Source organism: Leptodactylus fuscus, chromosome 5 (assembly GCF_031893055.1).
Source record: "Leptodactylus fuscus isolate aLepFus1 chromosome 5, aLepFus1.hap2, whole genome shotgun sequence".
NCBI classification, from domain to species: Eukaryota; Metazoa; Chordata; class Amphibia; order Anura; family Leptodactylidae; genus Leptodactylus; species Leptodactylus fuscus.
The window spans coordinates 31,841,990-31,986,168 of NC_134269.1; the positions used below are offsets into that span (position 1 = coordinate 31,841,990).

Below are 144,179 nucleotides of genomic sequence, written 5' to 3' on the forward strand. Positions count from 1 at the left end.
CCGTGCAATGTTATTACAGCCTGTACTAATATCACGACTGCTATAGAATACAGATACTGTGTGATTGTGATATACAGTGTTGGCCAAAAGTATTGGCACCCCTGCAATTCTGTCAGATAATACTCATTTTCTTCCAGAAAATGATTGCAAACACAAACTCTTTGGTATTATTATATTCATTTAATTTGTCTTCAATGGAAAAACACAAAAAGAATTGTCAAAAAGCCAAATTGGATATAATTCCACAGCAAACATAAAAAAGGGGGTGGACAAAAGTATTGGCACTGTTTGAAAAATCATGTGATGTTTCTCTAATTTGTGTAATTAACAGCACCTGTTACTTACCTAAGGCACCTAACAGGTGGTGGCAATAACTAAATCACACTTGCAGCCAGTTGAAATGGTTTAAAGTTGACTCAACCTCTGTCCTGTGTCCTTGTGTGTACCACATTGAGCATGGAGAAAAGAAAGAAGACCAAAGAACTGAGGACTTGAGAAGCAAAATTGTGAGGAAGCATGAGCAATCTCAAGGCTACAAGTCCATCTCCAAAGACCTGAATGTTCCTGTGTCTACCGTGCGCAGTGTCATCAAGAGGTTTAAAGCCCTTGGCACTGTGGCTAACCTCAGTGGACGGAAAAGAAAAATTGACGAGAGATTTCAACGCAAGATTGTGCGGATGTTGGATAAAGAACCTCGACTAACATCCAAACAAGTTCAAGCTGCCCTGCAGTCCGAGGGTACAACAGTGTCACCCCGTACTATCCTTCAGCGTCTGAATGAGAAGGGACTGTATGGTAGGAGACCCAGGAAGACCCCACTTCTTACCCAGAGACATAAGCCAGGCTGGAGTTTGCCAAAACTTACCTGAGAAAGCCAAAAACGTTTTGGAAGAATGTTCTCTGGTCAGATGAGAGAAAAGTAGGAAAAGGCATCAACATCGAGTTTACAGGGAAAAAAAGAGGCCTTCAAAGAAAAAAACACGGTCCCTACAGTCAGACATGGCGGAGGGTCCCTGATGTTTTGGGGTTGCTTTGCTGCCTCTGGCACTGGACTGCTTGACCGTGTGCATGGCATTATGAAGTCTGAAGACTACCAACAAAAAAAACGTGAAAAACAAAAAAATACTCAAATCTTAAAGGCCCTCAAGTACAAAAATGTCACCTGACTGTATATCAGTCGGCATGAAAGATTTGCATAGCAGGAGACAATATGGCGGCAATGATCATCTTCCCATTGATGGTCAGTTACTAGATCTAAAAATAGCAAACTTTAATGGTTCTCATAAGGTTATTGACCTTGTGATGAAATCTCTCCATCCAGAAGAGATGGTAACCTCCGATTGGCCCCATCCCAGGTAATCCTTCCCATGGATTAACACTCGCAGACCTGACAACCATCTGTATGAGTTATGAGTGCCAAGTATTTCCGTGTATGCTAATCCTAGATTTTGGGCACTAAATGCATTCTCTATACTCCTCCAGTATTGATAGCTATATAGGATATGATCTTATGATCGAGGAGAAGGATCGGGGTAATTACGGACAGAAAAATATGGCCCAAGGTCTATTCTTTACTATAGGAAGCCAATTATGATGTATATAATATATAACTAGGCACACGTGTAATGTAATGTGCTTAGAAAGCGTCATCATATAAATTAAATCCTCTTAAGATATTACCATATTCTGCATATTAATAGACTTGCCAAATAGTTCACATCTACTAATTACTGGAGAGGCGCCCAATCTTACCAGTTGACTTCCTGAGCAGATGCTGCCCTCAATACCCTGAGAGTCCTTACCATAGTCATGTTTGGAAACCTATAGATGGATGGAAGGCCACTATAGGAAATATTGATGCCCTATATAGGTAAATGTTCACGGTCCTTGGTGGGCACCGGAGTGAGACTTGTACATAATATATTTTTTAAAGGGATCTTATCATTGGATACCATTTTTATCTGACTAACACATGGGAATAGCCTTAAGAAAGGTTATTCTTCTCCTACCTTTAGATGTCTTCTCCGCGCTGCCGTTTGGTAGAAATCCCGGTTTTGTTTGGTATGCAAATGAGTTCTCTCGCAGCACTGGAGGTGGTCCTCAGCACTCAAACAGCACTGGGGGCATCCCCAATGGTGCGAGAGAAATCTCCAGTGATGCCTCTTCTATTGGAACGCCCTCTCCCTGTGTCTTCTTCTGTCCTAGGTTTCATCTTCTAGGCCACAAGAAAATGTCTCTTACACAGTGTAAGCGGCCATTTTCATGTGGCCGCAGGCATGCACAGTCGGCTCTGCCCAAGGCCTGATGGCAGAGCCGACTGTGCATGCCTGGTAGATTGAAACCCAGGACGGAAGAAGACACAGGTAAACGGCGTTCCAGAAGAATATAGAGGCTTCACTGCAGATTTCTCTTGCAGCATTGGAAACTCATTTGCATACCAAGAAATCCGGGATTTCTACCATACGGCGGCACGGAGAAGACATCTAAAGGTAGGAGAGGAATAGCCTTTCTTAAGGCTATTCCTATGTGTTAGAAAAAAAGGGTATCCAATGATAGGATCCCTTTAAAGCAGTCATTCATACCTTATGTACTTAGGGCAGCAATTCCCAACTGGGTTGCCCCGACACTCTAGTGGGAAGATGGACGCACGGCATCTTTATTCAGCTATATTTGCAGCTGTTAAAGTCTTATGTACGTAGGGCAGCAATGGCACAGCATTTTCATTCAATATCTGCATCCTCAGGAAGCAGATATAGTTGAGTACAGTGGTGAAGCAGGAAACCTTTAGCTTCCTGCTGCACCATTCAGGATGCCACTAGTGATGTCTCGCAGCTCAGTGGAGACCTGCTGCATCAAGTCTGAGACAGACAGCTTTGTGGGAACAGAGCTGGGAAAGTAGGAATTTTATTTATATGGCACTACTATTATGTGGAGCACAGTGGCGTAACTAGGAATGGTGGGCCCCCGTGGCGAACTTTTGACATGCCCTTGACCGACCCCCTCCTACGCATTCCTGCGGGCTCTATTATACCCTATAGTGGCCCTTCCACACAGAATTATCCCCCATAGTGGCCCCTGCACAGTATTATCCCCCATAGTGGCTCCTGCACAAAGTATTATCCTCCATAGTGGCCCCACCACACAGTATTATCTCCCATAGTGGCCCCTGCACACAATATTATCCCCCATAATGGCCCCTCCACACAGTATTTGTCAGGATACGGAGTCGCCGCGGTCTCCTTGCTGCGCGGCGTCTCTCTGGGAGACGTGTTAGGAGTTCTATTGGGTGTGCTTAGGTCATTAAGGGTTAATCTTTTCCTTGCTCTCAGTCTCCATGCCGTTAGCCATCAGGTGTGTTCTCTGCTGCTATTTAATCCCCACCCAGGCATGGATCCTTGCCAGCCATTCACTTTGGGTTTCCTGGTCCCCCTGCTCAGTCTGTTTCCCTGTCTGTTTGTATTCGGTCTGTTCCTTGGTTATATACCCGGTTTGTATTTTTGACTATCCCTTGTCTTTTGATTCGGTATCTTTATTATATCTCCTGGCTTGACCTCTTGCTCGTCTGACCTCACCTTCTCTTCTATGTCTTGCTGGGACTTGTGGTCCTCCCTGGTTCCATGCTGTTTTAGTCTTTTGTTTTGCATTGCAGTTACACTGTGCTTTCTGTTTAGGTGTGACCCTCGTGACTCCAGTCCCTAGGACTTTCAGGGCCTCCTCTCCCCTTATCCTAGCCGCCGGGATAGAAGCGTAAGGAGTCGTGGTAGGCGCACTTCAATTAGGAAGTGCATGGGTCTGCCTCATCTCAGATATTACAGCATAGTTATAGCTGCAGGGCCTGCGACCCCTTTTTGTCATTAGTTGCACAGTGTTGCTTTCCCAGCTGTGTCACTTTGCACTGCCTGACCCTGACTCCAATCCTTACAGTATTATCCCCCATAGTGGCCCCTGCACACAGTATTGTACCACATAGTGGCCCCTGCACACAGTGTTATGTCCCACTGTGGACACCCATAAAAAATTATTATACTCTGGGGTCTTTTCGGACCCCAGAGTATAATAATCGGAGACCCAGGGGGAGAAAAACATTTAAAAAACTCTGTTACTCACCTATCTCCTGGCTCCTATGAAGTCGGCCTCCGAAGTAGTCCATCTTCAATGACGTCAAATGTCACATGCAGGCCCAGGGTCATGAGCCGTCAGACGACTAGGCCGAAGATAGTAGCAAATTTGGGGTTCTCAATGTACTCAATGCATAGCTTACATATTCACTCTTCTACCATCTGCAGTGCATTCACGTCTGGGATACTAATGCTCACTACACCCCTTGATAAATTTTATGATAAGTGCAGGTTTCAAAATGGGGTCCTCTCTAGATGATTCCACTTTATTGGTACCTTACAGGCCCTTCAAACATAACATGGCGTCCAGATACCAAACATTTAAATTTGCGCTCCAAAAGCCACATGGCGCACCTTCACATCTGTGTCATGTGATATGGGGGTATAAACAGCTGTTTGGGCACATCCGGGAAGGAGTGCAATTTCATTTTGGCACACAGATTTAGATGGTTTGGTTTTTGGACGACATGCCACTTTTGCAGAGCCCTGAAATGCCAGTAACGTGGAATTCCTTCACATGTGACCCCATTTTGGCAACTACACCCCTGAAAGAATTTATCCACAGATACAGTGAACATTTTTAACCCCCAAGTGTTGCATTCATTTACCTTCTAGAAATGAATGCGCAGCTGATGGTGATAGGAGAAAATGGCAATTTTTTTCAGGAATACATAATTCAGACCTCCCAACCGTCCCGATTTCCGCGGGACAGTCACGATTTGGGTGACATGTCCCGCGGTCCCGGTTGGAGGGAGGTATGTCCCGATTTCAACTCAGATCTGCGTCCAGAGGACGCAGATCTGAGTTGAACACATATGCGGCTGAAGCAAGGAGCTGACACAGGTCAGCTCCTCGCTTCACCGCTGCCCGCCTCTCTCCCTGAAACATGCGGCTGAAGCTGCTCGCGTGCTCGCTTCGCCGCTGTGTCTCTCTCTCGCTGACACATGCTGCTGAAGCGAGGAGCTGACCTGTGTCCAAGATGGAGATGGAGGGACATGAATCTGGGGGCAGAGATGGAGGGACATGAATCTGGGGGCAGAGATGTGGGGACATGAATCTGGGGGCAGAGATGGAGGGACATGAATCTGGGGGCAGAGATGGAGGGACATGAATCTGGGGGCAGAGATGGAGTGGACATGAAACTGGGGGCAGAGATGGAGGGACATGAATCTGGGGGCAGAGATGGAGTGGACATGAAACTGGGGGCAGAGATGGAGGGACATGAATCTGGGGGCAGAGATGGAGGGACATGAATCTGGGGGCAGAGATGTGGGACATGAATCTGGGGGCAGAGATGTGGAGACATGAATCTGGGGGCAGAGATGGAGAGGACATGAATCTGGGGGCAGAGATGGAAGAGGGACATGAAACTGGGGGCAGATGAAGGGTGTATATGAAACTGGGGGAGAGATAGAGGGGGGACATATAATTTACGGGTGACTGTAGGAGGATTATACTGTGTGCGGGCACATGAAAAATTAACGAGTGGGCGGAGTCAACACAAAAGTGGGCGGGGCTAAATTTGCAGCGGCGCGCTACGCGCGCCGCACATTTTGTCCCTCTTTCGGTTCTTCAAAAGTTGGGAGGTATGCATAATTTCAGTGTGTAATATGTTGTATCAGAAACAATTGCTCCAAATGCAGTTGTACCTGGGATACCTACTTAACAGTTTTTTGGAGTGTGTGTCTCTGTTGAAATAATTGAAAAGATATATAGAAAAACCGGGAACTGGAAGAGCGCTAAAGGCAGCAAAATCCGTAATATACTTGAAAAATAAAAAATAAAAATGACAATATGCAAGATTAAGATGAATTGGTTCTGTTTTATTGCTCCAAGGACATGAACAACAGCTTAAAACGGCTACGCGTTTCGACACCAGGCGGGTGTCTTCTTCAGGCCAAGCAGGAAGTGTCCAGCGACAGCCTTAGAACCAAGTCCAAGATCCTTCCACCCGTCCGCGGTCAGGCTGTATAATCAACAACCAGCTAAGCAAAGATCACTCCGCACAGAGAACTAAATGATCCTGAGTCTTTCTTTTCTTCTTAGTTGCTATGACTCCTAGTATCTTTTCTATCTGCTATGAGCTTGTATGTGTCTTTCTTGTAATACATTACTGAATTATCCATGCTGCTGAATTTCCCCATGGTGGGACTATCAAAGGATTATCTTATTTTATATTGGGCACTGAAATGGCATATATATGTTAAATCTGCAATTTTCATTATAATCTGTGCATTCATACACATGTCATACAAGTGGGCATACACTGCCGATTGGGCACACGGCAGGGGCAGATATGAAGGGGCGCTATGTGCTTTTGAAGCACATATTTAATTGTTGGTTTTGGTAGTCAAGTCATGTTTGCCTAAACTCTAAAAATTTCCCCTACAAAATGGGGTCACTTCTTGGGGAATTCCAGTTTACTGGCACCTCCAGGGCTCTGCAAAAATATGTCATCCAGAAAGCCCCTCTACATCTGTACTCCAAAAGGTAAGAAGGGCAGACCTCCTTCTCTTCTGAGCCCTGTTGTGTGCCCAAGCAGCAGTGTACACCTACATATCTAACTTCTTTGTCCCTGGGATAGTCCACTTGACAGTTTTAGGAATGATGATACAAAGTGGGTGCAATGTATTGGGCAATGAAATGGCATATTTCTATAAAAATTTCAATTTTCACTTTGTACATTCAATTTTGGGAAGCACGCATAGTCTCAAAATGATAATACCTCTTGAGAAATTCCTTGAGGAGTGTAGTTTCCAAAATGGGGTCATGTTTGGGGGGGGGGGGGGGTTACATTGTACTGGTACTTTAAGGGCTCTGCAAATGTTACATGGCACCTGAAAACTATTCCAGCAAAATCTGCCCATAAAATCCAAAAAGTGGGGTTTTTTTATTCCGAGATCCCGATCCCCCTCCCCCCATGTTCTCATACAACCCTTTATGACCACACATGGGGTATTCCAGTGCTCAGGAGAAATTGTGTAATGAACTGTTGAGCGCTTTTTGTTCTTTAACCCCTTCCTGCTGATGACATTTTTCAATTTTGATTTTTCGTTTTTGACTCCCCCCCTCCCCTTCCAAACTTTTTTATTTCTCTGCTCTCAGAGCCATATGAGGTCTTAATTTTTGCAGGACAAATTGTTCTTCATGATGCCGCCATTAATTATTCTGTATAATGTACTGGGAAGCTGGAAAAAAATTCAGAATGGGGTGGATTTGAAGAAAAAGTGTATTTGTGTGACTTTCTTACGGGCTTCATTTTTATGGCCTTCACTGTGCAGCCAAAATGACATGTCCCCTGTAGTCTATGTTTCGGTACAATTCCGGGGATACCAAATTTATATGGTTTTATTTACATTTTAACCCTTTAGCAAAAATCCAAAACATTGGCAAAAAATGTTTTTTTCTAAAAGTCGCCATATTCTGACACCGGTAACTTTTTAAAACTTCAGTGTACGGGGATGCATAGGGCGTGGGGTTTTTTTGCGGGTCGGGAGTACTTCTTAGTTATACCATTTTGGGGAATGGCTTTTGCTTTGATCACTTTTTATTCAAATTTTTATCACAGGAAAAACTGTGAAAAAACGGCAGTTTAGCACTTTTGACTTTTTTTCCTGCTACGGCGTTTACCGTATAGAAAAAATATTTTTAAGATTTGTAGAGCGGGTGTTTTCGGACACAGGGATACCTAGCATGTATGTGTTTCACAGTATTTCAGTACTTTTATATGTGTTCTAGGGAATGGGGGGTGATTTGAACGTTTAATACTTTTTGATATATATATATATATATATATATATATATATATATATTTATATATATATATATTTTTTTTTTTTGCATTTATTAGACCCCACTAGAGGTCTTGAACCCCAGCGGGTCTGATCACTAATGCTAATGCATTACAATGCCAATGCATTGCAAAATACCAGCTCTTCTATTGCAGGCTACCTAGCGTAGCCTGCAGTAGAAGAAATAGAATGACAAGCCGGGGAGCTTTCACAAGGCTCCTGGCTGTCATGTCAATGTGATGTTGTCCCTGGAGTTTGCTCCGGGTGCTGGCAATCACTGGCAAAATGGCGGCACCCACGCACCGCCGGGAAAATGGCGCCTCAGTCAGTTTTGACCAAGGCATCAGAAGGGTTAATGCCCGCGATCGATGCAGGCTGTATGAATCCACAGACACCAGGCGGTTATGGCAGCCGCCCACTCCCGTTTGGCTGCCATAGTATGGCGGATGTTGGGAAGGGGTCAAACCCTTGGAAAAATTAAAAATTTAGGGCTAAATGGACAGTTTATGCAAAAAAGTAAGTTTTCCATTTAGCCCTAATTTTTTAACCCTTTGTGAATGTGTTAATTTTAGGGCTAAATTAATGTATTATTGAAAAAAAAAATGAAATGTACAAATTTCACCTCCATGTTATTTTAATTCTTGTAAAATGCTTAAAGGGTTAACAAACTTCCCAAATGCTTTTGAATTATGTGGTGATTTATAGGGCTATCTAATATATAGGCCTTTATAATCCTCTTCAGAACTAAAGTGGTCCCTAAATAATTAGTTAGAAAATTTTCTTGTAAATCTGGAAAATCACTGTTACACTTGTAAGTCTTCTAACATCTAAAATAAATTAAAATACGATTATAAGATGATGCTGATATAAAGCAGAGATGGTAGATAATATTTATTCATGTATTTGGGTGATATGACTCTGTCTGAAAAACAGAAAATTTCACATTTTGAAATTTTTTTCCAAATTTCTGATTTTTTTCATAAATAAATTCAAAATATTGATGAAGTACAATGTGACCCGAAAAAACAATCTCAAAATCACTTGTGTAAGTTAAAGCCTAGAATTTGGGACGTGGCCAAGTATGTAAATATTCATCAGTGTTCAATGATAGCTGAGCTGCTGTACTAGCACCCACCTGTGCTATGCCATGGTGTCTCATTATAGATGACACTAGGGACCCCTGCAGGATCTAATATTCATGGCCTATCCTAGTCAGTGGCGTAAGTAGGAATGGCGGGGCCCCGTGGCGAACTTTTGACATGGCCCCCCCCTACCCGAACCGACGCCGAAGGCTTCAACTGTCCCCCTCCTCGGTACTCTATTATGTCCCCTAGTAAGCCCTGCACACAGTATTATGTCCATTAGTGGCCCCTGCACACAGTATTATGTCCCTTAGTGGCCCATGCACAAAGTATTATCCCCATAGTGGCCCCTGCACACAGTATTATCCCCCATAGTGGCCCCTACACACAGTATTAATGCCCCATAGTGGCCCCTGCACACAGTATTATCCCCCATAGTGGCCCCTGCACACAGTATTAATGCCCCATAGTGGCCCCTGCACACAGTATTAATACCCCATAGTGGCCCCTGCACACACAGTATTATCCCCCATAGTGGCCCCTGCACACAGTATTAAGTCCCATAGTGGCCCCTGCACACAGTATTATCCCCCATAGTGGGCCCTGCACACAGTATTATCCCCCATAGTGGCCCCTGCACACAGTATTATCCCCCATAGTGTCCCCTGCACACAGTATTATCCCCCATAGTGGCTTCTGCACACAGTATTAATCCCCCATAGTGGCCCCTGCACACAGTATTAATCCCCCATAGTGGCCCTTGCACACACAGTATTATCCCCCATAGTGGCTCCTGCACACAGTATTATCCCCCATAGTGGCCCCTGCACACATCATTATGTCCCATAGTGTCCCCTGCACACAGTATTATCCCCCATAGTGTCCCCTGCACACAGTATTATCCCCTATAGTGTCCCCTGCACACAGTATTATGTCCCACTGTGGACACCCATAAACAATTATTATACTCTGGGGTCTTTTCAGACCCCAGAGTATAATAATCGGAGACCCGGGGGAATAAAAACATTAAAAAAACAGAAACGGAAACAGATACCTGTCCCCTGGCTCCAAGGCTGTCAACCGCCGCTCTTGTCCTGCTTTAATGACGTTGGACGTCACATGACCCGGGAAGCAGGCCCGGGTCATTCAAAGACCCCCGAGTATAATGATAGTGTTTGTGGGGACCGCGGTGTCACTTGCCGATCCCGTAACGGCCCGTAACGGCCTATTAAAAAAAAAGCTAAAAAAAAACGCAGCGGTAGCGGCTGTCACCGGGCCCCCTAATGGCCCGGGCCCTGTGGCAGCCGCCTCCGCTGCCTCTACGGTAGTTACGCCACTGATCCTAGTGATAGACCATCGATTGCAGAAACGAGAGATGGACTCACCTATTTGTTTGACCCAAAGATTCCAAATTGGTTTTTTAACAAAACTAAATAAATGGAAATTTGTCTCAGGTGGACTTAAATGGGCACCGCTAGATGTATTACATTGTAAAATTACAGCCCATAGTCAGTTGTAGGTGGACATCTTCTAGTCTTATATACAGTATATAAAGTTGTGTGCAGAAACACGGGACATTTCAGCAATGGTGGAAGTAGGGGATGGATGTGTGAGTGCTGCAAAGCTTGTAGTAGATCTAGGAGTAGGAGAATTAGAGCAAAGTTTAGTCAGAGTTAATGAATTACAGGCAGATAAGTGATAGAAATGATAGATAGGAGTGAGGGATAATATCTGTGTTGTGTGAACTGGACTGCTGCAGTAATACAAAGGAAAATTAACCTGTTCATTGCCAACAATCTCATTTCGTCTAAGTCTGTTTTGTGGTAGAACAGTTTGATCTGTTCACAGATTGTTTAATACTGTTTTTACTTACAAATTCAGTCCTATTAGTGAAAAATATTGGGGTTTTTTGGCCAAAAGTTTAAGTTTTGGGGGGGTTATTTTTATGTGAGTGTGTTGTTCCAATACACACAAAGAAAATAAGCGTGCATAACAAAACGTGTGATTGCAATGAATTTCGGGGAGAAATACTTACACTTACGGCCATGACTGTATATATAAATGTATGGAAAGGCTATTATTATAGTGATATTCATGTCAAATTATAAAAATATAATTTCTTAATTAAAGTGATAATCTGGTCGATATGCCTTCTCTATGTTATGACCCAGTGTAGGTGCCCGGGTGTCACCATTATATACATGAGTATGTGCGGTGTTCTCTATACGGTCAGTGGATATCCATGCGGTGGCATCCCTATAATCACAGAAATATGTAAACACACAGACAACATATACCCTCTGCTCCACTAACAATTATCCCAGATAATCTTAATGGGGGATTAACCGGCTCCTTCCTGCAGATGGGGCCTCCCTTATTATGAGATGATTTAATGATCTGTACACGGGGAGGGAGGGCATGATGACCCCGCAGGACATTTAATAGGGCTGCACAGCTGAGATGGGCACACAGATATCTGCTCACCAGGAGCAGAGAGCCCAGGAACCAGGATGGAGCCAGTAGATGGAGCTGAGGAGGAGCGGGCCAGGAAGGACTCTCTAACTGAGCCTGAATCGGGGCCTGTGGTAAGAGGACTATTTATAATGTGTGGGGGCGGAGGGATAAGCTAGATGTGCATATGCGGTTGTTTCCTATATCTCATGTTTTTGTAGGATGAGCTTTATGGTCGTTGGTCTCAATATTCAGCCGTTTAGTAGGTTCTAATGTTAACAGGTTGCTGCATCTTAGACATGACGGCATCATCGGAGACCTAGCAGGCAGCATCTTGGCAGGACAGTCTAGGCCTCATGTAAGGTTCCTTTGCCCTAGAATACATGGTCTATTGCCGAGTATTCACTCTCTATGTAATTTTTTGTCCTGGGCTGCAGTGGGATGACTTGACACTCATTGACACAACTTAGTAAGAAAAACATGATACTTGACCATCTTAGTCTTGAAGAGGTTGTTTAGAAGGGTTTCCTTGAACATAAGCTACTCACAAGATGTCCCACAGATAAGTCTCCCAGATGGAAATGTCAAATTGCGGCAAAACCCATCTATATCTCAGACAGATATGGAAATAAACAGAGGTATGGTCTGGTTAGATACTGGATTTGCATTAAGAGGGCATAAAAATGCTTCCCTATTAAAAGGCTCTCAGAAGCAACTTTTGGGTAGTGTACCTCTTGGTGAGAGATTGTTGAAAGCCAGACTTGCCTCTGCCCCCACTTGACTTTGAGAGGGAGGGTATTATTGGACAAATTGCCGCCATATAGGCCATTCTGACCTAATTATTAGGAAGTGTCGGGAGCAGTGGTTACATGAGGGCACATACACATGGGAAATAGGCTCTTGAGGGTCCATTAACAGACGTGGGTTTGTGTGCCAGGAACCCAATCTTCTGGGCTGTAATTTAATTCCATCAATTATATTATATTTATTGTTATTTATGTATTGGTTGGACACATACCATGAAAATGGTATGACAAGGTATTCCATTATAGCAGATTTGTTTTACTAGCCATTGGGTTCTAGCATCTAGTGGAAGACATGAACAATGGGAACTGTTCAATAATAGCCTTATCTAGCTTCTTAGGAGCTCCTATGCACCCTGTGGGTAGAGTTGTGTATACTAAATGGGTCTATGATGATGTTATATGCACGTTGGTCAAGACCACATTCGAAAACATTCAAAAACATGGCATCTCTATGCACTACGCAGATATCCTACTGATTTCAATGGGAACTGTGTAATACCTAATTTCCCCTATGGTGGCGCTGCAGGGAAATCAAACACTTGCTGCAGGATTTCCCCACAGTATACAGATTGGGACATCCTGTGAACCAATTTATGGTCCTTTAAGCAAGAAAGATTGTCCATACCAGACAACCCCTTTAATTACCCCTTAATATCTAGGACAGCTTGGCGCCGATTCCCCCAGCATTGTGATCTTTTTCTCTACTGGAATGCTATAAAGCTGGGAAAGATATTCCATGTCAAAGGGGTTGTCGCCCAAACTCAACCTTGGCAAATAGGCGAGTGTGTCAGGGTCAGCCAGCCAAGCATTTCCAGATGAGATGATAGGTGAGATGTTCTATTACATGGCGGCCATGCATAGTCCACATACATTTTTTACATGATAATAACTGTTACCTACCGCCATAGTAATGAGTATGGAGATATCAGATATTCTAATAGACATAATAGTTATGGATATTCTCTTCTGCTTGGATAGATATCACGTCCATGGCTAGCTTCACCATGAGGTCAGGTCACTAGAACCATAAGGATAAACCCAAGAACAATGGTCATTGCCTTACCTGGTTGAGCACCAACCATGGTAGGAAGCAGGTAACTCAAGGTGTTCTACATTTCTTCACTTCTCAGGTTTGACATAGACTTGTTGGCAGCACAGGATCGCCTTTCTTCAGTTCCTGTAGATGTTCTGTATATTATTTGAAGGACTTTCTTTTCCGTAGCAGGAGGTCAACAAGGAACAAGAAGGTTTCTTCAATCTCCTCACCCATGTTCAAGGTGCAAGAATGGATGAGCAGAGATGCAGCATCCAGATTGTCCACAGCAAAGGAGACCCAGATGGAAAGAACAGCTGTAAGTTTCTTCACTATATCTATCTGTGACTCCTGAAGGTGGTCATAGACAGGTAATTTACGTAGGTAATTTGAGGGCTTTCCCTTTGTGGACACTCTCTGCTCTGACACATAGATGCGGTTCATGAACTAGAAAATCCCAAACTCTAAATTTAAAAAAATATGGAAAAATGAGTTCTGGACCCAATTCACAACCATCATCTATGAGCCAGAACAAAGAGCAGCTACATAGATTGTCTCTTTTTTTTCTGGAGGACCTGACACATCTAGAAATTGTGTAGTACTTCATTTCTCCTGTGGAGGTGCTAAAGTGGAATTGACCACTTGTTGCTGGAGTCCTCCACAGATTACATCTGAAAAGCAGTGCACCCTACAACTGGCCTGGTCTTCTCACGAAAAAAAAGTTAGTAAGACATAGATAATAATTTCCATGGTTATGCCAACGACATACAACATGGAGGGAGGCCACCATATAAAAAAAAAAAAATATGAGCACCTTACTGGTCAGTGCCCTCTGCCTTGATCTACTGGGGCATACTTCACACCAGATTTTCCAATAGGTACTTGGGTGTAGGATCATGCGAACATCTACTTTCCTCTTTTTCGTGTGTAATGTTCCCCCTGCATAATCGGGGTAGTCAGAACCCAATGGCTGATATTGAAGTACTTGCTAAACATGCAGCTTGATACTTGGTCAGGCCCGGCCTCCGTAGTCCCAAATGTTCACTAGAGCTAAAGCATGTGCAGAAACTGCCTCAGAAATAATATGTCTTGCTCCTCATAATACTCCGAAACCCCAACCATAGTATTTTGGTAGCAACCCCCGCCTACAAAGCAATGACAGTATGACTATGTCTTTCCACAGCTACAGTCACCCCACCACCTGAGATGAACCATTTGATGGATATGTTGGCACAATCGCAAAGTCGTAGATTGGACGATCAGAGAGCAGAGTTCACCCAGTCTCCATCCTTCCCAGACACTATGCCCACCCGAAGAGTGTCCCAAGACAATGGGGGCGTAAAGGTGAGCAATTACAATAACATCGTCCACAATTAACCTTCCCCTTCCTCCACTATCTACACTAATGACAAAATTGACATTCCCCCACAAAATGTAAACTAAACTTTCTGAAAATATGGAACATATGAGTGATCTACGCTGTTTATTAGCCGTACTCACAAGCTGTATTCCCTATTCACTTCAGGAGAAAGCTGTTATCATGGTGGCCCGTTACTTCCTCCCGGCTGAAAAGAGATACTGTAGAGATATAGATGGAATAATGTGAATATCTTACCCACTATAGAGTACATACAATGTATATTGAGGGAACTTGCCAGTGGTTGAGAAGGGGCACTAGGTTTCCTTAGGGAGAATACCTTGCAACGTGCTAGTTAATAAAGTCTTGTGATCACAGCAGCATCAGCGCTAACCCAAGCAAGCAATAGAAGAGTAAGGGGATATAATGTGATAAAGGAGACATGTAAGGACCGTGACCGGGCTGCAGCTTTACTATATGGCAGGACAAAAAAGAAACAGAGACTTGCACCAAGGGTGACATTAATGAAACACTTTTTGACCAGATAATTTGTGAGTTTATTCAACTTTTTTTCATTTGAGAAGCAGTTCTATATTCTTGTATAAGATATAGTTAATGTTCTGGCTATATAGTAGATTTATTCTCATGTATTATACAAAAACTACAGTTAACCATACATGTAGGATATTGTCCCTGCCTCTTCTCAGCCCATTGAATCCATCAGGTACATTCTATGTGAATGTGAATCGGACATATTTTGTATTAGTTTCTCAGAAAAGCAGTTATCATCAAATTAGCAAATATTTAGACCGGCCTTAGGGCCACATTCTGACATTATATTCGGCTTTATATTTTGCATTAATCTACATAAAAAGCAGAATTAAATCCTGTATTATACCCCAGAGCTGCATGCACTATTCTGCCTGCTGCTAAGACTAAACTTCATAAAATGGTAGGGCTGATGTGCTCCAGTGAGTACCACATCACCTTCATTATTTACCCATATGCCATGCTTCTGGTTGTGGCTGTACCTGGTACTGCAGCCTTCCGTACAAAGTATGAAGGTCCATACATAGACCTGCTGAACAACCTTAAGGAAAGGATGGGGGCTTTGAATGAAGGGTGGTTCATTGGACTATCAGTGTAGCATATACTCATTCCAGAACTAAAGTAATGCCCTAGTCATAGTGATTCACCTTATTTGTCCGGTTTCATGAAGATCTCTTTGCGGTCTTAAAGAAGTCCTGCACTTTATGTAATGGGATTGCTATTTAATTAATCTCTGATAAGCTGCAGGTTACTGACAAGATCAGCAGTCAGCAAGTAAATAAATTACCCATAATCTTACACCGCTCTGGTTCGCAGTGTCTAAAGCTGGATTTGGTGGCTTGGGACCCAGGTTGTAACCCCAGAATAAAAGTGTCAGAAAACAGGTGCAGGACCAAAGCAGAAACCTTATAGTGAGAAGACAGAAGGATACAGAAACCAAGTTAAAAAAACAAAACAGGGGAGTGCGGAAATATCCAGGTTAAAAATTGAGGGGGAAATCAGAAGAGGAAACCAATACCCGTAAATCAGCAGGAAACAGGGTAGGTACTAGGAGTGGGCTAAGAGAACACAAAGCCTGATACAAATGGAATCACAGGCATCGGAGCAAGGGAAGTGTCAGGTCACAATACTCAGCCACAGCCCTTGATAGGACGCTGAAATACAGCCCTGATTGGCTCTCTATCCTAAACATTTGTGACTTGCTGACCAGACCCAACCAAAGTTTGACTGGTAGGAATAGCAGCCTTAAAAGAACAGTCATATGACAAATGCAGATCCCGTACAGAGTCTTCCCCAGTAGAGAACCACAACTACTGGATGGAGAATTAGGAACATGAATATGTAGATTCCTAATACTGTACCTCTGAAATTATATTTTATGGGGTATTCCTAGCAAACTATCTTTCTTTAATACGTCTAAATTGCCATATTGCTGACAGTAAGGCTTAGGCTCATCTGGACTTGTATCGGAGTGCTTCAAGTACACTTCATGTTTTCTGTCCTATGTCAGCCAGATATAGCCCTGACTTCTTTTTCCTCTCTTGTTTGGAAAGCCATTTTCATCAGATATCATTCTGGCTTGAAATAAATTCATAGTCCCTTCTCTTTCTCCCCCCCCCCCCCCCTTTCCCTGTGGTTCATTCTATAAAATGTGATATTGTATTTGTGTGCAAAGCGAACCCGCGGCAGCATGTGTGAAACACGAGAGAAGTTGGATATAATATTAGCTTATACATCAAAATTATAATATCCTGTGGGGCAATAAATGGGAATGAGTGCGGATCACCTTTAATAATACATTCAGGTGGAGGACCTACTTAAAGGGAGTGTGTCACCAGACTCTAGTATGACAACCTAGCCCCGCAGCTAGCTAGATTAAGGTTATCTGAGTCAAATGGAGTTTTCCCCTTGTGAATCGGTGCTACTGTTGTTTTTGTCAATATGCAAATTAGCTCTTTGGACCAACAAGTGCGTTACCGTTGCTCCAATGAGTCTATTTGCATATTGACAAAAAGAGTGATATATTGACGATGGAAACACACTTTGATGCAGGTGACAGTATCCTATCTATCGGAGGGGCTGCGTTGATATACTGGGTTCGGGTAACAGACTCCCTTTAAACTTTAGATGGAGAATCCCTTTAAGTTGTGTTGTGTAAATTATATGGGTATTCCTGTCTTGTGAAGTGATGATGTATCTCCAGAATTTACCATCGTTTTGTGATCGGTTGGTGGCATCTGCACGGCACTACTCCTGACTATCCAGAGTCTCCCCTATCACTTGAGGACCCCCACCGATACTAGTGCCACCACTTTCCAAGATGGGAATACCACTTTAACCCCATCACGTCCAAGAATTGCATATCTTGTCTGCATTTCGTCATGACATGGTGTTGTATGTAACGTTTCCATGTTGCTTCTTTGTGTCCCCATTCAGAACAAAGCATAGCCATTCTCTTCATCTGACCTCCTAATTAACCATTTCTTGGAAGAGGAGATGATCTGCCAAGATCCTTTAAGATGTTTTTTCTGTATCTTACGAGAATTATGTTCTCAACCTACTGAATAAACCATATCCGGCTCTACTAACCTTGTGGTTTCATGACATAGATCCTCAGTCACATCCCTCATAACTTCTCGGACTACAAATATGGGGCAAATAAAAGGGGTTGTCCAGAATTACAAAAATTTGTCTGCTTTTGTGACATTATTTCCCAGAAAAAAAGGGAAGCACTTTAATAAATCCCTTTAAGATACATCTCCTTTCACTACACCCTTGGTTTTCACATTTTCTCATAAACTTGGGGCTCTTATCCAGGTATTTGGTCAACATGCGTGAAGTCATAATGAGAACTATTGCAATGACACCTTTCATCATTTCTTAAAGGGTTTCTCCATATTTGTCTGATTTGTGGTGAAAAGAACACATCATGTGGTCACACCTTGTAATAAGCCAGTCACAGGAGATGGGGGTCGTAGTTTACATGCATCATGTCAGCTGACATACTATAAGTACATAGAACCAATGGCGTATGCAGAATTCTCCAGAGGTATCAATTCATAGGTGGGATGGGGGATGTAGTATAGAGCAGGACAGGATGGTGGGCATAGCAGGCATGCTCCCCATATACAGCATAATGCCCTCATAGTGCCCCCATATGGTATAATGTTCCCTTTAGAGCCCCCATACACAGTATAATGCCTCCTTGTGGCCTCCACATAGTATAGTGCTTAAGCACTGCCCCTCACAGTATAATGTTCCCAGCCCCTGCTCAGTTTAATGGATCCAGCCCCACAAAGTATAATGTTCCCAGCCCCTGCACAGTACAATTGCTCCAGCGCCCACATTGTATAATGGTGCCAACCCACACAAAGAATAATGGCACCAGCCCGCACAACGTACAATAGTCTCATCCACAAAGCAGTACAGTATAAAGTCCCCAGCCACCACTCAGTATAATGTCCCTAGCCTCCAGCCCCTTCACACTATAATGGCGCCAATTCCCACACACACAGTATAATGGCACCAGCCCCCACAATGTACAATAGTCTCATCCACCAAGCAGTAAAGTATAATGTCCCCAGCCACCACTCAGTATAATGTCCCTAGCCTCCAGCCCCTTCACAGTACAATGGCGCCAATTCCCACACATATAACGGCACCAGCCACCACAATGAGCCCAGCTTCAGCACAGTATAATGGTCCTTGGCACCATTGAGTATAATGGCACCAGCCACCACACGGTATAACGGCCTCCAACTTTCACTCAGTATACTGTCCCCAGCCTCCAGGCCCTGCACAGTATAAGGGTGCCAATTCCCACACACAGTATAATGTCCTCAGTCCCCACATGGTATAATGGCCTCCACTCAGTATAATGTCCCCAGCCACCACACGGTATAACGGCCTGCAACCTCCACTCAGTATAATGTCCCTAGCCTTCAGCCCCTGCACAGTATAATGGCGCCAATTCCCATACTTAGTATAATGGCACCAGCCCTCACAATGTACAATAGCCTCATCCACCACACAGTATATTGCCCCCCATTCAGCACAGTATAATGGTCCCTGGTGCCATTTAATATAATGGCTTCAGTCACCACACAGTATAATGGCCCCAGCCTCCATACAGTATAATGGTCCCAGCCTCCATACAGTATAATGGCCCCAGCCTCCATACAGTATAATGGCCCTCTGCCCCCTCCATACAGTATTATGGCCCTCTGCCCCACCATACAGTATAATGGCCCTCTGCCCCACCATACAGTATAATGGCCCTCTGCCCCACCATACAGTATAAGGCCCTCTGCCCCACCATACAGTATAATGGCCCTCTGCCCACACCATACAGTATAATGGCCCTCTGCCCCACCATACAGTATAATGGCCCTCTGCCCCACCATACAGTATAAGGCCCTCTGCCCCCACCATACAGTATAATGGCCCTCTGCCCCACCATACAGTATAATGGCCCTCTGCCCCACCATACAGTATAAGGCCCTCTGCCCCCACCATACAGTATAATGGCCCTCTGCCCCACCATACAGTATAAGGCCCTCTGCCCCCACCATACAGTATAATGGCCCTCTGCCCCACCATACAGTATAATGGCCCTCTGCCCCCACCATACAGTATAATGGCCCTCTGCCCCACCATACAGTATAAGGCCCTCTGCCCCCACCATACAGTATAATGGTCCTCTGCCCCCACCATACAGTATAATGGCCCTCTGCCCCCACCATACAGTATAATGGCCCTCTGCCCCCACCATACAGTATAATGGCCCTCTGCCCCACCATACAGTATAATGGCCCTCTGCCCCCACCATACAGTATAATAGCCCTCTGCCCCACCATACAGTATAATGGCCCTCTGCCCCCACTATACAGTATAATGGCCCTCTGCCCCCACCATACAGTATAATGGCCCTCTGCCCCCACTATACAGTATAATGGCCCTCTGCCCCCACCATACAGTATAATGGCCCTCTGCCCCACCATACAGTATAAGGCCCTCTGCCCCCACCATACAGTATAATGGCCCTCTGCCCCCACCATACAGTATAATGGCCCTCTGCCCCCACCATACAGTATAAGGCCCTCTGCCCCCACCATACAGTATAAGGCCCTCTGCCCCCACCATACAGTATAATGGCCCTCTGCCCCCACTATACAGTATAATGGCCCTCTGCCCCCACCATACAGTATAATGGCCCTCTGCCCCCACCATACAGTATAATGGCCCTCTGCCCCCACCATACAGTATAATGGCCCTCTGCCCCCACCATACAGTATAATGGCCCTCTGCCCCACCATACAGTATAAGGCCCTCTGCCCCCACCATAGAGTATAAGGCCCTCTGCCCCCACCATACAGTATAATGGCCCTCTACCCCCACTATACAGTATAATGGCCCTCTGCCCCCACCATACAGTATAATGGCCCTCTGCCCCCACCATACAGTATAATGGCCCTCTGCCCCACCATACAGTATAATGGCCCTCTGCCCCACCATACAGTATAAGGCCCTCTGCCCCCACCATACAGTATAAGGCCCTCTGCCCGACCATACAGTATAATGGTCCTCTGCCCCCACCATACAGTATAATGGCCCTCTGCCCCACCATACAGTATAAGGCCCTCTGCCCCACCATACAGTATAATGGCCCTCTGCCCCACCATACAGTATAATGGCCCTCTGCCCCACCATACAGTATAAGGCCCTCTGCCCCCACCATACAGTATAATGGCCCTCTGCCCCCACCATACAGTATAATGGCCCTCTGCCCCCACCATACAGTATAATGGCCCTCTGCCCCCACCATACAGTATAATGGCCCTCTGCCTCCACCATACAGTATAATGGCCCTCTGCCCCCACTATACAGTATAATGGCCCTCTGCCCCCACTATACAGTATAATGGCCCTCTGCCCCCACCATACAATATAATGGCCCTCTGCCCCCACTATACAGTATAATGGCCCTCTGCCCCCACCATACAGTATAATGGTCCTCTGCCCCCACCATACAGTATAATGGCCCTCTGCCCCCACCATACAGTATAATGGCCCTCTGCCCCACCATACAGTATAAGGCCCTCTGCCCCCACCATACAGTATAATGGCCCTCTGCCCCACCATACAGTATAATGGCCCTCTGCCCCACCATACAGTATAAGGCCCTCTGCCCCACCATACAGTATAATGGCCCTCTGCCCCCACCATACAGTATAATGGCCCTCTGCCCCCACCATACAGTATAATGGCCCTCTGCCCCCACCATACAGTATAATGGTCCTCTGCCCCCACCATACAGTATAATGGCCCTCTGCCCCCACCATACAGTATAAGGCCCTCTGCCCCCACCATACAGTATAATGGCCCTCTGCCCCCACCATACAGTATAATGGCCCTCTGCCCCCACCATACAGTATAATGGCCCTCTGCCCCCACTATACAGTATAATGGCCCTCTGCCCCCACCATACAGTATAATGGCCCTCTGCCCCACCATACAGTATAATGGCCCTCTGCCCCACCATACAGTATAATGGCCCTCTGCCCCCACCATACAGTATAATGGCCCTCTGCCCCCACTATACAGTATAATGGCCCTCTGCCCCCACCATACAGTATAAGGCCCTCTGCCCCCACTATACAGTATAATGGCCCTCTGCCCCCACCATACAGTATAAGGCCCTCTGCCCCCACTATACAGTATAATGGCCCTCTGCCCCCACTATACAGTATAATGGCCCTCTGCCCCCACCATACAGTATAATGGCCCTCTGCCCCCACTATACAGTATAATGGCCCTCTGCCCCCACTATACAGTATAATGGCCCTCTGCCCCCACCATACAGTATAAGGCCCTCTGCCCCCACTATACAGCATAATGGCCCTCTGCCCCCACTATACAGTATAATGGCCCTCTGCCCCCACCATACAGTATAATGGCCCTCTGCCCCCACCATACAGTATAATGGCCCTCTGCCCCCACTATACAGTATAATGGCCCTCTGCCCCCACCATACAGTATAATGGCCCTCTGCCCCCACCATACAGTATAAGGCCCTCTGCCCCACCATACAGTATAATGGCCCTCTGCCCCACCATACAGTATAATGGCCCTCTGCCCCCACCATACAGTATAATGGCCCTCTGCCCCCACTATACAGTATAATGGCCCTCTGCCCCCACCATACAGTATAATGGCCCTCTGCCCCCACCATACAGTATAATGGCCCTCTGCCCCCACTATACAGTATAATGGCCCTCTGCCCCCACCATACAGTATAATGGCCCTCTGCCCCCCACCATACAGTATAAGGCCCTCTGCCCCACCATACAGTATAATGGCCCTCTGCCCCACCATACAGTATAATGGCCCTCTGCCCCACCATACAGTATAAGGCCCTCTGCCCCCACCATACAGTATAATGGCCCTCTGCCCCCACCATACAGTATAATGGCCCTCTGCCCCACCATACAGTATAATGGCCCTCTGCCCCACCATACAGTATAATGGCCCTCTGCCCCCACCATACAGTATAAGGCCCTCTGCCCCCACCATACAGTATAAGGCCCTCTGCCCCCACCATACAGTATAATGGCCCTCTGCCCCCACCATACAGTATAATGGCCCTCTGCCCCCACCATATAGTATAAGGCCCTCTGCCCCACCATACAGTATAATGGCCCTCTGCCCCCACCATACAGTATAATGGCCCTCTGCCCCCACTATACAGTATAATGGCCCTCTGCCCCCACCATACAGTATAATGGCCCTCTGCCCCCACCATACAGTATAATGGCCCTCTGCCCCCACCATACAGTATAATGGCCCTCTGCCCCCACCATACAGTATAATGGCCCTCTGCCCCACCATACAGTATAAGGCCCTCTGCCCCCACCATACAGTATAATGGCCCTCTGCCCCCACCATACAGTATAATGGCCCTCTGCCCCCACCATACAGTATAATGGCCCTCTGCCCCCACTATACAGTATAATGGCCCTCTGCCCCCACCATACAGTATAATGGCCCTCTGCCCCCACCATACAGTATAATGGCCCTCTGCCCCACTATACAGTATAATGGCCCTCTGCCCCCACCATACAGTATAATGGCCCTCTGCCCCCACTATACAGTATAATGGCCCTCTGCCCCCACCATACAGTATAATGGCCCTCTGCCCCCACCATACAGTATAATGGCCCTCTGCCCCCACTATACAGTATAATGGCCCTCTGCCCCCACCATACAGTATAATGGCCCTCTGCCCCCACCATACAGTATAATGGCCCTCTGCCCCACCATACAGTATAATGGCCCTCTGCCCCACCATACAGTATAATGGCCCTCTGCCCCACCATACAGTATAATGGCCCTCTGCCCCACCATACAGTATAAGGCCCTCTGCCCCCACCATACAGTATAATGGCCCTCTGCCCCACCATACAGTATAAGGCCCTCTGCCCCCACCATACAGTATAAGGCCCTCTGCCCCCACCATACAGTATAATGGCCCTCTGCCCCACCATACAGTATAAGGCCCTCTGCCCCCACCATACAGTATAATGGCCCTCTGCCCCCACCATACAGTATAAGGCCCTCTGCCCCCACCATACAGTATAATGGCCCTCTGCCCCCACCATACAGTATAATGGCCCTCTGCCCCCACCATACAGTATAATGGCCCTCTGCCCCACCATACAGTATAATGGCCCTCTGCCCCACCATACAGTATAATGGCCCTCTGCCCCCACCATACAGTATAAGGCCCTCTGCCCCCACCATACAGTATAAGGCCCTCTGCCCCCACCATACAGTATAATGGCCCTCTGCCCCCACCATACAGTATAATGGCCCTCTGCCCCCACCATACAGTATAAGGCCCTCTGCCCCACCATACAGTATAATGGCCCTCTGCCCCCACCATACAGTATAATGGCCCTCTGCCCCCACTATACAGTATAATGGCCCTCTGCCCCCACCATACAGTATAATGGCCCTCTGCCCCCACCATACAGTGTAATGGCCCTCTGCCCCCACCATACAGTATAATGGCCCTCTGCCCCCACCATACAGTATAATGGCCCTCTGCCCCACCATACAGTATAAGGCCCTCTGCCCCCACCATACAGTATAATGGCCCTCTGCCCCACCATACAGTATAATGGCCCTCTGCCCCCACCATACAGTATAATGGCCCTCTGCCCCCACCATACAGTATAATGGCCCTCTGCCCCCACTATACAGTATAATGGCCCTCTGCCCCCACCATACAGTATAATGGCCCTCTGCCCCCACCATACAGTATAATGGCCCTCTGCCCCCACCATACAGTATAATGGCCCTCTGCCCCCACTATACAGTATAATGGCCCTCTGCCCCCACCATACAGTATAATGGCCCTCTGCCCCCACTATACAGTATAATGGCCCTCTGCCCCCACCATACAGTATAATGGCCCTCTGCCCCCACCATACAGTATAATGGCCCTCTGCCCCCACTATACAGTATAATGGCCCTCTGCCCCCACCATACAGTATAATGGCCCTCTGCCCCCACCATACAGTATAATGGCCCTCTGCCCCACCATACAGTATAATGGCCCTCTGCCCCACCATACAGTATAATGGCCCTCTGCCCCACCATACAGTATAATGGCCCTCTGCCCCACCATACAGTATAAGGCCCTCTGCCCCCACCATACAGTATAATGGCCCTCTGCCCCACCATACAGTATAAGGCCCTCTGCCCCCACCATACAGTATAAGGCCCTCTGCCCCCACCATACAGTATAATGGCCCTCTGCCCCACCATACAGTATAATGGCCCTCTGCCCCCACCATACAGTATAATGGCCCTCTGCCCCCACCATACAGTATAAGGCCCTCTGCCCCCACCATACAGTATAATGGCCCTCTGCCCCCACCATACAGTATAATGGCCCTCTGCCCCACCATACAGTATAATGGCCCTCTGCCCCCACCATACAGTATAATGGCCCTCTGCCCCTACCATACAGTATAATGGCCCTCTGCCCCCACTATACAGTATAATGGCCCTCTGCCCCCACCATACAGTATAATGGCCCTCTGCCCCCACCATACAGTATAATGGCCCTCTGCCCCACCATACAGTATAAGGCCCTCTGCCCCCACCATACAGTATAATGGCCCTCTGCCCCACCATACAGTATAATGGCCCTCTGCCCCCACCATACAGTATAATGGCCCTCTGCCCCCACCATACAGTATAATGGCCCTCTGCCCCCACTATACAGTATAATGGCCCTCTGCCCCCACCATACAGTATAATGGCCCTCTGCCCCCACCATACAGTATAATGGCCCTCTGCCCCCACCATACAGTATAATGGCCCTCTGCCCCACTATACAGTATAATGGCCCTCTGCCCCCACCATACAGTATAATGGCCCTCTGCCCCCACCATACAGTATAATGGCCCTCTGCCCCCACCATACAGTATAATGGCCCTCTGCCCCCACCATACAGTATAATGGCCCTCTGCCCCCACTATACAGTATAATGGCCCTCTGCCCCCACCATACAGTATAATGGCCCTCTGCCCCCACCATACAGTATAATGGCCCTCTGCCCCACCATACAGTATAATGGCCCTCTGCCCCACCATACAGTATAATGGCCCTCTGCCCCACCATACAGTATAATGGCCCTCTGCCCCACCATACAGTATAAGGCCCTCTGCCCCCACCATACAGTATAATGGCCCTCTGCCCCACCATACAGTATAAGGCCCTCTGCCCCCACCATACAGTATAAGGCCCTCTGCCCCCACCATACAGTATAATGGCCCTCTGCCCCACCATACAGTATAATGGCCCTCTGCCCCCACCATACAGTATAATGGCCCTCTGCCCCCACCATACAGTATAAGGCCCTCTGCCCCCACCATACAGTATAATGGCCCTCTGCCCCACCATACAGTATAATGGCCCTCTGCCCCCACCATACAGTATAATGGCCCTCTGCCCCCACCATACAGTATAATGGCCCTCTGCCCCCACTATACAGTATAATGGCCCTCTGCCCCCACCATACAGTATAATGGCCCTCTGCCCCACCATACAGTATAATGGCCCTCTGCCCCCACCATACAGTATAAGGCCCTCTGCCCCCACCATACAGTATAATGGCCCTCTGCCCCCACCATACAGTATAAGGCCCTCTGCCCCCACTATACAGTATAATGGCCCTCTGCCCCCACCATACAGTATAAGGCCCTCTGCCCCCACCATACAGTATAATGGCCCTCTGCCCCACCATACAGTATAAGGCCCTCTGCCCCCACCATACAGTATAATGGCCCTCTGCCCCACCATACAGTATAATGGCCCTCTGCCCCCACTATACAGTATAATGGCCCTCTGCCCCACCATACAGTATAATGGCCCTCTGCCCCACCATACAGTATAAGGCCCTCTGCCCCCACCATACAGTATAATGGCCCTCTGCCCCCACCATACAGTATAATGGCCCTCTGCCCCACCATACAGTATAAGGCCCTCTGCCCCCACCATACAGTATAATGGCCCTCTGCCCCCACCATACAGTATAATGGCCCTCTGCCCCACTATACAGTATAATGGCCCTCTGCCCCCATCATACAGTATAAGGCCCTCTGCCCCCACTATACAGTATAATGGCCCTCTGCCCCCACTATACAGTATAATGGCCCCAGCCTCCTCTAAGTGCCCGAGTGCGGCACTGATAATCCTGCCTCTAAATGTTTAATCCTGCCCCTGGCCCCGCTTATTTTTACAGTATCCTGGCAGAGCACAGACAGGTATATTAAATAAGGAGACATTTTGGATCCGGAAGAGTCTGGGTAACTTTCAAGATCAGAACATGAAATGAAAGCCGCGCTGGTTGCTATGGGCACCATAGACTGTTCTCCTTATAAACTTTTACCTAAATCTCCCTTGGGGGCGGAGACTTGACTTATCCCAAGTAGGTGAAGCTGCCCAGAGCAACCAATCAGGTCACTGCTTTCATTTTCCAAATGGTCACTGAAATGAAAGCGCTAGTAACTGTTGCTATGTGCAACTGCTTTAGCTTTCCCTTGTACAAACTAAGAAATCTCCTGCATTGTACACTAAGAAAATGATGAGGGTTGACCAACTGGCGTGCTCCTATCAATAAGTGTCATACAAAACTGGAGCTCCCCTTTAAGAATCCTGCTTAAATCTCAAGGCTATATTTAGTGCATAGGATAGGATATCACTATATTATAGAAGATTCACAAGAAGCTTGAGCTATACGGTTAGAGTTCACACTGTACTACTGGCCATAATATCATCTTATATATAATAGTGAACCTCCAGGGTCCTCCAACCTAAAAGGTACAGACATATCCACACCCCAAGGCTGATACGGGACAATGCATCACCTAAATGAGGGCTGTTGTGTAATACCCAGAACCAGAACCTGATCAACCATATCCTTCTATGAATACACCGTGTTAGGGGTCAGGCACATGGCAGTACGAAGAGTCTGAGACTTCTTATTCCTGTGTCTCAAGTACCCTAGAATAGTGTAGAATACCTCTGCAATATGGTATTCTGTGGAACATGTCTCTTGCAGCATGGTAAGGCCCCATGTACTTCTATTATACCTCTGTACAACCTCATAATACAGGTATATGAGTACATGAGTGCTGGGCACCATTTAATCCAAACCTACAAATCCATGTCACATAAGCCATATGCTGTCTGGTCAATTGATGCATTGCCTCATATTGTGCTCTCACAGCCCCTTATCTACAACCTAGCAGTGTTAAAAAGCAAGGAATATCAGAGTGTAACAAGAAGCAATTTTTTGAGTATCTTTTCTACTCCCCCTCCCCTTTACATAGACTAATATGGAGAAAGTAATTGCCTGAAAAGTGGAGGACATATATTTCACCTGCACTATTCACTTATGAAAACTTGCTTATAACTGGAGGTACACTTTAATGAATAAATGTCTCCTGCAATTATCTCTAGAATACCCCCTTAGCGACCCTTGACGTAACTGTACGTCATGGGTCGCATGGGGATGTATGGAGCGAGCTCACACGCTGAGCTCGCTCCATACACGGCAGATGCCGGCTGTATAATACAGCCAGGACCTGCCACTAACAGCAGCGGTCGGTGCCTGAGCCGATCGCTGCTGTTAACCCTTTACACACTGCGGTCAAACGTGACCGCAGTGTGTAAACGGCGCCGGCGGCACGGGCGCCGCCATGTTTTGCCGATCGCCGCCCTCCTGAACGTCACATGAGGGCGGTGATCGGTTGCTCTGACAGCCAGAAGCCTATTGAAGGCTTCCAGGCTTGTCTCTGCACTAGATCTATTAGACGATGCCAGAGGCATCATGTAATAGAAGTGCTGCGATTTTGCTATTCACTGCAATACTGTAGTATTGCAGTGAATAGTATGAGCGATCAGACCCCCTAGGTTTCAAGGTACCTAAGGGGTCTGATCATAAATGTAACAGAAGAAAAAAAAAAGTTTTTAAAAGTATTAAAAAAATAAAAAAAATATAAAAGTTCAAATCACCCCCCTTTCCCTAGATTAGCTATAAAAGTAATTAAAGAACATTAAACATAAACATATTAGGTATCCCCGCGCTCCAAAATGCCCGAACTATTAGAATATTAAAACATTTATCCCGTACTGCGAACGGCGTAGCGGCAAAAAAAATAAAAACAGCCAAAAAGCGTTTTTTTCAACACTTTGCCTCCTATAAAAAATTGAATAAAAAGTGATCAAACCATCAGATCTTTCCCCAAATGGTATCAATAGAAACGTCATCTTGTCCCGCATAAAAAGACACCACAACCAGCTCCATACATGGAAATATGAAAAAGTTACAGGTGTTAGAACATGATGACACAAATTTTTTTTTCTATTTTGCAAAGTTTATCATTTTTTTAAAAGTATCAAAACATTTCAAATACTATATAAATTTGGTATCACCGCGTTTGTACTGACACGTAGAACACAGGTAACATGTCATTTGTACCAAACAGTGAACGCTGTAAAAATTAAACCCATAAGAAAATGGCGCAAATGCATTTTTTCTCCAATTGCACCTCATTCTGAATTTTTTTCCAGCTTCCCAGTACATTGCACAGCATATTGAATGGTGCCATTACAAAGTACAATTTGTCCCGCAAACAATAAGCCATCATGTGACTCTGTGAACTGAAAAATGAAAAAGTTATGGCTCTTGAAATGTGAGGAGGGAAAAACGAAAATGCGAAACCAAAAAATGGCCTGGTCCTTAAGGGGATACCCGACCTTTCTACACAACTGAACACAGCCACCTCTGCATTCACAGCAACCACCGGGTTCAAGGAACCCCCATTCCAGAAATGGGTGTGGGGTTCAGAGGTGAAACCTTTAGACTAAAGACAATGCTAATATGAACAAAGCCTTAGTGACTGTATGTAATATAACATTACTTGTCCGTGTGACCGGTCTCTGGAATTACAGCTTAAGTAAATGGGACTAACTAGTAGTACCAGACATAGTGGATAAGAGTGGCAATCTTTCTGTACATTATTATTTTTCTACTCTGACATGATCCATTGTAAAGGAATGTGTCACCAGAACCTAGTAATACACCGCTAGAAAGCTGAATTCAGCACACTATCGGCTTTCCCATTCTGTGCCCCCGGTAAAGAGCTATCGGTGCCGGTACTGTAGCTCTTCTGATAGTACTCGTCCATAGACAAGTACTGGGGGGAGGCATTTCTCACTGCTCAGCGTCATTGCTGGGTGGTAAGGAACACCCTCTCTCACCGTATAGTGCAATAGACTACTGTGAGGAGGGGCGTTCCTGACTGTCAGAAACGCCCTTCTGACACTGGAGAGCTACAGTACCGGTACTGATAGCTCTTCACAAAACAGGAGCACAAAACGGGAAAGCTGATAGAGCGCTGAATTCAGTGCACTGTCGGCTTTCTAGCAGTGTATTTTAGGGTCACGTGGAACCTCTGCACAATGGGGGTGTTGTTTGGAGCACGGTCCACATTCTCATTCCATCAAAGAGCTCACTGGCTTTTTACTAAAAGCGGTGACGTCTTAGGAACAGAGGCAGAGATTCACAAAGGGGAAAACACTGTCTGATTCAGGTGACTCTAACCTATCTATCTGTGGAGCTGGATTGATATGCTGGGTTCTGGTGTTGCTAACCTATCTATCTGCTGACTTGGGTTGATATGCTGGGTTCTGATGACCCTAACCTATCTATCTGTGAAGCTGGGTTGAGATGCTGGTTCTGGTGACCCTAACCTATCTATCTGTGAAGCTGGATTGATATGCTGGCTTCTGGTGACCCAAACCTATCTATCTGTGGGGATGGATTGTTATGCTGGGTTCTGGTGACCCTAACCTATCTATCTGCAGGGCTGGGGTGATATGCTGGGTTTTGGTGACCCTAACCTATCTATATTCAGGGCTGGGGTGATATGCTGGGTTCTGGTGTCAGTAACCTATCTATCTGCAGGGCTGGGGTGATATACTGGGTTCTGGTGTCAGTAACCTATCTATCTGCAGGGCTGGGGTGATATACTGGGTTCTGGTGTCAGTAACCTATCTATCTGCAGGGCTGGGATGATATACTGGGTTCTGGTGTCAGTAACCTATCTATCTGCAGGGCTGGGGTGATATACTGGGTTCTGGTGTCAGTAACCTATCTATCTGCAGGGCTGGGTTGATATGCTGGTTCTGGTGACAGTAACCTATCTATCTGCAGGGCTGGGGTGATATACTGGGTTCTGGTGTCAGTAACCTATCTATCTGCAGGGCTGGGATGATATACTGGGTTCTGGTGTCAGTAACCTATCTATCTGCAGGGCTGGGGTGATATACTGGGTTCTGGTGACAGTAACCTATCTATCTGCAGGGCTGGGTTGATATGCTGGTTCTGGTGACAGGCTCTCTTTAAGACTTGACGTATCTCTATATCAGATAAGTACAGTATCTACATTTTCAACATAACCTGTAGGTCTGCACTATTATTTAATGGTTTCCAATAAGGGTTCTGATTGACAACAGTTGTATGAAAAGCATTACTCTTCCATACTCTCTAATGCCCCCACTTGTTCCCTCTCTTGCCAGGACCCAGAAGCCATTCCCTTTGCATCTGGAGACGACTATTTCAGCTTCATCAATCAAGTCCACAGTCGGCATCTGGAGAAGCTTCTAAAAAATCCTGGGGGTCAAAAAAAGTCTTAGAGAAGGACCTCAAGACAAGTGACCTAGGCTGTGTGCAACAAATGTCCCACAGATTACCGTTAATGGGGAAGATCCTTAAATTGGACTAAACCAAAACAGGAGACCATATGTTAGAGGAACAGAGTTCTTCTTTATCAACAGCCATATTCTGTTAGGTCCTAAAAGTACAACTCCACCCAAAATCCTAAAACATAGCCCACAGCCTGCTCAGAGTACAGGAATATAGTCTTTATAAATAGCAAATATCCCCTTTCATATGCCCCATGAAAGTGATAACCAGTTTTCGGGAGCTGTTTCAGAGGTTGTCACATCATTTGAACCAAACATGATCAATTTTTGAGATATGATGCATTATGGGAACAAAAAAGATTTACACCATACTTGTCAACTTTACTGGAATATCCAGAAGGCTCTTGGAAAAAGGAGAGACCTCTTGCACGTCCGGAATAATTTCCCAAAAAGTGGTACACCGCATCCCATTGACCAACGTTGCATTCAAGGGATGGAGTTGATAAGGTCAGAGTCGTGTTTATGACTAAATGACCAGTAATCCTGGGTAACTGTCGTCGTCCTAATTAATGAGGCTGAGTGCCAGGCGGTAAAGAAGTCACACCACTCTATGTGTTGGTATTCGTTCTTCTCTTAGCAAAGAAAAGTGTACTGACGCAACTTTTATTAAAAACACGGGGGTTAAATAGTAGGAGAGAAAGGAAGTGATATAACAACAACGTAAGTTTTCATATTCATTCCTCATTGGCATGTTACATCTCAATCAAATAGAAAAAAAGTGTAAGCAGTGCCATATATAGCCAGCTGCTCCCGGTCCTGCGTGGTAACCTTGGGGAGCTGTCTTGTGGCAGCAAGCCAAGCATTTGTTTTTCTTGCACCCATTCTGGATACAGGCGCCATCTTATCATATAACATTATACCAGTTTCAAGCCTAAGCAACTATATTTAGCATTCAGCTTTTAAAGATAACAATGTTTTTTCATACATTACATGATTATAACCTTCACAGAGTGACGGAACATAAATGGGGAGTGTCCTTCGGAAATGGGGTCAGAACACAATCTACTACCTCCTGGACAAAATTCCAGGAATGTTGACAAGTATGCCATGTCCGCACTGTAAACCTACACGAGTACCATCAATGTACAGACATGTGATGACTTGCAAAAAAAAAATTGTAATTCCAACATTTTTTGTGAATTGTTCTTCATGGATTTCTGTATTTATTTATTCCCATATGTCAGAATCCATAACTCTGTAATATTGTATTGAAGGGGTTTCCAGACCTGGATGGGTTTTTGATACAGATGACCTACCAAAAAGATGGGGGTCCAACCACTCCATTGATCTGACGTTGATGTCCTATCCTAAAATCCACCCAGGCCGAGAAGAATGCTCTAACGGGTTGTTGAGCTTCCTTATGTTTTAGCTAGATCTGTTACAAAGAGTGTCTCTCATCCAGGAGGACCAGTCCTGTCCTGCATTATCCAGACAATCTATTGATTTGAATGGACACTGTGTAATGCTTAGTTTCCCCTGTAGGGGAGCTGTTGGCAAACTAAACACTTACTTACCAGTTTACCCACAGAATAGAATTCATGACTAGGAATTATGATATACTTCTTTTCAAGGGATCCTTCTAACATGTAGGAAAACCCCTTAAAGATCATGTGGCTTTTTTTGTCTGCTAACAACTAGTTGTAGCCATTACTGGAGATTGCATCTCTGTATTACATGACATAAACATAATCCTCTATTATATGGTTATTATGCTACTACCCTCTATGGGAGGGTAGTACAAAACTTCTAAGCATTTATATGGACAGTCTTCAGCTCGATGACTGACAGACAGGTAACCGGCAGGGAATTTCAATATAGGGAAATGTTACTTATACAACTTTGTATATTATAAAGTAGAACCGGTGTGAAACTTCCATATTGTCATATTGTATGGTATATACCCGACTGATGTGACTGTCCAGTGAGTCCCTCCTGACACATCATGTCCGCTAGTATGAATTATACCGTGTCAATAAAGGATAATATATCAAATGGAAGAGACTTCTGTGCGCTTCCTAGAGTATACTACTGCTATCAGATGACAGTCAGCCATGATTATAGGGCAGTTTCTATTCTACTCTGTGTTATTGGAATGGATCCAGAAGCCCTATAGAGGTGATGTCACTCCGAGTGTCACCCAACTGCATTCGGTCCCCAGCTTGGATGCACACTTGTGTTCATGGACTCTTACAATGGCCGCTGTATATAATATTTATCATACAATGATCTGGACCACTCTGACTTGATACAAGACTCAACATACAATTCTTGGCTGGAGGGTCTTACAGATCAGCGCGGTCATTTCACTGGCAAAGCCTTTATCCATAAGGTGTAAGTGATAAGGTCAGAGTCGCGTTTATGACTAAGTGACCAATAATCTCGGGTAACTGTCGTCGTCCTAATTAATGAGGCTGAGTGCCAGGCGGTAAAGAAGTCACACCACTCTATGTGTTGGTATTCGTTCTTCTCTCAGCAAAGAAATGTGTACTGATGTAACTTTTATTAAAAACCCAGGGGTTAAATAGTAGGAGAGAGAGGAAGTGATATAACAACAATGTAAGTTTTCACATTTATTCCTGATTGGTATAGTACATCTCAATCAAACAGAAAAAGTTTAAGCAGTGCCATATATAGCCAGCTACTCCCGGTCCTGCGTGGTAACCTTGGGGAGCTGTCTTGTGGCAGCAAGCCACGCATTTGTTTTTCTTGCACCCATCCTGGATCTTATCATATAACACTATACCAGTTTCAAGCATAAGCAACTATATGTAGCATTCAGATTCTAAGGATAACAATGTTTTTTCATACATTACATGATTATAAACTTCACATAAGCACTGATTGGCTGGTTGCAAGGGGGTCCATCGGCAAAAAGTAATAGCCCCCATTATAATAGACCTCATATCCAACTGTATTGACATTTGATTAGCATAGCAGGACATGGAAGTCTATTGCTCTTCCATGTTCTCTATAAACTACTTGCCACCGTAGACCAGTAGCCTATGACTGAGTTGTACAATGCCGGGGTTTCTGCAATGATTTCATCGCACCACCTGAGCTAGACCTTGACAGATCAGGCCAAAGTCTGGAGGAGGCCTGTATCACATCCCAGCTGGAATGGAGAGAGGCGGATGCTGGGTCTGTATTGGCATTGTGAAGGCTAGACTGGTCTCACCATCTATGAGCGTGCACGCAGGGCCAGCAGCATCTCGCCTCTGGCTTTGCATATGCAACCACGCCCACCAATGACGCAACAAAGCAGGAAAACAGAGGATTTTACAGCAACGAAGACTGATGAGTATGCGACGTGGGAATACCCCTTTAAGTACACCCACGGACAATAAAGGACACTACATCGTGTCCCATTTAAAATAATGCAAATTGTAACGGACGCAGCTAGTGTCCGATGCTAAAATCTTGCGCAGACATTAGCATCGGACACTAGCTGTCGGACACCGACGCTTTGGAGTATGTTCACATGAAGGAATTTGGTGCTGAATTTGAAGCAGATTCTGCCTCAAAATCAGCTCCTAATTCTGCCTGAAACCAGTCTCTATTCATTTCAATGGGAGTCAGATGCTGCTTTTCCTCTAGTGGATTTTTTCAGCGAATGCTCCGATTTTCAGGCAGATGACTCCTATTGAAGTGAATGGAAGGCAGAAAATACCACCTGGCAGCTGTGGATTTTGACGTGGAATTTGGACAATCGAAAAATTCTGATTGAAATTCCTAAAGCTGAAGTTTCACATATCTACGAGATTTTGTGACTATCACTGAGGACAACTAGTATATAAGGTGTTCAGGCATGTAATATACAGCTGACTTGGTACTTGGACTCTGGTATATGGAACCTAAGGTGAATAATGATGTAATATATCATATACCCAGACATTACTGTTACCTTTCCAAAGTAGGAAAACTCACACCAGAAAATTCACAGATTTCGCCAACAGGATGAGGGACCCATCTGATGCCCCTTGTTTGTATAGAGCAGGGTAGGGGCCTGGTTGGAGGAGTAAGGGGAGATACAGACGGGAGGTATACAGCGGAGACACATTATATACAACAGGAGAAGATACATAACATGTAGTATATACACAACAATATAAAGCTAGAGTGCCTGATTGTTAACCCTTTCCTCAGCACACGGTATGGGGATTCTTAATGATTATTGACTAGCAAAAGTTATATCTGATTTATTTTATTTCCAGTACAATATAGCACAACATTATTAGGATGTTACGTGTTACCATCTGGATGTTCTTACTGGAGTTGAGAACAAATAAGCATAGAGGGCATTGGTTCCACTGTCTAAAACTTTTGCACAGTGCTGTAGTTATGGAGTTACACATGTAGCTTATATCCTAGGGGAAAAACCTGTGGCTTATATATTTATAGCGACACATTTGTGGCTAATATAGTTATGGGGCACACATGTGGCTGATATAGTTATGTGGACAGATATGTGTCTGTTATAGTTATGGGAGCACACCTATGGCTGATATAGTTATGGGGGGCAGAGATGTGTCTGTTATAGTTATGGGGGGCAGAGATGTGTCTGTTATAGTTATGGGGAACACCTATGGCTGATATAGTTATGGGGGAAGAGATGTGTCTGTTATAGTTATGGGGGGGGCAGAGATGTGTCTGTTATAGTTATGGGGAACACCTATCGCTGATATAGTTATGGGGGGCAGAGATGTGTCTGTTATAGTTATGGGGGGCACACCTATGGCTGATATAGTTATGGGGGGCAGAGATGTGTCTGTTATAGTTATAGGGGCACATCTATGGCTGATATAGTTATGGGGGGCAGAGATGTGTCTGTTATAGTTATGGGGGGCACACCTATGGCTGATATAGTTATGGGGGACAGATATGTGTCTGTTATAGTTACGGGGGGGGGGGGGGCACACCTGTGGCTGATATAGTTATGGGGGGCAGAGATGTGTCTGTTATAGTTATGAGGGGCACACCTATGGCTGATATAGTTATGGGGGGCAGAGATGTGTCTGTTATAGTTATGGGGGGCAGAGATGTGTCTGGTATAGTTATGGGGGGGCACACCTGTGTCTGTTATAGTTATGGGGGGCAGAGATGTGTCTGTTATAGTTATGAGGGGCAGAGATGTGTCTGTTATAGTTATGGGGGGCAGAGATGTGTCTGGTATAGTTATGGGGGGGGCACACCTGTGGCTGATATAGTTATGGGGGGCAGAGATGTGTCTGTTATAGTTATGGGGGGCATAGATGTGTCTGGTATAGTTATGGGGGGGGCACACCTGTGTCTGTTATAGTTATGGGGGGCAGAGATGTGTCTGTTATAGTTATGGGGGGGCAGAGATGTGTCTGTTATAGTTATGAGGGGCAGAGATGTGTCTGTTATAGTTATGGGGGGGCACACCTGTGTCTGTTATAGTTATGGGGGGCAGAGATGTGTCTGGTATAGTTATGGGGGGGCACACCTGTGTCTGTTATAGTTATGGGGGGCAGAGATGTGTCTGGTATAGTTATGGGGGGGCACACCTGTGTCTGTTATAGTTATGGGGGGCAGAGATGTGTCTGTTATAGTTATGGGGGGCAGAGATGTGTCTGTTATAGTTATGGGGGGCACACCTATGGCTGATATAGTTATGGGGGGCAGAGATGTGTCTGTTATAGTTATGAGGGGCAGAGATGTGTCTGTTATAGTTATGAGGGGCAGAGATGTGTCTGTTCTAGTTATGGGGGGCAGAGATGTGTCTGTTATAGTTATGGGGGGCACACCTATGGCTGATATAGTTATGGGGGCAGAGATGTGTCTGTTATAGTTATGAGGGGCAGAGATGTGTCTGTTATAGTTATGGGGGGGCAGAGATGTGTCTGTTACAGTTATGGGGGGCAGAGATGTGTCTGTTATAGTTATGGGGGCACACCTATGGCTGATATAGTTATGGGGGGCAGAGATGTGTCTGTTATAGTTATGAGGGGCAGAGATGTGTCTGTTATAGTTATGGGGGGCACACCTGTGTCTGTTATAGTTATGGGGGGCAGAGATGTGTCTGGTATAGTTATGGGGGGGCACACCTGTGTCTGTTATAGTTATGGGGGGCAGAGATGTGTCTGGTATAGTTATGGGGGGGGCACACCTGTGTCTGTTATAGTTATGGGGGGCAGAGATGTGTCTGTTATAGTTATGGGGGGCAGAGATGTGTCTGTTATAGTTATGGGGGGCACACCTATGGCTGATATAGTTATGGGGGGCAGAGATGTGTCTGTTATAGTTATGAGGGGCAGAGATGTGTCTGTTATAGTTATGGGGGGCAGAGATGTGTCTGTTATAGTTATGGGGGGCACACCTATGGCTGATATAGTTATGGGGGGCAGAGATGTGTCTGTTATAGTTATGAGGGGCAGAGATGTGTCTGTTATAGTTATGGGGGGCACACCTATGGCTGATATAGTTATGGGGGGCAGAGATGTGTCTGTTATAGTTATGGGGGGCAGAGATGTGTCTGTTCTAGTTATGGGGGGCAGAGATGTGTCTGTTCTAGTTATGGGGGGCACACCTATGGCTGATATAGTTATGGGGGGCAGAGATGTGTCTGTTATAGTTATGAGGGGCAGAGATGTGTCTGTTCTAGTTATGGGGGGCAGAGATGTGTCTGTTCTAGTTATGGGGGGCAGAGATGTGTCTGTTACAGTTATGGGGAGCAGAGATGTGTCTGTTACAGTTATGGGGAGCACACCTATGGCTGATATAGTTATGAAAGGGGCAGACTTATAGTTATGGGGAAGCTGAGATGGTTGAGAGGGGCACACCTGTGGCTGACATACTTATGGGGGAACTGTAGCTTACTTAGAAGGAACATACAAGTGTTTATGTAACAATATGTAAAGGAAGATGTACGTGGCCAATGTTACTTATTAATATATAACTTGTTGGTGGGAGCGAACTGTATAAATTCATGTCAGCATGTCAAAGCAACTGTTTGTGGAACTACAACTCTCAGCAGCTCCCAGACCTCTGACACTGACCACTCCACACACACACTAGACATCGCCTTAGATTACAGCGCATGCCCAGAAAGAAATTGCCTGCCCATAACCAAAATGGCGCCCCACGTTTCGAAGCATAACAGTGATTCAAAACTACGTACAAGAACGTCCGTTACGTCAGTGAAGTGCAGAGGCGTGGTACGGGTTCCATGAAGGGACAATTCCCGGTAGTGACGTTGTAATTCGGAGCCGCGGAAACCACAACATGCCGGATAAAGACATTGCATTTGTAAGTTATTGGTGACACTTGTGTATCGTGTGTGAGATATAGCTGAGGGCTGGTGCGCGGAATGCTGGGGATTGTAGTCCGCTCCGAACTGTGAAGCTTCTCCGTGCGTGTAGTGGCCATGGAGGAGGACGTGCACTGGTAATAGTGATACATAGGGGGGGTCTCTATCAGTATACCTTACTTATACAGTGTATACAGGTTTCCCTTTCATAGACCTCTGCTTGCTGTCAGTGATTGTGACTAAATCCTGGTCCTGCTCACACTGCTGATGGGTTTGTTACAATGGTGGCGACTAAATACGTAAGCGCCTCATTACTTCTCATGGCGCTACATTCGTCATCCATCCGCCATGTTGCCCTGCGACTCCTTCACCGATTTAAGTAAATAGATTCATATCGCCACCCTGAGACTTCTTGCGATTTAACTCCAGTCACCCAAAAAATCCAGCGGTGCTCGATTGTCTTTGCAACTGGAAGTCACAATCGTGGCATCTTCAGGGTCGTAATGTGACTCCATTTACTTGTATTGGTGAAGGAGTGACAGGTCAACATGGCGATCTTTGGTCAGGCGGCAAGAGTCATGGCCAAAGTCCCCGTGTAGCCTTAGCTTAACCTGCCAGCTTGGATGTAGACATGGACGGGGGCCTTTTACGTGAACTTCTAACGTCAGCAAGTCCTTACTAAGTCTGGTATTTAGCCACTACTTTGTTACAATGTATCAGTCCAGACTGTGAGCTGAGAACACATTGTAACAACCCTGAACTTTGTATAAACAAAAATTATTGTGTTCACTGAGGTTGGAAGCTGTATATATATAACGTATATAGTATATCCCCCAAGAGCACAGTATAGTATGTATACCACTGAAAACCCAATGTATCACCTAGTTCATAAGTGTCTCAACGCTGGTGGTCCCTCCACTGAGTTCCCCCCCGTCCAATGATCCTGTTTGTATGGAGTGGTGGTCCTTCATGTGCACTGCTTCTTCATTCCTCTCTATGGGTGTGACAAAGATGGCCAAACACAGTACACCATAGACTGCAAATTGAGCTAATGGTTGGTTGTGGGGTCTCTAACGGTCAGACATCCTATGTAAGTTATTGCCAGAGAACCCCTTCAGTGCTGTATTCTCTCCTGTATAAGTGATGGTGTGCCAGGATATGTTGTCACTAGGTTGGGGTTATATGGACTGACCACTGGCACCCTGTACAGCTCTATGGCTTCTATGCACAGTGCAGTGGTTATCTATATTCATCTTGATTCCCTTGAGTAGGTCTGGGGTGTCCTTCTTTTCACAAGGTATGAAGGTGAGCGTCCGTGTGCCAAGAAAATTTTGTAGAGAGTTTAGTCATTTGATTCTTGTGACCAGTGCAGGTCCCTGTATACAGTTCCCCATGGTCAGCAAATAATGCCATATCCTAGTGACATGCCTCTCCTCTGCAATACTCCTTGACCACACTGAATATCCTCAGAGGAGTGATTTTTCACTAGGTAGAACCTATAGAAATTTGTTCTCTTGACCCTTCACTCATTGGTGATATATATATATAATAATGTGTATTTTTTTTTTTGGGGGGGGGGGATGTATATACAAATTTTTGGCTTTTGATGATAGTCACTGACCTATCCTTGTGTACAGGAAGAAGATGACTTACAGTTTGAGGAGGAGATCCTGCGTAATCCCTACTCTGTCAAGTGCTGGATGCGATACGTTGAATCCAAGCTCTCGGCACCGGCTCATACACTTAACCTCATCTACGAGAGGGCGCTTAAGGAACTTCCGGGAAGGTAAGTGTCAGCTGTGGTATCTATTACAAAAATTCTACCCATTGGGGAAGGTGATCACATACAGGAACAGGATTGGGGTCAAGTCAAGTGAGATTGGAAGAAATTTAGTCAAAGCAAGGGAATGCCTTGAAATAGCCTCGCTATATATCTACCGCCACTACATTGGTCCTGCTGGGCTTCTTTGATTTTCCTGCAGCCATGGTGTGAGATACAATCACTGGCCTCAGCGGTCTTATACCTTACACGTGAGTGTCACTACTAGTGGTGACATGGGTGTGCGGCATGTCACTGGTGCAAGAAGATCAACAAAACTGTAGGGAACTAACAGAGTGTTTTCAGGGGATTTTCAGGTTGATTTTATGTAAATTTCTCTCCGATGTCAGAAAACCCTTCAGATCATATCAGTCCTGCTCTTCTTTATAAATGACTGCCTTTGAGCTCGGCTCCATTAGGGCTGAGCTGTGATCTATGACTACAGCTTTGCTACAGTATCTAATGGTAGTCTGACATACACCCCCTGTCCCATCATTGGTTCATGCTGCTACTCCGCCTCTTGGATGCTTAATATAAGCTTAAAGGGATTGGCCACCTTCAGACCAATATTGACCATGGTCATGTGACTTACGGTCCATGGTCATGTGATGAGCACACAGGTGCACAGCTGATTACCAGGCTGATGTCTGATTACTGTGCTGTGACTGTAACGAGCAGCACCTGTGTGATCATCACATGACCATGGACCGTAGATCACATGACCACGGTCAGAGTTTTATCCACTAGAAGTAACAGAATGAATGACAGCAAGCCGAAATCTAGAAAACCGTGAGGAATTGATACAGAAAGTATATTGGAAAATTGTATATCTTTTTATTGTACATTTGTTTGTCAATATTGGTCTGAAAGTGGCCAACCCCTTTAAGCCCATTACCAATAAGGAACTCTGAGTGGACAGATCAGGGCTCGTTCACATCTGCGCCCGGTCTCCGTTTCCTGCACAAAACAGGGGCAGGAGATGGGAACCTGCAGGCGTCTTTCAAACCCATTCATTTGAATGGGTTTGAAAAGTGTCCGGCCGTGAGCGCCCGTGAGTGTTTTATGCTCTCCGCGGCGAAATAGTTTTTTTTTTTTTTTTTTAACCGGACACAGAAGACGGAAACCTGACACGAGAAACCCGAACACTGGTGTGAACCCAGCGATAGCTGTATTTTCCATGAATCACATATTCTGCGTATATAATATACATATACACTGTTGTATCCTCCAGCTACAAGTTGTGGTATGCCTATCTAAAGCAGCGCAGGAAGCAAGTGAAGAGGAGATGTATCACCGATCTGGCCTTTGAGGAGGTGAATAATTGCCATGAGAGAGCCCTGGTCTTCATGCATAAGGTATAGAATATATAGTATCTGCAGTTGTCATCCTGCCTCACTGTCTCTCCATGCTTTGCTTGAGACTGATGTGATGTCTCTTCCCTGAACAGATGCCTCGTATATGGCTGGATTACTGCCAGTTCCTCATGGACCAGTGTAAGATTACCCGCACCAGGAGGACATTTGACCGGGCTCTCCGTGCTCTTCCCATTACTCAGCACCATCGTATCTGGCCCCTTTATTTACGCTTTGTCCGTGCACACTCCCTACCAGAGACTGCGGTCCGGGTCTACAGGAGGTACTTGAAGGTACGTGTCTGTCCGTATTGATAATGTTGTATCCACAGGCTCATGTCAGATATTCTTAAAAGTGTCATAGTAGTAACTTATTGTACACACTGATCAGACATAACATTAAACCCTAATAGTAACCCTAGTAATTATCTGCAAATACATTCAAAGCAGTTCTTAATCCTCACTGTTCCCATGTGAACCCTTTCCTCGGCTTTATATTACTTGCTTGTATCACTGTTATTTATATGCCGTGACCCTGTGGATAAACTACATTTCCCATGATTCACCTGCCTGCTCTCAGTCTCTGTGTACCCCTTCCTTCTCCTCTTGTCCCTGTAATGAAATCATTGATAATAAACGACTCCGACGTCTGAGATCACATGTTAGTGTGACGTTACGTTTGCTGTCTGAACTGCTAACTGGGAGGGGTAGTGAGCTTTCAAGCAAAACATCACTCTAAGGTCTGACCGCCCCATTGATAACCTATCCTTATGATAGTCAACATTATTTTTAGCCCAAAAAACTCCTTTAATATTATGGCTTGGCGGTGTGTGCCTTAAGGATCATGTAACAGGAGAGCTCCAACCCTCAGACATGTCGTATCAGTGTGACGCTAACATTCTTCTCCTCCACATGACAGCTCTTTCCTGAGAATGCAGAGGAGTACATAGAATATCTCCGGTCTATCGACAGATTGGATGAAGCAGCCTCCAGACTGGCAGCCATTGTGAACCAAGATGACTTTGTATCAAAGGAAGGAAAATCTAATTATCAGGTGAGTGTGTAAAGGGGGGCACAGGACGACCCCTCTGAAAGAAGCTGCTGGTCACTAGACCAGTGGAAAATATGATTTTATCAAGGGGCATTGCCATCACTTGTACACTTCTCTGAACCTGTTGACTCGTAGAGAGTGGTCCAAGGCAAGCACCCTTGTCCCTGATGCACACATAAGCTGGTAGGGGCTTTCTTTGTAGGAGGTGCGGGGCTGCGCTCACTTGGTTCCTTTATGATCTATTCATTTCGGTGACAAGATTGCTGCCTCCACAAAAATGCTGACCCCTGATACTTCCTGCTCTGTAGAGATCACTACACATTATCAGCACAAGCAGAACTATATATATATATATATATATATATATATATATATATATATATATATATATATATATACATTTGTGTGATAGATAGAGATAGATTACAGATGGACCACCATTCACAATAGGGAATATCACAGCTGTCATCCTTCAGAGCATACCCATAATTCTTTCTGATAGAAGACACTGAGTTATCCCTATTTGTTCCTATGGTCAGCACAGTAGGTTACATACATATATATATATCTAACGCATCCCAATGTGTGGTGTTTTGTTGTGTTTTTTTTTTTTTTTACCTGAAATCTTTTTAATTGTATGTTATAACACCGACTGCGTTTCTCTACTTTACAGCTATGGCAGGAGCTGTGCACGCTTTTGTCCCAGAACCCAAGCTCTATCCGCTCCCTTGACTCTGCAGCCATCATTCGAGGCGGGCTGACGCGTTTTACAGACCAGAGGGGCAAGCTGTGGTGTGCACTGGCTGAATATCATACACGTAGCGGCCATTTTGAAAAGGTATTCCATTGATTGCCATCTTTTCTCTTACAAGATATGCCAGCCTTATCCACCCTCGCCCCTCCACATACCCACCCACAACCTGTCTCTTCACCTCCTTTATTGCGTACTCAATACATTCTGTATTTCAGGCCCGAGATGTCTACGAGGAGGCCATTCAGACGGTCACCACCGTTCGTGACTTCACTCAAGTGTTCGACAGTTACGCTCAGTTTGAAGAGAGCATCATTGCTGCCAAGATGGAGAATGCCAGTGAGGGGGGCAAAGAAGAAGAAGGTAAGAATCGACCTTGTCTGTGCATTTACCTCCATTTCATATTTGGTCTTCAGTGCCCTCATATTGTCCTTTTATATGCTGTTAGATGACTTGGATCTAGAGCTGAGATTGGCGCGCTTTGAGCAACTGATGGAGCGGAGACCTCTGTTACTTAATGGGGTATTACTGCGACAGAACCCTCACAATGTTCATGAGTGGCACAAGAGGGTGCAACTATATCAAGGCAAGCCACGGGAGGTAAGTCGTATATGATGTTGCTGATTTAACCTCTTCTAGGAGTCTAATCTACAGCCACACCCGCAGCTCCATAGAAGTGAATGGAGAGCTGGTCATACAAGCACACTGGCTGTTCATTCACAAGGGCTATTTAAGGGGACTTGGAGGCTTTTGGTCGCCTGTTCGCTGGTGGACCAGAGGTTAGGCCTCCAGCGATTGGCCATTTCTGCCCTGACCTGTTGATGGGGGCTAAGTGTCCATAGTCACAACCCCTTTAACATTGTTACAGGGTCACTTATTTTCCATGTATTTCTGTCTTTTAGATTATTAACACGTACACGGAGGCCGTCCAGACTGTGCATCCAGCAAAGGCTACTGGGAAACCACACACATTATGGGTGTCCTTTGCAAAGTTCTATGAGGACAATGGGCAGATAGATGATGTGAGTTGTTTGTTGTTTTTTTCCTTTCTTTCAAAGATGTATAGATCTTGCGCCATTGTGAGTCGCCTAGTAGCGGGGATGTGCACCCATGTTGTCAATGTTTAAACCCCTTTTATAAACACTGTCACACCTGTCCAAAAGTTGTGTGTGATGTTTCTGCTCCATTTATGTGACCAATGGACAGAGGTGGCGCTGTTTCTGAATGAAAACCTCCATCATGGAGAGCTCTTAGCGGAGGGTCACGTTTCCTTTTATATCTACTTATGAGTTCTTCTGTTTGTTCCTCTACAGGCTCGGGCGATTCTCCAGAGAGCGACCCAGGTGCAGTACACACACGTGGATGACTTGGCCTCGGTTTGGTGTCAGTTTGGCGAGATGGAGCTGAGACATGAGAATTATGAGGAGGCGCTGATTATACTGAGGGTACGCACCTAATAGAGATGAAGACTCTGCCTGTGCATTCTCTTTTGTGCTCCTGGATCTTGAGTATACTTGACGCTATTATGTCTATTCCTTGCAGAAAGCAACAGCAGTGCCTGCCCGCAAGGCGGAATATTTTGATGCCTCCGAGCCGGTGCAGAACAGACTGTACAAGTCTCTAAAAGTCTGGTCCATGCTGGCTGACCTGGAGGAAAGTCTGGGCACATTCAAGGTACAACACTAAGCCTGCCATTGCCCATCGACACAACGTTGTCATAGACTTCTTATAATGTCCGTGGACCTGCGTCCTTGTCCTCATGTGCTATAATTCTCTGCTGTTTCTCTACCCACAGTCCACTAAGGCGGTATATGATCGCATCATTGACCTCCGCATAGCCACGCCGCAGATCATCATCAATTACGCCCTCTTCTTGGAGGAACACAACTACTTTGAAGAAAGTTTTAAGGTAGGTAGAAGTTTCTGCCACAAACATGTGTACATCCTCACCTCCTAGGGTTGTTCTTTTAACCACCATGCCTCTCTCTCACCAGGCCTATGAACGTGGCATCGCCCTGTTCCGGTGGCCCAATGTGTATGACATCTGGAGCACTTACCTGTCTAAGTTCATTGCTCGCTATGGAGGGAAGAAGCTGGAGAGAGCTCGCGACCTGTTTGAACAATCCCTGGATGGCTGCCCTCGGAAGTTTGCAAAAAGTTTGTAGAGCTAAATTTAGGCGGGTGGACGGACGACAGGCTTTAGTTTAGTGACTTATTGTTGTCTCTTATTTGATAGATATATTTCTACTGTACGCAAAACTGGAGGAAGAGCACGGGCTGGCCCGACACGCCATGGCGCTGTATGAGCGAGCCACTCAGGCCGTGGAGCCAGGAGAGCAGTACGAGATGTTTAACATTTACATCAAGAGGGCGGCTGAAATTTATGGCGTTACCCACACCCGCAGCATTTATGAGCGGGCCATCGAGGTACAGGCTTTAGTTACTATTCCCACCCTGCATTCCCATGAGGTGACATAATGCTGTAGTCACAGGATGACGTTAACTATGACATCTATGTCAACTTAACCCCATTTAGGGTTAGGCTTTTTAGGTTTTAAAGAGACGTTGCCATTGTGTAATATATCTCTAGCATATTCCATTACTTTATATGATGGGTGGGGGGTCTAATCTCTGGAACCCTGAACAATCCTGATAATGGATGGGGCATAGTGATTTGAAGCAAGGCATCGTACAAGTGAATGGCTGCAGTTCCCTACACAGTCGTGTGTGGTCGGGAACACTACTGAAACAGGGAAAACTTAAAGGGAGTCTGTCATCAGAACCCAGCATATCAACCAGGCCTGTATATAGATGGGTTAGGGTCACCTGAATCTAACAGTGTTCTCCTCTTGTGAGTCAAAGCCCCCATTTTTTTGTCAATTTGCAGATTAGCTCTTTAGACCAACGAGGGTATTGTCATTGCTCCAAATAAGTAAGAAGCCACAACACCCATATTGCTGGTAACAGACTCCCTTTAATAGGGGTTATATGCTATATCCGTGCCCTGAACCCTTTATTACCAGGATCAGTGTTGATCCAAAGTTGGACCCCCACAAAGGGGTTGTCCAACAATAGTCTTTAGGACCCTCATAGGCAGGATTGGTGGTGGTCAGTGTTCCCATTCATTTCAATAGGAGTGCTGTAGATGGCTGAAGTCCAGCTCTTGGCTATCTCTGGCACTGCCATTGAAGTGAGAGGGAAGTCCGAGCGTTACCAGTCCTGCCCACATTCAGCCTGGCTGTGTATAAGAATGAATGTGGAGCGGGGCAAAGGTCCTGAAGGCTTAAAGGGGTTGGCCACTTTCAGACCAATATTGACAAACAAATGTACAATAAAAAGATATACAATTTCCCAATATACTTTCTGTATCAATTCCTCCCGGTTTTCTAGATTTCGGCTTGTTGTCATTCATTCTGTTACTTCTAGAGGATAAAACTCTGACCCTGGTCATGTGATTTACGGTCCATGGTCATGTGACTAGCACACAGGTGCACAGCTGATTACCAGGCTGATGTCTGATTACTGTGCTGTGACTGTAACGAGCGACACCTGTGTGCTCATCACATGACCATGGACCGTAAATCACATGACCATGGTCAGAGCTTTATCCTCTAGAAGTAACAGAATGAAAGACAGCGAGCCGAAATCTAGAAAACTGAGAGGAATTGATACAGAAAGTATATTGGAAAATTGTATATCTTTTTATTGTACATTTGTTTGTCAATATTGGTCTGAAAGTGGCCAACCCCTTTAATTTTATTGGACAAACCCATTTACATTGTCATAACCTTGCAATATGTAATTTCTTCATAGAATGGGATTCCCCTTTTAACATTGACGGCCTAGTTTTAGGTTAGTGCTAAAACTGGGAAAACTCCTTTAGGCCAAGGCCCCACATTATGGAAATGCAGCTTTTTTTGTTGCGTTTTTTTGAGCCAAAGCCAAGAATGGCTACAAAGGAATGGGAAATATATAAGAAGTTCTTATATTTCTACCTTCAGCTCAATCCACTCCTGGCTTCGGGTCAAAAAAAAAAAAAGCAACAAAATCTGCAACAAAAAAAGCTGCGTTTCCGCAATGTGGGGCCTCAGTCTTAAGGGCCCATATACATTTCTGTGTTACAGCTAACTTGGCACCCACAAAAATGTATTGGGCCTCCGACTGCATACTTGGCATGAGAGCAAACAACAGTAATAGGAGCGCTAAAGAGATGTCTACTGTACCTCTGTATGGCCATCGTACAATCCTGAGACATATAGAAATATTATATGGAGTCAGTAAAAACAAATTGTATCTTGCTCCATCAGATTCCATGTGTTCGGAGGGTTCTTAGTGCTGCCTGCAGGGGAGAAGATCCCTATACATGTGAGATCCATAGGGGCCTGTACACCAATATATACAGCTATGCCAAACTTGATGAGGCTCATTGCACGCTACATGAGTCCATAGGCAAAGGTAAATCTCATGATGTTTTTAATGGTCTCTTGTAATTCTCTACTTAGATTTTGCCAGATGACCAGGCCCGGGAGATGTGTCAGCGGTTTGCTGACATGGAGTGTAAATTGGGAGAGATTGACCGTGCGCGCGCTGTGTATTCCTACTGCTCCCAAATGTGCGATCCCCGGGTGAGTTGTTCTTCATAGCCAAGGATTTTATTTTCGCCTTGAGTCCCCCTTACACAGAGGATATCCTGACGTGTTCTTTAATATAAATTTCCCCATTACAGTTGACATCAGGGTTTTGGCAGACCTGGAGAGATTTCGAGGTACGGCACGGTAATGAGGACACACTGCGTGAGATGCTGCGGGTCAAGCGTAGCGTACAAGCCAAGTACAACACACAGGGGACGTTCCTTGTGTCCCAGAGGTTGAGGGCCGAAGGAGGAGGAGCTGGCGAGGACAGCAAAGGTAAGACGACCGTGTACGGGGTGTGTAGGTTGCACATAGGCAGCCACCAATAACAATAGGGAGCAGAGAATTTAAAGGGGATTTCCACAATTTCTTAAATTGATGCCAAGCACAGCTGCAATACAAGTGTACATCACTGTGCTTGGTAAGTATGGAGGAGGCTGCTGCTGCCACCTCTTTACCCATTTCATCAGCCGTGATCTTGGGTTTCGGACCCGTGACTAACTTTGACTACTAAAGGATGGTCATTGGTTAATAATTCCTGGAAAACTTTACATAGGTGAACCAATTTGCTGTGTTATACCTACTGCAGTGTGTAAAGATCTCATGCTCAGTACAGACAACATGTATCTTGGTATCTTCCTCATCATCCACTATTGCCCTACTTACTGGATGTCTATAAGTGTTCACAAACATCCTCAGTCCCCCATAGGATCCATCGAGTATAAAATGCAGCCTCAGCGTCTCTGGCTTTATGAGCAGGACCCTTAGTGGAGGATACGTTTCACCAGGTCTCTATTCCAGCATATTGACACGTTACGTCTTTTTAGAACCTGTGGATGAGATGCAGGCCCTGGAGCAGAAGGCAGCCGTGGTGGCGGCAGAGGCAGAGAAGGATAAACCTCAGATGAAGGAGAAGATCCTCTTTGTCAGGTTTGTAGAGCCCGGACCGTACCCTTCCTCCCTCCCTGGCAGCATTGTTCTACTTTTAATGACACGTTTTAACTTTATGTGCAGGTCTGACGCCTCCCGCACAGAGCTAGCAGAGCTGACGCTTCAGAATAATCCAGATGAGATCAACATAGGAGACGAGGATTCAGAAGAGGAGATGGAGCCTGACGGTACGTGACAAATTCAAGGCTGTAAAGTCACATGCGGATGATTTAGTTGCCGATATTTCAACCACAGAAAATCGTGCTCTTCTTCGGAATGGGGTTGTGCAGGCCCTAATGAGATATCTCAAGATTATGTAGAAGAGTAAGGTGCTGGCATGTGGATTATTCAGTGGGAAGAGCAATAAGTTCTTATCCATATTCCTTGTTATGTACAAAGTCAAGAAGGTTATCACAGCTTCTGTCCTCTTACATGGCACATGCAGGGCTGAGTGTCGTCTGTATTACTAATATCATTTGACCAATTTATGGCCAAAATACTCTGGTCATTAACAGGTTAAAAAGCTGGTGTGTGTCTGATTTAGGGAATCTGTGATCTGGAATACTGCTTAGGGGTAAGTCTCTTCTCGTTTTAGGAAGCTTCAACCTGAATATTAAAGTAGTTGTCCTGTTATGGACACTTATCCCCTGTTCTGTGTCCAATTGCCTGGTCCCCCAGTGATCAAGAGGACAAGGGGCCCATAGTACCCCTAAGGTCCCCTGGTGAATTGAGTGTCAGTGCACTTATGTGACTGGTGCTCCATTTACTTCAATGGGAATGTGATCTCCAGCAGCCCCATAGAAATGAATGGAGCGACTGTCCCAGAAGCGCACTGGCACTCTATTCACAAGGAGGCCGTATGGGACTTTCAGTCCCCTGTTCTCCTGATCACTGGGGGGGCCTGGCAATTGGATACTTTATTCTCAGTCCTGTGGATAAGGGATACATATCTATAACAGGACAATCCCTTTAAAACATGTCCACACAGCACATGAACATACACCTAGACTGAAATGCATGATGTCCTGATATGTAAACATCAATTTAGGCTGGAAGGTATGGGGGGAGGAGACGTGTCCTCTAAAGGTGCTTCAGTGAATATATAGGGGTGCATGGTTAGGGGTTGTACCTGATATATTGCCCTTCAGCTTTGTTCTCCTCTGTATCATGTTTCATCTTGATGAAATAACAGTACTGATATTCTTCCTGTGCAATATGCCCATGTACACACCAGCTACTACTGACAGCCATAGTCCAGGATATCAGAAGTGACGCCTGACGTGTCTAGCCTTTAAACTATGTGAAATTTTACAATTTTTCCGTTTCCTTCCACAGAGGTGCAGCTCGAGCAGAAGTCGGTCCCTTCTTCGGTTTTCTCTGGACTTGCCGATGACTGAACCCAATTCCCAAACCCTTCCCCACCAATATAGAACCATGAAATAAAGACAAAAACACCATTTTTTTTTTTCATTCTCCTTGATCGTTTTATATACAAATAATTGCAAAATCATTTAATATAGATATTTATAATAAATCTGTATGTATATTATAAATACATGTGGCGGGGCAGCTTGTCATCAGCTATGGAGTCCAGACTCGCTGAGACAGCGCCGCCTACAATTCATCCATGTAGTAGTAGGTTTATAAATAGTGTTTGATGCATTGCTTGAGTTCTGTGGGGGTGTAACTTTAATCCTCAGGGGCAGGGCTTAGCACCCCAACAGTAAGAATATGATCGATATTCCCACTCCCCCTAGGGGCCAAAAATGACATTTCTTTAGACCATTCAATACACCAACCCTACAGCTACTGTATACATCTAAGCAATAATGTACAGGGAGCTTTCCAGATCGTATATGTCCAAGCAGCAGAATACAAAACCTGGCTCTGTAAGGGGATACAAGAGCCCACCCGCTGTATTACAAAGTGTGCTTGTGCAGAGTACAGTCACCCTCCCTGCAATTTTATACTGACATTACTTGTGCTGATAAGACTACAAAAATGGGTCAAATTGTAAAGCAAGTTTTTTTTTGGCTGGAAAAAGAACTACAAGTATCAGCATTCCCTAAGAATGAAAAGATATCTACTACTGCGTGAGTAGCCATAGCTTATGTATATGGAATAAGGGCTTCTTTAGATTACTTATTTGTTTTATTAACCAATTCAGTGGAGGTGGCTCAGTATGTACATGCACCAAGCTTGCGAAACTAATCCAGATCCAAACAAACACCTCTCCCTATGCTTTTTAGGCCTAGGGAGCTTGTGTCAAGCATCTGCCCCATTTCCCAAGAGGATACAAACCAGTAAGTTATTGGAAAGAAGTGGATTTAAAGGGGGCAGAACATGTGCAGCCCATAACTCATTCCCACCACAATTCATACATATAAACAGCTTCAAAACCAGGTTTCGGCCCGGCTATTCCGAATATACAAATTATCTACATAGAGACCAAAGAAAAGGATTCATTCTCCACCTAGTGGCTAGAACGTAAACAACACCAACATTTCTTTGCCTTTTTATGTCAGGGTCACCTAGGCTACTAGGATCCAGCCCCTGTAACTTAGGATTTATTAAAATAAAGAAAAATAGATTACAGCTGCTTACATAAAAGCAAAAAGACAAAAAAAAAAGAAAAACACCCTTCCTACATGAAGCGCTCCAAAAGCTGGAGGAAGTATCTTCAAGTGTGATGTAAGCAAGCACAAATACAAGACAAGGGCAATTCATTGAGCACTGGACATGCGGTACAACACTGAACCATAAGCTACCAGAGGAGCCATGTATGTGATGAAGGCGAGGCAGTGGATACCCAACATGGAGTCGGCCGTGGTTGCGTTTCATGGTGAACGGGCAGTGAAATAATGTGCTAAATAAGTGAAGGGCAGTAAATTATCGTGACAAGACCCAGTGGATGAAGTAGCCATGCAGGCATGAGGCAAAGCCTACATCTAAGCTACCTTCAGGAGGAAGTCAAGTGGATCGATCACCTCAGAAGGTAGCAAGCCAACAGAAGACCATAATGACCAAGAATGCAAAAAATCATTGTCCATCCTCAAGAGCAGAGACGTCTGCCATTCTGTACTGTATAAAGTGTAGAAGGCACCTATGCAAAACTGGTGTTGACTACAGTAGTGATAGATATGTGGCACCAAGTTCATGGAAGGCACCAGCTTGGCACATCATAGAGAACTCATATCCTGCACGAGGAGATGGAAGCTACAGGGCCTACATTCATAAACATCATAAAACACCAGTCCTTTGCCACGGTCATCAGTTTAGATTGTAGCCGATACAACCAAAGTCTTCAGCATCCCGAGAACACTTAAGGAATAGCCACCTACCTGGCCTATATTGTGGACTCTAGCTCCCTCACCAGTGTTCCCAGAGACAGTAATAACAACAAACCCGATGGGGTCAAATAATAAAGCGGTAGAAGTAAAAGAAAAAGAGGCTTTTCCAACTAACTAAATTGGTACAGTTCTGAGGTGGATATTCATTTAGGGGTACTGGCTTTTTTGGGAGTAGTGGGCCTTTTGCTTTGCCAGAGGTGACCTTGGATGGTGAAGGCATCAACACTCATGGACATGGTCTTGCTGGGTATCTGAGTGAATCTTTTGCGGTCTGAACTGTACTTGTAGATCTCTTCGACCATGGCCAAACTAATGGATCGCGGTCCGTAGCCTGCCAGACGAGTTAGTTCATCAGTCTCGGACGAGAAGGTATAAACCGCTCGAAACTGGCAACTGCTGTCACGGAAGAGGATGAGAAAATGGTTGGCTTGACTCTTCTCTATGTCCTAGGAAAGAGAAATAGGATTATGGTACGGTTCGTGTCACGCATTGGCAGAAGTCAAGAGGCCAAATCACTTATCCACCTGCCATTCTGGATACCACCTAGGGGGAACATCTATAGAAATGTTATTACATTTGGTTCTTCTAGGACTCAGTTCCTGCATAAATAATGTTGCCCAACCATAACTAATCTCATATTATGTATCCGAGGCAACTTCAGATGTTGTTCAGTATTACAACTCGATATGACCTAAATACCTCAAAACAATTGGCACTCACTTTTTAATTATACTGCAAATTGGTACCTCCTCCAGTGATGTTACCATGACAGGGAATTAGGTCAATGGAAATCTAGGCTACTGAAAACCCACATAATGGATGGACAGCTATCCGAAATGGAGTATGTCGCTGGAAAATTATTTGGGGTCTTCACCCTATGCTTGTCGTCCAACGACATGGATGTCAAGCCATCTTGGAAGTTGTAATTTCCCAAGGGCAAACATTATACACCTAGATCACATATCTTAAGCCTATAAGCAGATGACCGGGGATGGACTGGGCCATTCTGTACCGACTCACCTCCAACACTTTGTTCTTCTGCGGTTCATTGACTTTGCCTGCAAGGCAGCAGTGAGACAATGCATTGTGGATGATAAATTTGTTTGATTTTGCGCTTGGTTCTTTGTATAGACGGGGCCCTGAAATTGCAAAGAAAAATTTTTTAGGAAACATATATTGGTGTGACCACTTGTCTCCTACAGCTGGGGTGGTCACTTTAACAGAAGACCATGCATGGAAGGAAATAAGAAATTTGGCTTCTGTCATTTGCTGGGTAGACCTTGACCTACAGCGCGAGCTGGTTAAAACAATGATCAGCGCTGGATATGACGGAGAAGTTTTCCGAGTCATGAGCAATACAAGAAGTAGATTACCTGTATACTCTGGGATGGAGGCTGGAGAAGATGCTGTAGAACCAGTATCCCAGTCCTTGTCTCCATTCTGTGTGAAGACAGCTCGGTTGGGAGACACTAGTCCAGATGGGGAGACAGCTCTGAAAGGAACAGAAGGACAGGGAAAAATTTATTAACATCAAGAAAATTTCCTTACAAGTCTGTGGGTTCAAAAATTACTCATTACTGAAAATCTCAAAAAGTATCCCCATGGCGGAAATCATTTTATGACCAACGATATGTTGGCATGAGAGCCAAGGAGTTTCCATAAACCAACGTGTAGAGAGATGAAGTTCTTACCTAGGTGATCGAGGGGATTTTCTATACGTTCCACTGCCATTGTCATTCCCCACCGTAGAGAGGGACATGGTGGACTGAGAATAGACTTTACTCAACTTGGAACCTAAAAATCAAGTAAAAGGAGGTCAATTATAATCTCTCTAACAACCCCTGCTGTAGAATCTATCCCATCCTTCGTGGTTGTCAATCTTACCTAACAGTCCTCTCATGGGACTTCTAGAAATAACAGAGTCATCATGGAAGACTGTCTTAGGTCGAGGTTTTTTAACAGCCCTTACAGTCATAGGCTTTTGTCGAAGGACTTTATCCAGATCCTCCATGATCTTCAGTTGCTGTCGACGTTGGTACTCTTGTCTGGTGAAGTCCCCCCGGCGCTGCACTGCCTCCTCTTCTTTGCGTTGTTGCTCCTCCTGCTGCTGCTGTCGACTGTAAATACAAATCACAAAAAGTCAGCAAACCATATCAATGGATACAACAGTTCACATCCAGATCTGACCAAATAATTCTGAATATGTTGCTCCTTCTACGTTTTGATGACTGAATGGATAAAGGGGTGTTCCAGTTCATATTTTTACAGCATGGAGGTGCTTAAAATAGCAAATACTATATACTTACCTGTCCATTTGGCCGGAGTCCATCTTAAAGTCTCTGTTTGGGTCTTCCTGACCTTGGGTCCACACAGCAAGTGAGCCAATTGGTGGCTGAGCAGTGATGATCTGTTCAAACAGGGCAACCATGCTCAGCTACCGATTGGCTGACGCTCATGCACAAGAAGACGGTAAACAGAGACTGTGGACCCAGAGGAAGATTCTCCATTGGATCCCTGAACAAACGGACAGGTAAGTATACACCGTGTGCTATTTTAACCCTCACCAGATCTTAAAGAAATGGAATGCCCCTTTAATGATGAATACTGGTGGTAGTATATGACATGACTACAGAATGCTAATAATAATATCCCAGGTGGTCTAGATAGGGTTATCGAGTGTAGGAGTCAATACTAAGTCTTCTGGTGGTGTAGTGAGGTTTGCAGACCTCATGTTTTAAGGCAGTGAAGTAGTTAATACCAGCACCCCATGTGGTCTACGGTAATAAGTATAAGTATAATACCAGCACCCCTGGTGGTCTAAGGTAGAAAAAGGGTAATCGTCATCATCTGCCGTGATCTAAAGTTCCTTCTGAACAAGAAGCTAAACCTTCCTTCCCAGCCATGATCAGGGCATGGAATGAAGGTAACTGTTATGCTGAGTTTTGACAGCCATATACTAGTCTCAGTGATCGGCCATGAGCGCTTTATCTAATGGCTAAGGAAATTACTACCTACAGGTCTGTCAATAACAACCAACCCCCCCCCCCCCCCCATACCTTTCCCACAGACGCCTATGCCCTCTAATGCAATTCCACCCATCCAGGTAAAACAACCCTTACACGGCCTCCTCTTTCTTTTCCTTCTCCTCTTCTTGCCATTGCTTCCTTTTTCGTGCTTCCTCTACCCTCTTCTGTTGCTTCTCCAGCAGAGCCGCCCTCCTTTGTGCCATCTCATCCTCAGTCCGCTCCTCACCCTGAAGACAGGAAATGATTTCCATCAAATTCATTTACTTCATCTCCAGAAGAAACAATTAACCAGGAGACACAAAGCATAATAAATGTTGGGAATAAGATTAGCTATAGTATGAGTCCATGCTCGTTTCTTACCTTAAAGAAGAATCCAACACCTCTCTGCAATCCTCCTTCTTCCCCCGGCGTTCCTTCTAAGGAGTCCATTCCATCTACTTCAGCATCTTCTGTGGGTTGTAATTCAGATAATGGGATTTCAATCAAACTACTTCGCTTTGCATCCTTATCATCCCCGGCCAATGGCCCAAGTCCACTGCTCTGAGGAACCACCGAAGCCACGGGTCGCGAGTTACCATGAACTTCATTAGTTGGTTGGGTGTCATCATTTTCATTCTCTTCTTCTGCGAAATGTATTGAGGACCGTGTCTGGACTGGAACTTTGCTTGGAGAAAATTTACGCAAGTGAGGTATGGTGTCCACATTGTGTGGAGGGGTGAGCACTCTATTGAGAGGTGGAATCTTAAGTTCAACTGGACGAGTATTTTTGGGACTCTTAGGTGTAACCGGTTGTACCTGAAGCGATCTTCTGGTGTTGGGCTGGGGAGATTTTGGAGCCATACGTGAAGGTGACTGTGAAGGGGATGCTGGGGAAGAACGAGGAGTTTGGATTTCTCTTGTAAGTCTGGTAGGGGGTGATGACTTTGGACGATGGGCTGGAGGTGAAGACTTTGAAGCTGGTATAACCCAGGCTTTACTTTCTTTCTTCATCAACTTCTCTTGTTGATCTGATAGTCTTTTCATGTCTGACTGCAGAGAAGATAGTGCAGAATTCAGCTTTGCTACAGCCCGGTTGTACTCGCCAAGATTATCCTCTAGGCCTGCTTTCGTAACCTCCGGGGAAAAACTAACTTGTTTCTCACTACGACTTTTCAGAGATGCATCAGGAATCTTTTCATTATTTTTCTCTTCGTCATCTTCTTCATTTAGCTTCTTAAGTTTCTCATCCATACTTTCTTTAGGAAGCCCCTCATCTGGTGACAACTTTAAATCATCTAGTCCTTCATCTTCACCATCGTCTTCTCCATCCTTCCTTTTTAACTGCAGGAAGGCACTCTTTCCAATACGTTGTCGATGTTTTGCGAATATAGCTTCTATTCTTTTTTTCTGGGCCTCAATAGCCTTTCTTTTCTCTTCAAGCCTAGCCCCAAGCTGGTTCATCTCAGAATTCAAGGCTGGGCTCTTAACTGGGGACTCCTCAGCTTTTTGTGCCCATGTGGTTGTGTTAGGAGAGTTAATGGGTACCGAAGATGGTGAACCATCTGAGTTAACTTTGGCATCAAGTTTCTTCTTGCGTTCAGCAAAACTTGTCATCTTTGAACTTGACCCAGCTGAGGAATCTGCCTGAGAGCTGAGTGAGCTTCGACTAGATTCTTGAGTATGTCTAGTCTCCTCTGCATCAGAATCCAGGCTGTTATCCCGCAGAACAGAGTCATCGTCTCTCGAGAGTCTTCTAGAAGTGTCATGAGTCCTATAGACACCCAAGTTTGGGACAGGTTCCTCTTCCACTTTAGATGGCTTAGATTCCTCTGGTGAGTGAAGATAGAAACCATCTGGTGCTCCCTCTGGGAGAAGTCGGGTTTCAGAGCTGTGGATAATCTGCAGAGCTTCTTCAATGGTTGGGAGATCAGTCTGTGTTCCTTGTCCACCACTTGGTTTCTCCTGAACCTGCAGGTCATTGGTTCCCTTCCCAGTTAATGGGACTTTTTTGAAGGTACGGGGTTGCATTGGGAATTCTGCTCCATCCTCAGGAGGGGTATATGTAGCACGTGTAACACAGTTTGGAGAGGATGGAGCATATACTGGAGGAGTCAGACTGTCCGAGCTAACAGAGCGCAGAATGTTTACAGGGTTTCCCATTACAATGTCAACATCACTATCAAGCCCAAATGGTATACTAAAGGAGACTGCTTGCGATAACGGATGACTACGGAAAAGAAAAGAAAGAAAAAGTGAATACAAGGCATCCTTAATTATCGCATTCTCCAACTTGTACACAATATACCAACACACCTTAATGGGTTTTTCGTCCAGGTCTTTCCGAATCCATCCATGTGGGACATCGATGACGAGTGAGGTAATGATCCTACAAGACAAGGACAACTGTGACCTACAATGGCCTTGCTTAAAAGTACTTACAGTCTAAAAATCTTTGCAGGAAAGACTGATTTACCTGTGGTCCCAGGTCGGAAGTTAAATACAGGAGAACCCCTGAAAATAAAGGACGTTGAGTAAATCAGTATGGTAGAAATAGAATCAAGCTTAGGACCGGGACAAGATATTGGATCACTGGCAGTGATGGGGTTAAAGGGAACAGTTCTGACTCACTTTGCTTGTGTCCAGTTATATACTCACCACCTTAAACTTCTGATGTCATAAATCATTTGCCTACCAGTATATTGGTAGATGCAAAGAATACAGGGATCGTACTATATGGACAGCCAGGGATAGGCATCACTATCACTCACATGGACAGTCATACATATACATACACACCATACCTGGGAAGCACAGAATTTTTACTATATTTTCTATCATTTACATAGGTCATCTTCCCAAGTACTGTCAGCCTAGTGCAAATACAAACCCTAGATCCAATCCTGTAAGCTATAATGGTTACTCCCAATGGACAAACCTCAGACCTCATATCCAACCAGACCCTCTAATCTAATAGAGTCCAGTCCAGGCCCCATCAATACAGATCCTAGACTGGTGACACTTATACACAGTGGCTCAAAGTTCTTGTGGTTTCAGGATCTGCACACATATAGTTACAAGACCTTACCTGTGCAGGACCTTCTTACAGTAATAAGATCAGCATACGTAAGGTCACACGACCCTACCTGTGCAGGACCTTCTTACAATAATAAGATCAGCATACGTAAGGTCACACGACCCTACCTGTGCAGGACCTTCTTACAATAATAAGATCAGCATACGTAAGGTCACACAACCCTACCTGTGAAGGACCTTCTTACAGTAATAAGATCAGTATACATAAGGTCACACGACCCTACCTGTGCAGGACCTTCTTACAGTAATAAGATCAGCATATGTAAGGTCCTGCACAGGTAGGGTCGTGTGACCTTACAGTAATAAGATCAGTATATGTAAGGTCACACAACCCTACCTGTGCAGGACCTTACGTATGCTGATCTTATTACTGTAAGAAGGTCCTGCACAGGTAGGGTTGTGTGACCTTACATATGCTGATCTTATTACTGTAAGAAGGTCCTGCACAGGTAGGGTCGTGTGACCTTACGTATGCTGATCTTATTATTGTAAGAAAGTCACACGACCCTACCTGTGCAGGACCTTCTTACAATAATAAGATCAGCATACGTAAGGTCACACAACCCTACCTGGGCAGGACCTTCTTACAATAATAAGATCAGCGTAAGTATGGTAACGCGACCTTACCTGTGCAGGACCTTTCACCGTAACAACAAAAAAAGTTAACAAAATAGCAATATACATAAATTCTGTGTCATTATTTCCAATGGAATTTTGCCCAATACCCCTTGCCCCGACCCTGCAAAAAGTTAAAAAGCTAAATTATTCTGGCGCGGGATCAACAAACAGAATTGGAAGAACTTTGCCGACTGTTTATACCTACCCCCCACTGTGTGCACTTGAGGGTGTTGTACTCTCATTTCCGGGCTGAAGATCTGAAATTGAATATCACAAACTGGTTAAAAAAAAACACAAAAGGGAAATTTGCAGCAAAAGAAAACCAAACTCTGTTTAACTTATTATCCGCTTTAGGAGAAGTCTGCCGGACAAAGGGACAAGACAGTCTTACCTTTAGGTTGCACAAATTCAGGTTTGGAAACTTCAAAACAGTAATACAGGTCAGCTAAGAGCGAAATGAGATTCACCTGATGAGAGGAGCAGAAGAAAGAAGCCACCATGAAACAATGTGACCACATAACAGAGGTCTGGCCATACATATTAGATGAATGTTGGCCGAACCAGGATTGGCCACCCATCTAATGTGTATTTGCCCCAACTTGACTGTACTTGTGCTTGAATACAAGTAAACGGGGCAATAAGATGTGGGTATATCAGGTAGAATAGCCTTTGGTAGACATGGTGGAAGAAGTCCAAAACAGTATTGTCTTACCCGCAGGGCAGTAGGCACATACAGCAGGTCCTCCAAGGAAAGTGGGCAAGATGGTGGCAGATGGTTGGCATAGAAGTCTCTCAGGAGTTGCAGGTTGTAGAGACTGTCAGCCACTGACATGGTATCCTTCAGACAGACATCTGGAAAAAAACAAAAAACAAAGCACTGAAAAGTCATATTCTATATATCCTCCAAGGAGCACCCATTCGGTCTCTTCTTTCTCCTTAGATCTCAATGGAGTCGGCTTTATGCAGCAGGAACCTCTCCCCTATGTTTCATCTGCAATAAGAGATCAGTCAACTGAATGGAGGATAGCAGGAGGTGATGGTGTCCAGCTTTCTGACATATGTATCTACAAGAATACTTGCTTTGGGATCTAGAAGGCATTTTGATATTTGGTATCCCAGGACAAAATTGTGCACCCTTCATTTTAAGGATTATTGGGGACCAGGCAGTAATCTAGTGATATTCCAACACCTTTGGTTGGAAACCACTAAAGTCCTTCTGGGTCATCATATGGAATTTGCAAACCTAAAAAAAATTTGACCATTTCAGGACTACTCACCCTGCAGTCTGAGCTCGGCTGGGCAGTAGTAATGGACCAGGGCAGCCAGGGCACTCCCATTCGACAAGTCTCTCAGGGATGATACAGATGTAAAACACGGGGTCTGTCTGGATAGAGCTTTGTCTTTGCGATACCGGATCTGGTGGAGAAATCAGGAGGGAGGAAAAAGAAGGATTAGTAAAGTATACTGAACAAACATGGCTGACTGCTACATGGTGCATAGGGTCTACACGTGTAAAATATACTAAATGCAAAGTAGCAGCTACTGGCAGTCAGCTAGCCCTCTCCGGTGTTACACAGAGGCCGATTATATACTAGGCTTTACCAGCAACCTATAGCATGGAGTGCAGGGTGTGGATGCGAGAGCCTGTTTTATTACAAGCCCCATAACAATTACCTAAACCCTATGTGTGTGCAACAAAGACATCATCCTATAGATTACAGGCCGGCGTGTGAACAAGACATGCAGCCACTACAAGGGTGTGTGCACAAAACCAATACACATTCAGCAAGCTGCATAAAAAATATACATACAATAAAAGAAATATATAGAACAGCGTACAAAACTGGCAAAATTTCATATCGTATAGGGGATTAATGGGACATTCACAAAAATAACAAAAACATTTCACCAAATCTGGTTTTCTTCCTTTTATACAAGTCAAAGTCACAAAATGACCGCCTGGAGGAAATGCTGAGATATTGAGCTGGATCGTATCAAAAGAACGTCACCAAAAAAGTTGACGTCCTATCTTTTCCTCTTTAACAGGTACAAAATATGTATCTTCATCAATATAGTTGGACGTGACGGGTCCATCCAGCCCACCAGAGTAGCTGAGGATCCTCAAGTGGGCCCAGGCTTGGACAAAATAGCAGGTCGTAAATGTCCAGCAGAAGACAACCCCATTTGGAGATGACTTTGGGAACAATCACTCGCCACCATTTCTTAACGGATGATTCTCAAATAACCCTTCAGAACCAGCAAAGACCCTTAATATTTTCATTTCCATTGTGCTATTGAGAATCTTGGCCTGACCTTAGCGAAGGTGGTCTTCAAATCATCTAATTTAGTCAAATATGGGTGAAAAGTTAGTCAAAAATCACAGTAGGACTAGCTTTAAGAAAGTGAAAATCCCAATGCTGGCCATATAGTTTGTCAACAAGTGTCAAACTGGCCCATCAGAGTACCAGAGGATCTTACAGTGGTTCCAGGCTCTAACACAATAATGGTCAAGGAGAAGATACCCAAATTAGAAGGGTACTATAGTCTATTTCCTTGGGGTTGTTGGAGGGTGGAACTCAGAATATTTTTATCAGGTGGACCCAAGGAACCTCAATCCAACACTGTTGTCAGGTACTGGCTACAGTGGTAGTATTTCCAAAACCAAATGCGTCCCATGATCGGAAGCTCTTCAACATTTCCCAACATTTAGGAAACTCTTTGTATCATGAGAATAGGGCTGCACGTTGCCGGAGAAGAGAATTAGGGCAGATGTCTCACCAACCATCAACGCTCAGGAGACATTTGCCCATTGTAGTCAGCCTAAAAACAGAATACAACTCTACACAGACAAAACCAATCTCAGATCGGTGTTTTGGTGTTATCCATGGGGGATAATGAGTCGCATTACTATGGATATTGCCTCCAACAGCAACACAGCTGGTACACCATAGGCAGCTCGTATACTGTAATAGCACGTAAACGGGGATAATACCATGTGTGCAGTGGCCATACCAGGTCACCAGATGGCCCGATCCTGGGATCACTCGAGAATGTGCCAGAAGAGGAGGAGATGACATATTGAGACAAGGCAAGTCAATTATCCAATGTGTGTCGGATGTCTATATTAACCAGACAGGAATTGCAGAGACGATCTCGAGATACTGTCTCCATCTTCTGCAGCCTTGCTTTACAACCCAAGACAGTATTGAGACAAGAATTTTTGTTATTCCAAGGCCTTTTACGAATTGAAAATTTATTTTCCATTGCTTTAATCATCCTTCCAGATTAGCTTGTCTCCAGTCTATAGATACCTCCAGGAAAGTCAATCCTATGTAATAAGACCAACCTTCCTAACCAAACTAAAGAAGCGTCCTGGTCCTAATGCACAATCTATCTATAACAAAGTTGGACTGAGGTTCCTTGGGCCCATCAGGGGTCAACCCTTCAATAACCCCTAGAAATAGGCCAGTATCTAAATGTGGGGGTCTTCTGCTTGACCATTATTATCTGGAGGATCTTCTGGTACTCCGCTGGACCAGTCCAACACTGCGCCCACCAACCATTTATATTACTGGTGTCTCCCCATGCAGCAGAGGTGCCTTTAGGCCCCCTTGGGTTCAAGGACCTTGGCCGGACTGCTACATCTTCACGTCCCATACACCCTTCCAAAAAAAAAGTGCCCTACAGATGAAACCAATATACATTTACCTCCATGTACAAGACACCGATTAAAGGGATATGCCTTCTATTTTCAGTCGCAAAACCAATAGTGGTCACTAGGTGTCCTCTTACCACTATCGATATTCTCGAAAATTGGTTAAAAACTAAGCAAAATTTTTTTATTTCATTTGATTGTTTTTATTTGCAGCATAAGAGGAAGAAAAACAGATTTGATCAAAAATAAAGCAAAAAAAAATTATACCAAAAAAAAAAAAATGTATTTTATATCAACGAAAATGGAACTTTGAATTGTTGGAAATGAGGGCGTGCACAATACGTTACCACAGGAGGCTTATTCCCAGACTCCTTTAAACAAAAAGCGATGGCATGCTAAACGCAACGGAAAAGAGCAACGGAGAAAGTCAGGGCAGCTTCATATCAGAGGGAATGACAGAGACAGACAGAGAGGCTGAGCAGCAGGGCCTACAGCAGGACTGTCCTGGTATTAGGCAGCAACAACACTTGTCTGGGAGTAGCAAGGTGTAGTTTTATGGGGAGGGAGGAGGCAAAATGGCCGCCGGTCAGATTACAGATAAGACAAACATTGGACACTTAGGGCTAGTTCACACGGGGACATGGACGCTGATTTTGACAGCTGATTTTGCGGCCAAATCAGCCTCCATAAAATGTAGCCCTATGTGAATTGTTAGCTTTTTTTTTTCTGCTAGCTTTTTTTATTGCTAGCTTTTTTTGCTAGCAGAAAAAGAAGCAACATGACCTTTCTTCAGGCGTTTAACGCCTGAAAAAATGAATAGGAGTCTATGGGGCACTGAAAAAACCGCTAGCGGTTTTTGGTCGCTTATTTTTGCAGCTGTTTTGGCAAAAACAGCGACTGAAACCGCTAGCGGTTTTTTAATCATGTACTTTATTGTAATGCAAAAAAAAAAAAAGCTTCAAAAAAAACAATGACTGAAAAAGCGTCAAAAACAGTGTCAAAAACAGAGTCCAATGCAAAAAACAGTGTCCAAAAAAAGCGACGCTGAAAAATCAGTGACAAAATCAGCTAGGCTTTTTTCACGTGTGAACTAAGCCTTAGCGCTTTATACACAGTCTGCCATCTAAATAAATGCGTAACCAAAGAATAGAAAGCCCAATTGTACCCAATAGAGGAATAGTCTGGTTTGATGGCAGTAAAGCCCTTCCTGAATGACACACTATTAGGGTCCACAGAGCTGGGGTATGCGGTTCTGTTTGTTGGGGTCTTCCCCATAGATGTCAGTGTCTGCCTGTGACATTAAGGAAATAAATCATAGTTGCCAATTCTCCCAAAAAGAGGGGAGACCTCCCGGACTCCTGAAAGAATGGGAAAATCTCCTGGGCCTAGTGGAACGGTCTTGTGTACGAATGGTTCCCAGTCATGTTACAAGTGACACACACACTTTATATAGGTCAGTCAGGGCCATGGCCAGCACATTTGATTGCCCACTTCACAAAGAGTGGCCCAATGTGAGCGTGGCCTACTCAGAAAAAAATTCACACCCACTGGTCTCCCTGTAACTAACACCTGAAAGTTGGCAAATATGAAATGAAGTGGTCACCAGAGAGGAGCAAATTTCTGGGATGCTCAAAATGGCAGCCACCAATTTACAGACCAAAATGCAGAAGAAGAAGGATACACATGAGCTAAGGCAAAAGCCAGGTGGGCATCCTCATAATAACTTGCAGGAAGCCCTCCATCTAGCACAAACAACCAAGAGGGACTGGGTGCGAGTCTCTGATAACTTGGTGGATGAGACATTAACACCAAGTCATTGTTGGTAAAGAGTTTGGATGCAGTCCTATATCTCCTTGGACTGTATCCAACCTCTCAGGCCTCCTAAGTGTGTTAGGCCCCGTTCACATCTGCGTTGGTAATCCATTCGGGGGACCCCCCTGCACGGACTACCAAACGCATTGGCACGCGGTGTACTGTGAAAGCACACGGACCCCAAAGACCATAATGGGGTCCGTGTGCTTTCTGTACATACGGACAGAACAGTAGTTCACAATCTACTTTCCTGTCTTCATGACTCGTGTGGAGACCGTGCGTAAAGCACACAGACCCCATTATAGTCTATAGTCTTTCATTGCTCACCTCTTGCCAATACGTTTGGTAGTCCTTTCGGGGGGGGGGGGGGGTCGGGGCCATGCCGACTCCCAGAACGGATTACCAACACAGATGTGAACAAGGCCTAATACATAACTTTTCTGGGCAGTCGGGGCATGTTATATTCATGAATTAATTCCAACGAAAATAAATCTGATGACAGATCTGACTGAACCAGGGATTTTCACTCTGACTAAAAAAATTTAACTACAGTAAAAATATCCATCTTTAATCCAAAAAACATTTTTGATGGCATAAATATTTCCCCGTGTTAAAGCAGCTTTACAATGGGAGGACGACCAACATACAACTCCTCATATCTCAGCTTCCGGGACCCTTGTAAATATTAAAAGAAGTTGTGAGGTAGGTGCAGGGACTTTTCATTTGCCAATGGTTGACTGCTGCACTCGCCCAATTGTCACACAGCAAAAACATGTTGTTCAGCACAAAATTAAGACACGGTCCACCATGGCCATAGAGAGAGAAACCTTTGAACATATTTTTCAACAAATGGACCAGAACATAAAAAATATAACAAAAAAAAAATAAAATACACGACTGACCCACAGAAATGTTCTTTGCGGTAGATTAAAAAAAGTGAAATATCTTACAATAATACACTAGGACGTGGTTAATGTCATGAGACATAGTTGGAAATGTTGCTGAAACAAGAAATATGGCACCAGAAAAGCCCATAAGTAGTACAAGCTCGAAGCATAAAGGATCCATGAAGTGTATTCGTGCTAGACCTCAAATCTGGATTGGACAGAGGCTTCCATGTCCTCATGGTACTGTCCTGCAGTCTCAAGGCTCACGGGGTTGTAAAGTTAACAGGCCAAATCATTGACAACAACCAACACAGACTCCATCACAAATGGCTGACCATTATGGTCAAAGGCATGAGAAGATCTCCAGTTGGCATTTTTGTGTGGACACAGCAAGTTGGCAATGAATAGGTAAAGTGTGACTCCAGTACCATCTATATCTGGAACAACCATCACTAGGCCTAGGTCAAGACAGACTATAGATGCACTAACGTAACCAATCCAAGTGGAACCCATTGACTTCCCTGGACAAACATGTATAGAAATACGTTGTTGTGCCAGGTTACAGAAGGGCTCCACACTGGCCAATAAAGGGGTTTAGTAGTCCGGAACAGCCCCCAAATAAGGAATACAAAGGCACAACTTGTAAAATCTAACAGGGTCCACCATATTTGTTATTTGTACCATTGGTCTTCTCATACCATATAGAGATGGCCAAAATCTCTGCATCCTGCCACTATAGATTTGCCGGTGAGAATGTCTTTGGACACATCTATCAAATCTTTTAGACATCTATGTTTTCTGATTGGCACAGATATGACCAAAAATGTCCGTCTTTGATCTAGTGCAAACTTAGACTAGACAGTCTGAGACTATGCCAGTTTTATCACAGTGACTGATACAGGATGATAAATCTGGCGCAGCTTCAGACTGCAGAGTGTAAGGCCAGTCCTATGGTCATACACTTTAGATTTTGGCTGGCTGTCCCGTGGATTCCCAATTGATACTGGACTCCTCGTACAATTCCTCCATCAACATTATCATCTAAACTAACCGATCAAGGGGCAGTTTAGTTATTAAAAAATTAGTGGTCGACCTACAGCGGACCAAAAATATCCAGCATGACCGATCTGTTTTCGGCCAATAGTCAGCCACAATTTTACATGGTACAAATCAACCATTTCAGATGATGAAAAACTAATGTGTATTATATTTTTTTTCTACTTTTTTTTTTGTATTGGGAATTGGTTTAGCAGGACATGGGTGCGTGTTAAGATGAATGATAGTGCACCAAAATTCTGGGGTACAATTCTGGTGCCAACTCATAGGTGGTATAAACACAAGCCGGCCTACGTATGCGAAAATTAAGGCATATTTTTAGCTTAGTACACCTCCCCCCCAAAATAATCAGAATAAAAGACAAGTGTTATTCACATATCATGAATTTTTTTTTTATATATTCTTATTCCATCATGAAATTAACAAATAGACAGGACATCGCTGCTCTAAAGCCTTAAAACTGCACCAGCACTCTCACAAGAATAAGGAAATGGGTTTACAAAAAAAATAAAAAAAACATGCAGCAGAAAGGGTTAATCCTGTCCAAATATATGGGTCTCTTGCAGCCTCCCCTCTCAGCCCGTCACAGTAAATCGAAAATAGGTTATTAAAAGACGCTCTGGAGCCCAATAGAGCAAGAATATATAGCGGAGTACAGTCTCGGGCCTAAGAGGGGAGGTGGGCACAAAGGATTCTGGGATAGCAGCTCTATTGTGGTTGGAACAAAAACAAAAAAAAGACGTAAATGGAAAAATGATAAGACGTAGACGTACATAAGCAGATGGATGAAATGAGAAATGATAGGGACATAAAGATGAATAATAAGGTGTAAATATTACTACTTAGAATAGACCAAAAAAAAAACCTTAAAGAATATTTTTTACAAAATTTTTTGAATGAAGAATAAATTAACATGAGTTTGAAATATAAAAATAGAAAAAAAAACAACAACATTTAAATAAATCAATTATCCCACAAGCCTTTGCCAATAAGGCAGATCAAGCAGCATCGCACATGCACTTTTTTTTTTTTAGGTTAGGAAAACTGAACAAAAAACAGGCGTTGACTAGTAGGGGCAGGGGTATGGTACGCCAAAACAAGACGCGTAACTGGCACATAGGAGTAAAGGATCAGGAAACAAGAAAAGCCACTTACAGGGACCAGCTTCCAGTACCAGCGGGAGGGGCACTGGAGAGAAAGAGAAAAATATGGAGGGATGGAATAACAGAAACATATAGGATAGAAGAAATAGGGGGCATTGTAGAGAAGAAAAATAACGGGACATTTAAGGTATACCCGTTGAGTACACACTTCGGAGACATCCACTTTGTCTCAACCCTCAAAACTCGATATTTTTCATTCCCATGAAGACTACATCCACCAACAAAATGGCTACTGTCGTAGTGTGTAGGCAAGGGGTACAGAATAAAAAGAAGGGAAGCCTAAGGCACAGAAGTTGGGGGAGTGAAATATTCTTAATACAGAAAGCTACACAAAAACTTAGAGGAAGAGGAAGAAATTGGGTCCGAGGAGAGAAAAAGGAGACTGAAGAAGGAGACTGAAGAAGGAGACTGATAGAAAGGAGGAACAAGGAAGGAAACCATCTTAGAAAATGATAGGAGGAGGACCAGGAAGGGGGAAATAGTGTGAGGAAACAGTCAGAGAGAAAGAATTGATCAAGTTTAGGACATCAAAAAAAAGTTAGATAAGAGGTGAAGAGAGTAGGATGACAGACCAGGAGACGGGAAGAATCAGTCTAAGCATATCCTATAATACATACTGTCCTCTGTTTTCAGAGATCTATATAGAACCAGAGAAATTACAGAAATTAGCTTTGTCTCAAATTTTAAGAAGTGTAAGGGCACATAGACTAGAGGGATCATAACCTGGTGTTACAATAGGAGGATCAACTCTACAGGTGGAACAGATTAAGCAGAAACTCTAGATCCAAACTATGAAGCTGGTCGGTTCGCTTTACACTACTTACCCCAGCCTGGTTTTGACCCTCTGGGGCTGCGAGTTGCTTCCGACCTTGTTCCCTTTCAGCCTCCTCCAGCAACTGTTGGTTTATCTGGAAACACACATAAAAAGCGTGAGCACCACCAATAATGAAGACGGTCTTCCTCTAAAGATCTAGATCAGATCACTCCTAGAACAAAGTCATGCTTGGTCAAGTAATGGAATGCATCCCTATATACATCAACCTATATTTTTTCTTGTATTTAAAAGATTGAATAGGTGATATCGCCACCCAAGGTGGCATTAAAAAAATTGTAACAGTCTATCACAAACCCTCTTCCAAATCTTTATCCATCCCTTTAAGTTAGAAGGCTCCATTAAAATTTCTTAGGAAGAGCCTGTCTTTCTCCTGGCTTCTACCTAGGCTGCCACCCATGTGTCCATCATGTCAGAAGGAGTCGCCAGAAATTCAGACCATGAGAAAGGGTGTCCTAGTCAGAAGATCCAGGCAAAGATATCTATGTACACTCAAAAGTGAGAAAATCAAGTGAATGAAAATGTACCAATGGGAATCCAACCCATAGTGAGTTCAGGCACCCCAATATCACTTCTGTACCTCAGACTATACAAACTCAAGCCTTCAATCCAGAAGCACCAAGTCACATACAGGTAACCGTTGGCCCAACCAAAATTTACCTGTTATCTACACCTCCCTGTGAATTACTGTACCTAATCTTTGCCAGTGGCCCAAGCCAATCCAATGAGAAAAACCTGTACCACTGTTGATTCTAGCCAAAAGCCCTAAAAGTAACCTAAAAAGAAGCAATGCACCTAAAAAAATATTTCTAACCACCAGCTAAGATTTCCTGAGCCCTGTAGTTATACCACTGTCTTTTAGGGTCAACTAAAAACAAAAAAGGTACCTAAAAGAACGTTCTGTTGTGCCAAACTTCAGGGCCAACAAGCTTTGCCAAAATCTGCCACCACCATTTATCTTTACAGTAGAAGAATGTAGGGGCAGCCACAAAAAAAAGGTGGTGGGTACCCCCTCCCAACATATACCCACAAGACAAAAATATTTATTGTTCTCTCAGGTCACAAAAAAATAACGGAGCAGTAAGCCATATTTACCTTATCAACCCAAGAAAGAAGCTTAACCTCCAAGCCTCCCAGTCCAGGCTCCTCAGTGGAAGGAAGAGACTCTGCGCAGTGATTGGAATATACAATCATCATGGAGTCAATGACAGAGAGATGGGCAGCCTGGAAGTAGAGAAAGGAAACGTCATTGCAAGAAACTTCAAGCTCCAAGTAAAGATCAAGACCATCATTCCAAGGTCCAACTAATATCCCAACTAATATCCACTACCAACTTGAGCTGGCCTTGCCAATGGCATCAAGTACAACTCCACACTCTAAAGAACTATATCACAGTCTGTGGTTCCTTGGTCACCATTAAGTAATCGGTTTTGGTTCTACAGGCACCCATACAGTTACTTGGGTATCAACAGGTTTGGAGACCTCTTTGTAGTCCTAAGAATTATGGCTTCGTATGCTTTCAAAAAATCCTCTCCACCCATGTTTTGTACAGAAAGATCTCCTCCATATTCACTAAAAGAAGTCCCAATTATTTTTTTTTGGACACATCCTTGTTTTGGCCCAAGTGTCTCCATTTTTTGCTCTCCAAATGGTCCATCAGTTTTAAGCCTTTGGAGAACATCTACAGTTTTTTCATTGGGCCTTACAGGGCCGATACAAGGCGAGCCCTGATAAATTGTATTGGGATGAACCTATTCTTGCAAGTAAAACCTGTTCTACCTACAGAAGAACATTAACATCTTGGTGATCTCTATTGATTACTTTTTATAGCTTATGACAATGGACGACCTCATTACGATGAGCAACCTCATAATTTCAATCTAGGGATTCTGGAACTACTAGTCACGACCGGAGGAACATGTGAATATTACAGCATATTCCTCATTAACCAGGGAATAGTATTACTATATTACATCTCTATTTGGTTACACGTGCTACATTCACACAAGTCTGTTTGTAAGCGGTCCAGCAAATTGCAGTGGAGAGCGTAATACCATATAATCATGTCAGGATTTGTGGGTAGGCCTAATAGGGCCAGGCCTGCACAGACAGAACACTGGTGGCAGCGATCTAACCATGGTTTCATCATTAGATCATCTTGTTTGTAAGCATGCCAGTATAAAATCATTATTACTATGTTTATCTTAACATACAGATGGTGTAATTGTTATAGGGAACATTCACCCTAGGGTGCACCTTCATGGATATTAGGGACATACAGAGGAATAGCTGCTCTATTAGGATAGGAATACACACATTACAACAGATCCTCCTCCTATAAATACAATATATATACTATTCCCTATTAGTCAGATCATTCCAGCACAAAACATGTTTATTCACCACACCAAAGCTACTCATACACACGTGGCCTAAGATTTCACTGGGAACATAGGATCAGGCACGCAGAAATCAAACATGTCCAATCATTCTTTTCTATGATGTCTGGCTTTCATACACATTACATAGTTGGCAGGTTTGGTCAACTTATATCTTAAAGAGGACCTGTCATAATGTCCTAAAAGCCCAATCTCATATATTATCTAATCAGAACCGTCACCCTGAGCATTTTGAGGACTTGTTTATCCAAATCCATTCAGCTATTCCAAAGATATAAGCCCTTTTAGCGTTGAGGTAAATTAAGATATTCTTGACAAGTGGGTGGTAACACTGTATTTCTATGTGGATGGGGTCTTTACGTGCTGTATGTCGTGCAGTGTCATCGCCCACTTAGGCAGTATAACCGAATTGGCATTAACATTTACAGGGCTTATATCTTTGGAATAACTGAACGAATATGGATAAACAAAATACCAAAATGTGAAGCGTGTCAGATGAGGACTTTTCAGGCCTGGTGCCAGGCTCTCCTTAAAATGATCTTTACCTCAAAAGAAAGCATTTCCCACATCTCCATATGAAGGATAGAAGTTTGCCATGTACAGAGGAGGTTTAGCTTTCTTGGTCCAGACCAGTGGCTCAGCCAGCTTTGGAGTGTGCAACGTATGTGGACACACAGAGTAATTCAGCTGGCTATGCTAAAGGAGATGCCAAAGAAGGACTGGCACCCAAGTTGCATGACCACCATAGATTTTAATTGGCATGAAGGAGGAGCTGAAATGTTTCCTTGTGACAGTGGGTGAAAAATCTCAGGTTTCACTAGAAGTCTTGGTGTGTTGTTCCTTTTATTGGATATATTAGCTATTATTATTTGAGGTCTGGGGTCTGACCTGTGGAAACGTTGCACCCAGATGTTTTTGCTCTGTTGTGTTTCTACAGATTGCATGGCAGGTTTATTTAGACAGTGTATGGCATTGTTATTAGATTACATTATGTATGTGTAATGTGCTAGGACAGCAGGTGACAGGATGGAGCTGTTTGTTCATGGGGTGGTGTAATTGGGCACTGCTGGGTGGTATTATTTGAGAACTGTAGGGTGGTATTATTTGAGCACTGTAGGGTGGTATTATTTGAGCATTGTAGGGTGGTATTATTTGAGCACTGTAGGGTGGTATTATTTGAGCACTGTAGGGTGGTATTATTTGAGCATTGTAGGGTGGTATTATTTGAGCACTGTAGGGTGGTATTATTTGAGCACTGTAGGGTGGTATTTAAGCATTGTAGGGTGGTATTTGAGCACTGTAGGGTGGTATTATTTGAGCATTGTAGGGTGGTATTATTTGAGCACTGTAAGGTGGTATTTAAGCATTGTAGGGTGGTATTATTTGAGCATTGAAGGGTGGTATTATTTGTGCATTGTAGGGTGGTATTATTTGAGCACTGTAGAGTGGTACTATTTTAGCAGTGTGAGATATTATTATTTGAGCATTGTAGGGTAGTATTATTTGAGCATTGTATAGTGGTGTGTACAGTGCATAGTACTGATATTTAGACAATGTACAAAACATTGTTTTTACAGTATATTGTAGTGTCAGCATGGTATAACTGTTATTTATGTTCTATGCCCAATATGTGGTATTAATGTTTGGAAACATTATTGTATGATGCTGAGATTTATGAAGACTGGCATTATCAACCCCAGTCTTCATAACCCCTCAGCCGGCGGAGGATGAACCTCAGATATTACAACCAGCACGCCTCCTCATAAATGAAGCAATTCCTCTGCCAGGCCGTACGCACGGATGGAAACCTACACCGCTCACAGAACATTTTTTGCACAAATATATTAAAAAATATAATACATTGAAAAAATTGCAACTTTTTATGCCTTAAAATCCAGAAAACTACACAGAAGGTATCCCACGGGACACTACCCAAAAAAAAGGCTGAAACTGAGTGGTGTGGAATCATGTCTGCCTCCTGGTCAAAGGAGTCGGAGGCCATCACTTTTCTGAAGCTCGATCTGGTCAAATAAATTAAAATCATGCGGTGTAACCCACCACCATTGACCCGTCTGGCTGACCATCTAATGCATATGGGGGTCTTCTGACTCTACCCTGATGGCAGATCTTGTAGAAGAAAAGGATTGGGAGGGGGGGGGTTTAGATGTCCCAATGCCATATCATTTTGTTCTTAGGAAAGAGATGCCTGGCAGGCCGAGTGTGCACATGTAAGGGAGGGTCAGGATGGATTCCTATCTTCTGAGTGAGTGTTTGGTCAACTTTCTATGGCAGCTTTATTCTTACATGCACCAACACTGTAGAGAAAGTAGGAGGGGTGTAAACAATGGATGCCTCATGGGAATCTTACTGTACACTTGAATGTGTATTGTTTCTTGCAGCTTCACGCTTTAGATTATAATGGGGAGCGTGTAGACACCTATAGATCACTCGTATGAACCATGCTGACATCCGGATGAGACAGACGCATTGTACAATTTAGAATAATGGCGTACAGCACAACAGACAGGGTGGAGATGTCATGGCTGACTAGGAAAGCAAATAAGGCACTCAAATACCATGAAGGAGCAAGAATAAAAACAACTTTATCAAAAGTAAGATACAAAAGTTGTGTGCCAGCTTCTCCAAGGACAAAGCGGGCAGTACTAGCAGTTTCTGATGTCGGAGATGCCATCTGGGCACAATGGGCCCTTTGTTCACTGGACACATATACAATTACTTTCGCTCTCAATAGCTTTATTTTTCACGTGGAACGAGAATTAAAGTCCGGGACTATGGGGCACCTGAGGCCTCCACTTCACCTCTTCTTAAAGGGGGAATCTACTCAAAAAGATCTTTTAACCAGGCACAGACTTTACCAATATAAGCTTCTCATCTATACGTCACCTTGGGCCTACATGGAGATATATAGAGCCCTGGAACTCCATCAGCACCACTCATGGGATTACACATCACACTGCCTATAAACCGTAACTAAACTTTCAGACAACTTTTGATTTTCAGTCAGTATTTGTGTCATTAATAAATTTTGTAATATACTTTATTAATAAATTTTGGCTCCTTTGTGTGAAATCCTGCATTTTTTTCACTCTTTCCCTTGTTTCTCTGTTAAGAGCTGTTCCTTCTTCTCATTGTGTATAGAGTAGGGGGCTGACCCTATTCCATATACAATGAGAAGCAGGGGACAGCTCTCAATAGAGAAGCAAGGAAAGACTGAAAAAATACAGGATTTCACACAAAGGAGCCAAAATTTGTTACTATTGTAGATTAAACTTTATTAATGACACAAATACTGACAGAAAATCAAAAGTTGTTCGAAAGTTTAGTTATGCTTTAACCCTTTGTGATCACAACCCAATATGACACGTGGACATGACTTAACATAACTGGATAAATTGGCCACGGCCATCATTATTAAAGTAGCTTTATGATAATTAAATTCATTAACCATTAAATACCTAGAACTGAACATTAACCAATTGACCTAAATAATAATCTAGTCATAAACTCAGATTAAATTACCATATATCTGTCTCGCCGCCGGCCAAAGACTCACCCTTCCTTATTAAAGAAGCGATGATGAAAAAAAAAAAATATGTCACCTGCTAGATTCTAACTTGACCCTAGGAACAATAACCTTAAAAGGTGACAGGGGACACCTAAACAACACACTGCAGAAGCTGAAATCTGCCTCAAAAAAGGCGAGAAAAATATTTGAGTTTTAGATAAAAAATAAAAAATAACATATAATATAAAATTATCTGAGGTGATTAGAATCCTTTGAGGATCCCTCCATAGGTTTCCACCATAAAAGTCAGGCTAGGTTTAGATCTGTGCTGGAGACTCCACCATAAATCAGAGGAGAGAAAAGTCCTTCATGGAGCTCAGTATGAAAACAGGGGACACCCAATGGACCCCATAATAGTTAATGGGGTCCATGTGTGAGTCCCCCAGTGGACCCGAATGATGGAGAACCCAGTGCAGATGTGAAGCTGGCCTCAACGGGTTTTACGCACAAGAGAAAATTAAATGGAACCTTAAACAATCATACAAGACATAATCCCCCTCTCCCCATTGAGAACACTGGCATGCTTCACAGAACTAAAGGGTTATGTGTATGGGGAAGTCAGAAGGAATAGATGTTGGATGTATGAGTGTCTGACAGCTACTGAAGGTGTATCATGGCCATCTTTAGATTGTTGTGTCGGATCTACAAAAATAGAAAACTCTATACACTTCCAAAGTGGTTTAACCTGTTTATAATAGAATTTCCATCCTGGTAAGCAGTGGTGGGAATTTTCTCACATGTATCTATGACATATCAGAAGACCAGGCTGTGTCAACAGGTTTTTTGTTTTTGTCTTTTTATTGATCTACTGTATCAGCTGCTATTATGATGCTACATCATACTTTTCCACCAAGATCCATCCACCAACCCACACATGCAGGCTCTCTGCTCAGTCAATGGCTTAATCCTTCTTTATTACAGCTTTGGCCTTTTAGGACTTCTCCCGTGCTGCACCTGGTCTGTGGAATTCACTGCTGCAGACCATCAGGCTTAATGAGAATATTCCCAGTTTTAAAGGGGTTGTCTGGATAGTCTTACCTACATGGACTTTCTTCAGCCCCTCAAGTCACTCTGCCACCTATCTCTTGTACCGTGTTCACAGATAGCTGCTGAGCTATGGGGGATGGCACAGGTACGGAAAGGGGACATGGAGCACATTGGGGCTTGGTGCTGGTTCCAATCATGTAACCTGGGGTTGGAACCAGCCTGGAACCTCTAGACATATCACTTTAAAAACCTCAGACTCCTTGGACAACCTCTTTAAGTTTTCCTCGAAAGCTTTTATTTTTTTCAAGAAGGTTTATGTCATAACTACTGTCCATGGTCCATACATGACCTGCCGTGGTCACAGATATCTCCATAATCCTGCACCTTACATCAGTACTGGCCCATGTAAGGTAGTGACAGGCTCTAGCAGCCTATTTATATTCTCCAGACCAACACACTATGTACCGATTGTGTCTGTTCACTGCAACTAGATTGTAAGCTCTTATGGATAGGGACCTCTCGCTTTGTCTTTTTATTTTCATAATACCTTTTCTACTGGTTTGTTATATCCCTAGTGGACGCTTACATCAGCCTAATGGAAAATACACATGACTTACTTCTAGAGGAGTGTCACCAGTAACCAGTCATGACCACTCTTCAAACCCATTACAGACACTCCTCTACTGACATTTCTTTTACTTCAGTGTTTTACGTTACACGTGTTTACCCAGCACTTGAAGGCATTGTCCGTCCTGTTCCTCGCAATGGCCAAGAGCTATGTATCCCATAACTCTGTCAGCACGTAAAAATACTTCACGTGGGTGCAGTGACGTGGGGAGTAGAATGATTTCGTCCGAAAACAAGAGCGGCATAAAGCAAAATTCTAATAGTACAGCGTCCCCGACATCATCTTGATGGCATTTTTCAATATTTGAGACATTCTGAGGCTTTAATTTCAATAATCCAGCACATGGTGGATTCTAAAATTCTAGAACTTCCAAAGGCCATCACCTGCTCTAAAATGCCTATACACACCTGATGTATATGTTTGCTTGCAATGAGCCACCCTAGTGGCAGTGGAGAAACCCCTTAAAGGGGTTGGCCACTTTCAGACCAATATTGAGAAACAAATGTTATTGTTTGTACAATATAAAGATATACAATTTTCCAATATACTTTCTGTATCAATTCCTCACAGTTTTCTAGATCTCTGCTTGCTGTCATTCATTCTGTTACTTCTAGTGGATAAAACTCTGACCCTGGTCATGTGATTTACGGTCCATGGTCATGTGATGAGCACACAGGTGCACAGCTGATTACCAGGCTGATGTCTGATTACTGTGCTGTGACTATAACGAGCAGCACCTGTGTCCTCATCACATGACCATGGACCGTAAATCACATGACCATGGACCGTAAATCACATGACCATGGTCAGACTTTTATCCACTAGAAGTAACAGAATGAATGACAGCGAGCAGAGATCTAGAAAACCGGGAGGAATTGATACAGAAAGTATATTGGAAAATTGTACAACTTTTATTATACAAACCATAACATTTGTCTCTCAATATTGGTCTGAAAGTGGACAACCCCTTTAATGTAGAGGCAGGACAAGCACCATCTATCATAGACAGGCATATAGCGTTAGCTCCCCTAGTGGTAGGGGCATGCATCTACAAATATAGAATGTACTATTTATTTAATAGATTGCAGCCCTGGCTCTATACACATGTATATTATAAATCACCCTGTAATATAATGGCTTCTTTACAATTACAGTGACCGTTCATCCTGGTTCATTTCCATTTGCTTTGCCAGTTATCATGTAGAACATTTAGAGACCCCCATCCTTACCATACGAATGGGCTTCTCCCTCAGATCACTGGTCTTCACAGGATCTGCCTGGTACACAGGGGGGAACCCCTTCCGAGACAGGAGGAGCAGCAGGCCGGCATTGTCCCGGGGAGGGGTGATGTCGTGAGGCAATGCTCTGCGGTATGCTCTGCAGTACACATCAGCAGACAATAGGAGGTTGATCACTGCTGGCTTTACATGCTCCTGTTCATACTGGTCCGTGTAGCAGGGCGAGCACAGTTCTTCTGGCACATCTGTAAGAGAGTTAATGGACACATCAGACATTTTATTTACAGCTCATTGTACTGGACTGCTGGCATAAGAGATAATGTAGACCCCTTGCTCCAATACTTGCATTACTGGCATTCAGGAGACGGAGAAGCTGGGTGGCAACTCATGTGGAAGTTGTAATGGTGACCCATACCCAACATTCTTATATATTTATTTTATTAAAGGGGACGTGTTACTTCAAAGAGTCAATTATCCTAAAAGGTTTGCATTCAGACTGAGGCTGCTTGAGTCTTTGGGTGCACCCTCCAGCAACTCCTAGGAAATAGACTATAGTATCTTTCAAATATGGGTGTCTTCTGCTGGACCATTGTGTTGGATCTAGGAGCGGATTCCACTTCAAAATCAATTCCAAATTCAGGCCTAAATCTGGCTTCCATGATTTTCAAAGGGACGCCTTGTTTTTCAGAGAGCAAATCTTGTTGCGAATTCTACGGCCGAATCAGACTCAGAATCGGTGATGTGAAACTACTGCTATTAGACCCATGGATCCAAGGCTAAGCCGCAAGTAAACCGCAGCAGAAAGACTAAAAGCTCTTCTACGGCATTCTGCTGTGAGATACATAGTGTCAGAAAGTGCAGAAGAATCTGAGACAGAAGACCGCCTCAGACTCCTTCGCTTTCCACCAAAGTGTTTTAGAGCAGGGGCGCCACTGGAGGCTCATGGGCCGTAGTGCAGAACCTCAGCTTGAGACCCCTGCAGAACTGCACACCTCATCTATACATTATAGAATTGGTTCACACTAGCATCGTACCTCCATTAATCAGGTCCATCGGGGGACGTAAACAAAAGTTTGGCAGACCGCTAAAGCAGCGGTTACACACAGACACCTATAGACCCCATTGACTATAATGAGGTCCATTGGTGTTTGCTGTTTTTAAACCAAAAATGGCGGAGATAAAAGCTCCCCCATTATTTCTCATGCCGATTTTCGGTGGAGTCTCCAGTGTAGTCTGTGGCGCAGATGTGAACATAGCCTAATCTAAAGTCCAGGGGTAATAAATTCACAATGCACAGATTGTCAGCCATTATAAGGAAATCTGAAAAGAGATAGGAGAAGTTTACTTGACTTGTATGCCCCCCTTGGCTTCCAGCCTGGTTGCAGCGACAACCCCCTATAGGATACCCTGATACTTTGGTAGACCAGTCTTACAAGTAGTACCGAATGGACAATGTCAGACTACAGGGACAACTCCTTTTGCAATAGGATGGTAACTCTTCCAGGAGGAATAAAAGAGGAACTTTATAATGCAGAGTTGTAAGGAAAGAGGTCTCAGAATTGTTATTTCATGAAGTATTTTCTAAAATAGACAGGTCAGGAGAAGCATTTTACATAGGCACCTTCATCACTCTGCTGTCTCATGGTGACATACGTCACGTAATGGCCACCCTTAGCACAGACACGGTTAAATACCAGGAATGTATAATCCCATTGGGCTTTATCCAATACAGAGGAGAATGAGAGTTACTGATTTATAAACCTTATTAACTACTAAACCGCTAACACAGGACAAAGGGATCTGACCATCAAAGATCAAAGGTACTCCCAGCGCGGCCTTCTAAAGTCAGAAGTTATACCCTGCGTTTCATAGTTGCATCTACGATGGAGAAAGCTGGGTGTCATTACAGCAGACACAGTGGTTGGTGACAACCTAGCTTTCCCAGTCCCCTAAAAGACAAATCTGAATTATTACGTAGTAATAAGTACAGAGTAACTGAAATATTATATTTAACTCTAAATGACATCTGATCCTGAGAAAGCTGGGTGGGCTTGAGGCGTAACCTGGAGCTCCCGGGTGCCAAAGCAGATTCTGTATTGAGGCCCCATTTGGAATAGTGATATGTTTCATGTAGCGGAGGGACATTTGGGGTACAGAACCCGACCGCGACTACTACTGCTGCGCCCCCTATAGCTAGTCCCCTGATTACAGCAGCCACAGCTGTTCTCACACAGCTTTTCCAGTCTTCTGAATGACAGACCAAGCAATTTAGTGAATATTACAAATTCTGCATTACCATCACTAACATAAGCTATCAGCCGTTCAGCTTTCCGAGTCTCCTGAATGGAAAAGTCACACAGCAATGAACAAACCAATATCTGCTGCTTGAAAAGTTGGGTTATAATCCAGCTATAATTGGTGGTTACTCAGCTCTCCCAAGAACTTTTTAGGTGACAGGAGATGGAACATGACAATGGTTGTTGTCCATGTACTACATGTACAAATAAACATCAATGAAAATAAAGTGTAGGCTGCGGCCTGAGAAAACCGGTTTACCCAGAAGAACCTGCCGGGCGACTTTTCTCCCTTATTTTAAGCGCTTCTTTACACAGGAGACATTGTGGAGCACTGTCCTAGAACAATTACACTACACAGATACACAACATCCATTATCTTCCCTCACGCGTTTGTAGGCCGCAGTTTACTCTAATGGAAAAAAATCCAGCAGCGAGACAATTACCACAGACGACATCCCCCTCCCCCACTACAATACAATGGCCACCCTAACCAACCCACCACCACAAGGAATATATATGTATATCTACCTCTAGAATCTCTGCTTCTGGTTGTCAAGATGGTGGGTAGATGGTGCATGCATGTATGTATGTATGTGGTGTTGGATTCTGGCTGCCATCTTGTTGGCTAACGCAAGTAACGCCTACAAATAACCAATGACCTGTGCATGGTAGAAATCTGGTGGTGGCAGCCATGTCTGGCCATACACTTTCCTCATAGACGCTGCTTCATGGCTATGTACTACCACAAGCCAGACTTTAACGTGAATGACAGACCATATAATACAAGATCATGGGGGGTAAGGGGTTAACAAAATGGAGTACCAGCCGAGGAGGATAAGGAAAGAGGGCATATGGACCCTATGGGGCATATAGGTCAATATGCCCCATATGAGGCCAAGATTGATGAACTAGTAATTATAAATTATAGTTCCCATTTTAGATTAGGCATTGGGGCCCATTTAAAGAGGACCTTTCATGGTTTGGGGCACAGGCAGTTCTATATACTGCTGGAAAGCCGACAGTGCGCTGAATTCAGTGCACTGTTGGCTTTCCCGATCTGTGCCCCGGGTAAAGTGCTATCGGTCTCGGTACCGTAGCTCTTTACAGTCAGAAGGGCGTTCCTGACAATCTGTCAGGAACGTCCTTCTCCACAGCAGCGCCTATATCGCTGTACAGTGTGAGCGGGGAGGAACGTCCCCTCCCCTCCTGATAATACTCGTCTATGGACGAGCAATGTGAGCAGAGGGAGGGGGCGTTCCTCCCCGCTCACACAGTACAGCGCTATAGGCGCTGCTGTGCAGAAGGACATTCCTGACTGACTGTCAGGAACGTCCTTCTGACTGTAAAGACCTACGGGACCGATAGCGCTTTACCTAGGGCACAGATCGGAAAAGCAGACAGTGCGCTGAATTCAGCGCACTGTCAGCTTTCCAGCAGTATATAGAACTGCCTGTGCCAATCTGATGAAAGGTCTTCTTTAACCTCTAAAGAGGGGTCATAAGCATTGCACCCTTATCTAAGACATCCATATGCCCACCTTCTCTGGTGGAATTTATATCTAGAGTTAATAATACTATTAGGCTGGAAAGTGGAGTATATATACAGAGAAAGGACCAAACTAAATTTGAAAAATTTTGGGGATCATGGTTGGACACATCTAGTCTTCCCTCCCAGTGTCTGATTAGGAATAGATCTCTTACTTCTACTTTATTTGTTTCCTTGATCCCCTGAGTGCTATTCTTTGCATGGAAATCAAAGGAGGTTCGGGAGATTTAGCAGGGGGTCCTAATAAACTTCCCCCCCACTTTATATGTCAGATTGTGTCTCCATATTTACTTTGAATTATTGTTGTGTTGCTGTTGTTTTGTTGATTGTTTGATTTTATGTAAAGAAAAATTTGTTAATAAAAATGATCTAATTTAAAAAAAAAATAAAAAAATAAAAAAGATAAGGCCCCACGTAGAGGATCGCAGTGAAAAACCGCGGCAGAAACGCATAAGTTTCCTCCGCGGACTTTCTGCTTCAATTGTACATACAGGGAAACCACTGGCATTTCCATAAGTATAATTTACATGCTGTGATTTCCAAAAAGGCAACGGTATTGGAAATCGCAGCATTTCCGCTGAGCGTATATTCGCTGGAACCACATCCACTCTGCAGGGACTTTAAAATGCCACGTGGGGCCATGGCCTAAGGTTGCAAACTTATCCCCATCAGAAGATCACTGGGGGTTCAGGTGCTGGGAACCCCACCAATCATGTAAAAAGGGGTGCTTTGCACCCCCATCTTAATGGAGCAGTGGTCATGCAGGCGAGCATTCATTTTCATGGAACATGACATATAGTATGTATAGGGGTGCACAAGACCTAAACTGGGCCTATTTTTGCAGCAGACACGACCCATTTATTTCCAAGGCCCCTTGCACACAGTCATGATTTTCACAGGTCCGTCTGGGGAAGGGGAAGAAGGGGGTTACACAAAAATCAGCACAAGGTCCTCTACCTGTGCATTTTACAGCTCGGTCACGCACACTCACCCATAAATACCATCTCTATGCCGTCAATTCCATTTTTCATGACCACTGTCATCACAAAAAACTGTGCAATAAATCTGCCCCAATTGCCGCCACGCCCAGGCATGTCTAGAGGTCTAGAGTGTAACTAGCCCTTTACTATAATGTACCGGCGCTCCTTTTTGAAAAGTTAAATTTCAATATTTTTTCAATTAAAACTAAAAATTCAAAAATATACAACTTTCTTCTGGAAACAAAAAAAACTGGACAAACTGGTTCGCCACCAGCGAGCTGGCTTACGGCCCCAGTCTCAGGAATTCTGGCTAGAGGTAAAATGAAGGAGAAATTTGACCTACAGAGCGTATAAAGATTATCCCTTTAATCTGTTTCACCCCCCCCATCAGACGTCTCTGGAATATTTTATCAGAGGCACAAAGCACACAATGGCCGAGTTCCTGTTGACCAAGTCACTCAATTAAATGAATCTATAGCCTGGACATGACTTTGCTCTTGGCAGCGACGCCGAATACAAGGACAGCAATCACTACAAGGAGCGGGCGGGCTCAGTCCTATTAAAATGGTATTCTCACATAAATGACGTATACAGAGGAGTCACTGTATATGGCTATATAGCATAGAAGGCAGGGGTCAAATACTAACTGCAGGCGGCACAGCAATGACATTATATGATGGAGAGGAGGGAAACATCATAGACACTATTCTAAGTTGCAGCCTACCAAACACAGCGCCACACATGTCCACAGGTTGTGTCTGGTATTACAGCTCAGATCCATTCACTTCAATGGAGATCAGCTGCAATACCAGAGACATCCTGTGGTCAGGTTTAGAGGATATTTTGGAAGACAGGGGCGTAACTTAAGGGGATGGTTTCACCCAGGTCCAGTAGCCTTAGGGGACTTAGTAAGTGAGTCTTCCCAGTATTATAAATTATACATTATAGTTAGGGGGGCTAGTACAAATTTGACATTGAGGCCCAAGAGCTTCATTGTTCTGCTTCTGAAGGCAGACTTGTTTGCAATCCTGGACAATCCTTTAATCTCATATGGTGCCAATTTTTAGGAACTTGTGGCCACAAGTTTGTTGGTGTTTCGTGGCCACAACTTTACCGGCTTAACTGTTCAGTCAATATTCTAGAATGTGAATTAGGACTAGCAAAACAGAACAAGACATTTTGCACCCATTACATAAATTTAATCAAGATCCAACCAATCCTTTAGGCTTGCACAGTCGGCTGTGCCATCGAGCAGAGCCGAATGCGCATGCCTGCGTCCACAAGAAAATGGTCGCTTACACAGTAAGTCCAGTAAGCTGCATAAGCGGCCATCTTCTTGTGGTTGTGGGCATGTGCATGACAGCACATGCCTAGAAAATTGAAACCCAGGACGGAAGAAGACACAGGGAGAGGGCGTTCCAGAAGAAGATGGAGGCGGCGCTGAAGAGTTCTCTCACAGCATTGGGGACGCCCCCAGTGCTGTTTCAGAGCTGGGGACCGCCCCCAGTGCTGCAAGAAAATTCATTTGCATACTGAAGAAAAACGGGATCTCTACCGAACGGTGGTGCGGAGAAGACATCTAAAGGCAGGAGAAAAATAGCCTGTCTTAAGGCTATTCCTTCGTGTTAGTCAGAAAAAAGGGGATTCAATGATAGGATCCCTTTAAGTAACATGCACATTACAACAACTGTAATTGATCGAGTTTGACACAGGAGCAGGACTTGTACTAAGAAAACTGATACACTGGAGCAAACCCTGTACCTGTGTCAACTGGGTTTATGTCGTGCTTTTTCCAAAAAACGCATGCACTCTTCAGATGTTAGGGGGTGTATCATCTATGCCCCCTATCTGGATGACAACTGTGAACTATCTGGATACTGAGATCCATACTGAGATCTGCAGTGGGGGCCATTTTGGTTTTCATCCAGTGTTCCTAGAAGGTACACGTAACACACGTAAAGAATGACTTCCAGCTCACCAGGTTTTCCTCCAGAAATGCAGTTTAAACGTGCTAAGCCTTTTCTGATCGTATCATGAGAGTAACTTTTGCGCTCTGCTCCTCACACCCATGCAAGGGATGAAGAGGTGAATCACGACTCCACCCGACCCTCCCGCCCTAGTCTCTCAATATCCTACAATTAAGATAGCCCATCCGACAGGTTGTACATTCACCCCAAACACAATGCAATGAAATGTGCTCCTTCTAGTCGACTAGAAATGGCTACAAGTTACCCAAATATAGTATATAAGCAAGAAAAAAAAAAAAAAAAGCTGCAAATTTTGTCAGCAACAGCACCCATGGCCTCTGTCAGATTTGACCGATGTGCCAGAGGGGTTAATGAGGGGTTAATGCTCACCAGAAATCTACGCCATAATCTGGTGAATAGGAGTGCACCAAAGTTATCACAAAGCCGGAGCCAGATGCTGATATTTCTTCTAGCAGATTTTTTCATCTACTGGAAAAATAAGTATCATGCTCAATCTCCAGGCAGATTCCGCCTGATAACTCCCATTGAAGAAGAAAATATTGCCTGGCAAGTGCGGATATTGACAGAGAATATGGACAAAGACAATTCAGCTTCAAATTCCTGAAGCTGACTACTTCTGCTAGGAAAAATTCAGCTTCAAGGCCCCACGTTGTGAAAACACAGCTTTTTGTTGCAGATTTTGCTGCTGTTTTTTGAGCCAAAGTCAGGAGTGGATTGTGCAGGTAGAAGTATAAGAACTTCCTATATATTTCCCAATACTCACGTAGCCATTCTTGGCTTTGGCCCCCAAAATTGCAACGTGGGGCCTTAGCCTTAGGGTCCATTCACACAGAGGAAAATGGTGCTGACTTCAATGGGTGCCGCTAGCTTTTTTTCCGTTAGCAGAAAAACTAGCTGAACCCTTTGAAATCAATGGGAGGCTTTTTTCAGTGCCAAATAAAGCGGCATTTTCCTTCGTGTGAATGGACCCTACATTCCTGAAGCTGAATTTTCAGCTAGGGAAATTCCCTCCATGTGAACTGCCCCTTCGGGCTCACTGGGCAAGAGGTGGCGGATTCTGACACTGAATCCACCTCAGAATCCGCCCCCTCACAATAGAGGTCTATGTAGACTGCTAGATTTCTTTTTTCTGTGAGCGGCATGTTCCAGCTCATGGAAAAAAAGTAACGAGCTGTCCTTTCTAAGGGTGCATTCACATTAAGTATACGCTGAGCTGGTTCTGAACGTAAAACACGTTCAGAATCAGCGCGTACAAAGCAGATCCCATTCATTTCAATGGGAGCCGGCATACGTGCGCTCCCCATTGAAATGAATGGGCTGCTTTTTTCCCTATTGGTTTCAATGTGATACGCGCATGTTTTACGTTCAGAATCAGCTCAGTGTATACTTAGTGTGAATGCACCCTTAAGGTGGATTCCGCGGCTGAGTTAGCCCCAGCGTTTGCCTCACGACAGCACCCTCCCATTCCTTTGAGCCTACTCCGGAGGGGGAAGCCGCAACTGTCAGAAGCCACGATAGTCATGGCAGTCGCATTTTGGTCCAATTCTGATGTGGCTTCCCGCATCAGAATGAGGACCAAAATACGCCATTCCGTGCCCCGTGTGAACTAGCCCTTAGTGTACTTGAAGCATTATTCATCACAATGTGCCTTTTTTCAGATATCGGCCCTGATGGTCTTGGTGGAGTAGCCTTTGGGTTCTGGACCTCTACAATTCACTTCCCCTTTTCGGAGGAGCCAAAGGTAAACTACTAGCTGCGGAGGATACTAGGGCACACATCTGGATAGCCGCCCAGTTTCGGCAATGCTGTATACTTGACGTAGGTCCTCCGTGGGGCCTTCTAGTTTAGGGATCCCATCTTAATGCATTTTTTTGTCATTCACTTTGCTTTGTAAGTGGGTGAACAAAAGCTGAAGAAACGTAATTTCAGTCTGTCGTAAGCAACGATGTCTGCTGCAGGGACAGACACAGACAGGAGTTCCCCGGGGTCCTCCATCACCCCGCACTGGGACCCGCTCTCGCTCTGCTCAGCACCTGACTGGAATTAACATTTTATGAGCCCCGGCGCCCATGCTGGGTGTAAAATGCCTGATTTGGATTGGATTATAGGCGCGGCTTCCCACTCCTGCCCGCTGCTACTACAATCACCATGGCAACCAAGTGGGCAAACTAGGTCAGCGTGGCTCAGTAGGCCCCAGACCGTCCTCCACCCGTCTCCTCAAGTTCACTGCATGATTTAAAGGATTTTCTTAAAACCCACAAACAGATCAAGCGATCCCTCACTTAGTCCACTCGTTACAGTCTTCAGGGATTTACCTAGAGGAGAGTCGTAAAAATAACCCAAAAAACATTCATTGCTATAATGATCGGGATCTATTGCAAATTTTATGTTACGTATCCGGCTTTACATCTTCATCCTCTGAGATGTCTTCGTAAGCCGTCACCTAGCAGAGTTATATAGCAGTCATTGCAGAGACATGTTTGTCATCGGATACACCTCATCAACGTATAAAGAGGTTTTAGGTCAGGCTTCACCTAGGCCCACATGTATTCCTTATTCCTGTATTAGGAAAACTATACTTTTCATGTCGATCTTCAACTATTGTTGAAATGTATATGTCGCCCCTGGTCTTTTCCCCTTCCCTCCCTATTGTCCCTTTCCCCTTTGTTGTAAAAAATTTTTCAAAAAAAATTCAATAAACTTTAATGTTAAAAAAAAAAAAAAAAAAGGATGCATTAACACGGAGGAAAATGGCGCTGAATTTGATGTGGAATGCGCATCAGATTCAGCGCTGAAAAAAAAAAGCCTCCCATTGACTTTAATGGGAGGCTTTATTTTTTTGAGGCGGATTCCACACCAAATTCAGCGCCATTTTTCTCCGCGGTTCCAGAGCAATATGTTGTGTGCGTGGTCACATGTCTGACAACAGAATGGAACTAAACTGTTGTCGGTGTCCAAAGGGAACCAGTAGAACTCTATAGGCCTCATTCGGACATGTACCCACGTTTAACTATCTACATTCCAGTAGTAACGGGGAGGTTTACACGGCTTCTGTCGGGGCCATTTATGAAGCTTTTCCGTCTCATAAACAGGTCCAAAAACGCCCAGTGGGAGACAGCTGAAAAAAGAAGCTTTCTTGAGACAAAAAAAATGCTCCAAATCCCATTGAAATCAATGGGAGACCTCAACAGCGTAGTATATTTTTTAAAAAAACAAAGACGCATGACCACCCCTTCCCCCAAAAAGATGGACAAACGAATCAGTGCGAACCCAGACATAGTTCTATGAAGTTTTACGGTGTCTTTGTGCAACACCAGTGTATAGGTAGCCTCATAGGGACACCTATAGAGGATATAGTGTGATACAATAAATACAGTGACATGAATGGTCGCCATATTTGTGGTCACCCAGCTTTCCCAGAACACTTTTTATATGGAATCACTACCCAGATGGGGTACGTGCCCTTATACTAGGAGCTCAGGTTTGTCACTCTAGTAAATCTAATAAGTCACAAAAAATTCAAATTTACAATGTTACGTTTTTAACGATGGTGCCTTGATCAGAGGTGGCTCCGCAGGTTTCCTGAATGTCAGGTTTACAACCGGTGTAGTGTCACAAGCAGCCACCTGTCCCCAAGGCGTCACCTTTAAAGCCGTCACTCCACAGACACTCCTCTGACAAGAGCTAAGGGTCTGTAATTACCCAGGAGTCAGCGCCACCAACATGGGCATCCCCGACAGAAGGCCTACAGCCCTGCGCCGCCTGATACATTATTCATTTTATTATGAAATATGATCTGTACGAACCGGTCGATTCCTCCACAGCACACTCATGTCACATCTACTAGGCAGCGGGGAATTGAAGCCACTTGTAAAAAAAAAAAAAAAAATCTGCACACAATATATGCATACAGCAAATACATGGACAGCAAACGGTTAAGTCGTTTTACGCGACGCCCTGTTCACACACAACAGGTTTGTTGCAGAATTTTTTTGCAACCGTCAAATTCAATGGTATGGGGGCTACAAAAATCCATGTTTTTGGATGTACAGAACTTATTTTTAGGAGCAGAATTTTGTGACATAAATCTGCTGCCGAACATACTCTCACGAGACATGCCAGGCTCTGCCAACGTACTGTATCTCACTGTGGATACACGGATACAAGTAAAAATATCTCCACTAATGCACTTCACTAGACTGAATTATTCATCGGCCAAAAAAACCCTACAAAGCCTCGAGCTAAACTGTTTTGCAGAAAATATGTAAAAAAAATAAAGATGAGATTTGTGCAGAGATAAATTTCTGAAAAACACATAAAATATTCAGATCATTAGTATTCGCCTGGTAAATGTAGACACTTCTACTTCAAGGCAATGAAGGGTTAAAAGGGGCCAAGCCCAAGCAAGGGCAACTCCATTTACATACCACTGTCTAGTAGTAGGCGACAGATCCATGAAATCTCCAAGCCAAAGACAGTAGAGAAGAACAACAGAGGAACTGGGGAGGGGAGTATTAGGTTTTTTTTTATGTTTGTTTGTTACCAGGAGAGGGACATACAACTGTGGGGGCAGCTGGGGGAAGACATTATACTGTGGGGGCAATTGGACCTGGACATTATGCTGTGAGGGCATATCTTGTTAGGGTGTGATACGGTGTGGGGGCACAAAGAGTGATGATGGGAGTCAAAGTGGAAATGGGTGGGGCAAAATTTGGAGTGCTGTTACCTTTGGTTCACATCTGCGTTCGTATTGCGTTCGGGGAGTCTGCATGGTGACCCCCCGAACGGACTATTGAACATATTTGCAAGCGGTGTGCAGTGAAAGCACATGGACCCCATAGACTGTAATGGGGTCCGTGTGATTGCCACGAGATCTCCACAGGGAACATGCGAACTGGAAAGTATTTCACAATCTACTTTCTTGTCCACAGGACTCGTGCGGAGATCTCGCAGCAAGCACACGGACCCCATTACAGTCTATGGGGTCCATGTGCTTTCACTGCACACCGCTTGCAAATGCGTTCGGTGGTGCGTTGGGAGGGGAGGGGGGGGGAACATGCAGACTCTCCGAACAGATTACCAAATGCAGATGATGTGAACCAAGGGTTACATTTTGTCTCTTTTTTTTTTTTTTTTTCAAATGTAGACTGTGAGCAGTGCCGCACCTCCCATGAGGCGACCTGAAGCGAGCGCTTCAGGCGGCGCTATGGCAGGGCCTCAGGGAGGGCGGCATTTTTTCTTACCTAAGCCAGTCCAGGACAAGCTGTCCTGGACTGGCTTAGTACGGAGCGGTGGATTGGGGAGGCCGCTGAAGCAGCGCTGCTCCGGCAGCCTCCCCTCACACTCAGGCAGAGAACAGGCCTGCTCTCATGCCTGTGAACGGCGCTAAGCCCCGCCCCTCCGCCAAGCCCTGCCCCTCCTCGGCGGGGGGGCGGCTTTCTCTCGTTCGCTTCGGGCGGCGAGAGGGGCAGGTTCACCCCTGACTGTGAGCCCCCATATAGGAATCACAATGTACTTTTTTCTTTTACCTATCAGTACTGAAGAATTGTAGAATGGGAGGAAATCCATGCAAACACGGGGAGAACATACAAACTCCTAGCAGATATTGTTCCTGGCAGGATTCGAACTCCAGGACTCCAGTGCTGCAAGGCTGCAGAGCTAACCACTGAGCCACCGTGCTTCCCCATCTTGTCTCTCTTTCTGTCCTTTGAAAGTTGGGATGTATGGCATTTACCTTGAAAGCAAAGGAACCACAACTACCCTACCCGCTTTTTTTTTTTTTTTTTTTAAACCCCACCCCCCCCTCCCCACTCCCCCCACCCCCCACACATATGGCCAGTCATTCGCTTTATTCAGTCTAATGGCCAACTCTTATTATGCTCATTAAAGGTATAAACAGATTTTTTAAAGGGAAACTCCACCATTGCACCATCTTTTACAGTTGTGATCTACACAACAAGCTGAGTCACTTTGTAAATCCATTCCTTTATTTATCTTGTAAGGATTTTCAGCTACAAGTTGCTCTTTATTATTGACACACAAAACGAAAGTAAGAATTCTGCTGGTTACTTCCCCGGACGTCTGTCATTTGTTTACACTGCAGAGTCATCATGTGACCTTACGACTATCATCTCCTACCAGAAAAATTGGGAATTTAGCTTAGAACAATCTATCATGTATTATACTTTATTTAATATCGGTTTACAAAATATACGTAGTTTGTCGCCTGTGCGAAACATGTTGGGCAAAAGCGGAAGGTTCCTTTAAGAAACTGAATGTTATCGCTATAATGGCTTCATGCCAAGTCAGGTGGTTCAGTCTATTGTATGGGAGATAAAATGTCAAGTTCACTAACCAGCTGATGGAGAATATACAGGACAGCGCGCGCTGAAATTAACATTTTTACAGCCACCGTAAAGTGACAGGTGACATTACAATGGGCATGTCATTTACAGCGAGGAATATTCTATGTGAATACGCACGATACTTATGTACAGACGCCGCAAACTAACAGCACCGGGAGATTATTTTTCAATTTCGTCAATTTTTAAAAAATAAAAAAAATTCTGTTGCCTATAGCAACTGTTTAATTCACAGTTTTAATGGTTGACAGGGCCTACATTTTTGGAAAAAAGTTGTACAGGTGAACGATGTCTTGTAAGAGCGCCATATGTAGGTTCTTAGAGGGTTGCCACATAATAGACAACTTCTCGCTCGTGATACAAGAATACAGAACCTGGTTTCACTTGGAGACGACGCTGAGATCACTTTGACAAACATGGGCCTGGCTCCCGGACCCCAACAAGCAGCCAATTCGGAGGAATGAACATCCATGGAAACCATGACTGCCTCAAACCCGTTATAGTCAGAGCTGTCCTTATAGACTGGCATTTCTTTCCGGCCCATGGAGAAAAGGACAAAATTGGTGACCCCCACAAGTATCCATTCACCGAATAGGTTATACTAACTGGGGTTGTCTGAGAAAAATTGACAACCACCATGGAAACTGTAATGGCTGCCATACTGAATACTAAACTATGACCCTTTGTAACACATTTCTGGCACTGGGACCAATAGACAACTTGCTGTAGCTCCCTCTAAATACGGAATGGCAATTCTGGAAATTTTTGGCAACTTTAGGAAAGATGTAAATCCCCACTTTCAGTACAAGGTCACGATAAATTAAAAAAAAAAAAAAAAAATCCACCACCACAGGGGGGTAAAACAAAGCAAACAGGAACAGAAGTCAATGGGTCAATGAAGATAACATAGCAAAAAGCAAACAGCAAAAAAATTCCTGACCCTGGTGACAATCACCCGAGAACCACACGGTATACTGAAGCAAGCCCCAATGTTGTATACTTCGTTTGATAGACACACACTGTAGATATATTGTAGAACCATTCATACATCTGGCCAACTTCATCCATCTTTTGTCAGTGGGGGCCACTAGTCAGCCTGCACCCGCACAGATCAGCTGGCCAGGCCACTTCTGTTGCATATACTATACACAGCACAGAGCTGTAATGGAAGCTGAGCAGCAATACAGACGCCTGCCCACTATACAGGGCACAGAGCCAACTACCTCCAGCTCAGTGATGTATATAGTACGAGCATCAAAAGTTGCCCCAAACAGCTGATCTGTGTGGTGGCTGGATGTCGCCCCCTATCAGATATCTTAAGGATAGGCCATACCAAATAAATCCTGGACAAACCTTTAAGGCACCATGCACGTCACCGTAGTCGAGTTTGGGTCCATGGAAAATTGAAGTGACAGTACACAGTTTGGGTACATGGAATAAATGGACCTGGTCCAAATTTCGGATTTTGTGCTACGGTCCCCACAGGGGGTTGTAAAAATTCTGACCGTAGAAATGAATAGTTCCATAGGCCATCTATTATTATATACATCATATGCATGGGACCCTAACTCAATGGGCACAAAAACCAACAATTTCAATTTTTTTCTGCTTTTAAAATGGAGTAGAAAAAAAAATAAAAAAATAAACTTGAAATGAAAAGTGAACAGGAGCTTAGTTTGGTGTTATGTAAGCATAATACGGGTGCATTTTCCCAGGCCAATTGTGGATCTAATGACCCAAACTAAGCAGGCTTGGCAGCTGAAACAGGAGAGCACAATAATATGCCTCCATAATGTTTGTATGTAATTGGCCTCATGGCCACGAGACCAGATCCCTGCTGGGGTTCTCTGGCACCAGGTTAAAAATGCCATACAGCCCAGGGGGTCTAGAAGATAGGACTTTTCTCTTTCATGTGAATTATATGCAATGAATGACATTAAAGGAGCATCACAAATAGTTCAATGATATCCAACCGTCACTGTGTCCTTGTTGGCGATGTACAATATTACCCAACCATCAATAGGACATTGTCGGCCATGTATAATGAGACCCGACCATCACTGTGACATTGCCAGCCATGTACATTGAGACCCGACCATCACTGTGACGTTTTCAGCCATTTACGTAGCTCCTGGCTCAGCAGAGTAACCCAAATTTCAAGATACCCATTAATATAACTGCAAAGTCAGAAAACAGTACATACTGAAGGGCCTATGAGGTGGTGCCACCATCAATTGCCAAAAGGAAAGGGCCCGTACCCACATCATCTACCATTTCACCTTGGAGGTCAGAACTTTGAACAACATAAACCTACATAGAAGTCATCTCAGAACATCCCTGAAGAGGGCAAAACTAGAACCATGAAGGCACAATAAATACAGATCCTCCTCGACCAGAAATGGTTAGACTGCTGGAACAATCTCCACGGCCGTTCATATAAATAAATAGTTAGGCCATAGAGATTATGGCCATTGAAGGTTTTAGGATACAGTAGCAAATCTTCAGGCAATATCCAGATCCTTCCCTTTTCTCATAAGCAGAAAAATACTTTATCCCAGCGCCAGCCAGCCGGTTACAAGAGGTATCTAAAGCAACTAAGAATTAGAGGTCCAATGAGAGGAGACCTCATGGCACATATTAGAAATGGGACCTTCTTGCCCTTTATCAGTTGATAGATAATATGTGCATCTCTTGTAGGATCTTGCATTACCATTGCATGACTCTTCGTCCACCCAAGTTACTTGTGACTGTGGTTAGTAGGAGTCCCTCACAAGTCCACCTTGCCATAGTAAAGGACATGGGGACCAACTGGGTCAAGGCCTTTCTGTATGCTACCAGTGTATTATTCTTCCTTGCAACGATACATTCATATACAGATCAATGTATGGTGATTTTATTGATCATCTGGAGGTTAGATGATGTGCTGACTGTAATTCCTTCCTTTTAAGGTCCAGGCAAGACATGGCCGAGCACTTCAGGAGAAGAGAGTGTCAAGGTGGTAGATGGAGATAACCCATTTGCAGTAAATGCATTATGTATAGCATGCACTCAGTCCATGCCCCGTGAAATATAGTCTATTACCAGTTGCAACCCATGATCTGCACATCGTAGAGGTTAATAAACATAAGGATACTGTACTATATATAAGCAGATACAAACACATAGAAAGAAGATCAAATACGTGATAGAAGTGAATAGGTAAAAGCAAATTCTTATAGATTGTAATGGGCAAAATAAAATCTGCAAGTACTATCGACCAGGAGGTTATTCACACTTTATTTCTGGCTCGTTCTGCCTTTCCTCCCGAAGACACCGCAGGTAAAAGTTCACAGCCCTGAGTGATCACATGGACAGCGCTGACTCACGGCCAAGGCTTCGAGCATTACATGTGGTGAGCCAGCAATAGAGGATCACCCAGCAACAGAGATCTCCTCTGTATACTGTACATCTACGTATATACTGTATATTCTGTGAAGATCGAAATACTACAAAAAGTTTTATTAACACTAACAATTCTTCTATAGTATTAATCATAGTCTGTCAATGTGAGGGTCAACCAACATTACACCATCGACCAAGGAACACTTATTACTGTACATTTGGGGATGGTGCCAGCCCAGTGGGCTCCCATTTTGGCACCGGTCTGAAGACTGAGGTTGGACTATGTGGTTTTTGTAGCTCATGTTTTCTACTCTATGTCCATATTATCTCTAGCGTTTGTGAAGTTATTTATTCTAGGTCATATAGGTTCAATTTCTTGTGGGACTTCTAAGAGAACACCCAAAAATTTGATGGGTACTATGGTTTAATTTCTAGGGGGTTGTTAGAAGGTCTAAAGAATAATTATATCGGGTGGGCCAGCACTGGGTCATGTTATGAAAGAACACGCTGGATGGAGGTATCGCCCCGAGCATCGCAGGATAAAACCCGCCCATCGCTAACATGTCTCAATCTTCTTCACTGAAGATGTCATAATTCAGGAGTTACATAAATATGTCTACACGTTCTATATTACAATCAGATTAATATTGCACTTTATTAACAGCACAATAACCCTTCATTATAACCTTGGTTGGGGATAATTATATGCCCTCCCACCTCATATTAAACCGAAGAACCGCAAGAACTTGTCCAAATATTTGGTGCTTTGTCCCCGCCCTTATGTGTTTGTACATCACAAGTTCGCACAGGAGAGGTGGTTTACAGATGCGCTGGTTGCTCCCAGTAGCACAATGTGCACGTTCAGATAGGGCATGGACAATAAGAAGTTCATAAGCATCTCATAGGATGTCTTCATTCTTCTTAAGACAAAGGGCAAACAATAACACCCACTCAATGAAAAGCCTTGTCTACGGAGGCCTTAAAGGGGTTGTCTACTGTTGGCTTCCATTTTTCCAAAGTTGTGACCTTTGGTTAGAGGAGATCTTATGGCTCACACCCCTACTATTAGTGGCGGAGAAGTGGCTTGGTATTTGGAGTGTATATACAATATAATACTCACGCCTGCATTCGTCTACCTAAATAGGGGGAAGAACACTTCTATCAGCTCATATACTTCCCCAGATATATTTGTTTAGCAATATGGCAAGGCCCAGCCTTTAATCCATGTGCAATGTTTTTGGGTTGTCACCCCAAGGTGTACAGTCATACAGTGTACAAATAACCACACCATACAGTGCCTTAGGGTACGTTCACACGTGTTGGCATCATATTTGAAGCTTATGCGCAAGAACGGGCCTCAGTCTTTCCTTCTGATAAACATGGCTACTTGTCTAAGAATTTTATTTTTTAGCATGGAATTTTTCTCCAGCATTTATGGGACGTGGATTGCTATCAGATTCATTATGGATACTTGCCTGGAATTGACACCAAAATCGGTGTCAAGTCCAACAAGTGTGACAATAATCCAAACAAGTGGCATATAATACTAAGATATGGTCAATGACTACATAATAGCTATATACCAGGGCATCTGTGGTCCTTCAGTGGTGGTGGGCAGTATAGCCTATACAACCACAAGGGTTACACACTTGTATACGAGTTTACCCGGACAGGAAAGGAAGGATCAAGTAGGGTGGATATCAACATGGCCCATTTGATTCTTGTTAGGATTATTCAAGGTGTATTCCCAACTTAAATTATCCCCCATCCATAGGATAAGCAATAGTTTACAGATTGTATGTGGTCCAATCACTCAGATCTCCACAGATCAGGAATATGGAGGAGGTTAATCCCATTCTGAATGGCGCTGTGGTCAGCCAGTGCATGCATTATAATGGGAACGCCAAGTGCACACACAGCAAGACCCCTATCCTATGGACAGAGGATAGCGTCTTAGATGGTATTAACCCTTTAAGCTACCAGAGGATACCAGTTTTACTCAACCCCCTTCACTCAGAACTCATGAACAGTTGACCAAACTGAGCATGTGCCTATATAGTTATTGGCCCAATGTGATCTTGGACAACTGCTAGTGATGTATACGGCCGACTCAAGATGCTCTTATACGTATAGTTGGATATAGCAGTTGCATGATGGGCCATATAACGTGCTTCAAAAACGTGATGGCAAAAATCCCACAGAATACACAGTCACTTTTCCAGTAGATAAGTAAATAGTGTGGTAGGTGTACGACAAATGACAGACCATTATTATTCGTAATAAGTGATAATCCCTTATATACACAAAATTATACACAAAATTACCATATGACACAATGCACAGAATATATTCTTATCTCAGCAGAGGGCTAAACCCAATTTGCTCATCACAGAAACATAAATACACAAATTACTTAAGGTGTTCCGTGAAGCTCCAGGGCCCCGGATGAAGAGTCTCTACAAGGGCCCTCACATGTCTCGTACAGCACTGGTGTCCTGGGTGTGACACCGAACCCTACACCCTTTATAGTTATGTCACCTCTACAGCTGGTAACACGCACCCTGATCCATATAGTGGAAGTATCCTATTTAGCCATACAACGAACAGACCCTTATGTCCCAGATGGGACCAAATTATATAAGAAATGGCCTTCTCTCTCCTTCCCATAGTAGCCAAGAAAGCCGCCTCTGCTACACCAATAGGCCACGTATTGCCAACGAATTCAGAGAGAAAGAATGCAGAACAGGAAGCTTTTATGCAAAAAATGATGAATGAGATGACATATCCACAGGCAAATTATTAACACGAGACCTCATCTTCTAGTGCATTGTCTAACAATGGTCTCCAGGGACTGTGAATACTAGATAGTGTCAGACCATGAGAGAGCATTGGATTTCCAAAGACACATTCATGAAGGTGTTGGTTTGTCTTGAAATTCACGATCCCAATGGGCTAAGAAACCTCAACAATCAATATTAATGTGAAGAAATGGTTGGCCTAAGTGTCCTCAATTATAGAGCGAGGGAGAGTGGGTTGACCGTTGTCTCATGACCCTGAAAACATGGACCAATTATCTATGATGACCTGGAGATGGTCAAACCAGACTAAACCTATGAGGCCCTACACACTACATGAAAGTCCAGATATTTTGTCAGGAATGGCTGCCTATCTTTTAGGTAAGGAAGTAAGTGGGGCGTTCCAACTAAAGGTAGATGTCGGAGGAAAGAAGGATAGGACATGTTGGATAATAGCCATAACATCCTACACAACCAATATTTTCCATACTTCAGTCATTGTCCATGGCTAGGTATCTGCATTGGTTGTTCTTCATCCTTTGCCTTCTCTTTGTTCCTTGTTATCTCCTTTCACTGTTTATTTAGTTTATTATTCATCGTGTTCTCCGCTGTATACATAACACTACAGCACGTGAGGCCTTGTGGAGCCATGTAGAGGGCAGGATGTGAAGAATACAAGGATACTTCAAAAAGTTTAAGACCTTAGAATAATGGACCTGTCATAGATTCTAGAGACATTTGTGTGGCGGAGCCACTTTCCAGGGATGTTCATTCCATATCTACCAGAGAGGAAAATTCCTTCAAAAACAGCTGGGGAACTTCTCCTACCTATTACGTGCCCATAGACAGGACATAAACCAGGCTCAATCCAGATGTTAGATTACTCTGTGTAGAGGCGGACTAATACAATAGACATTATGGCAGTGCCCAGGGGACATGGCCATAAGGAGTCTTCTAGCCAGTTACAGCACTCAAGAAATTTAATGGCAAGACAAGAAGAGAAAAATGCTAATGCTAAGCGGTCCTCAAGAGCTATAAGCTAACCCAACCCAAGTTTATCATGACTATAATGGTTGATAAGGGGCCCCATGATCTTTGCTGCCCTGAGCCTACTCTCAGGGTTTTCTAACTTTAGAAGAACTAAAGAAAGAAATACACCAATAAGGCCAGATACTGGGTATAATTAAGTAAGGTGGCCCAACATGCTTCAATACTTGGCCCCAGTGTAACTCATATCTTCATGAAGGAAATGAAAAAAAATACTGCCATAGAGCATCACAAGAGAAATGGATACTACAGTGTACAGACGTTATATATACCACAGTCTATAAGAGACTGGACATGCACATTATGATAGATAGCAAGGAACATGGGCATCACTTCCAGGTAGTTGGAAGATATGGAGACCACCAGATAAAGAGCCCATTTCCCCTAAAAGAGCAGTTACAGTTTGTGGATGGAAGGTATATATGGGAAAATAAAGACAGATCAATGTGGAACTAAGTAAAGGAGGACAGACTAGAGACAAAAATAACCAAAAACCATTCATCTGGGCTAATGGAGGTGTGCAGGTTTTGCCCAGGTCTTCTTATTGAGTCCATGTTGGTGGAGTTTGGTGTTGGATTCTGGTTTCCAAAGTGTAACTAGTTATATGCATTTAGTATAAGTTTAGAATGAAACATTACTAAGTTTAAGAGCATCTAGAAAGGTAGATTGATCCTTTCTGGAAGGCCTGTAGTAGTCCTATCTTCATCTAGAGCAGTAGAAGCATGGTCAGAAGATGTAGTGGCCTACTGAAGTTCAGAGTCCTCGGGACACATCGTTACATAGGTCAATGTGCATAGTCCTCTGGATGTCTAGAGGTAATATGTGGTGAGTAACATCTCATGAATAGTTTGGACACTTGTTGGCTGAAAATGAATATCCTTCCAAACAGGGAACAAAGAGTGACGGTAGCTTATCTCCCAAGAAAAACATGGATCATGGTGTTGAGATCCAACATGCCCAATTATTTAATCCTTTAACATCTACTGTCAAAAGAACGTCTAGAGACTCTCACACACATTACGTTGTTGATCAGGATTGGCCAAATTTTTATCTAATAAAAAATAAATAAATGGCTGGCTATAGAGATTAGTCTGGAACCATCATGTCCATCCCCTTCTATGCTCCATTTTTACTCTTCTGTTGAGTTTCCTGAAATTCAGATCTTCCTCTAAAGCTCCTCTGGGGACATACTGTTGATAGAAGACTAAAGGGATTAAGGGAAAGGACCAAGACTCGTCTCGCGTTGCTACTACGGTTAAAATTGGTCCCTATAGAATGCTACCATCACGTAGATGAGTCTTTTCGTGTTTGTTTCCTATACATTCATCACATATGACAAAACTATCAAGCATGAGATCCGTGCCCATGACAGTGCCCTACCCAAAAGTGTTGAAGACACAACAACAAACCCAGGCTTGGGTTCTAGTGCCGTCATAGCTAAAGAATTGAAGGACTCCGGATCAGGCATCTGTAGGCTGCTGTAATACCACTCTTAATCTCCGTGTTTATATTCCTGGCAAGATTTAACAAGCCCTTTGGTTATTACGATTAATTAAACACTTCGGCCTGGGGCAATATTAATTAACAGCACACCCCAATCCTCGGCTGTCACCTCCATGTACTACACCCTGTATGATATCACCGTCAGCCAATCTCTGGTCACTTCAATACAAAAAAGTGACGACAAACCCCTCCCTGATAGACCTGCTGGATACAGAACAATACAACTCCCCACCCTGAAGAGCTGACAGTCTAATGGGCCGTAGCACAGACATGTCAATAGGAAGATTAATTTATATAAATCACTTTGTTAGTGTCTGCGAAGGTTAAGCCAAGGTAAACACATCATAGACATGACAAAAATTTCACACTTACAATAGGATAAGGTCTGTACCAGAAAATTTGGTTGCTCTCTTCCAAAAGCAGTGTCACATCTGTTGTCTATGGTATTGCAGCTCAATAGCAGGATTTCAATGTCAAGCTGCAGTACCAGACAAAGCCCCTGGGCAGGTGTGGCGCTGTTTCTGAAAGAGAACATCCATGTTTTCCTAATGTTGCACAATCCCTTTAACTAGGCGTTGACAGATCAAGAATTACAGAAAAAAAAAATGTCAGTTTTGATGTGATTGAAAAAGATCATAGCTCTATATATATGGTAATATGATGGACGGGGATATATGGTTACTAGGGCTCTCAGACCAGAGAAGAATGAAAAAACTACAACTAGATTTTCTTATTAAATTAATACATGTTTCTAACTTAGCCCATCCACCTGCAAAGGTCAGGGAATAGTAAGACTGGGCTATTGGATTTCAACAGGCCCAATCCTTGTTTTCCCAAGTGACTGGCATTAGCTTACTCCTTAACACATGCAAGCTCAGCCAAGTTGGGCATGTATGTGTATGGGAGGGTTGAGGGGAATGGAATTAATATTCAACCTAGTTGTGTAAGGCCCGGTTCACATCTGCATTCGGGTGTCCGTTTGGGGACCCCCAAATGGATACCTATATGCCTAGAGAAGCAGTTACCTGGGAAAACATGTGGACCCCATAGACTATAATGGGGTCCGTGTGGTTTTTGCATGAAACATGCAGATAGAAAGGTCTAGCAAGTAGAAGTCTCTCCACATGTTTAACCTCATGGACCTCAATATAGTCCATGGGGTCTGTGTGGTTTCCTTAGGTAACCACTTTTTAACGCGTATAGGTTTCCGTTCGGGGGGATCCCCAAGAGGAATCTCTGAAAGGAAACCCAAATGCAGATGTGAACCAGACCTATGGCTAGCCTTACTTATAGGCCTTGTATGAGTGTATGGCGTCACTCTCAAAACTCCTTGAACATGTCCACCTTGAGCTAGCCTCCCACCTTTCGTCCATCTTGCTAACTTGACCAGTTACAATGTGAATTCTGCGTTCCGACGCCATCACTTCACTGAAACCGCCCTAACCAAAGTTGCTAATGATCTACTTACTGCCGGACTGCTCTGTTCACCTACTTCTAGACCTCTGTCCTCACGACACTGTGGATCCCTCTCTCATCCCTTGGCATCATAGACTCTGGTCTCTCACTAATATTATAGACTATCACGCCACATTGTTATCTGCCGGTATACTTGGATATGTATTCGTATACTTACTACTATAAATACCTTCTTAGTAAATACAGATCTAGTGTGAGAAGAACACACGTGTGCGAGAACCGGGTCCAAGCCCGCCAAGCTGGGAAAAAGTTACTCACAAAACACCAGCAGCAAGATAAGTGCAGACATGTTTGTTGTGCAGGCGGAGAAGAGGCGGATAATAAACCACCACCGTAATACAAGAGGTGAAATTATGTCAATTGACAAACAAAAGAGCGGCTGTACAAGCCTGGAATGTACAGGGCAATAAGGCACCTTGCTTTTTGGCCATCTTCCATCATGTCACCCCCCTCTCCAACATTCCTAAAAACATTTAATCCAGGTCAGTGCCTTTACTAATGGTTCCAGCGTCCCACTGCAGAGCATTGCACAACTCTAAACCTGCAGAGCATCTCAGTCTTACAAACGTCTCATGGTCTGCATGGAGGAGCCGTTCCAGCGTAGGGCTATACAACTGGTGACTAATGGACTCGCCCAGATCATAGAATTTTTTTTTCCTTTACTTGATTCCTGTAACATCCATTGCCAAAATGGCGCATTTCTGAGGTCAAGCTGAGCCACTCTTATTGAAAGCAGTGACCTGTCCTCTATGTGAGGATGGCCATACACATTGGATGAGCAGAAAAGCCTTATCAACCAATGTGCACATCTAAATCCCATCAATATTTGGTGTGACCTTTGCCTTCCATCATGGATGTGTATGACCAGCAGGCTATAGGGGGTCATTAAAGAGGAGGTCAGAATGAGGGGTGTGTAGTGATCTCTATAGATCAGGGGTCAGCAACCTTCGACTATCCAGCTGCTGTGAAACTACAACTCCCAACATTCTCCATTCACTTCCATGGGAGTTCCAAGAACAGCAGAGCAAGTAGGCATGCTGGGAGTTGTAGTTTTACAACAGCTGGAGCGCCAAAGTTTGCCTACCCCTTCTATAGATAATGGAGGTATATGAAAATATGAGAGAAGAAGGTGGATAATGGACTGAAGAGCACTCAAACACCAAGGCATGGTGAGCACCATGACAGCAATAACCACCTTTCCAGTTCTTCAGTCCCCTAGCTGCAAGTAGTAATCCAGGAGCGTAACTCGAGGTGTGAAGGGCGACTTTGCAGCCAGACACCTTAGAGGGCCTAGAAGGAGTCCCTTCCAAACATGAGGAGCCATACTATAAAAAATACATTATAGCTGGGGGCCTGATGTAGATTTTACAATGGGGAACATGAGTTTCATGTTACGCCTCTAGGTAGACATTGGAAAGTGATGCCCCACTCCTGGATTACCGGTTATACCTCTGATCAGTATCTCCTATTCTCACTATGGGTAAGATCTGTATGGACATCTTGTAGGGTGTGGATTACCACTTCACTGTGCTTGTATATAGGCTTTGGCTCAGATGTGTAATGCAAATGAGCAAAACTTCCAGTGCAAGAGAGCGCATGTTCCACACCCAGTCTTTATACATGGCAGGAGCGGGGCCCCTCGACACCTTTGTGAGCAGTGTTGTCTTGTTGATCGTTGTGTATTACATGGTGCAGGGTGTATTGCATAGTGTAGGATCTATGACACTACTGTATGTTGTGCTTCTGTGCTACATAATATACATGATATATTATTTGTACAGTGTTCCAGCCTGCGCTATATCACAGTATATTTGCTGTAAATAAGGCTATTCAATATGAGCAAGCTACATCAACTTTGTCAGAGTCCCAGGAAAACACTACAGTACATGTATAAATGCAAATCTATTCAGCAACACCAAAGCAGGAACAAAGGGCTTTGGTTCCAAAAGTAGGAACTGGGAGTCACACTATTGATCAGCTGACCTGCGCAGAAGCGGATGCCAAAATCATTGTCGATCACTCAAAATCAGACCACACATTTCTTTTGTAGCGGCCACTACAGGGCAAAGTTAGAATTGCATGGTGCCTAGTGTTTGCAAACACATAATGATCCTCCAGAACAGCTGCACCACTTCAGGTCCCTTTTGTTGATTTCAGTGTGATAACGCCTCCTCCCTTCATTCAGGTAATATGTATAGATACTACTATAAGGAAAATGAATAGGCTTTAGCATTTCATGAACGAACGGTTCTGGGTGCCAACAGGCCTGACGCTAGAGAAGATCCTTCCATGATTGATCTTTGTTAAAAGTTGGCTTGTACCCGATATCCGCAGATGTTGTAATACTATATTACAGTACACCAGGTACATGTGATCTGGCAGGTGACTTTTTTTTTTAATAAAGCTGCATGAACCGGTTACCCAACGTAAGCTATTTATAATATACTCCGCCCAGGCATTTCTACGATGTTAGATACTTGTGGCTAACTACCAAGAAGTCGCCTTCTTCTACGTGTATATGACATATCCAAGCAGGAGGACAGTACAGAGGTGTGGGCAGGTTTCATGTAGACATAACTTTCATCTGTTTGTTCTTCTCCAAGTCTTATCTACAGATTTTCTGCCTATGGCGCAGTAATAAACTAGATTATATAGACTCTCCACCTGATATTCTATCGTAGCCAGGACTGGTGCACATATAGTACCTATAGTGCTGGAATGTAAAACCTTGTGGACCTATGGGCCGGTAGACCTATATTAATACTTCTTTTTATCCAAAGTTTTTAGTAAAGTAGTAGAATCGACTATATCGGCATGCTATTGTAGGAGAAGTGTGTATTACTGCCCTGTGGGGATACACGTGGGCTATCAGGTAGCTGCTCCTATTGTGCAGTAATCCAAGTAGACACAGAAGTGTCAGTAATATACGTACACCAGGAGCGGACTGATAAGAGCCCGAGTCACACTTCTCCATAGCTTTTCCATTGGCTATGGAATCATCTTAGTAAGATCATAAAATATATATATATATATATATATATATATATATATATATATATATATATATATATCTCACATGCTGCGTCCATCTCACATTACACAACATACAAAGTAACATGGTCGGTGGGCTCATTAGTCTCTTGTTTACATCCACACGGTCATACAATCTGAATTCATCCATATACCGCCATACACTGTCCCATGGTAGGTGTATGCATCTGTAGCATGCAACATGATTGCACATGCATACCATGTACAGCAGGTATATGTGTATACATCCAAAGCATGCATTGATATACAGTAGCATAATACATATCATGTCACAGTTTATGGCCGATATCAGCCGGTATGTGTCCACATGTATCACTTGCAGAACTCGACAAACACTTTGCTCTGCATTCAAAGTCCATGCAAATTCCTGGCTATTTGTTCTGCTTCCGTATACCCAGGGAGGGAACAGTGCAGGGTGACAGTATACAGCGCTGGCCTGTAGTCAGCTGTGTGATAGGGATATGTCCTAGTACTGTGGGTATCTGTGGCTATGTAGGACACGCTGATACCAGAGCTGGCCAGCCAGGCCTTGACATTGGATAGTTTGTATTTTCTCCGGCAATGTCCCGTTTATCGCCAGAATGCTGAGAATTCCCTTCCATCTTTCTGTAGTTCTATTAACCCTCTCTACACTAACACAGTGGCCGGGACTGCTGCTCATCTCAGCATGGCCTTATATACAGGTAGCAGAGTATAAAGCTCCTCCAGATACAGAGGCAGTGGTGTACAGGACAGGACTTTCACATTTCCCTGTTTTATCTTAATGGTCCATATACAGTTATCAGTTATATATCAGTATCAGTTATTCTCCTTGTACACAGTCCTGTAACGTGCCCCATGTATAAGATCTCTACCTCTTTCATATATAAGAACACTCACCCTCCTTTAGTCCTTATGCAGGAGGATCTCTGACCTTCTGGGCTTCATAATAAAGAAGTGATAGTAATACTCCATTCTTCTTAACAGTTTCCTAAATCTTCACTTTACGCTCTAATCCTCATAACTCTGAGGGTCCCCAACTCACCACCTTCTGCATCTGATAATACTAAGTGCCCCTAACACTTCGCTTCTGTTTCTCGTAATACTGAGTGTCTCGGACTCTAACTCTTCATCCTCTTCACAATTCTGAGGGTCTAGAACTCTCCACCCTCTGATCCTCATAACACTAAGGGTCCCCATCTTAGCACCCTCTAATCCTCACAACACCAAGGGTCCGCATCTTAGCACTCTCAGATTCTCATAACAATAAGTGTCCCCATCTTACCACCCACTGATCCACATAACACTAAAGGTCCCCATCTTACCACCCTCTAATCTTGATAACACTAAGGGTCCCCATCTTAACACTCTCCGATTCTCATAACAACAAGGGTCCGCATCTTACCACCCGCTGGTGCCCATAACACTAAGGGTCCCCATCTTAACACTCTCCGATTCTCCTAACAAAAAGGGTCCCCATATTACCATCCGCTGATGCCCATAACATTAAGGGTGCTCATCTTACCACCCTCTAATCCTCATACCACTAAAGGTTCCCATCTTAGCACTCTCCGATTCTCATAACACTGAAGGTCTCCATCTTACCATCTGCAGGTGCCCATACCACTAAGGGTCCCCATCTTACATCCACTAGTGCCATCATAGTTTCTAAAATGGCTGTGTGATGGCTGTTCGGAAAGTGTGTGAATAAGTGTTATGAGGTTTAGTGGCTGGTAAGATGGGATCCTCAGTGTTAGGAGGAATCAGAAGGAGAGAAATTAGGGACACCTGGTGTTAGGATGATCGGAAAGTGGAAAGTTACAGACTGTTAGAATCATAGGGACCCTCAGTGTTATGAGAATCGGAGAGCACTAACTAAGGGTCCCCATGTTACTCTCATAACACGGAGGCTCCCATAAAATTCTGACAGTCTGTAACTTTCCACTTTCCGACTATCCTAACACCAGGTTTCCCTAATTTCTCACCTTCGGATTCCTCCTAACACTGAGGGTCCCCATCTTACCAGCCACTAAACCTCATAACACTTATTCACATACAGCCATTTAGAAACTAGGATTATGAATGGGCCTATTCACATGTCCTTTTTTTGACAGACCATTTTACATGTTAACAAAAAAAACAAAAAAAAAACCCAGACATGTTCCACGTTTGTCCATTTAGACAGATACAAAAATAGACATGTGAATATACCCCATAGACTAAAGACCAAAAGAACAGTTTCTCATTGACATGTCTGTTTTTTTTTTATAGATGTTATATCTAAGAAAACCAGAACTGACATGTGAATAAGGCCTAAGGGTCCAGAAGATTCTACTTTTTAAATTCTCATAACACTGAGAGTCACCATCTTTTTACTTTCTGATCCTGATAATACAAAGTGTCCCTAACTCTCCACCTTCTGGTCCTCATAATCCTGAGGTTTCCCAACTTTCCACCCTCCAAGCGTCGTCACAATAAACATCCCATCATCGACCCGCTTTACCTCATCACCCTCACAGCTCCTCTCTCCCCCACTCTCTGATTCTCACATAACTAACCATTCCTAAGGCTGGGTTAACATCTACATTGGAGTCTCTGTTGGAGACGCCGTCGCACAGATCGCCACAAGGAGGACTTTTTTCTCAGACGCTTTCAGTTTCAAAATGGCGGAACCCATTATAGTCAAGAAACATAGCGTAACTCTTCACCTTCTGATCCTCTGAGTGTTCCTACTGAGGAAGCATTATGATAGGATCACTAACCAAGTCATCCCCCAAATATACAAGACCTTCCCACCAATTTCCGGAACCAGATTACCAAATGAATCCCAAATGGATTTGCTCCTCTGCACTTCTGACTTTGCGCACACTTGGGCAACACAACAGGGCACCGTACGGGAAAGTTCTGCAGGCTATGCTTGCCCTACCAATTGCAAAAAAGGGTATACCGATGTATACTTCCCTAGAAAATGCCAAAAGAGCTTCTGCAGGTTCTATACAAATGTAGTATGAACATTTACACAGGCCATAGACACTGTATATAGCGATATAGTAGCCTACCACCCAATACACACAGCCTGGCTACTTTTGGTCACGCGTTACAAAAAAGCAGCATTTTTCGTTGCAGGAGTGGCTAGAAAAGGAATATATACGAAGATCTTATACGCTCAGTTGTCCGAATGTATCATCCACGATTACACATATGTACAGTCATACACACACATATATATCAAACACGGTAGTCCGAAAAACAGAAACCCTATTGTAACATCTGACCATACGATACACTAGTGTCCATAAAATCCAATGCAAAAGATAACATTATAGGTTCCTATGAAAACATGACCAATGATGACGGTTATGGGGGAACCAGTCGCAATGGTCACTTACGGCTGACATATAGCCATGGAACATAACTCCTGTACACTCCACCTGCCTACAGATCAGTGGCGGGGAGGTGAAAGGCAAGCAGAAATACTATAGCCATTCAGGAAGATAAATGGTGGGGTGGCCGCGCTCGCCTACAGAGGGTTCAGCTTGCACAGCAGCCACAATCTGCAATGTTTAATTCATGGACACAGAACAAAGGGGAAGAAGAGGAGGGAGAGGCAGAGGATCACTGAGCACCAGAATAACATGTACAGCACACCGCATCGTATATATGGTGCACATCATCATCCTCCTCTTTACATACACATCTACGCAGGCTCTGCCTACACAATACCAGGGGGTGTACCGCAGTACACGGTGACGACAGCCTCCATACGTATATACCGCAGCCCACTATCCAACGCGTCCCCAGCTCCACATGTATATTATATTATCCGTATCTGTCACTGGAGCTCACAATCTAATTCCTCTACCACAGGCTCCCTATTAGAACCCAATTAACCCGTCAAGACATTGTTAAATGGGGTCCCCAGAGGAGAGAAAGATGCCAGCTCTATGTAGATGTGCACTAGTCAGATCTGCACTCAGGCCCTCAGGGCTTGGAGGATGCCGTGCTTGCTAAGCATTGTGTCATATAGCACAACGTCTATGGTTGCCCCCAAAGTGATCGCAGAATCCAGCTCATTAGATCCATTTTACTTCATGCCTTGCGTCCCAGCGCAGTTTAGGTTATCATTTATATGGTCCATATCTATCTATCTATCTATCTATCTATCTATCTATCTATCTATCTATCTATCTATCGCCTGAATATTGTGGGGTTCTGTAGAGGCAGAAAGGGTTAATAATGGCTGACCCCTTTCTTCATACAATATTGCAAGACCAGATTTGCAATATATCGGGATATCACTACATGACGTCATTTTACTAATACAAAGAAGGACAAAGACTTAGGGGCGCACTATCCTGAAAAGCGTAAATGTCTGCTGTCCTGCGATACATTATATGGGAATTCCAGTAATGACGTGATTGTACGCCATAGTGGATGCTGGATGGATCTCCTCATCTGAGGACAAGCTACTGAAGACCTCCATAGAGACTAGGACAATGTATACAGTTCATTGCAATGAGGATGCTTTCACTATTGCTCATAATGAAGACAAGGACCAAACTCAATGGTGGCCTAACCAAGTCTAACCAACCTGGAGGGACTGTCCACCATTAAAACAACATGGTTGCTTCTTCAATAAACAGAGCCACACCTGGTATTGGTGGTATTGCAACTCATCCCAATTCATTTTAATCAAGCTGGGCTGTAATACCAGACCCAACCTGTATACAGGCGTGGCACTGTTTATGGAAGAAATTAGCTATGTTTTTCTGTAGCAATGTCTACTCCCGTATAGTCAACCTTAGAATAAATGGAAGGTGAGGGCCCTCTACTAGACCAGTACCAAAACCAATTGTTTAGAACGCTGTTATAAGTCCAAGACCTGAGACCACCACCAATGTGACCTACTAACATGTCTAGGTGATGTCAACAACAATATTTTACCATTACTTTCCTTTAATATCCCGAAGGAGTCAATATTTAGCTTCAGAGAGATGAAATTATGACATATCACATGCGACCTGGGCCACAAAAACATCAAAAAGGCCAAACATGTCCACCATGTTCCTAAGAAATGAATCAGAATTTGTTTCAGCAGTTGACCACCTGGTGTCTGCCCACTCTAATAATGCCCCAAAATTCAGCCATGGACTCTTAATCTGACCATACATAGCACAGTCTGAAAACTGTACGAGATGGATCATGAAGAAGATAAAATGAGAACTTCACTAGAACTTGGGATCACACAATGAGATAGAAGGATGGGATCTTCTCATAGACTTGAAGAAAGCTTCTTCAGAAGTGACCACGTGGCAGAGTTGGACTGGTCCACCAATGTACCCAGGCCCTAACACAATAATGGTCTAGAACACATCACCCAAATTTGACGGGTACTATGATGTATATCCAACAAGTTGTTGGAGGGTGGACCACTAGAAGAAATTTTTCTGGTGGGTCCAAGAAACATAAATCTGACAGTTTCGGTGCTCTCTAAGTACCAGATAAAGAAATCGTAACCATAGCCAGCCAGTCCAGCAGGTGACAACTTCAATATTGAAGTGTAGGCTGAGGCCCCACGTTGCGGAAATGCAGCTTTTTTGTTGCAGTTTTTTGAGCCAAAGTCAGGAGGGGATTAAGCAGAAGGGAGACGTATAAGAACTTCCTATATATTTCCTATTCCTTTTGCAGCCATTTTTGAATTTGGCTCAAAAAACTGCAGCAAAATCCTTAACCTTAGGCTGGGGACCCACATGGCATAAACGCCGCAATTTGCCCGTGGTAGAAACGCCACAGGGAAAAAAAAAAAATTGCAGTATTTTACAGTCAGGGCAAAGTGGATAGGATTGTAACAAATCCCATGTCCACCTTACAGTAAAAACCGCAGTGCGGACACGCTGTGATCTCCAAAACCAGCGCAGTTATTGAAATTGCAGTATGTCAATTATACCTACAGAAACACCGGTGGTTTCCCCAGAAATATAATTGTAACAAAGTCTGTGGAGGAAGAACCGCAACAGAAATACATTGCCGCCACGGATTTTCCCACTTCACTTTTTTGCTGAGGGCCTTAGCCTTAGAGAGGTTTTCCAGACCCTAGTTATTTTTTTTTATACTAATGATCTGTATCTGTACAGATGATCAGTATCTGATTTATCGGGTCAGACATCTTGGACCCTGCATTGGTCAGCAGGTGCGGCTGTGTCTTTACTCTAGAAGCAGCTCTGCTCCTACTGAAGAAATAGTCACAAATATACCAGACCACTGTCCTGTACAGTGTTGCAGCCAGATCAGCTGATCGGTGAGGGTTCTGGGTGTCAGACCCCCACAGATTGGATGCTGATGACCTATCTTATTCTAATTCCTTCACATTGGATTGTTGTAAGCCAAACTCACCACTGGCCCACTATCCAATGTGTACAACGTCAATAAATCTTGTTGGGGATATGAGGATCGGAACGCTGAATGTTACATGCCCGATCCTTTTGTTCCCAGGGAAGAGGAACGTGGCAGCAGCTTACTCTACCCAAACACATGTACACTTGGCAGTGCCAAGTGTGTACATGTATGATGGGGCTGGGAGGCATAGTAGTCTGGCCAACAGTTACTGAACGTACATGGCCAGTTGGTCACCAGACAGCCCAAGTCAAGTCAAGTCTATATTACTGTGTGTTCATTATAATCTACTGTTTCCTGTTATCAGCCACTTCAAGGGTGAGTGAACATGACTATGGAGATGGAGTCTAGAAAATGTCTGCCCCCATGGGCACTACTTTACCTATCACATCTCACGTTCAGAGAACTTCCAGAATTATTTAAAGGGATATAAAGAGCCTGGAGGGAAGACAAGGGTCAGGACAAGGGGATTTAAAGAACATCAAAAAGAAAAAGCTGATGCCATGTCCAACCCCTCAGGCCCTGCACTAGGCATAACACAGCGGATCGGTTTTCAGTGGAGCGTTCCTATGCATGTAACAATTCACCTGCTGCCCTTATATAAGGCGTAGTGGCTCCTTTAAGATCACGTTTGGCTTTTGAAAGTAGCTTGGTCATTGCCAAACACGTATGAGGCAGTCATATGTGAAATAGGTGTGAAATACGCGCCCGAGTCAGAAAGTTGTCAGATATTTTCACATACAAGCGCATGTCAGTACGTGGCACAGATAAGGCGTCAGCACTGTAACATAGGGAATGACCAAGTCATCTGAGACAGGTGACATCACACCTGCTGCGGCCTGTAGGTCAGGCTCGGCATGAGTCAGTGGGCTAGTCCGGGCCCAGGGAGGGGACAGCACTGACATATACATGTATACACGATAGATAGATAGATAGATAGATAGATAGATAGATAGATAGATAGATAGATAGGTGAAACACAGCCATGTGACACCACTAATATAGTCAAAAGGAAAATACACACCCTGCTTCCGGCCTATGCAAAATACACCACGGTTGTCAAAATTAACCCCTTAATGCTCGACCGACTTAAAACTAAATAACAAAACGATATAAACCGAGGACCCCAGGACTACGACACACCCTAAGACACAAACAATAGGAGGGCCCCAGTTTAAAACACCTTTCAAAGGCTGGGGGTGTAATAAGGGTGGGTGGATTAAAAAACAAAAATCTTTACATTATTTTAACTACGGCTTCTGCAAACAACCCTGAAGGTGTTTTGTAAGGTAGGAGAGGTCCTCGTAAACCGCTCCCCACCCCCTATAAAGAGATGCGGCCTTGTGTATGGCTAGGGTGGGAGAGGCAGCTATATTTATTTGCTAATACCCATTGGGTCTATTACAAGATAACAAAAAAATAACCCTGTAAAACAAAGGGAATTTATATAGCAACATACAAAGAATACAGGGCATTACTGATATGTGCCTCCCATCTACTACAGTGTGGTCTAGCCAGGGAAAAATAGATTATATTATACTTTATATTTTAATGCATTTTATATTTTATTTTTATACATAATTTATATATTTAAACATTTTATATTTTATATCTTGCATTATACATTTCTACATTTTTATGTGTAATGAGACATTCAGGATTAATTTAATAATTTTTATTTTATATGTATTTAACATATGGTTTATAACATTATTGAATTAAATATTATAAATATATTTATAGTATAATTTAAAATTTTACTTTATTAAATTAATAAAAATAATATAGGGAACATGCCTTTAATTTTTTTTTAATTCATAAAAATATATTTCAATAGAAAAAAGGCAATATAAAAATCATGACTGTGTCACTCAATATAATAAAATCCACGTCAATTCCTATGAATACCATCTGTATGTGCAGACAGCAGGGCACAGGGGGTTAACCAGAGCCTCCCCTCATTATTAATGAAACAGCAATAACTAAGTCAGCAGTCATGTATCTGAATGTAAACAGGAGTTTATAGGGTGGGTCTCCAGACCTCAACTGCCCCCCTTTATGGGGTAAGATACCTATGGAGACTGTGGATATGGAGTTGTCCTATATCCTTTAGGATTGCAGGTGTGATGTCTATGGGATGGTGCAGGAATTGTGGTTTATTCGGCCGCAGATGGCTATAGATCTCATAGGAGTAGGGGGGGGATTGGAGCAGTAATATAGATTATATTTACACACACACACACACTAGGTCATAGTCTTATATACTATTATTTATTATATAGCATATGGGCTGCAGCCAGGATGCCCCCCTTTACCACCCTTCATGCCCATATAGTATATAATAGTACATTGTAATATTTTAGATTATATGGATGCCAGTTTGCCACCCTTCATGCCCATACACTATATAATAATGCTTTGTGATATTTTATATTATATGGATGCCCATGTTTGCCTTCCATATGCCCATACAGTATATAATAATGCATTGTGAGGTTTTAGATTATATGGATGCCCCTGTTTACCACCCTTCATACCCATACAATATATGATAGTGCATTGTGATATTTTATATTATACAGATGCCCCTGTTTGCCATCCATATACCCTGGCAGCCTCAGTATATTATATAATAACGACCTGATACTAGACGCCCTATGAAGGTATTTATAAGGCAGCATGCCCCTGTTTCCCCCCTACTCAGCAGATCTGTATAGCATGCAGTGTGCCAGGATACCCTTAGCCCTTACCTTTGCCATAGCATTTGTAGATGAGCCAGCTGAGTGAGGCAGAGATCCTGGCCTGCTGTACATCATATACATCCAAGGGTTTAATCTCTGGCACCAGAAAGCTCTTTTTCATCCTTGTCCCCCTGTGTTGGTGGCAGGGCTAGTGCAGAAGACCCATCAGGGGAGGGAGGGCATATGAATGGGGAAGAGGCAGACAGGGAGTCCTGCAGGCAGTGCACACAGCACACAAGGGCAAGGAGACAGTCTGGCTAATCCCCCCTGGTCTCTGGGCTCCCACCCCTCTGCTGGGGTAAGTGGGGTTCTTGTGGAGAGCTGTCCTTCAGCACCACATGGAGGGGAGGAGGAGGAGGAATATGGGGGGCACAGGGCAGAGCTGCATCCAGCACTGGAGATCTCTTCCTTGCAGCTGTCTCAGGTGCACTGACTGGCTGTCTCTCTCCTCCCTTCCCCCTCTCTCTTGCTATGTGACCTCACTATAGGGAGGAGTCTCTGTGCCTTGCTAACAGGTAATTCAGAATGGACAATGGAGGAAGGATCAGGCAGTTCCCTGTGCTGAGCAGGATCCAGTGATTCATCATGGCTGCAGTGTATTATCTCTAGGTGGCTCCCTATGTGAGACCACTGCAGGGGGATTATGTGAGGGAGGGTCTGGCATCTTTATAGGCAGCGCTGGCACTGTATGTGCAGTATGGGAGGCAGACAGGGCAGGGCATTGTGTTTTCTCTTAGCTTTGTGGGAATGTTTTGTGTTATTGTAGCATTAAGAAACAACAACGCACTATTGTCATGTTATGTTGTTACAATATTGTTACATTATAGGTTATATGTATTGCAGGGGTTGTGAAAAGACCTAGGTCTGTCTAGTTCGGCTCATGTATACTCACATTTTCTATTTGTTACATTTAAAAAAAATCTGATTTGTAGTTCCAAAGAGCGAAAATAAACCCAATGAACCGTACAAGTTAAGGCCAAGTTCTCGAGGGAGAAAAAAAGTCCTGCGCGGAGGACTTTTCTCTGTGCCTGTTTTATTATAAAAACCGCGAACACCATTATAGTCTATGGGTTCACGGGTAACCACTGTGTTAGTGATTGGGCGCTCCATCATTGGAGTTCCCCAGTGGAAACGTCAGACAGCCGGGCGCAAATGTGAACCTAACCTCATGCCGTTATAAACACGATTTCCATCTAAGTAACAGCAAAAAAAATTGTCACAAAAATTGCGTCGTTATACAGTATCTGCAAAGTGGATGGCATTCATGCAAATCCCATGCCCACTTTTGTGTTTAAAACCGCAGCGCGGTATATATAGAGTTCACAATCTACAGTCCCTATAAGTATGTCTTTGGCGTGTGGGAGAAAACCAGAGTACCCAGAGGAAACTCACACAAATACAGAGAGAATGTACAAACTTGCAGATGTTGTCCTTGGCAGGATTCGATCCAAGGACTCCAGTGCTGCACGGCTAAAGAGTTGCAAGGTGACCAGAGTTGCCTGACCGGAGTCACAGTCAAAGTCACCATGTAACCCTACTCTTAACCTTTGCGTTGCAAGGCCCTACTGTGTGCACACTGTCTAATACCTTCCTGAAAATCCAAACTGTATTTTCCGGATTGAAAGATTTACAGGACGCTATAGCGCTCGACACATGACAACAGCGCCACCACCAGGGTGTCTCTATGTATAGCATTCTGTTTTTTCCACAATCTTGCTAATATTGGCAGTTGATATGCTACATAAATTTTGACTATTGTATTACCATATTGTTTCTTTGATACGGCGTATATGGCGTTTTAGCGCTTATTGACACCACAGGTTCAGCCCCATACAATGGATCTATTCACACAACTGTCCGTGCGATCAATACGTTATATAATAGAACATTATATATTTAGCCGTTTTCACAGATCTCTCAATAGACTGAAGTCCATAAAGAATTGGTAAAAACAGATTACTCTTGGATATATATGGGCTGCGTTCATTTTATGGTTATTGCACATGGAAATGCGGGGTGCTCAGACATGCTATGATGACATTCGGCCTGTCTATATGTTTTTATTTTATAATCAAGACAGGGCCATAATCTTAAAGGATGAATGGCATCCACTGAAAGGATCCCACTGCAGCACAGATTATTCAGAGAATGGGGTTGTCTCTGTTTGTGCATTTCTTTTAGTTTGCATCCTTTGTTATGAATGAATGAGGTGCTTGCATAATAATAAGGACAAACCCCCTGCACAGTCGCCCTGTATATATATATATGCACATACCTGGTGGACCTGCACCTCTGCCTTGTGTCCCCTCGGGGCTAAATGCATAAACTGGAATGAATAACCAGTGTGTGACCTATGACAAAGGGGCTACAAAGGGTGCAGTAGCAGTGTGAGGGGGTATATAGCACATATATAGACACCAGTATTATATATGGCACATAGTAGGCAGAGGCGATGTAGTAACCTAATAGGAATGTGTTCGGGTTTTCCAGATTGTACTAGGCCCCATCCACAAAGGGCGATCCAGAGCAGAAAATCCGTACATGTGTCGGATTTCCTAGTCAGGAGACAGGACTCCTTGCATTACAGTGATCTATGATGGTGGGTCTCCCTGTCTCCTCGTAGTTCTACCATCCACACAGGACAGTAAAGCCATGAGGAGTCCTGTATTATGGCAAGGTTCACACAAGGAAACTTTGCTGATGTTTGGACTTGATTGTGTCCATGAGTCTCACTGCCACGAGTCACATAACCCATAAGGATCTGTTGTCAGTTCAGATCATAAGACCTGAGGATGAAACAGGATTTGTTACCATAATATGGTCCAGACTATCTGGAGAAGGCCTCAAGATACAACTCTGTCTATTTCATGTATATAAGGAAACTACAAGAAGGACACAGTGGGTGGTAAGGGGCTTAGAGAGTCACCATGGAGAACTATAAAAGGTTGGTCCTCAGGGGGGAGATACAGCGACCTAGCCTTGCCATTGTGGACCAGCCTATGCTAGGAAGTCCATAATAAAAGAAGAAACCTGGGGGGTTGCAATTTAAAGGCGCAGTGAGCCTAAAGTAAGAAGCAGCAGTGGAGAAGTTACTTCTGGAGATTATAACGTCCTGCAGCATAAACTGACATGCTGTGAGCAGGGCTACTTCACCCATAGGACCCATGGTGCGCCCACACTGAGTCCCATAGTTGTGGAACCATTCTGGATCGAGCGGGACAGTCCTGCATTTTGGGTGCCGTCCCGCTGTTCTGGGAAAGTGGCCATGAATTGAACTGTGTGTTCTTAGGACACAGATAGAAGTTGAATACAATAGTGCAGCTCCGTGCTCCATTTTTCTGCCTTCAGCTGGTGATGTCTGTGGCAAGGAAGTGCGGTGACACACGGGCACCAATCTGGGTGTCATCCATGCTGTTATCATTGACCCACAGACTGTACATGTTCGTGTGCGGGAGGCCTAAGGTGAGCAACGTTTTTGGGTAAAGGATTGCAATAATAAATCTTGGAATACAAAAATATCCTATTAATAGTCACCCCGGGGCAACACGGTGGCTCAGTGGTTAGCACTGTAGCCATGCAGCGCTGGAAGTCCTGGGTCCGAATCTCACCAGGAACAACATCTGCAAGGAGTTTGTATGTTCTCCCTGTGATTGTGTGGATTTCCTCCCATTTTACAAAGTACATTGTGATCCCTATATGGGGCTCATAATCTACATAAAAATATATATATATTCACCCGTCACTGTGATTTCAATGGTGATTTATCACAGAAAGTGTAGATAAGGAGCCGTGTCAGATTTTTAATTAGAAGATGAGGTCACTATTACATGTACAAGTAGCAGAGCTGAAATTGTCACTCATTTCTTAGGGACTGGGCGTTTTCTACAGACAAGGCCTTATACATTTCCCTATGACTGTGTAAGGGGCTTATGGAATAACTGTGTCATTTGTCTGATCTTCTGCTGCCATCTACTGCTGAAAGACTAAATTGCAGGGCAAATCTATTCACAAAAGAACCCCCCCTACAGCTCAGAGAAAGATGGTATGTTCCAGAGAGGAAAAGCGTGTGCCTACAGGAAGCTGCAGGCAGAAGGGGGACACATGTCATGCTAGGAGGACCTGCTGCAGGCTGCTTTGCCCATTAAGGACTTTCCTTTGCTGAACAAGGACCCTGAGAGACTTCACTATTCCTGCCTTGTGTCAGCTTGTAAACAGAGGTATGTTGGAGTGTGAGTAGAGTGAGGGGCTATACAGCTCGGTCAAGCATTAAAGCAGCTTTGTGTGCTGGAAGACAAAGCAGGCCCTGCCTGGAAGATTAATAAGGTGCACCTTGTTACTGACTTACTTTAAGAGAGGCCTCTCCTAGCCAATGCAGGTTCTAACTAAAGACACTAGAGGGGTAACTACCACAAACTGTTGTGTGCACTGTCATATTGAAGTTATATGTTTTGCTTAGCTACTGTATACTTATTTCTTACCTTCTCTCCCGTTCCCATTCCCTTCCCCTCCTTTCTTTATTAAACTGTTATATATTGTTATTCCGTGGCTCTGTGCAGTTACTGCGTATATCATCACCTGCTCCCCATTACATTTCTGGCGTAGTCGGCAGGATACGCAGTCTGTATTGAGGCATGGAAGGACAGGGGAATGCTGTAGATGGGAATGCACTAGTGCAACCAGAAGGGGATGCACCAAGGCAACCAGATGGGGGAATACCAGTGAGACCTTTATCCCTGGGTGCAATGTTGACCCATATACCAAAATTTAAAGGAGATAATATACCGCTGCATGTCTGGGCACAGCGTATGAAAGGCATGTTAAGGGTGGCAGGAGTAACTACAGAAAATCAAGGTGAAATATTGCTGATGGCCTTAGAGGGGCATGCTCAAGATACTGTATTGCTGCGTCCTGAGAGTGAAAGGATGACACTGGAGCAGGTGGTGAAGATTCTTGAGAGAGTGTATGGTGGGAGACCTGAAACAGGTGATTTGCAGGCACAATTGTTTCATAGATTACAATGTGAGGAGGAAGGGTTGCCACAGTATGCCAATGCACTTCAGAGAATTATGAGGCGAATTCTTGCCGCAGAGCCAGAGCTAGCACAAACTCCCGGATATGCCGATCGCACCCTGCGAGATCAATTTCTTAGAGGACTATACAATCCACTGATTAAAAGCGCCCTCCGGGAACGAATAAGAGTAGAGAAAAAACTGACTTTCCAAGAGATATTAGAAGAGGCAGTCTCACGCACGCAGGCTGAAGACCATGACCCACCGAATAGATGGAGTGAGGTCCGGACGCATAGGGTAGTCCCGAGTGAGGGGCCCAGAGAGCCAAGTCGGCTGGAAAAACAAGTAGATCTTCTGCAAGAGACTGTATTAGCCCTTCAAGAGCAGCTGAAGCTTATGCAATTACAAGCCAGAACGCCAATGACTGAAGTGGTAGCAACAAGACCAGCGGCCGCGCAGCCAAACACTCGCATAGCATCAGAGCAAGAAAAGAGAGACCGGTTTGATCAAAGGCGACAGAGACCCGCTAGAGAATATCAGTGTTGGGACTGTAGAAGGTGGGGCCACATGGCAAGTCGCTGCCCTGAGAAGAGGGGACCCCAGGGGACTCTGACGTTAAACTAGAACCTCCCTCCATAGTTGGGCGTATGGCGGGAGGACGAACGGACAGTATGGGAGATAAATGCCCTGAAGATATAGTTGCAAACACTCCAACGATTACGGCTGAATTTGAAGGGAAGAAAGTGAGATGCCTGCTAGATACGGGGTCTCAGGTGACCACGATGCCAGAACAATTGTTCTATCAACACTTTGGACGGACCATGTCCATTGACAAGAGAGCCCATATCAAGCTGATGGCGGCTAACAATCTACCTATTCCAGTAGTGGGAGTCGTGTGGATGGCGGTGCGTGCTTGTGGCCAAGACTTAGGCCAGAAGGGGATTATATTAACGGAAGGACAGTACAACAGGGTGGTGCCAGCCATCATGGGCATGAATATTTTGAAGGAGCTGGATCAGCTGCTTTTCAACAAAGAAGGACCTGATTACTGGAAGCAGACCGCTAATGACAGACCCACGCAGAAAGTTTTCCAGCACCTTATCCGCACCAGCGGTTTGAGGAGGAATGGCGGGAATCGATATCCAGTAGGAAAGATCCGCGGACCAAGATAACTTTACCACCAAATCGAGAGACTGTCCTCACGTTACCTGTTGGGGCGCACCGGAAGCTAGATGGTATAGAAGTTTTGGTGGAGCCCATATTCCTCGAAGAGGATAGAGTTGATCCATTGGTGGCACGAACTTTAGCCACGGTGAGAGATGGAAGAATCCCTTTGCGGTGTGTGAATACAAGTGATCAAGCCCTCACGCTCACACCGGGTGTCGTCTTGGGACATGTTTATTTGGCGCCTGAAGAAGTAGCAAGTACTGAGACAATTGAGCTGAAGCCAATAGAGGGAGAAGCCTGGGCCTTGTCCGTATCCTTTGAAGAAAGAGAGGATCCCACTGAACAGTGGAACAGCCGCATTATCCTAGGACAGATGGGAGCAGACCTCACACCCTTTACTCCTGTAGAGGCCAAAACTATAGAAAATTTTATCTGGGAAAATCAGGCCACGTTCTCTCGACACGAGGAGGACTTCGGTTGTACCGACAAAATTCAACATGAGATACCCACTGGGGAGGCTTCCCCCAGCAGAGAGAGATATCGACAGATACCCCCAAAGTACTATCAAGAAGTAAAGGAATTGCTTGCGCAGATGCTGAAGAGTGGGGTGATACGAGAAAGTCAGAGCCCTTGGGCTGCCCCGATTGTGCTGGTTAAGAAAAAGGATGGGTCCACTCGGTTTTGTGTTGATTACCGCAAACTGAACAGTTGTACAATCCGAGATTCTTACCCGCTGCCCCGTATAGAGGAGTCATTGACCGCCTTGGGAAAAGCCCGTTACTTCTCCTCTCTGGACTTGGCCAGTGGGTATTGGCAGGTCCCTGTGGCAGAGAAAGACAAAGCCAAGACTGCATTCATTGTGCCCATGGGGCTCTTTGAATTCAACCGAATGCCGTTTGGACTGAGTAATGCCCCGGGAACCTTTCAGCGCCTTATGGAAAGCTGTCTAGGAGACATGAACTTTGAAGCTACCCTGATATACCTGGATGATATCGTGGTATATTCTGCAAGCTTTACACAACATCTAGACCAGTTAGGCCAAGTGTTCCGACGCCTGCGGGGACATGGGCTTAAACTCAAGCCTAAGAAGTGTCGAATCTTTCAGAGAGAAATCGAATATCTGGGGCACAAAGTGTCCGAAGCTGGAATACAACCTTCAGATGACAAAGTGAGAGCAGTGCAACAGTGGCCCACACCGACCACATTGAGGGAAGTTCGTGCATTCCTTGGGCTAGCGGGTCATTACCGCCGCTTTATCAAGCACTTTGCGAAGTTGGCAGAACCCTTGCACGAATTACTCAGAGGGACTGCGAGAGGGCCGAAAACACAAAGGATCAACTGGGGACCTCGACAAGCGGAAGCTATGGACAAAATAAAAGAAGCCTTGACCAGCGCCCCTATCCTCGCATATGCAGACTACAATCTTCCCTTCCGGTTATATACCGACGCAAGCCTTTACGGACTAGGCGCAGTACTGTCACAAGTACAAGAGGGCGTTGAACGTGTAATTGCTTACGGCAGCCGTACGTTACGAGAAACAGAACGTAATCCTGTGAATTACAGCTCTTTTCGCTTGGAACTGCTGGCGTTAGTGTGGGCAATCACTGAAAGGTTTGCCGAGTACCTCGCTGGAGCCCGGATTGAAGTATACACGGACAACAACCCCCTGGCACACATCACCACTGCCAAGTTGGGAGCCATGGAGCAAAGGTGGATAGCACGTTTATCCAAGTATGACTACCATGTACAGTACCGCTCAAAGCATGAGAACCAAAATGCTGATGCGCTCTCTCGAGTCACCTCAGAAGTTCCTGTGGGAGAAATAGATGAACAATTGGAAGAAGATGAAATCCCAGATTTCCGCAAGTTCACCTCAAAGGTTGTAGAGGCTCGGATTTTGGAAATAACAACAGGAACATCTTCACGGCTACTGGGCCAATCCAGGGAAGAATGGATCAAAGTGCAGTCTTCTGACCCAGAGTTAGTCAGGGTGAGGGAATGGGTGACTCAACAGAGGAAACCAAGCAAGAAGGTACGGGAAGAATTATCACACGAGACCCTCCAGATTTTGAGCCAGTGGGAGAAGTTGTCTATGCAAGAGGGGCTGCTGTATCGCAGAGTGTACTTGGCGGCTGAGCTAGAGGAGCGATGGCAGGTGGTGATACCGCAGAAAATGGCATTACCCCTGGCTCAGGAAGCTCATGAGAAGGGGGCCCACTTTGGACCGGATAAGACGTACCAATGGCTGCAAAGGATAGTATACTGTCCCCAACTTCTCCGGACAGTAGAAAAAGCCTGCAAGTTGTGCCGTGCCTGTGAGCTAAGCAAGTCCCTGACACAGAGAGCGCCAACGCAAACCATTGTTACCAAGGAGCCATTGGAAGTGCTTATGATTGACTATCTGAAGATTGGACATTCACATCGGGGCTATCAGTACTGTCTTGTGATGACGGATCATTTCACCAAGTTTGCAGTGGTGACGCCCACCAAAGATCAAACGGCTGCATCAGCTGCGCAAGCCATCAGTGAAAACTTTATCCAAGTGTATGGCTGTCCCAAACGAATACACTCTGATCAAGGGGCCTGCTTTCAGGGCAGTGTCATGAGGGAGCTGCAGAGAATCTATGGCATGCAAAGGTCAAAAACCACTCCGTACCATCCACAAGGAAACGGAGCCTGTGAGAGGTTCAATCGGACTCTATTACAGATGCTACGCACATTAGAAGATGATCACAAGAGCCACTGGCCCAATTATGTAGCAGAATTGTTGTGGACTTACAATAATCGTGTTCACTCTACCACCGGCTATGCCCCATATGTTTTGTTGTTTGGAAGAACTGGGAGGGGCATCGAGGAATTGAACCTGACTTCCCCTGGGGATAGTGAAAGTCAGAGTGTGGGCTCCTGGATAGACTGCCATCGCAGACGACTGGAGACTGTACATCGCATTGTCACCAAGCGACTACAGGAAAAGAAACACCCGCCACAAAAACCTGCACAAGAGGTTCCGTTCCAACCGGGTGACAAGGTTCTAGTCGCTGAGAAGCGTCCACAACATAAATTGAGTGAGCGCTGGGAAGTAGAGCCCTACATTGTAGTCAGAAGAACCTTCCCCCATGGACCAGTTTATGAAGTGAAAAATGAGCGAGGGGACCGTACTCGCATTCTCCACCGAAATATGCTAAGGCCCTGTTATTCTGAGGCAAGACCGACTGAAAGCGAAGCTGAGAGCACGCCTGCATCTGTATGTGTCCCCACTGAGGGGGGCTTTGAAGATGAAGATGAAGAATGGTGGCAGCCTCCAACCAAACCAGTCGACTGGGAAGCATCACCTGACAGAGATCCAGAAGATGTAAACCTTGAAGACAGCCTCCTTCCTCCATCTAATCCAGATGCAGGTGCCACCCCTGCAGAAGATGATCTGACCTTTGCCAGAGCCAGCAATGAGAATGCTGTGACCCCTGATATGGCTCAGACCACGAGAGAAGTGGCCATGGCTCCACGTAGAACTGAGAGGGCCAATGCTGGTATTCCCCCTGAAAGGTATTTGGCAGATGAGTTTGTGTATACTGTTAATAGGGTTGATTATAAAGTATTGACCCCCAAACACCAGGTTGGGAGGCCGAGCAGAAGGTGCTTTCGCATGACCCTATGTAAGGCGTCCAAGGAAAGTATCGACCGGGACGGCCGATGTCAAAGAGGGGGGGCATGTAAGGGGCTTATGGAATAACTGTGTCATTTGTCTGATCTTCTGCTGCCATCTACTGCTGAAAGACTAAATTGCAGGGCAAATCTATTCACAAAAGAACCCCCCCTACAGCTCAGAGAAAGATGGTATGTTCCAGAGAGGAAAAGCGTGTGCATACAGGAAGCTGCAGGCAGAAGGGGGACACATGTCATGCTAGGAGGACCTGCTGCAGGCTGCTTTGCCCATTAAGGACTTTCCTTTGCTGAACAAGGACCCTGAGAGACTTCACTATTCCTGCCTTGTGTCAGCTTGTAAACAGAGGTATGTTGGAGTGTGAGTAGAGTGAGGGGCCATACAGCTCGGTCAAGCATTAAAGCAGCTTTGTGTGCTGGAAGACAAAGCAGGCCCTGCCTGGAAGATTAATAAGGTGCACCTTGTTACTGACTTACTTTAAGAGAGGCCTCTCCTAGCCAATGCAGGTTCTAACTAAAGACACTAGAGGGGTAACTACCACAAACTGTTGTGTGCACTGTCATATTGAAGTTATATGTTTTGCTTAGCTACTGTATACTTATTTCTTACCTTCTCTCCCGTTCCCATTCCCTTCCCCTCCTTTCTTTATTAAACTGTTATATATTGTTATTCCGTGGCTCTGTGCAGTTACTGCGTATATCATCACCTGCTCCCCATTACAACTGATCTGCATTGTATAGATAGGTAATGTATAATGCCTGTTATGTTATCATTCTTCACTGGTGGGTTTTTCTTAAGGGGGGCCATGCTTGAATACACTTTGAAAAAATAAAACATGGAATGCTCTGATTTATGTTGAACACCATATGGCGGCACTTGGTATACCGCAACGATTATACGCTGGGATGCACAAAGCAAGTGCCAGAAATAATGACCATATAATAAGACATGAGACAGGATCCATGAATAATGACATGTCAGTGGACAGCCAAATGTCAGCGATCATGGACGAATATCCATAAACATGAAGGTCCTTCCATGTACAGAGAGCTGTGATGGGTTATCATGGGGACTATGGGGAAATGTGTAATGAGGAGCCAGTCAGCCATTGAAGAAGGGAATGGCTTCATGGCCTAGTTCACACACAAACATTCTCATACATAGAAATGCCCTCACAAAGTACATATAACACAGATAGTACATGTGATACAGATACACAGACCCCCTTAATAAAGTCATAGACCCTTTATACAGACCGCAGACCAAAACACACAGGACCTTCTGGGAGGTTTGGTGTGTATGATCTAGGTAGACACTTGCAGAGACTCTTCTGACCATGTCTACAACCAGGGCTTCAATTTTTTTAACAGAAGCTTTGTTTGGGGAAAGGCAGGAAGGAAACATTATTGGGAGCCACACTGTCCTGGTACAGATGATCTTCGGGGGTTCTGGCTATAGGGATATAACCCTCTGATATCACCCATAATGTCCCACACAGGATATTGGCTCCCATCACTGCCCCCCCTACAATATAGTGGCCCCCATCACTGCCCCTCTACAGTATAATGATCCCCATCACTGCCTCCATACAATGTAATGGTCTCCATATAATGTAATGGCTCGTATCACTACCCCATACAGTAGAATACCTCCTATCACTGCCCCTATACAGTATACTGGCTCCCATAGCAGCCACATACAATTTAATGGCCCCCATCACTTCCCCATACAATATAGTGGCCTCCATCACTGTCCCCATACAGTATAATGACCCTCATCCCTGCCCCATAAAATGTAATGGCCCCTATCACTGCACACATACTGTACACTGGCCTCCATTGCTGCCCACATACAATATAATGGCTCACACCACTGCCCCCAGATACAATATAATTGCTCCCATCAGGGGCAACATGGTGGCTCAGTGGTTAGTGCTGCAGCCTTGCAATGCTGGAGTCCTGGGTTTGATTCCCACCAGGAACAACATCTGCAAGGAGTTTGTATGTTCTCCTCGTGTTTGCGTGGATTTCCTCCCATTCTACAAAGACATACTGATAGGGAAAAAATGTACATTGTGATCCCTATATGGGGCTCACAATCTACATTAAAAAAATAATTTAAAAAAAAAATAAATATATATATATATATATATATATATATATATATATATATATATAGGATAGGCTCCCATCACTGCCTCCATACAGTATAATGGCTCCCATCACTGACCCCATACAATATAATGGCTATCACTGCCCTCGTCTAGTTTAAGGGCCCCTCAGTACCCACCACACAAGATAGTGCCCCATCCAGTGCCCCCACACAGTTTAATGGCCCCTCAGTGTACTCCAAGCACATTGCTGTGATAGGTCGTGTGCACCAAGAGCCGGAAGGTGCAAGCAATGTCGGGCTGAAGAGTGGTCAATACTGATACTTTCTGCTTGCTTCAAAGCAGCTTGTAGGCCAAAGGTCCAAGGCAGCTTGCAGCCTATGAGTTACAAAGTGGTAGTGTATGAAGTCATGGGGTTGAGGACTGGGTCATGGCACCTCTTCTGCCCAGTTCTGTAAACAAGTGTTTGGCAGAATCAGCTGCATCCCATCCCTGTCTACAACCATCTGTGAAGCCTGGTGGAAGATCAGCGCAAATCAGGGAATCAGTGACAACATCCCGAGTCAGTGATTGGTGAAGGCCTCATGCTGGGAAGATCAAGACGTACTTAACAAAGAAGCTTCTGGTGTTCTCACAACAATGGATTAGCCACCCCACAGCACAGACCCCCTCCTGCCCACAATCCCAGAAACGTTAACAAACAAGCGAGGCAAAAGCAGATGTTCATGTCATCTTCATCTACACAAAATGGGGAGGCAGGGAATATATCTTGGTTCTCGTGTTCTTGCATGAGGTGATTGGATGCTGGGCCATGCTTGGAAGGGGCTTCTTCTGGTTTATGTACTCTACTATTGCCCATAGTTTAGAGAAAATTCTATCTTTGTTCTTGGGAAGACACATCATATGGGAATGTGACTAGAGCTACTTGTTTTAGAGTTAAAAATAATCTTAGCTCGACCCTTGGTCAGTGCCCCTTAGAGGCATATTTAGCTAATGGATTCATGAGGGCTCAATTATATCAGTGGTAGAACATTGGTGAACTTAAAGAGGACCTTTCATGTCTTCAGACACATGCGGTTTCATTCAGCGCCCTGTCGGCTTTTCCGTTATGTACCCCGGTGGAAGAGCAATCGGTGCCCTTACCAATAGCTCTGCACTGTCAGAAGGGCGTTCCTGACTGTCTAAATGGGAACACCCCTCCTGACAGTACTATGTGTAACCTATACTGTGAGGGTGCGTTCCTTACCGCCCAGCCATGACGCTGAGCTGTGAAGAACGCCCCCCCAGGACTAGTCTGTGGACGAGTACTATCAGAAGGGGAGGGGGGCATTCCTCAACGCTCAGCATCATCGCTAGTATTAGCTGCTAAACTCACAGCATCAGGGCCTTAGGCTAGAGTTACCTGTTCATGTGTTCGCCATAATTATGGGCCTCACCTTCAGGCCATGAGCTGGACTCCTAGAATCATAGTTATTAGAGATGAGCGAACACTAAAATGTTCGAGGTTCGAAATTCGATTCGAACAGCCGCTCAATGTTCGTGTGTTCGAACGGGTTTCGAACCCCATTATAGTCTATGGGGAACAGATACTCGTTAAGGGGGAAACCCAAATCCGTGTCTGGAGGGTCACCAAGTCCACTATGACACCCCAGGAAATGATGCCAACACCTCTGGAATGACACTGGGACAGCAGGGGAAGCATGTCTGGGGGCATCTAACACACCAAAGACCCTCTATTACCCCAACATCACAGCCTAACAACTACACACTTTACACACTCAATACCACCTCTCTGACAGTAGGAAAACACCTTGAAACATGTGTATTTGGCACTTGCAGTGAGGAGAGCTTGTCACCAGCAGTGAATTTGGCCCTTGTAGTAAGTTGAGGTTGGCACCAACATTTGTTTTGAAAATCAGGGTGGATTGAGCCTCTAACCAGCAGAGTTTGGGCAAATTCATGGTGGAGGGAGCCTCTAAAAACCCCAGTTTGGACCAATTCATGGTGGAGGGAGCCTCTAACCAGCCCAGTTTGGGCAAATTCATGGTGGAGGGAGCCTCTAAAAAACCCAGTTTGGACCAATTCATGGTGGAGGGAGCCTCTAACCAGCCCAGTTTGGGCAAATTCATGGTGGAGGGAGCCTCTAACCAGCCCAGTTTGGACCAATTAATGGTGGAGGGAGCCTCTAACCAGCCCAGTTTGGACCAATTAATGGTGGAGGGAGCCTCTAACCACCCCAGTTTGGACCAATTCATGGTGGAGGGAGCCTCTAAACAGCCCAGTTTGGGCAAATTCATGGTGGAGGGAGCCTCTAAAAAACCCAGTTTGGACCAATTCATGGTGGAGGGAGCCTCTAACCAGCCCAGTTTGGACCAATTAATGGTGGAGGGAGCCTCTAAACAGCCAAGTTTGGACCAATTCATGGTGGAGGGAGCCTCTAAAAACCCCAGTTTGGACCAATTCATGGTGGAGGGAGCCTCTAACCAGCCCAGTTTGGGCAAATTCATGGTGGAGGGAGCCTCTAAACAGCCCAGTTTGGGCAAATTCATGGTGGAGGGAGCCTCTAACCAGCCCAGTTTGGACCAATTAATGGTGGAGGGAGCCTCTAACCAGCCCAGTTTGGACCAATTAATGGTGGAGGGAGCCTCTAACCACCCCAGTTTGGACCAATTCATGGTGGAGGGAGCCTCTAACCAGCCCAGTTTGGACCAATTCATGGTGGAGGGAGCCTCTAAAAAACCCAGTTTGGACCAATTCATGGTGGAGGGAGCCTCTAAACAGCCCAGTTTGGGCAAATTCATGGTGGAGGGAGCCTCTAAAAACCCCAGTTTGGACCAATTCATGGTGGAGGGAGCCTCTAACCAGCCCAGTTTGGGCAAATTCATGGTGGAGGGAGCCTCTAAAAAACCCAGTTTGGACCAATTCATGGTGGAGGGAGCCTCTAACCAGCCCAGTTTGGGCAAATTCATGGTGGAGGGAGCCTCTAACCAGCCCAGTTTGGACCAATTAATGGTGGAGGGAGCCTCTAACCAGCCCAGTTTGGACCAATTAATGGTGGAGGGAGCCTCTAACCACCCCAGTTTGGACCAATTCATGGTGGAGGGAGCCTCTAAACAGCCCAGTTTGGGCAAATTCATGGTGGAGGGAGCCTCTAAAAAACCCAGTTTGGACCAATTCATGGTGGAGGGAGCCTCTAACCAGCCCAGTTTGGACCAATTAATGGTGGAGGGAGCCTCTAAACAGCCAAGTTTGGACCAATTCATGGTGGAGGGAGCCTCTAAAAACCCCAGTTTGGACCAATTCATGGTGGAGGGAGCCTCTAACCAGCCCAGTTTGGGCAAATTCATGGTGGAGGGAGCCTCTAAACAGCCCAGTTTGGGCAAATTCATGGTGGAGGGAGCCTCTAACCAGCCCAGTTTGGACCAATTAATGGTGGAGGGAGCCTCTAACCAGCCCAGTTTGGACCAATTAATGGTGGAGGGAGCCTCTAACCAGCCCAGTTTGGACCAATTAATGGTGGAGGGAGCCTCTAACCACCCCAGTTTGGACCAATTCATGGTGGAGGGAGCCTCTAACCAGCCCAGTTTGGACCAATTCATGGTGGAGGGAGCCTCTAAAAAACCCAGTTTGGACCAATTCATGGTGGAGGGAGCCTCTAAACAGCCCAGTTTGGGCAAATTCATGGTGGAGGGAGCCTCTAAAAAACCCAGTTTGGACCAATTCATGGTGGAGGGAGCCTCTAACCAGCCCAGTTTGGACCAATTAATGGTGGAGGGAGCCTCTAAACAGCCAAGTTTGGACCAATTCATGGTGGAGGGAGCCTCTAAAAACCCCAGTTTGGACCAATTCATGGTGGAGGGAGCCTCTAACCAGCCCAGTTTGGACCAATTAATGGTGGAGGGAGCCTCTAAACAGCCAAGTTTTGGGAAATTCATGGTGGAGGGAGCCTCTAACCAGCCCAGTTTGGACCAATTCATGGTGGAGGGAGCCTCTAAACAGCCCAGTTTGGGCAAATTCATGGTGGAGGGAGCCTCTAAAAAACCCAGTTTGGACCAATTCATGGTGGAGGGAGCCTCTAACCAGCCCAGTTTGGACCAATTAATGGTGGAGGGAGCCTCTAACCACCCCAGTTTGGACCAATTCATGGTGGAGGGAGCCTCTAAACAGCCAAGTTTGGACCAATTCATGGTGGAGGGAGCCTCTAAAAACCCCAGTTTGGACCAATTCATGGTGGAGGGAGCCTCTAACCAGCCCAGTTTGGGCAAATTCATGGTGGAGGGAGCCTCTAAACAGCCCAGTTTGGGCAAATTCATGGTGGAGGGAGCCTCTAAAAAACCCAGTTTGGACCAATTCATGGTGGAGGGAGCCTCTAAACAGCCCAGTTTGGGCAAATTCATGGTGGAGGGAGCCTCTAAAAAACCCAGTTTGGACCAATTCATGGTGGAGGGAGCCTCTAACCAGCCCAGTTTGGACCAATTAATGGTGGAGGGAGCCTCTAACCAGCCCAGTTTGGACCAATTAATGGTGGAGGGAGCCTCTAACCACCCCAGTTTGGACCAATTCATGGTGGAGGGAGCCTCTAAACAGCCAAGTTTGGACCAATTCATGGTGGAGGGAGCCTCTAAAAACCCCAGTTTGGACCAATTCATGGTGGAGGGAGCCTCTAACCAGCCCAGTTTGGGCAAATTCATGGTGGAGGGAGCCTCTAAACAGCCCAGTTTGGGCAAATTCATGGTGGAGGGAGCCTCTAAAAAACCCAGTTTGGACCAATTCATGGTGGAGGGAGCCTCTAACCAGCCCAGTTTGGACCAATTAATGGTGGAGGGAGCCTCTAAACAGCCAAGTTTGGACCAATTCATGGTGGAGGGAGCCTCTAAAAACCCCAGTTTGGACCAATTCATGGTGGAGGGAGCCTCTAACCAGCCCAGTTTGGGCAAATTCATGGTGGAGGGAGCCTCTAAACAGCCCAGTTTGGGCAAATTCATGGTGGAGGGAGCCTCTAAAAAACCCAGTTTGGACCAATTCATGGTGGAGGGAGCCTCTAACCAGCCCAGTTTGGACCAATTAATGGTGGAGGGAGCCTCTAAACAGCCAAGTTTGGACCAATTCATGGTGGAGGGAGCCTCTAAAAACCCCAGTTTGGACCAATTCATGGTGGAGGGAGCCTCTAACCAGCCCAGTTTGGGCAAATTCATGGTGGAGGGAGCCTCTAAACAGCCCAGTTTGGGCAAATTCATGGTGGAGGGAGCCTCTAACCAGCCCAGTTTGGACCAATTAATGGTGGAGGGAGCCTCTAACCAGCCCAGTTTGGACCAATTAATGGTGGAGGGAGCCTCTAACCAGCCCAGTTTGGGCAAATTCATGGTGGAGGGAGCCTCTAAACAGCCCAGTTTGGGCAAATTCATGGTGGAGGGAGCCTCTAACCAGCCCAGTTTGGACCAATTAATGGTGGAGGGAGCCTCTAACCAGCCCAGTTTGGACCAATTAATGGTGGAGGGAGCATCTAACCAGCCCAGTTTGGACCAATTAATGGTGGAGGGAGCCTCTAACCACCCCAGTTTGGATCAATTCATGGTGGAGGGAGCCTCTAACCAGCCCAGTTTGGACCAATTCATGGTGGAGGGAGCCTCTAAAAAACCCAGTTTGGACCAATTCATGGTGGAGGGAGCCTCTAAACAGCCCAGTTTGGGCAAATTCATGGTGGAGGGAGCCTCTAAACAGCCCAGTTTGGGCAAATTCATGGTGGAGGGAGCCTCTAACCAGCCCAGTTTGGACCAATTAATGGTGGAGGGAGCCTCTAACCAGCCCAGTTTGGACCAATTCATGGTGGAGGGAGCCTCTAAACAGCCCAGTTTTGGCAAATTCATGGTGGAAGGAGCCTCTAACCAGCAGAGTTGTGGGAAAGCAGGGTGGAGGGAGCCTCTAACCAGCAGAGTTGGTGGAAATCAGGGTGGAGGGAGCCTCTAACCAGCAGAGTTGGGGGAAATCATGTTGGAGGGAGCCTAGTATTAGCAGAATTGTGCAACGCTTATGGTGGATGAGTATGAGGATGCGGAGGAATTGGAGAGGTTGAGTACAGACATGGAGTTTCATGTTGGGGTGCTTTACACAGGTGGGCACAAAAATGAAGGCTCTATCCAGTGGTGGTTCATTTTTATCAAAGTGAGCCGGTCGGCACTCTCAGCTGACAGACGGGTGCGCTTGTCAGTGATGATGCCACCGGCTGCACTGAACACCCTCTCAGATAGGACGCTGGCGGCAGGACAGGACAGCACCTCCAAGGCATATAGGGCAAGTTCAAGCCACAGGTCCAACTTCGACACCCAATACGTGTAGGGCGCAGAGGGGTCGGAGAGGACAGGGCTGTGGTCGGAAAGGTATTCCCGCAACATGCGCCTATACTTCTCACGCCTGGTGACACTAGGACCCTCCGTGGCGGCACTTTGGCGAGGGGGTGCCATCAAGGTGTCCCAGACCTTAGACAGTGTGCCCCTCGTTTGTGTGGACCGGTGAGAACTTGGTTGCCTACTGGAGGAACTGCCCTCCCTGCCGCCAACGTCACATGCTGGAAACATCTCCATCATATTCTGCACCAATTGCCTGTGGCAAGCATTGATGCGATTGGCCCTCCCCTCTACCGGAATAAAAGACGAGATGTTGTTTTTATACCGGGGGTCAAGGATAGCAAAGATCCAGTACTGGTTGTCCTCCATGATTTTGACAATACGCTTGTCGGTTGTAAAGCACCCCAACATGAACTCAGCCATGTCTGCCACAGTGTTAGTTGGCATGACTCCTCTGGCCCCACCGGAAAGTTCAATCTCCATTTCCTCCTCATCCTCCATGTCTACCCATCCGCGCTGCAACAATGGGACGATTCGAAGTTGCCCGGAAGCCTCCTGTATCACCATCACATCATCGGACAACTCTTCTTCCTCCTCCTCCTCCTCCTCCTCCTCCATTAAACGCAGTGAAGCGGACAGATGTGTGGACCTACTCTCCAGCTGTGACGGATCGGATGCTATCCCTAACTCCTCTGTGTGATCTGAGTTATCCCTGATGTCAATCAGGGATTCTCTCAGAACACACAAGAGCGGGATTGTAAGGCTCACCATCGCATCCTCAGAGCTCACCCTCCTTGTGGACTCCTCAAAGACCCGTAGGATGTCACAAAGGTCTCTCATCCATGGCCACTCATGGATGTGAAACTGAGGCAGCTGACTTTGTGGCACCCTAGGGTTTTGTAGCTGGTATTCCATCAAAGGTCTCTGCTGCTCAACCACTCTATTCAACATCTGAAACGTTGAGTTCCAGCGTGTGGGGACGTCGCACAAAAGCCGGTGTTGTGGCACATGCAGGCGTTGCTGGAGAGATTTTAAGCTAGCAGCGGCTACTGTCGACTTGCGAAAGTGGGCGCACATGCGCCGCACTTTCACCAGTAGCTCTGGAACATTGGGGTAGCTCTTTAGGAAACGTTGCACCACTAGGTTGAAGACGTGGGCCAGGCATGGAACATGTTGGAGTCCGGCAAGCTCCAGAGCTGCTACCAGGTTCCGGCCGTTATCACAAACGACCATGCCTGGGCCCAGGTGCAGCGGCTCAAACCATATTGCCGTCTCATCGAGGAGGGCATCCCTCACCTCGGAGGCAGTGTGCTGTCTGTCCCCCAAGCTGATCAGCTTCAGCACAGCCTGCTGACGTCTACCAACGCCAGTGCTGCAACGTTTCCAACTCGTAGCTGGGGTCAATCTAACAGCGGAGGAGGAGGCGGTGGCGGAGGAGGAGGCGGTGGCGGAGGAGGAGGCGGTAGAGGAGGAGGAGGAGGAGGGGGGTGTTCTTCTCGTGTCCCTGCCAGGAATGTTAGGCGGGGAGACGAGGTACACCGGGCCAGTTTGGGAAGCAGTCCCAGCCTCAACTACATTCACCCAGTGTGCCGTCAGTGAAATGTAGCGTCCCTGTCCGCATGCACTTGTCCACGCGTCGGTGGTCAAGTGGACCTTTGTGCAAAGCGCGGAACTAAGGGCCCGCCTGATGTTGAGTGACACGTGCTGGTGCAAGGCGGGGACGGCACACCGGGAGAAGTAGTGACGGCTAGGGACGGCATAGCGAGGTGCCGCAGTTGCCATCAGGTCCAGGAAGGCGGGAGTTTCAACAAGCCGGAACGCCAACATCTCCTGGGCCAGCAGTTTAGCGATGTTGGCGTTCAAGGCTTGCGCGTGTGGGTGGTTAGCAGTGTATTTCTGCCGCCGCTCCAATGTCTGAGAGATGGTGGGTTGTTGTAAAGAAACGCCTGATGGTGCCTTTGATGGTGCAGGAGAAGGAGATAAGACAGGACCAGGGGAGGATGAGGTAGAAGTCAACAAAGTGGCGGAGGCAGATGAAGTGGTGTCCTGGCTCGTCCTCTGGAGTGCATCGCCAGCACAGTCAGCAGTGGCAGTGGCAGAGGCAGAGGCAGTGGCAGAGGCAGTGGCAGTGGCGTGAACGGCAGGCGGCCTTTGTCCTGCCGTTGCTGCCTGCCACTGATTCCAGTGCTTGGATTCCAAATGACGGCGCATTGAAGTGGTGGACAGGTTGCTCTTCTCAGAGCCCCTAATCAATTTCGAGAGGCAAATTGTGCAGACAACACTATATCTGTCCTCGGCGCATTCCTTGAAAAAACTCCACACCTTCGAGAAACGTGCCCTCGAGGTGGGAGTTTTTCGGGGCTGGGTACGAACTGGAACATCTTGGGAGATTCCGGGTGTGGCCTGGCTTCGCCTAAGCTGCTGACCTCTGCCTCTGCCTCTAGCTACCCTTTTTGGTGCTGCACCTGCCTCAACATCCACACTACTTTCCCCGCTTGACATCCCCCCTGTCCAGGTCGGGTCAGTGTCCTCATCATCCACCACTTCCTCTTCCAACTCCTGTCTCATCTCCTCCTCCCGCACAATGCGCCGGTCAACTGGATGCCCTGACGGCAACTGCGTCACATCATCGTCGATGAGGGTGGGTTGCTGGTCATCCACCACCAAATCGAACGGAGATGGAGGAGACTCTAGTGTTTGAGCATCTGGACACAGATGCTCCTCTGTTAGGTTCGTGGAATCGTGACGTGGAGAGGCAGGTTGAGGGACAATGAAAGGAGCGGAGAACAGCTCTGGGGAGCAGGGACAGTTTGGGTTATTGTTCTGTAAAGCTTCGGAATTTTGGGAGGAAGGAAGACAAGACTGTTGGGTAATAGGAGGAGAGGAGGCAGAGTCTGACTGGCTGCTGGACAATGTGCTGTAAGCGTTCTCTGACAGCCATTGCAAGACCTGTTCCTGGTTCTCGGGCCTACTAAGGTTTGTACCCTGCAGTTTAGTTAATGTGGCAAGCAACCCTGGCACTGTGGAGTGGCGCAATGCTTGCTGCCCCACAGGAGTAGGCACGGGACGCCCTGTGGCTTCACTGCTACCTTGCTCCCCAGAACCATTCCCCCGACCTCGCCCACGGCCTCGTCCACGTCCCTTTCCGGGAGCCTTGCGCATTTTGAATTCCTAGTTAGAAATTGGCACTGTATACCAGTAGTAAAAATTGTGGGTGCACGTAACCCCAATATATTCTTTGAATTCCCAGTCAGACACTGGCACTATATGGCAGTAGCAAGAAATGAGGGTATTTGTATTCCCAATATACTCTTTAAATTCCCAGTCAGACAATGGCACTGTATACCAGTAGTAAAAATTGTGGGTGCACGTAACCCCAATATATTCTTTGAATTCCCAGTCAGAAACTGGCACTATATGGCAGTAGCAAGAAATGAGGGTATTTGTATTCCCAATATACTCTTTGAATTCCCAGTCAGACAATGGCACTGTATACCAGTAGTAAAAATTGTGGGTGCACGTAACCCCAATATATTCTTTGAATTACCAGTCAGAAACTGGCACTATATGGCAGTAGCAAGAAATGAGGGTATTTATAACCCCAATATATTCTTTGAATTCCCAGTCAGACAATGGCACTGTATACCAGTAGTAAAAATTGTGGGTGCACGTAACCCCAATATATTCTTTGAATTCCCAGTCAGAAACTGGCACTATATGGCAGTAGCAAGAAATGAGGGTATTTGTATTCCCAATATACTCTTTAAATTCCCAGTCAGACAATGGCACTGTATACCAGTAGTAAAAATTGTGGGTGCACGTAACCCCAATATATTCTTTGAATTCCCAGTCAGACACTGGCACTATATGGCAGTAGCAAGAAATGAGGGTATTTGTATTCCCAATATACTCTTTAAATTCCCAGTCAGACAATGGCACTGTATACCAGTAGTAAAAATTGTGGGTGCACGTAACCCCAATATATTCTTTGAATTCCCAGTCAGAAACTGGCACTATATGGCAGTAGCAAGAAATGAGGGTATTTGTATTCCCAATATACTCTTTGAATTCCCAGTCAGACAATGGCACTGTATACCAGTAGTAAAAATTGTGGGTGCACGTAACCCCAATATATTCTTTGAATTCCCAGTCAGAAACTGGCACTATATGGCAGTAGCAAGAAATGAGGGTATTTGTATTCCCAATATACTCTTTGAATTCCCAGTCAGACAATGGCACTGTATACCAGTAGTAAAAATTGTGGGTGCACGTAACCCCAATATATTCTTTGAATTACCAGTCAGAAACTGGCACTATATGGCAGTAGCAAGAAATGAGGGTATTTATAACCCCAATATATTCTTTGAATTCCCAGTCAGACAATGGCACTGTATACCAGTAGTAAAAATTGTGGGTGCACGTAACCCCAATATATTCTTTGAATTACCAGTCAGAAACTGGCACTATATGGCAGTAGCAAGAAATGAGGGTATTTGTATTCCCAATATACTCTTTGAATTCCCAGTCAGACAATGGCACTGTATACCAGTAGTAAAAATTGTGGGTGCACGTAACCCCAATATATTCTTTGAATTACCAGTCAGAAACTGGCACTATATGGCAGTAGCAAGAAATGAGGGTATTTATAACCCCAATATATTCTTTGAATTCCCAGTCAGACAATGGCACTGTATACCAGTAGTAAAAATTGTGGGTGCACGTAACCCCAATATATTCTTTGAATTCCCAGTCAGAAACTGGCACTATATGGCAGTAGCAAGAAATGAGGGTATTTGTATTCCCAATATACTCTTTGAATTCCCAGTCAGACAATGGCACTGTATACCAGTAGTAAAAATTGTGGGTGCACGTAACCCCAATATATTCTTTGAATTACCAGTCAGAAACTGGCACTATATGGCAGTAGCAAGAAATGAGGGTATTTATAACCCCAATATATTCTTTGAATTCCCAGTCAGACAATGGCACTGTATACCAGTAGTAAAAATTGTGGGTGCACGTAACCCCAATATATTCTTTGAATTACCAGTCAGAAACTGGCACTATATGGCAGTAGCAAGAAATGAGGGTATTTGTATTCCCAATATACTCTTTGAATTCCCAGTCAGACAATGGCACTGTATACCAGTAGTAAAAATTGTGGGTGCACGTAACCCCAATATATTCTTTGAATTCCCAGTCAGACACTGGCACTATATGGCAGTAGCAAGAAATGAGGGTATTTGTATTCCCAATATATTCTTTGAATTCCCAGTCAGACAATGGCACTGTATACCAGTAGTAAAAATTGTGGGTGTATATAGCCCCAATTCTATTGCTAGGGGACTTGCAGGGTATTTCTGGGGTGAAGGTGGGGGGGCACACCGTTGGAACGGGTATCGGGGTATATATCGGGTATACGGGAATACACTGACCGTGTATTCCATTCAGGATCCTGGGAAAGCTGGGTTGCGGCGATTGAGCCCGTCAGTGCCACGTTACACTGACAAGCTTCTCCCTGGAATTTAGCTCTTACAAGAGCTGTTGGTTGTCTTCTCCTTCCTATCCTAGCCTGTCCCTGCCTACCCAGAATCTAAGCCCTAGCTAGCTGGACGGAAACCTCCGTCCTCGGTGAATTGCAAGCTCAGAATGACGCGAACCTGGGCGGCGCTGTTCTTTTAAATTAGAGGTCACATGTATTCGGCAGCCAATGGGTTTTGCCTACTTTTTTCAACGTCACCGGTGTCGTAGTTCCTGTCCCACCTACCCTGCGCTGTTATTGGAGCAAAAAAGGCGCCAGGGAAGGTGGGAGGGGAATCGAGTAATGGCGCACTTTACCACGCGGTGTTCGATTCGATTCGAACATGCCGAACAGCCTAATATCCGATCGAACATGAGTTCGATAGAACACTGTTCGCTCATCTCTAATAGTTATCTATTCTGCTAGGGGGTCTCTTCTCCCAGCGATATACTGTCTGGTTCTGTAATCTGTACATGGCAGTATATCACTGGAGGCAAGGACTCCTAGCACATACCTTCCAAATTTGAAAGGACACAAAGAGGGATGGAATGTGTAGCACGCTGCAGAAAATGTAGCCCCATCCACTTCTACTTTTTCTACATTGACTCCACCCATTCTCATCCATATCCTTTTGTGCCCCCACACCGTATAATGCCTCTACAGTCACCCTAACATGATATGCCCTCACAGTTAATTCAGCTACCCCCACAGTCTAATATTCCCCTCCAGCTGCTCCCAATTTAATGACCTCCTTCATCTTCCCTCAGTTTAATGTCTCTCTTTATCCCTCCCCCAGCTTAATGTTCCCCTCATATGTCATATGACTCTCCTGTTTAATGTACTCCTCATCTGGCCCCCCAGTTTGATGTTCCCCTTTTATGGATCCCCTGTTTAATGTCCCCCTCATCTGCCCCCACAGTTTAATGTCTTCCTTCTGGTAACAAATAAACATAAAAACTCACTGATACTCACCTCTCCTTGCTCCCCTGCTGCTCAGTCTGCAATCTCTTCTCTTCTTCAGGGAGCTGCAGGCGCGATATGAGTGATGTCATCACATCGCGCCTACAGCTCCAGTGGCTGGAGCACATGGGGCAGAGTGGTGAAGCAGGATTCAACTCATCTGTGTCCTCCAGGACGTACCTCCTGCCGACCAGGACAGCGGGACAGGACACGGAATCCGTGAATGTCCCGCTGTATCTGGAATGGTTGGGAAGTATGTTAACATCATAGATATCTATACTGCTAGGAGCCCTGCTCCCGACGTGAAGGTCAGGCTGGTAATTCCGGCCAACACACGGACCAAGTTTTATGAGTAAAATTCTGTCCTGTGAATCTAGCCTTACACACTAGGCCTAACTTCAGCTGTTACTTTCAACACATGATGGCTTTTCATCTGCACTGCCATCATTGACCTCAGTAAAGAGGACTTCAGTGAGGATTGACATGTCCGTGTCCTTCATCGTCAGAGGACAGCTTAGGTGACCTGCAGGGGTCAGTGTCTGGGCAGCAGGTTGGGAGTAAAAAGGTAGGACATTGCAACACGCTGGCAGCGGAGAAGTGTGGTGCTGGCCATAGTGGAGCAGCCATGTTACCACTGGCCTTGGTGAGGTTTTCCAGTGTCTGATTACAAAGTTAATCAAGTTTATTTTTTGTGAATTTTTGCCTTTAGTTTTTCTTTAGGTTTTGCCCCTGTGTTGCATTAGATTCTTTGGAGCTAACCTGAGGGTAGCTATAAAGGTCCAGAGATGGCGTTTGCCAAAGTTGTATCTAGCTATAAGGGGCGCAGAGGTAGCAGTCACTACTGGGCCCTGGACCCTCTGCTCCATAAAATGTGCCACTATTCTAAATGGTACAAAGTAGATTGGGGCCCCATTACAGATGCTGCACTGGGGCCCATGAGCTTCAAGGTACGCCTCTGGCAGTTGCAGCAGGACCCAGAGCCTGAGGAGCCCATATATGTGACATTGTTAGAAATAGTGCATGTTATGTTACTGTCAGATTTTTGCATTGGGGCTTCATATTATGCCTGTCTATATGAACAGCGGTATCTGTGTGATATTTCCCTCTGGGACCCCGACCCCATATACTGTGATGTCACTTAATGTGAGAAGCTCAACTAAATTGACCAGCTGAATGTCAAAAGCTGTCAGTGTCATCTCTTCTGGTGACAGCTCCTGGCGGCGGTCTGGTGCTAGGTTCAAGCAGAAGGACAGACTGTGACCCTCTGAACTCTGGGTCCTTGAGGAATAGCAGATCATGGATTCACCTCTTACTAGAACGTGACAGTTCATCATCTACATGAGGTGTGCCATATCCCTTACTAAATCTGAAGAGGACACAAAACGTGGCCGTATTGCACAGGCGCAGTAAAACAAGGTGTACACCTCCTAGTACATGTTCTGGGAATTGCCAGAGACAAGAAATGACTCTTCTCCAGCATAGTTCAAGTTGTGCAAACAGAATGGTGGACAGAACTGCGATCCCCAGATTTGGGGCCTTGATCCCAAGCAGCATTAGGACATGCTAAGGTCTCCAAACCTGGTGACAGGATCCTCTTACAGGGGTTCTCCAAGGAGCGCTTAAACACTTACTGTGGTTCTATTTGGAATGAATCTCCTTCCTATCAGGGGTCACTGCTGGTTACCTGTACTACGTGGCTGGCTTTACTGTTAGAATAACCTATTCTGATAGCCCTCATAGTGCAGTACTGGAGAATATGGAGGAGGAGGGAGAAGATCAGGAGTGTAACTAGTGGAACTGGGCCCCATAGCAAACTTTTGACTTTTGACTTTGAGAGCATAGCGTCCCTTTTCTTGCCCACCACACTGTATAACTCCCCATTTACACACACTGTAAAGTCCAAAAGTAGGCAAACCGTATAACATCCCCTAGCGGCCCCTGCACACAATATAATGTTCCACAGTGGCCCCTATGGTGTTCCTTGCAAAAATTTTGGGTTTGGAAGAACCTGAAATTTTAGAGGTTCACCACCCGCAATTTATTATACTGGAGTATATTGATCAGAAGTCCAGAGGAGGTGACAAACCTTAACTTAGTATTACTCACCTCCCCTGGGCTCGGCTCGACTCCTGGCTGTCTTTGGCCCTCTGAATTGACGTCACAGACATGAATTATGCCGGTGTCATTACGTGTGGCGATGCCGGCCTGACCCACGTGACATGTTACATCAATAAAGAGATTTTTATGTCTGCTCACCTCCCCGGGCCTCCGATCATTATACTTTGGGATCTGAGGAGACCCCAGCATATAATAATATAGCAGTTTCAGTTCAGACATATTCAGTCCAAATTAAACTGCTAGGCGAAGCTCTTGAGACGAATCTTGGGGCAATCCCAACTCCTGCTCATAGCTGCCTCTGCTTCAGCCATCCAGGGGGCCCCTGTAGGTCCATATCATGTCATGGACGTATAGGGCCCCCTGGAGGGCTGAAGGGGAAGTTCAGGCAACTGTGGCAGGAGTGGGGATCAATAAGTAAATAGGGTCTGTTACCATTTTTGGTTACTCCAACAAAAAACAAAGCACCAGGGTCCACTGGGCCCCCTAACGGCCGTAGCGGTATTTATGGCAGTTGTTTTGGATACTTTTAGCACCTTGTCTACCAAAAGTGGTGTGGCTTAGCAGGAAACAGGAATGACTTAAGACCTACTCATTGTACGCCATTATGCATAGAGATTACAAATAAATATATTTCCACTGTTTCTTGGGCCATGCAGCACTTGGAAAGAAAATTGTTCATGTGAATGGGCCCTGAAATGGGATTGGTAAATCTGATCCGATCTTCCCCCTGTAATACATGAAGCGAGGGTATGATGCATGACATGGGGATTTCAAATTTGGTGTTCGTAGCGTCCTTCTGTCATACAGCGCCCCCCTCAGGCCCTGCACTAAGCATGTAAGTTTTGTTCAGACCACAAAATTCTGCCTTTTTAAGTCTCCAGACGGTGCTTCCAAGATTTCACTGAGTAAGAAATGAAAATCTATTTTTACAATAGGCGTTACTTAGTGTTTCGCGTCTTCAGCACTGGTGCAGGAATGTGTGATTCTGTGACCGTACACATGGATCCCATTAAATATGGAAGTTTGCACACGTCTCCTTCCAGTAATACAGAATAAGAAGTTATGCTACAGTGCAAATAGCTGGGAAGGGACGATGATATGAGCCAGAATATATGAGGGCTCCTTACATGTCTACCCAGTTCAGATGGTCAAGTTGGGGTCCATTCTGGTGGTCTGCACGCTCAGTCGTGTACTTCTATCCTCAGTGCCATAGACTTTGAAGTGGTAGGGCACATTTTCAACACTCCAGTCAATTCCGTCTTCAGGGGTAGAGCCGATATCACTGGATTGGAAATAATTTATTCCCAGGATACCCCTTTAAATTTTGTTCTAGGGCTCCCTCTCTGCCATGCAGACCATTTGTTTATGTCCTTTTTGTGGGTGAAGATTTTCCAATGTGAACCAACATGGTTTGACTATTGATGAAGTCAGTACACACGCAGGAGGAGCGGCATGTATTACCCATAAGCATGGAGGACATCGCCAGGTCATCTGTAATGAAATACTCCCTCTGCTGGAGGCCGAGATATCTAGAAGAGCAGAAGGAGAAATGCTGAAGGCAGAGGAAACCTAAGACAGTCACGTGGCGTCATATATTTAAAGGGCCACTACCCCTAAAGTCCACCTTCTATATAGGGGCCGTGTTGTAAGACCAGCCCTCACACCGATGTATGGAAATGTAGGTATAGGGTCTTGGCTCAGGAGATTATATAGTGATCGAAGGGGGTAGAAGTCAGGAATTGCCGAATGTTACATTTAGACCCTCCCTTTAGTCTGAAATAGCCGATAACTGGAGACAATAGCTTGTACCACAGGGTGATCCATCTTATGATTAAAATTGTAAATCAGCCACCAATGGCATAATATAATAAAGGACTCAGTCCCAACCTCTCGATTCCCCCAGCAATCCAGCGCTGCTTCTCTGACAGTCCTTCTGGTTTCTGTTCACATACAGACAGCATGTGACTACTGGCAGCCACGTGCCATATTACTGGCATTGTGCCTCAGTGATGAACGCCATATTGTCAGATCAATGGCACCTGACCGCCATTGGCTTCTCCCGTTCAATTCATTGGGTTTTGCAAGCTGAATCCACGATCGATCACGAGGACTGAATGGGAGAGGTGGGAAACCTTTGCAGAGGCGTATTCCACCTCAAAATCCTCCTGCAAAAAACTGAGTGTGAACATCCCCTTAGTGATCCAATGGTGGCTGCGAGAAACTACCTATAGCATCTCGACTGCCCTAGGTAAGAGAAGGGTATGCTATGCTGAGGAGGTCCGAAAGACCGAAACAGCGCTGTCCATAGCTGGGAATCTGTTCCTTTTGGAATAGAAATACTAATGTGGCAATAAACTCCGCATCATGTCAGTAGGCTTATTAACTGAGTCATGCATGATGTTAAGGGGGCTGTCCGTCGAGGGGGCAGCATACAGAGGCACTGTTCTCCTAATTACATCCTGGAGAATAGATTTGCATATTTTTTTACCAAGGTAAGCGAAGGCAAACTATGGTTGGCACTGTGAAGTATAGGAAATCATTGTCGCCTCACTTGTGACATTCTATATCCTCGCCACGCGAAAAGAAAAAAAAAGTCACATGTTTATTTGCCAGGAAGTAATAAGAGGACAATGGCAGGAAACCAGTTGTAATGGGTCGTAGTCACTGACAGGAAGTCATATTGTGGATGAGGGAACAATAGGAACTAATATACGGGGACTGAAGTGTATATAGGGAAAGTGACGGAGCAGCCACACACGTGGGACACATGTACAAACCTATAGTTATATTGGTGCCAACAGTCTAGTGCTAAGCAAAACACATAGGAATTGGTGACAGAACAGGGGCGTATATGGTGGAGAGTGGGTTTTAGACTTTGTGGCAGAATTTACGTGCTTTTCCCTTATAAATGCTCAAATCCTAGTGCAGCAGTGATAAGTCTCCCTAGTGCTATCCACACGACTGAGCCAAGACTCGTCCATATAGCAGGTCTGTTATAATCCTGGATCTATTCACTTCAATAGAGTCCCAAACAGAAAGCCGGGTCGCCAGAACAGCGGCTACACATGAAGCAGGGAGTAGCCCATTGACTATAATGAAGTTGGCAGGGTGCAGGGCTTTTTATTATTTATTCTCCACTGCTTTTCTGGATACTCCAGCGCAGGTGTGAACCCAGTCCTAAATAGAAGCAGACAGCGAGGGGCCATTAGATATTGGTTCAACTATTCTAAGCTCCTGCTTACCGACTATTAGGCTAAGGCCCCCTGGGCGGAAATGCAGCGTTTTTGGGCATTGCTGAAACGCAGCGGAAAAAACATGCTGTGTTTTACAGTACCAGCATAGTGAATGTAATTTTGTCTAATCCTAGCCCCACACTGCGGAAAAAAAAAAAACGCTGCAGAAAAGCTGCGTTTTTCAAAAACACAGCATATCAATTATAGTTGCGGAAACGCTGAGTTTTTCCTTCATAGATTTCTATGGAGTGTGTGAAAACCGCAGCATGATAAATGTGTTGCGGAAACTCCGCAGAAACGCAAAATCCACAGACCAAAAACTCACTGTTTTGCTTGGTTCAGGCTAAAACGCGATGAAAAACAACAAAACTCATGAATTTCCGCAGCACAAAACTGAAAAACGCAATGAAAACTGCACGTACATGTGCGTTTTTTTCCGCAACATAAAACACAGCATTTTCTCTGCGTTTTTTTACGCTGCATTTCCGTCCAGTGGAGCCTTGGCCTTAAAGGGGTTTTGGCTAAAGGGGAAGGATTTTTTAATTTTTTTATGGTTATTTTTAACAGTCCTAAGCAGGCACTTCCTGTGCATTGATATGGAACCAAGAATCGGAGACCAGTGACGACACCAAGCAATGGAACAGAAGTAGTGGCACGCAAAATGGTGGTCCATATAGGCGACATAGTCAGTGGGCATCATACGCAGGTAGGGTTATGGCTCATATATATATATATATATATATATTTATTTACTGGTTCTACCCAGAACCTGCAAAGAGCTTCCTGCAGGTCCAGATTCCCTCATCATACCCTATTAATGGCGTCCTGCCCTTCATGCCTCCCATTGGCTTGTAAAGCAATACATGCCAGCTGTTCAAATGA

General features: G+C 44.9%; 3 protein-coding genes across 7 annotated transcripts; 2 read left to right on the forward strand and 1 right to left on the reverse strand.

The window, feature by feature from the left end:
* Positions 1-11,408: 11,408 nt before the first annotated feature.
* Positions 11,409-31,713, forward strand: PCP2 (Purkinje cell protein 2). Of its 3 annotated transcripts, none has more exons than XM_075272887.1 (4): positions 11,409-11,576; positions 13,474-13,600; positions 14,465-14,625; positions 31,342-31,713. In XM_075272887.1, exons 1-4 carry the CDS (start codon positions 11,502-11,504, stop codon positions 31,456-31,458), a joined length of 480 nt encoding a protein of 159 aa, XP_075128988.1. In that variant the 5' UTR covers positions 11,409-11,501; the 3' UTR covers positions 31,459-31,713. The 3 variants fall into 3 exon arrangements, with proteins under 3 accessions (XP_075128988.1, XP_075128987.1, XP_075128989.1); XM_075272886.1 differs by having other exon boundaries at positions 11,415-11,576; positions 13,471-13,600; positions 31,342-31,709; XM_075272888.1 differs by lacking the exon at positions 31,342-31,713 and adding an exon at positions 17,624-17,771 and having other exon boundaries at positions 11,424-11,576; positions 13,471-13,600.
* Positions 31,714-38,692: 6,979 nt separating this feature from the next.
* XAB2 (XPA binding protein 2) lies at positions 38,693-50,794 on the forward strand. The gene is made up of 19 exons (XM_075272831.1): positions 38,693-38,793; positions 40,432-40,580; positions 41,845-41,968; positions 42,061-42,258; positions 42,884-43,018; positions 43,689-43,853; positions 43,985-44,129; positions 44,215-44,366; positions 44,669-44,788; positions 45,080-45,211; positions 45,309-45,440; positions 45,562-45,675; positions 45,761-45,923; positions 46,003-46,193; positions 48,269-48,391; positions 48,493-48,673; positions 49,225-49,327; positions 49,412-49,515; positions 50,663-50,794. The coding sequence occupies exons 1-19, from the start codon at positions 38,770-38,772 to the stop codon at positions 50,722-50,724; spliced, it is 2,517 nt and encodes an 838-aa protein (XP_075128932.1). The 5' UTR covers positions 38,693-38,769; the 3' UTR covers positions 50,725-50,794.
* A 305-nt stretch (positions 50,795-51,099) lies between these two features.
* CAMSAP3 (calmodulin regulated spectrin associated protein family member 3) lies at positions 51,100-113,865 on the reverse strand. 3 transcript variants are annotated; one of them, XM_075272823.1, is made up of 19 exons: positions 113,184-113,865; positions 77,628-77,881; positions 69,894-70,022; positions 68,791-68,874; positions 67,959-67,991; positions 63,396-63,443; positions 60,671-60,809; positions 60,106-60,245; positions 59,785-59,860; positions 59,599-59,650; positions 58,156-58,193; positions 57,996-58,068; positions 56,064-57,909; positions 55,797-55,930; positions 54,562-54,794; positions 54,369-54,471; positions 54,051-54,169; positions 53,698-53,816; positions 51,100-53,123 (listed from the first exon to the last, which is right to left on the reverse strand). In XM_075272823.1, the coding sequence occupies exons 1-19, from the start codon at positions 113,293-113,295 to the stop codon at positions 52,821-52,823; spliced, it is 4,035 nt and encodes a 1,344-aa protein (XP_075128924.1). In that variant the 5' UTR covers positions 113,296-113,865; the 3' UTR covers positions 51,100-52,820. The 3 variants fall into 3 exon arrangements, with proteins under 3 accessions (XP_075128924.1, XP_075128925.1, XP_075128926.1); XM_075272824.1 differs by lacking the exon at positions 63,396-63,443; XM_075272825.1 differs by lacking the exons at positions 63,396-63,443; positions 67,959-67,991 and having other exon boundaries at positions 113,184-113,863.
* Between the last annotated feature and the right edge of the window lie 30,314 nt (positions 113,866-144,179).

What these genes read in the sequence shown, in the direction of transcription:
- PCP2 (XM_075272886.1), top strand. Translation starts at nt 11,502, where the DNA reads ATGGAGCCAGTAGATGGAGCTGAGGAGGAGCGGGCCAGGAAGGACTCT. An exon ending in AGCCTGAATCGGGGCCTGTG is followed by an intron (nt 11,577 to 13,470) that starts GTAAGAGGACTA and finishes TCTTTTCCGTAG; the next exon opens with CAGGAGGTCAACAAGGAACA. An exon ending in CCCAGATGGAAAGAACAGCT is followed by an intron (nt 13,601 to 14,464) that starts GTAAGTTTCTTC and finishes GTCTTTCCACAG; the next exon opens with CTACAGTCACCCCACCACCT.
- CAMSAP3 (XM_075272823.1), bottom strand. Translation starts at nt 113,295, where the DNA reads ATGAAAAAGAGCTTTCTGGTGCCAGAGATTAAACCCTTGGATGTATAT. An exon ending in AGGGTCAAAACCAGGCTGGG is followed by an intron (nt 67,992 to 68,790) that starts GTAAGTAGTGTA and finishes CTTTCTCTCCAG; the next exon opens with TGCCCCTCCCGCTGGTACTG. An exon ending in CTTCCGACCTGGGACCACAG is followed by an intron (nt 58,069 to 58,155) that starts GTAAATCAGTCT and finishes CTTGTCTTGTAG; the next exon opens with GATCATTACCTCACTCGTCA.
- XAB2 (XM_075272831.1), top strand. Translation starts at nt 38,770, where the DNA reads ATGCCGGATAAAGACATTGCATTT. An exon ending in CTTAAGGAACTTCCGGGAAG is followed by an intron (nt 40,581 to 41,844) that starts GTAAGTGTCAGC and finishes TGTATCCTCCAG; the next exon opens with CTACAAGTTGTGGTATGCCT. An exon ending in AAAGTCTGGGCACATTCAAG is followed by an intron (nt 45,441 to 45,561) that starts GTACAACACTAA and finishes CTCTACCCACAG; the next exon opens with TCCACTAAGGCGGTATATGA.